The 118,040-nt window shown below is 47.5% G+C and overlaps 3 protein-coding genes and 1 pseudogene across 3 annotated transcripts; 3 read left to right on the plus strand and 1 right to left on the minus strand.

Annotated features, from left to right (window-relative positions):
- Positions 1–12,785: 12,785 nt before the first annotated feature.
- LOC146356155 (uncharacterized) lies at positions 12,786–25,313 on the plus strand. Its single transcript, XM_084830028.1, has 5 exons — positions 12,786–13,285; positions 13,478–13,598; positions 14,399–14,484; positions 14,680–14,800; positions 24,073–25,313. Exons 1-5 carry the CDS (start codon positions 12,872–12,874, stop codon positions 25,311–25,313), a joined length of 1,983 nt encoding a protein of 660 aa, XP_084686154.1. The 5' UTR covers positions 12,786–12,871.
- A 10,394-nt stretch (positions 25,314–35,707) lies between these two features.
- On the plus strand, positions 35,708–70,292 carry LOC146356156 (uncharacterized). Its single transcript, XM_084830029.1, is given in 17 exon segments — positions 35,708–35,767; positions 37,088–37,599; positions 37,792–37,912; positions 38,720–38,805; positions 38,964–39,084; positions 41,021–42,826; positions 44,739–44,973; positions 48,157–48,249; positions 49,462–49,562; positions 51,698–51,773; positions 52,079–52,192; positions 52,290–52,731; positions 52,934–53,054; positions 54,186–54,271; positions 55,567–55,687; positions 65,504–67,060; positions 67,387–70,292. Coding segments are annotated over 16 exon segments (5,529 nt in total). The 5' UTR covers positions 35,708–35,767; positions 37,088–37,185; the 3' UTR covers positions 67,422–70,292.
- LOC146356157 (uncharacterized) lies at positions 60,860–62,442 on the plus strand (annotated as a pseudogene).
- A 19,658-nt stretch (positions 70,293–89,950) lies between the features above and the next one.
- LOC146356158 (uncharacterized) lies at positions 89,951–99,624 on the minus strand. Its single transcript, XM_084831596.1, has 6 exons — positions 99,258–99,624; positions 98,384–98,897; positions 96,633–96,753; positions 95,854–95,939; positions 95,483–95,603; positions 89,951–92,899 (listed from the first exon to the last, which is right to left on the minus strand). Exons 2-6 carry the CDS (start codon positions 98,795–98,797, stop codon positions 91,749–91,751), a joined length of 1,893 nt encoding a protein of 630 aa, XP_084687722.1. The 5' UTR covers positions 98,798–98,897; positions 99,258–99,624; the 3' UTR covers positions 89,951–91,748.
- Between the last annotated feature and the right edge of the window lie 18,416 nt (positions 99,625–118,040).

Here is a 118,040-nt window from a genome sequence, read left to right on the forward strand (position 1 = left end):
GTGAACCTCCACTCCTGTTATATTACTGCATTCTTGAAAGACCTGCCTCCAAAAGCTATGTATTTGTCCACATTCCCACCACATATGGTGGTACATACCTAATGTATTACACCCCCTCCAGCAGTTCGGTGATGTTGTTTTGTATTTATGGCTTAAAGTTATTGGGACTAAATGCCACCTCAGCACTACCTTCAAGGAGTTTTCCCGTATTTTTGCTGTCACTGAGCGACAGGGTTTTTTTAACTCCTATTTCATTCCATTTCTTTTCCTCTGTCTTTTCTTGTATGTCACGTTCCCATATTTTTTCAGCCCTATGATTGTTCCCATTGTTTCCAAACTCGGGTGTAGTAAGAATGGTATAAGTGGGGAAACACATGGTGGTAATGTATACTGCCATTTTCTCCATATTTTAAATGTTAGATATAAGAAGGGATTAGTAATCCCCTCTAAATCTTTTGCTTTGGAAATTGTAAGACCTTGGATTTTAGTTTTGCCAATTCCTATGGACTCCGTATTTATCCGTTGGTGGTCTTCATTCATATGAATTAGATTTATCACTTGCCTAACTTGGAATGACTTGAAGTATAATTGTATATGTGGTATGCCTATTCCTCCATTTCTTGGGGGGTCTATATAAGGTTTTTAAATTAATTCTGTATTTTTTATTATGAATAAATTTGGTTATGATGTCCTGCCAGGTTTTTAACCATTTATCTAGGATTGCAATTGGCAAAACTTGAAAAAGATATGTGAGTTTGGGAAGGATTGTAATTTTCACTGCTTCCACTTTACCCAGCCAAGACAGGTTAACTTTGGTCCAATTTTTCATGTCTTTTTTTATTTGGTTAATTAGGGGGGATAGTTTATTTTTATTAGCTTTGGGTGGTTTTTTATTTGGATACCCAGATATTTTAGGCATGATGTACATTATGTAATTCCCAAATTGGTTTGTAAATTCATTTGGGAATTTTTATTTAAATTAATACATAGGGTTTCAGATTTTTTATAGTTAATTTGAAGACCTGACACCTTACCAAAATACTTAATTTCATCCATTGCTTCCATACTGGATTTCTCTGGGTGGATATTAATGTGATATCATCCGCCCAAAGGTTAACCTTGTATTCAGTTCCATTAATTTTAATGCCTTTAATGTTCTCATTTTCTCTTATTCTAATTGCCAGGGGATCAATAAAAAAGGCAAATAGAAGTGGCGAAAGTGGGGACCCCTGTTTCGTGCCCCTGTTTAATTTAATAGTTTTTGGAGTCTAATTCATTAGTTCTGATTTTTGCATGGTTATCTTTGTATAATTGATTTAATAAATTAATAACTGTAGATCCAAAATTCATCATAAGCATGAGTTCAATTAGAAAGGACCATTCCGCCTTGTCAAAGGCTTTTGTGGCATCAAGTGAGATAATAGCAGGCTCTATGTGATTATCCTTGTTGTTGTTCAGTCGTTCAGTCGTGTCCGACTCTTCGTGACCCCATGGACCACAGCACGCCAGGCTTTCCTGTCCTGTGCTCTCTCCCAGAGCGTGCTCAAGTTCATATTCATTGCATCGGTGATGCTATCTAGCCATCTCATCCTCTGTCGTCCCCTTCTCCTTTTGCCTTCAGTCTTTCCCAGCATCAGGGTCTTTTCCAGAGAGTTTTCTCTTCGCATTAGGTGGCCAACATATTTGAGCTTCAGCTTCAGTATCTGTCCTTCCAATGAGCACTCAGGGTTTATTTCCTCTAGGATTGACTGATTTGACCTCCTTGCAGTCCAGGGGACTCGTAAGAGTCTTCTCCAGCACCACAGTTCGAAAGCATCAATTCTTCGGCGCTCAGCCTTCCTTATAGTCCAGCTCTAACAGCCATACATTACTACTGGGAAAACCATAGCTTTGATTAGACGGACCTTTGTCGGCAAGGTGATGTCTCTGCTTCTTACTATGCTGTCTAGGTTTGCCATAGCTTTCCTCCCAAGGAGCAAGCGTCTTTTAATTTCATGGCTACAGTCACTGTCTGCGGTGATCTTGGAGCCCAAGAAAATAAAATCTGTCACTGCTTCCATTTCTTCCCCTTCTATATGCCAGGAAGTGATGGGGCCAGATGCCATGATCTTCGTTTTTTTAATGTTGTGTTTCAAACCAGCTTTTGCACTCTCCTCTTTCACCCTCAACAAGAGGCTCTTGAGATCCTCTTCGCTTTCTGCCATTAGGGTGGTATCGTCTGCATATCTGAGGTTGTTGATAATTCTCCCGGCAATCTTAATTCCAACCTGTGATTCATCCAACCCGGCGTTTCTCATGATGTACTCTGCATATAAGTTAAATAAGCAGGGCGGCAATATGCAGCCTTGTCGTACTCCTTTCCCAATTTTGAACTAATCGGTTGTTCCATGTCCGGTTCTTACTGTTGCTTCTTGACCCTCAAATAGGTTTCTCAGGAGACAGGTAAGGTGGTCTGGTACTCCCATCTGTTTAAGAATTTGCCACCGTTTGTTGTGATCCACACAATCAAAGGCTTTAGCGTAGTCAATGAAGCAGAAATAGACGTTTTTCTGGAATTCTCTTGCTTTCTCCATGATCCAGCGAATGTTGGTGATTTGATCTCTAGTTCCTCTGCCTCTTCGGAACCCAGCTTGTACTTCTGGTAGTTCTCGGTTTGCATACTGCTGAAGCCTAGCTTGTAGGATTTTGAGCATCACCTTGCTGGCATGTGAAATGAGCGCAATTGTGCAGTAGTTTGAACACTCTTTGGCGTTGCCCTTCTTTGGAATTTGAATGTAAACTGACCTTTTCCAGTCTTGCGGCCATTGTTGAGTATTCCAAATTTGTGGGCATATTGAGTTCAGCACTTTAACAGCATCATCTTTTAGGATTTTAAATAGCTCAGCTGGAATACTGTCATCTCCGCTAGCTTTGTTGTTACTAATGCTTCCTAAGGCCCACTTGACTTCACTCTCGAGGATGTCCGGCTCAAGTTCAGTGACCGCACTATCATGGCTATCAGGGACATTCAGATCTTCCCTGTATAGTTCTTCTGTGTATTCTTTCCACCTCTTCTTAATCTCATCTGCTTCTGTTAGGTCCCTGCCTTCTTTGTCCTTTATCATGCCCGTCTTTGCACAAAACATTCCCTTGATATCTCCAATTTTCTCGAAAAGATCTCTAGTCTTTCCCATTCTGTTATTTTCCTCGATTTCTTTGCATTGTTCATTTAAGAAGGCCTTCTTGTCTCTCCTTGCTATTCTCTGGAACTCTGCATTCAGTTGCATATATCTTCCCCTTTCTCCCTTGCTTTTCAGTTCCCTTCTTTCATCAGCTACTTGTAAAGCCTCATCAGACAGCCACTTGGCTTTCTTGCATTTCTTTTTCTTTGGGATGGATTTCGTTGCTGCCTCCTGAACAATGTTACGGACCTCCGTCCATAGTTCCTCAATCCTCAGGCACTCTGTCTATCAGGTCTAATCCCTTAAATCTATTCCTCACCTCCGCTGTATATTCATAAGGGATATGATTGAGGTCATACCGGAATGGTTTAGTGGTTTTCCCTACGTTCTTCAATTTAAGCTGAAATTTTGCAACAAGAAGCTCATGATCTGAGCCACAGTCAGCTCCAGGTCTTGTTTTGACTGACTGTATAGAGCTTCTCCATCTTTGGCTGCAAAGGACATAATCAATCTAATTTCGATATTGACCATCTGGTGATGTCCATATGTAGAGTCGCCTCTTGTGCTGTTGGAAAAGATTGTTTGCTATGATCAGTGTGTTCTCTTGGCAAAACTCTATTAGCTTTTGTCCTGCTTCATTTTGTACACCAAGGCCATGCCTGCCTGTTATCCCTGTGATTTCTTGACTTCCTACTTTGGCATTCCAATCCCCTATGATGAAGAGGACATCTTTTTTTGGTGTTAGTTCTAGAAGGTGTTGTAGGTCTTCATAGAACCGATCAACCTCAGCTTCTTCGGCATCAGTGGTTGGGGCATAGACTTGAATTATTGTGATGTTGAATGGTTTGCCTTGGATTCGTACTGAGATCATTCTATCGTTTTTGAGATTGTACCCCAGTACTGCTTTTCCCACCCTTTTGTTGACTATGAGTGCTACTCCATTTCTTCTAAGGGATTCTTGCCCACAGTAGTAGATATGATGGTCACCTGAATTAAATTCGCCCATGCCTGTCCATTTTAGTTCGCTGATTCCCAAGATGTCGATGTTCAATCTTGCCATCTCATGTTTGACCACCTCTAGCTTACCTTGATTCATTGATCTGACATTCCAGGTTCCTAAACAATATTGTTCTTTACAGCATCGGATTTTCTTTTCACCACCAGACACATCCATAGCTGAGTGTCCTTTCGGCTTTGGCCCAGCCGCTTCACTCTTTCTGGCGCTACTTGGAAATACCCTCTGCTCTTCCCCAGTAGTATATTGGACACCTTCCGACCTGAGGGGCTCATCTTCTGGCGTCATATCTTTTAGCCTTGTGATACGTTCCATGGGGTTTTCTTGGCAAGAATACTGGAGTGGGTTGCCATTTCCTTCTCCAGTGGACCACATTTTGTCAGAACTCTCTGCCATGACCTGTCCGTCTTGGGTGGCCCTGCACGGCATAGCTTATGGCTTCACTGAGTTACGCAAGCCCCTTTGCCACAACAAGGCAGCGATCCATGAAGGGGGTGATTATCCTTACTGTACTGTATAACATTAAGGAATTTTTGAATGGGATCTGCTGTCTGTCTATTTTTAATGAATCCTGTTTGATCATTATGGATATGCAGTGGGGCCAATTGACCCAGTCTATCTGAGATTATTCCTGTGAATATTTTATAATCCTGATTTGTTAGTGTTATGGGTCTATAAGAATCCACATTATCTAATTCTTTCCCTGGCTTGGGTATGGTTATTATTCTTGAGGTATTCCAGGATGGTAGTGCTTCTCCCCCTTGTAATATTTTATTGAAAAGTGTTGTCAGATGTGGGGAGAAGGTTGAATTTAGTTTTTTAAATGATATTTTGAACTTCCTCTTCTGTAATTTGCCTAGTAAAAGATTCTTGGTCTATATTACTAATTTTGTAATTACTAATAATTACTAATTTTCACTGATAACCTTTCCCCTTACCACTGCCTTCATGGTGTCCCAAACAATATCCCTTGATATGCCTTCTGTGTAATTTTGTTCAAAATATTGTGTCGCTGTTTCCTGAAGGTGGTTAGGGACATGTTGTTTATATAATAATGTCTGATTTAACCTCCAGCAAGGTGAGGAGTCTTCCTTCTCCCCAAGCTGAAGAGTAGTAGCTATTGGAGCATGATCTGAAATTGTGATAGGCCCAGTGGAAGAATGCATCAAATACTGATGTAGTCTATTCTTATATATGTATTATATTGTAGACTATATCTTGTATAGTCTTTTTCCTTGGGGTTAAGTACTCTCCATGAGTCCACCAATTCCAAATCTAAAAGAGTCTGTAATAAACCTGATTCCTTAGTTTCTTCATTTTTGATACGTCAGCCTTTTCTATCTAGTTTATAATCCACAATTAAATTTAGATCTCCCCCTATAATAAGTTCTTCTTCCTTAAACTCATTCAGTTTTTGAAACGTACATTTTTAAAATTATAGTTATGAGTTTGGACTATAGATTGAACCTACTGTGATATTTTTTTGTACCAAGAGTACCTTTTATCAAAATAATGCAACCCTTTTCATCTCTTAAAACATCATTAACCTTCATATTAAAGTTTTTTGCAAACATAGCCACCCCGTCTAGGTTTGGAAGTCCCTGCTGCTGTGAAACATTCCCTGACCCATGGAAACAATAAAGATTTTTCTTTTTTTTCCGCAAGAGGGTTTCCTGTAGTAAAACTACTTGGGGGTTTTCTCTTTTGAGTATATTTTGTTTTCTCTTTTGAATATATTTTGTTTTCTCTTATGCTTTATAGGAGTTCCCAGCCCTCTAACATTAAATGACAATCTTTATATCATTCATCTTATATTGCGAGACAAATTATTCAAGCTACCTGTGCATTTAATATCTATTGCATAGAAATTAGTTTCCCCATTTTCTGGAAAACATTGACATATTAACAACAAACAAAAGAAACTTCCCCTTAACCTCAGGGCGCTGGTCTTGTAGGATGGGGTACTTTTTCTTAGTATACCCATGCTAAGGAGCTCACGGTGCAATCCTATTGCGATAGGCAGCCGCCCCCAAACTCGGAGGCGACCGCCTATCCAATGCAGGGCAGGAGAAGCGTGGTTCAGCCTCCCTGCATTCATGGCCAGACAGCCACTTTTGGCTGTCTAGCTGTGGGTCCTTGGAGCATGGAAAGCGGCAGCTGGACAACATGTAGGATGTGTCATACCAACATTTCCGACTTCCCTGCCCCAAAACGCCCCCAGGAACACCTCATTTTTGCCACTCTGTGTTCCTCTTCTGAGCGCGGAGCATGGGCTGTTCCACACTGCCTATGAGGCAGTGTGGGAGGGGTGGAGGTCGGTTCTCAGGGAATTGAGCTATCGTATGGCCGTCCAGCTGCTGACAAGTGGCCATATGATTGCTCCCTTAACTCCTTAACCCTGGCAAGCAACTGCTAGAGATTGAAGACAATTCCCCCCCTCCCCGCTTTTCCCCACCACAGATTATATAATAAGCTATTCCAATACTTTTCTAGGACATCTTATATTGCGGCAGTCACTCTCGCTGGGTCAAGTCCCTTGTTCTAATGGCGGATAAGTATTCATGAGTTGTTTTCTTTGTTTGCTGGTAAATTCTTGTGAATCTGATGGGGTCTCCTTGGCAGCCTCAACCATTTAGAATTTTTGCTTCCTGGTGTGAAGTGATTACAGAGATATTGTTATATTTTGCAAAGATCAGCTTTAATGGGAAGCCCCAGTGGCAGTGTATGCTTGCTATTGATTGACTGATTGCATTTATATCCGGCCTTTTTTCCTCTTGCAAAGAATTCTCCGCCATCCGTAGCTGTGATTTTCTAGATCCTGGAGCCATTCTTGCAATTTAAAGTTTTTTTAAAAAAATCTCCTTATTGATGTGGTTCTTTATTCCCATGTCAAGTGCTTCACTGGCTGTTTTTGAGATTTCAGTTACTATCCCTGTCAGGCCCAATATTTTTTCTTCTAATGGTTTAAGAACAGTAGACCAGTCAGCTATCAGTTCCCTCTTAAGCTCCTGCAGCAGTCCTGAGAATCAGTTAAGAGGTCTGAGTTTTTTCCCCGCCATCTTGGGTTGATTATAGAATCATAGAATCATAGAATAGTAGGGTTGGAAGGGGCCTACAAGGCCATCGAGTCCAACCCCCTGCTCAATGCAGGAATCCAAGTCAGAGCATCCCTGACAGATGGCTGTCCAGCCTCACCTTGAACACCTCCAATGTGGGAGAGCCCACCACCTCCCTAGGTCACTGGTTCCGTTGTCATGTTGCTCTAACAGTCCGGACGTTTTTCCTGGTGTTCAGCCAGAATCTGGCTTCCTGTAACTTGAGCCCATTATTCTGTGTCCTGCACTCTGGGATGATCTAGAAGAGATCCTGGCCTTCCTCTCTGTGACAACCTTTCAAGTACTTGAAGAGCGCTATCATCTCTCCCCTCGGTCTTCTCTTCTCAAGGCTAAACATGCCCAGTTCTTTCCGTCTCTCTTCATAGGGCTTTGTTTCCAGTCCCCTGATCGTCTTTGTTGCCCTCCTCTGAACCCTCTCCAGTTTGTCTGCATCCTTCTTAAAGTGTGGAAGGTGTGGTTAATAAAACCATTCACACCTCCCCTTCCTGATCTGGACTATTCACAAGACATGGACCGGTTTAGAACGTTGGCCTTTTCACATTTCATAGTGTTGTAATTCACACTCAGATATCATGGGCCACGGATCACATTTCAGGATGTTTACAATTCAGGCTTCTTTCCAGGGTCAAATTTTGCATTCTCTCTCTTTTCACACCACATTTTTGGCGCTTGCAGTCTACAGGATTATCCATTACAAGCGGGAGCGGAGGCGGAGGGGGGAGTTATAGAGGGAAGCAATTTTTATTGACAAACATCAAGTAAAGTTGAATTTAAGAAATGAGAGAAATTAATAAAATGTGATAGTAGTAAATATTTTAAAGGAAACGTAAGTGAAAGATAACTGGAAGAAAAATAAAATCACACTGTGTCACGCTGACTCCGTCTAAGGAGTTAACGTGAGCAGGTCTGGATTCCTAGAGAAGCACCTTCCTGTTCTGCCCCCTTCCCAATCCACGTGGGGCGGAGTGGATTTAAGGTTTTCTCCTTGCAGCGGGATCTGGTGAGCTGTCTTTGCGCTGGGGCGAAGGGAATCCCCAGGGCTGCAGTGCGGGGCTCGGGGCAGCCAGACAGGCAGGAGAGGGGTGCGTGGAAAGAACCCCAGATGGAGACCCTGAGATGGAGAGAGATGCCTCCATGCCCTTAAACCCCCCAGGCAGCTGCAGGCTGGGGGGCCGAGAACACAAAGCCCTCCCCCATTTCTCCTCCAAGGGGGGCAGCCTACGCAGCTGACCCATGCAGGGAGGGTCTTTCCTGCCCTGTGATGAGCCAGAAGGTCCTTACAGCATATCTCTAGGGGTATAATACAAGAGCCTTTCGCTCTGGATAGATTAAAGTCGGGTTCAAGCTGGTTTACATTTTCAGAGTGGGCTGGCGGGGGGGGGGGGTGTTATGGAGAAAAGAAAGTGAAGCGGAGAGAGGCCCCGAGCTGGAGGGAGAGGCCTCAAAGGCTCTTTGTGCTGCAAATCAGCCACCACAACCACGTGGCCTTTTGTGGCAGGATTTATTGGGTTAACCGTATTAACTGGTAAAGACAAGAGATCAGACAAGGAACACAATTGTATGCAACAAGGATCAAGATAAAGATGTATGGATGTTCTTATTGATATCTCACGTTAAATCTTTTAATGTATTGTTATATATATATATGTTGTTGTTGTTCAGTCGTTAAGTCGTGTCCGACTCTTCGTGACCCCATGGACCATAGCATGCCAGGCCTTCCTGTCCTGCGCTCTCTCCTGGAGTGTGCTCAAGTCCATATTCATTGCATTGGTGATGCTATCTAGCCATCTCATCCTCTGCCGTCCCCTTCTCCTTTTGCTTTCAATCTTTCCCAGCTTCATAGCCTTTTCCAGAGAGTTTTCTCTTCGCATTAGGTGGCCAAAATATTTGAGCTTCATCTTCAGTATCTGTCCTTCCAATGAGCACTCAGGGTTGATTTCCTTTAGGAAGGACTGATTTGACCTCTTTGCAGTCCAGGCCACTCGTAAGAATCTTCTCCAGCACCACAGTTCGAACGCATCAATTCGTCGGCACTCAGCCTTCCTTATAGTCCAGCTCTCACAGCCATACGTTGCTACTGGGAAAACCCTAGCTTTGATTATACGGACCTTTGTCAGCAAGGTGATGTCTCTGCTTCTTGCTATGTTGCCTAGGTTTGCCTCCCAAGGAGCAAGCGTGGCTACAGTCACCGTCTGCAGTGATCTTGGAGCCCAAGAAAATAAAATCTGTCACTGCTTCCATTTTTTCCCCTTCTATATGCCAGGAAGTGATGGGGCCGGATGCCATGATCTCAGTTTTTTTAATGTTGAGTTTCAAACCAGCTTTTGCACTCTCCACTTTCACCCTCAACAAGAGGCTCTTTAGATCTTTTTCGCTTTCTGCCATTAGGGTGGTATCGTCTGCGTATCTGAAGTTGTTGATAATTCTCCCGGCAATCTTAATTCCAACCTGTGATTCATCCAACCCGGCGTTTCTCATGATGTACTCTGCATATAAGTTAAATAAGCAGGGCGACAAGACACAGCCTTGTCGTACTCCTTTCTCAATTTTGAACCAATTGGTTGTTCCATGCCCAGTTCTTACTGTTGCTTCTTGACCCTCGTACAGGTTTCTCAGGAGACAGGTAAGGTGGTCTGGTACTCCCATCTGTTTAAGAATTTGCCACAGTTTGTTGTGATCCACACAATCAAAGGCTTTAGCATAGTCAATGAAGCAGAAATAGACATTTTTCTGGAATTCTCTTGCTTTCTCCATGATGCAGTGAATGTTGGCGATTTGATCTCTAGTTCCTCTGCCTCTTCGAAACCCAGCTTGTACTTCGGTAGTTCTCGGTTCACATATTGCTGAAGCCTAGCTTGTAGGATTTTGAGCATAATCTTGCAAGCATGTGAAATGAGTGCAAGTGTACGGTAGTTTGAACACTCTTTGGCATTGCCCTTCTTTGGAATTGGAATGTAAACTGACCTTTTCCAGTCTTGTGGCCACTGTTGAGTGTTCCAAATGTGTTGGCATATTGAGTGCAGCACTTTAATAGCATCATCTTTTAGGATTTTAAATAGCTCAGCTGGAATACTGTCATCTCCACTAGCTTTGTTGTTAGTAATGCTTCCTAAGGCTCACTTGACTTCACTCTCTAGGATGTCTGGTTCAAGTTCAGTGACCGCACTATCATGGCTGTCAGGGACATTAAGATCTTTCCTGTATAGTTCTTCTGTATATTCTTTCTACCTCTTCTTAATCTCATCTGCTTCTGTTAGGTCCCTGCCTTCTTTGTCCTTTATCATGCCCGTCTTTGCACAAAACATTCCCTTGATATCTCCAATTTTCTCGAAAAGATCTCTAGTCTTTCCCATTCTATTGTTTTCCTCGATTTCTTTGCATTGTTCATTTAAGAAGGCCTTCTTGTCTCTCCTTGCTATTCTCTGGAACTCTGCATTCAGTTGCATATATCTTCCACTTTCTCCTTTGCTTTTCACTTCCCTTCTTTCCTCAGCTACTTGTAAAGCCTCATGAGACAGCCACTTTGCTTTCTTGATTTCTTTTTCTTTGGGATGGATTTCGTTGCTGCCTCCTGAACAATGTTACGGACCTCCGTCCATAGTTCCTCAGGCACTCTGTCTATCAGGTCTAATCCCTGAAATCTATTCCTCACCTCCACTGTATATTCATCAGGGATATGATTGAGGTCATACCTGAATGGTTTAGTGGTTTTCCCTACGTTCTTCAATTTAAGCCGAAATTTTGCAATAAGAAGCTCATGATCTGAGGCACAGTCAGCTCCAGGTCTTGTTTTGACTGACTGTATAGAGCTTCTCCATCTTTGGCTGCAAAGTACATAATCAACCTTATTTCGATATTGACCATCTGGTGACGTCCATGTGTAGAGTCGCCTCTTGTGCTGTTGGAAAAGAGTGTTTGCTGTGATCAGCATGTTCTGTTGGCAAAACTCTATTAGCCTTTGTCCAGCTTCATTTTGTACACCAAGGTCATGCTTGCCTGTCATCCTGGTTATTTCTTGACTTCCTACTTTAGCATTCCAATCCCCTCTGATGAAAAGGACATCTTCTTTTGGTGTTAGTTCTAGAAGGTGTTGTAGGTCTTCATAGAACCGATCAACCTCAGCTTCTTCGGCATCAGTGGTTGGGGCATAGACTTGAATTACTGTGATGTTGAATGGTTTGCCTTGGATTTGTACTGAGATCATTCTGTCGTTTTTGAGATTTTTACCCCAGTATTGCTTTTCCCACCCTTTTGTTGACTATGAGTGCTACTCCATTTCTTCTAAGGGATTCTTGCCCACAGTGGTAGATATGATGGTCACCTGAATTAAATTCGCCCATGCTTGTCCATTTTAGTTCGCTGATACCCAAGATGTCGATGTTCAATCTTGCCATCTCATGTTTGACCACCTCCAGCTTACCTTGATTCTTTGATCTTACATTCCAGGTTCCTGAACGATATTGTTCTTTACAGCATCGGATTTTCTTTTCACCACCAGACACATCCACAGCTGAGTGTGCTTTCGGCCTTGGCCGAGCCACTTCACTCTTTCTGGCGCTTCTTGGAAATACCCTCTGCTCTTCCCCAGTAGTATATTGGACACCTTCCGACCTGAGGGGCTCATCTTCCAGCGCCATATCTTTTAGCCTTGTGATACGTTCCATGGGGTTTTCTTGGCAAGAATACTGGAGTGGGTTGCCATTTCCTTCTCCAGTGGACCACATTTTGTCAGAACTCTCCGCCATGACCTGTCCATCTTGGGTGGCCCTGCACGGCATAGCTTATGGCTTCACTGAGTTACGCAAGCCCCTTCGCCACAACAAGGCAGTGATCCATGAAGGGGCGCATCTATCTATCTTATCTATCTATCTATCTATCTATCTATCATCTATCTATCTCCTTGGCTCAGCCAGGCACCTGCAGACTGAGAAGCTAGGGGACTGAGAACACACTCACGCGCGCACACTGCTGCTAACCAGTTCAGGAAGCACCTGTCCTGCTCTGTAATAAACTAGAAGGTGCTTACACAGGATGCCATCTTTGTATGGATTAAAACTGGTTTTAAGATGGTTTACATATGCATAGTAGAAAAGGGATTCGGCTGGGGGGAGGCGGGTGTGGAGGAAAGCAGACGCAAGGGAAGCAGCGACTGTGGGAAGGGGGGATGAAGGGACGGCAGGAAAAGAGTGTGGGCGGAGGGGGGACTTGTCGGAGGGGGGCCAGCGGGCAGGGATGCTGTGCTCGCACTTTGGTTCTAAACAGATGCAGGCTTTGGACTGCAGGCTTTAGACTCTGGTGAAGGAGCCTTCCATCTCGCCCTGCTCTCTAGTTTCCGCTGGAGTCTTGGCAATCGTATCCTTTCCTCAAAGGAGAAGGTCTGGTCGCTATCAGAACCCCAGTTGCTTTTTCTTTGTCAGGTCTCTTCCTTCCTGCTCTAGGAGTGTAATCGTTCACTCACAGAACAAGGTGTTTGCATTGCAGAAGTCAACAGCAGAGCCGATTCAGGCAGCCCTAAGAAAGAAACTGGCTGAAGGGCCCGGAGATCATCACTGTTGGTTGTCCCAGAGCCCAGATCAAGGATGGAAAAGCAAGACTCAGCTGGCCCAGGAGCAGGAAAAGGCTCCGATACCATCAAGAGTGAGAGTGGTGAGGAGTTCTGGGAAAGTGCCGCACAGAGGATCCTGGGTGAAGACACCCTCAGCCCCGATGTACAGCACCAGCGCTTCAGGCAGTTCCACTACCGGGAGGCCTTGGGGCCCCGCGAGCTTTGCAGCCGACTCCACCATCTCTGCTGCCAGTGGCTGAAGCCAGAGCAACATACCAACGCTCAGATCCTGGACCTGTTGATCCTGGAGAAATTCTTGACTGTCCTACCCCTGGAGATGGAGAGCTGGGTGAGGGAAAGTGGGCCAGAGACCAGTTCCCAGGCCGTGGCCCTGGCAGAAGGTTTCCTCCTGAGCCAGGCAGAGGACAAGAAGCAGGCAGAGCAGCAGGTGAGACCATTTTATCTGGGAGTGTCAAAGGGCTGAGAAATTTGGCGAGGATGTCATAGGAGTCCCCATCACTTGCTCACTTTTTCTGAGATTCATCCAGGATGGTCCATCTTGCACCGAGGACTTGTCCTGCATCGTTCCTTTTCTAATCCCACTCTCTCTTTTCAAACGTCACTGTCCTGCCTGGTTCAGGAATCCTTTGCAGGAGAGGCCACTGACTTCCTTGAGGCAAAGAAGGCTCCAACGGACGCCAGACAGAAACCGCTGTTCAGACGGACCATGCTGGGGGGTGATGGAGGTGACACCTCACTGGGTGAGGATTCAGGGGCACTTGGGATCCAATCTTGGTTAAACACGGGCTATAAGGGTAATGAAGTGGACCCCTGCAACAAAACAGTGCAGTGTAGAGTGTTTCTATTTGGGGTTCCATTCCCATACCCAAGTTTTCTTATTTTTTTTCTCCCAAGAGTCAGTCTTGGGAGACCTACCCCCAACCCTACCCCCAACCCCAATCCACAGAACATCCCAATTCCTCAGAGGTTGCTTTGGGTTATTTTTCCCTGCTCCATTTGGTTTTCTTTTTCCTCATCATATTGTATTTTCCTCAGAGGTTGAGCTGGACACATGGCTGTCCAAATCTCAGCTTCACTAATATCTGGGATGTCACCGTTGATATACAGAGGCAGCTCTCACTTCTGTCTTTGCGAACAATTCAGATTCACAGTGTGAACTAGGAAATGACCTAGCTGGGCAGTGGTCTCTGCCCCTTTGTATATCTTTGTCTCTCTTCCTCTGCCCTCCTCCTCTCCCACCTCCACATACTCCATCCCATTCTCCCTCCCACCTGGTTCTCATTTTCCCCCCCCGAGTGAGATAACATTCCAAGGCCAGTGAGTCCTGGTTCAGCCATTTTGATGGGTGTGGGCCCCCTTAGGGTCTTTTTCTTAAGATTTTTTTGTACACCTGCAAGTCTCAGTGTTACCCCAAGTCTATTGACCCTCCCTCTTGTGTGCAGATGTTGTGGTTGTGGCTACATAAAGTACAGGCAGACTTGAATGGGAAATAGAGTTGACAGTAAATGAATCCTGCCTTTATCTTTTGTGTCCCTCACAGGAGATGGACTGGGGATGGGGACAAAATCTAGTAGCTCATCTCTTCGTCATGGTGGGCCTGGAACTGCTCCTGCACGACTAGACCAGGTAAGGGGAATGTTCACAGGGGAGTTCGCAGCCTGGGTGCCTCTTTCCCCTGCACATCTCCTGGCTCAAAAGGATCTGTCCCTTTCCCTTTTCCACTCCCATCGGAGTTGCCCACAAAGGAAGCTGTGAAGGTTTATCCCTGGCTACATAATTGTCGTTCCTGATTATGCTCACCAATGATGTTTCTTCTCCCAGGTGACCTTTGAGGAGGTGGTTGTCCATTTCACTGAGGAGGAATGGGCCCTGCTGGCTCAGGATCAAAGAGCCCTGCACAGGGAAGTCATGGAGGAGAATTTGGGGATCGTGGCCTCTGTGGGTAAGTCTCCCCCATTCTCTGGGTTGATACAATCAAGTTACAAGGGATAAAAAAAACATTGCAGCCTCTTTCCGCACTCCTGCTCCATTTTAGAAGCCAGCGTTCTTCTCTTCCTGCCTCGGTGGTTTCTGGGGTTCCTGCTGAGGTCTCTACTGAAGCCACCCTTGCTTGGTGGGCCTTTGTCAAAGCCTCAGTAGATGATGTCAGGGTTGGGTGTCAGGGGTGGCATGTGGTGGAAGTGGACTGGATGCCCCAAGGCTCCAGCCTCATTCGCAGACTTAGGAACATAAGAAATGCTCTGTTGGACATGGCCAACATGTTGCTTCTGACAGGAGCCAGTCAGATGCCTCCAAGATGCCCAGAAACAAGGTGTGGCACCATTAGCCCCCTCCAGTTCTGCTTGGAAGCGGCTGATGTTCACAGACACAGTGGCTGGGTGCAGACAGCATGATTACCTCCACTCAAGGGTTGATTGTGGGTTGTCATTGAACTTTCGGTTGTTGAAACGTGCGTTATCGTGTTGTCTGAACCCAGCAGTGCTAACAAACCATGGTTCGTTAATGGTGAACAACCCATGAAGAGAACCCTTTGTTTGTTGTTGGGTTGTGAACGGTGGGTTGTTCGTGGTTAACAAAACATGGTTTGTTCGAGTGGCTAGGTTCAGACCACACAATACCCCACAGTTCAACGACAATGCACAGTCATACCCTATTCAACCACCAAGTGTGGAGTGAAGAGGGAGAGGCATAAGTTCAGATTTATTTCTTTATTGCTTATGTGTATATCCTACCTTTCCTCTAAGGAGCCCAAAGCAGCATGCATGATCCTGCTCTCCATTTAATCCTCATAACAGCCCTGTGAGGTAGGTGAGGTTCATTCACAGTCCTAGTCCAACACTCACCACCACAACATACTGGCTTGTTCTGTAAATGTTTGTTGAAGTGGCATTCGGCCCTGGATCTTCAAAATGCAGGGTGTCAATCTGATGCACGGTGGAAGGGTTTGTCATTCAGTTCCCCATTATAAGCTCTTCCAGAGGGTAAAGTCTGTGCAGTGCTATTGTTTAATTATTTATGACATTTCCATACCACCCACTAGTCAAGGCTCTCTGGGAGGTGTACAAAGGATTTAAAACTTAAAAATACAATATAAAACATAATATAAAAACCACTGACATACAGAACAATTAAAAACAATCAACCATAGAAATCCCAGGACCAGCCAAAACCTCGTCATAGGCTGTCAAACGCCTGGGAGTAGAGGAAAGTCTTAACCGGTCGCTGAAAGGATCACAATGTTGGCACCAGTCAGACCTCACTGAGGAGAGCATTCCACAATTGGGGCCACCACCAAATAGGCTCTCTCCCTTGTGGCCATCCTCTGAACCGCCCTTCGAGGAGGTACCTGGAGGAGGGCCTGAGATGACAATCATCATGTGTGGTAGGCTCATACTGGAAGACATGCTCCATCACTCTCTCCCAGCTCTGGCCTCCTGGGTACGCGGTGCAGCACCAACACCGACTTGAGGGTCGGGGAGGGGGGGTTGCCATGGTCTATAGGCTTCCTGCTCATTCGAGTGCAGATCTTGAGTGTTTGTACCTTGTGTTGAGTACCCGGGACAGATTAGGGATTCTGTGGGTGTACCGCCCATCCCGCTGCCCATCAGATTCCCTGCCAGAGCTGACAGAGGTGGTCTCGGACTTGGTGTTGAGGACCCCTAGGATGATGGTCCTGGGGGATCTCAACTTCCATGCCGAGGCCGCTGTATCCGGGGCGGCTCAGGACTTCATGGCCGCCATGACAACCATGGGGCTGTCCCAACATGTCATCGGCCCAACGCATATAAAAGGACACACGCTTGATCTGGTTTTCTCGACTGGGCAGGGGGATGGTGATCTGAAAGTGGAGGAATTAACATCTGTCCCTTTGTCATGGACAGATCACTTCCTGCTGAGGTTTAGACTCCTGGCAGCCTTCCCCCTCTGCAAGGGTGGGGGACCTATTAAAATGGTCCGCCCCCGGAGATTAATGGATTCTGCTGGATTCCAGAGGGCTCTGGGGGATTCTCCTGCTGGTATGGCTGGTGCTCCTGCTAAAGCCCAGCTCGCTCTGTGGAATGCAGAGATGATTTGGGTGGTTGACACGATCGCGCCCAAGCGCCCTCTCCCTCTGAGCAGAGCCCGGCCAGCTCCTTGGTATACACCTGAGCTGAGGGCAATGAAGCAAGAGGGGAGACGGCTAGAACGCAGGTGGAGGAAAACTCGTGCTGAGTCTGACCGAACACAGGTAAGAGCCCACTATCGAGCCTACTCTGTGGCGGTGAGGGTGGCAAAGAGGTAGTTCTTTTCCACCAGCATTGCGTCTTCTCAGCGTTGTCCAGCGGAGATTTTCCGAGTGGTTCGCGGCCTGTTACATTCTGGGCCAGGGAGAGAGACGGTGGAACCCTCGGTGGCACACTGTGACGTGTTTGCACGGCACTTTGAAGATAAAGTCGCTCAGATTCGTCATGAATTGGACACCATGATTAATGCAGTTCCATTGGTAGAGGCGTTCAGAGCACCGTCTGATCCAGTTTTATTGGATGAGTTTCAGTTACTGAGGCCTGAGGATGCGGACAAGGTGCTTGGCCAAGTCCGATCGACCACTTGTGTGCTTGGCCCTTGCCCTTCATGGCTTATTAAATCAAACAAGGAGGGGATGTCTGGCTGGGTCCAGGAGGTTGTAAATTCCTCCTTGAGAGAGGGAGTGGTGCCTGCTGCTTTAAAAGAGGCAGTAATTAGACCACTCCTGAAAAAGCCTAACCTGGACCCAGAGGATGTTAATAATTATAGGCCAGTGGCCAACATCCCCTTCCTGGGCAAGGTGCTTGAGCGGGTGGTTGTAGGACAGCTCCAGGCACTCTCGAATGAAACGGATGATCTAGATCCATTTCAATTGAGCTTCAGGCCTGGTTTTGGAATGGAAACTGCCTTGGTCGCCCTGTGGGATGACCTCTGCCGGGAGAGGGTCAGGGGGAGTGTGACCCTGTTGATTATTCTGGATCTCTCAGCAGCTTTCGATACCATCGACCATGGTATCCTTCTGGATAGGTTGACTGGGTTGGGAGTTGGAGGCACTGCGCTACAGTGGTTCTGCTCCTACTTCGATGGCCGACTCCAGAAGGTGGTGCTGGGGGATTATTGCTCTGTACCATGGCAATTGTGCCATGGGGTTCCACAGGGCTCTATTTTATCCCCCATGCTGTTTAACATCTACATGAAACCGCTGGGGGAGGTTATCTGGAGGTGTGGGCTGAGGTGCCATCAATATGCAGATGACACCCAGCTCTACCTCTCTTTCTCATCAAAACCAGGTGAGGCAGTGGCTGTTCTGAATCAGGGCCTGGGCACGGTACTGGACTGGATGAGGGCCAATAAACTGAAACTCAATCCAGACAAGACGGAGGTACTGTTAGTGGGTGGTTCGTCTGCCCGGCTAGGTGATATTCAACCTGTTCTGGAAGGGGTTGCACTCCCCCTAAAGGATCATGTTCGTAGTTTGGGGTGCTCTTGGATCCAGAACTGTCACTTGAGGCACAGGTGAACTCAGTGGCACGGAGCACTTTTTATCAGCTTAGGCTGGTATACCAACTACGCCCTTATCTGGACAGAGATAGCCTAGCTACAGTTATCCATGGTCTGATAACTTCTCGTCTGGATTACTGCAATGCGTTATACGTGAGGCTGCCTTTGAAAACGGTCCGGAAACTTCAGCTGGTCCAAAATAGGGCAGCAAGATTGTTAACAGGGACTGGCCTGCGAGCTCATATTATGCCAGTGCTTTTCCAGGCCCGATTTAAAGTGCTGGTATTAACATTTAAAGCCCTCAACGGCTTGGGGCCAGGTTATCTGAAGGATCGCCTCCTCCCATATGTGCCTGCCCAGACCTTAAGATTATCGTCAGCGGCCCTTCTCCGTGAGCCCCTGCCAAAGGAAGTGAGGCTACTAGAAGGAGGGCCTTTTCTGCTGTGGCACCCCGGCTGTGGAATGAGCTCCCTGGAGAGGTTCGCCTGGCACCTACTTTGTATTCCTTCCGGCACCAGGTGAAGACCTTTTTATTTTCCCAAGCATTTTAGCATTTTAGCTTTCTAAACTTTTAGCTTTGCTGTTTTAAATCTGTATTTTAAACTCCTGCACTGCTGCTAGGTTTTATTGTGGTTGTATTGTTATATTGTGGTTTTAATGTTCTATATATTTTAAATTGTTTTATTGTGTGTTTGGTTTTAATTTTTGTGAACCGCTCAGAGAGCTTCGGCTATTGGGCGGTATAGAAATGAAATGAATAAAAATAAATAAAATAAAATAAATAAATCAGGTATTTCGGTATCAACTAGTGCCACTTTACAAAAGCACTGAGATCTGATGTTGCCATTGGTCCACTGATGCCACCAATGACTGCTCAGATTGGCAGCACCTCTCCAAAGTCTCATACCTGAGGCTTTCAGGCCCTCTTACCAAGATCCTTTAAGTGGACTTGCTAGGATCAAACCTGGCCCCTTACGGACACAGAACATGGGCTCTGCCACTGAGCTGTGAGTTTGTTACTTCTATGCTTATTTTTTCCAAAGAGTTATGTCTGGTCCCACTTCCAAGGAGGTCACAGCCACGTGCATGGGGTTATTCCAATTAGACATAACAGTGAGCTGCCTTGAGCATTTAACGTGGAAAAGCGGAGTATAGATTTAGCAAATAACTAATATAAGCCCTGTAAGATAGCATTGGCTTACAGATATTGGGGCTGTTCTTACAACATGGTAACCCACACTCAGTAGTTGAGTGTGGGTTGCTGTTGAACCCTGAGTGGTTAATTGAACCGTGGGTTAGTGTGTCTTCTGTACTCAGGACATTTTCCGCAAGGTGGCTTTTTAACCATGTAGTGTAGCTTGTTAACCAGCCTGAAGAACCCAGCAACAAAACACAGATTCTCAAAGTGGCCCGTTCGAGAAAAATAAGCCATACTACATGATTAACAAGCCCCCAACAATTCGGGACAAGCCAGGCCTGTACAAGAGGGACGGACGCCACTTCAACCAAAATGGAACCAGACTGCTGGCGCTAAACATAAACGTGGCAGAGCGGCTTTTAAACTAAACCCTGGGGGACAGCTGACAGGAGCTGGGAAGCATGCAGTTCGGGTTAAATCATCCCAAGGGGATGATGATGAAAATGCTTTGGTTTGCCCAAATGTAGAAGGGGAGGAAATAGGCCAGGAGCATATGGTGGAACATGATAGCCAATCAAAAAGGCCTAAGTGCCACAGCAAAAGATACACATGCCAGAGACATCTGGGGAGGGACACCCTGTATAGGTGTTTCTATGCAAATGCTAGAAGCTTCCGAGCCAACATGGGAGAATTGGAGTGCTTGGTTTTAAAGGAGAACCTGGATATAGTGGGCATTACAGAAACCTGGTGGAGCAGAGGGAACCAGCGGGATACGGTCATCCACAGGAAGGACAGGGAAGGGCGTACTGGGGGAGGTGTTGCCCTGTACGTCAAAGAGGGCATCGTGTCGAGCGGACTAGAACACTTTAAAAGGGTAGACTCTTCCACGGAAGCGCTGCGGGTGACAATACCAGGATCCAAAACTAACGTAGTGCTAGGAATGTGCTATTGGCCCCCAGACCAGAAGGCTCAGAGTGACCCTGAGATAGAAAACAAAATCAGGGAGGCCTCCAAACAAGGAAGTGTTGTGATAATGGGTGACTTCAATTACCCCCACATTGACTGGATAAATGCATGTTCCAACCATGATAAAGAGGTTAAATTTCTTGAGGCCCTAAACGTGCCCTAGAACAGTTGGTCATGGAACTGTCCAGAGGGGAGGTGACCCTGGATTTAATCTTAAGTGGTGTCGCCCAGGAAGTTGAAAGGGGGAGTCAAGAGGGTTCAATCCCTTCAAAATGCTTGGCGGTTACTCAAAACCACAATAATAGAAGCTCAGCTAAAATGTGTACTACAGGTGAGGAAAGGTAGCACAAGTCCAGGAGGTTGCCGGCATGGTTAAAGAGCAGTGTTAAGGGAGCTCTTAGAGAAAAGAGAGCTTCCTTCAGAAAACGGAAGTCTTGCCCAAGTGAGGAAAACAAAGGGGAGCACAAGCTTTCACAAAGGCGATGCAAGCAGACAATAAGAAACGCCAAAAAGCATTTTGAAGAGCATACCGCTAACAATATCAAGGCCAACAATAAAGAATTAATATCAGAAGCAGAAAACCAGCTAGGGAGGCAGTTGGACCGTTGGATGACAATGGTAAATAAATCACCAGGCCCAGATGGTATTCATCTTAGAATTCTCAAAGAACTCAATTATGAAAATGCTGATCTTCTAACCAAAACATGCAACATGTCCTTAAGATCAGCCTCTGTACCAGAGGACTGGAAGATGGCCAATGTAAGACCCATTTTAAAAAAGGGATCCAGGGGGCATCTGGGAAATTACTGGCCAGTTAGCTTCATGTCTGTGCTGGGTAAATTGGTTGAAGGCATTATTAAAAATAAAATTAGTAATCATACAGAAGGACAAGTCCTGCTGAAAAGAAATCAACACGGCTTCCACAAAGGTACGTCGTGTCTCACTAACCTTTTAGAGTTCTTTGAGAGTGTCAGTAAACTTGTAGACAGGGGTGACCTGGTAGACAAAGTCCCTCACCAAAGACTCCTGAGCAAATTTAGCAGTCATGGATTAAGAGGACAGGTCCTCTTATGGATCAGTAACTAGTTAAAGAACAGAAAGCAGAGCGTAGAAATAAATAGTAAATTCTCTGAATGGAAGGAAGTAAATAGTGGGGTCCCACAAGGATCTGTATTAGGACCAATTATTTTCAGCCTGTTCATAAAAAAATCTGGAATTAGGAGTGAGCAGTGAAGTGGCCAGGTTTGCCAATAACACCAAATTATTTAGGGTGCTTAAAACAAAAAGGGATTTTGACGAACTCCAAAAGGATCTCTCCAAACTGGGAGAATGGGCTTCCAAATGGCAAATGTGGTAAGCAAGTGATGCACGAGGGGCAAAAAATCCAAACTTCAAGTATAACCTGATGGGATCTGAGCTAGCCATGACTGACCAAGAAAGTGACCAGCCAGATGGGCAAATAATAAATAAATAAATAAATAAATGAGATCTTGGGGTTGTGGTGGACAGCTTGATGAAAATGTCAACCTACTGTGCGGCCACTGTAAAAAAGGCAAACTCCCATGTTAGGCATAATTTGAAAAGGAAATTAGAATAAAACTGCCAATATCATACTGCCCTTATTTAATTCTATGGTGTGATCACCCAGAGATGTTATTCTCTATCATAATACTAAAACCCACAAGGGTCATCCCATGAAGCTGAAGGGGGGGACATTCAGGACAGATAAAAGAAGGACTTCCTCACACAGCACAGAGTTAAACTGTGGAATTTGCTTCCTCAGGAATTGGTGATGGCCACCAATTTCGGTGGCTTCAAAGGGGCATTAGACAAATTCATGGAGGAGAAGGCTATCAATGGCTACTGGTCCTGATGGCTATGTGCTAGCTCCAGTACCAGAGGCAGTGAGCCTATGTACACCAGTTGCTGGGGAACATGGGTGGGAGGGCGCTACTGCAGTCGTATGTCCTGCTTGTGGGTTTCCCATGGGCAGTTGGTTGGCCACTGTGTGAACAGAATTCTGGACTAGGTGGACCTTTGGTCTGATCCAGCACGGCTCTATGTTCTTAACAAACAATGTACAGTTCAACACCAACCCACACTGGGTTAGCGTGTTGTGTGAACCCAGTTGCTGCCTGGTCTAAGGCTCCCCGATAACCATCATAGGTGGCAGTTGGACCTCAATCTCTCCAGCACTCAGCGCAATACTGGTTCTCAGTTACTGCCGCCCAGCTTAATCCGTTTGATACCTTTCGTTTCCATTCAGTCACTCACAACTGAAGTTATTTATTTTCATTTTATTTCATGTATTATTCAAGCATTTTTGCCCTGCTCTGCAGCCAAAAAGGCTCCCAGGGTGGTTTGCATGCAATTCATAACAAACAATGCATTCCCAGCCTGCAGGCTTCTACTCCAAAAGATATGACACAGGGAAAAGGGAGGGTGAGGGAAGAAAACGAAACCTTAAGATACCAGCTCTTAAAAGTCCGATGTTCCTACAATGATCAGCTTGAAAGGCAACAGCTGAGGGACTGGATGGAGGTGATGTCTCATCAGAGCCCACGGAGACGCGTTACTGTCCCATCTCTCCCTCTCCTATAACCTAGGGCATTTACACGTGCTTTTTTCCGGGGGTTTCTTTCTTTGCCTTTCTATATGTTTCATTGTGTCCATCTATGTGTCCATCTAGTTTCAACCACTAGATGGTGATGTGGTATTGTGGAATTGTGCACGGACACAAGGCTTCAGTGTGCATATTACGCCAGTACTTTTCCAGCTGCACTGGCTGCCAGTCCATTTCCGGGCCCGATTCAAAGTGCTGGTGTTAACATTCAAAGCCCTTAACGGCTTGGGGCCAGGTTACCTGAAGGATCGCCTCCTCCCATATGTGCCTGCCCGGACCTTAAGATCATCATCAGCGGCCCTTCTCCGTGAGCCCCTGCCAAAGGAAGTGAGGCGGGTGGCTACTAGGAGGAGGGCTTTTTCTGTTGTGGCACCCCGGCTCTGGAATGAGCTCCCTAGTGAGGTTCGCCTGGCGCCTACATTGTACTCCTTTCGGCGCCAGGTGAAGACCTTTTTATTTTCCCAGGCATTTTAGCTTTCTAAATTTTTATCTTTACTGTTTTAAATCTGTATTTTAAACTCCTGTACTGCTGCTAGGTTTTATTGTGGTTGTATTGTTATATTGTGGTTTTAATGTTCTATATATTTTAAATTGTTTTATTGTGTGTTGTTTGGTTTTAGTTTTTGTGAACCGCCCAGAGAGCTTCGGCTATTGGGCGGTATAGAAATAAAAATAAATAAATAAATAAATAAATAAATTCAGTGGCAGGATTCAGGGAAAATACCAGACTTTCCTTGTTAGGAAAAAAAAAGACAGTAATGGTTGCAAAGAGAGGGAGAGGCCCTGGGAGATGATGATGTCATGTAAAAGACCTGCAAACTACCAAGAGTGAATAATCACAAGCACACAATAAAAGCCTCTTGTAGAAATGCATCTAATGGAATAGCTGCTGCTACAGGACAGTTAACTGATAGTTCTTTGATTTCAAGCTCTGTTTTTCACTTCTGCTTTCACTTTCACCAATTGTTCCTCTTCCTTCTAGAATGTGATGGGCAGGAGAGTGAGAATGAAGGAGAACCATGCAAGTTGTTGTTCGAAAGGGCTGGATGTAAACTGTTTCAGTGCTTGGAGTGTGGAAAGAGCTTCACTCAGAAGATACACCTCACTTCTCATCAAGCAACTCACACAGAGGAGAAACCGTGTGGAAAGAGCTTCACTGAAAATACAGCCCTCGTGCCCCATCAAAATATCCACACAGGACAGAAACCATTTCAATGCTTGGAGTGTGGAAAGAGCTTCAGGTGGAACTCACGTCTTATGAGACATGAAAGAACCCACACAGGGGAGAAACCATTTCAGTGCCTGGAGTGTGGAAATAGCTTCAGTGCAAAGAGAAACCTCTTGGAGCATCAGAGAACCCACACGGGGGAGAAGCCATTTACATGCTTGGAGTGTGGGAAAAAATTCACTTATGATTCAAACCTAAGGACACACGAGAGAATCCACGCAGGGGAGAAACCCTTTCAGTGCCTGGAGTGTGGAAAGAGCTTCAGTCAGAAGACACGTCTCACTTCTCATCAGGTAACTCACACAAGGGAGAAGCCATTTACATGCTTACTGTGTGGGAAAAAATTCACTTATAGATCAAGCTTTAAGTTACACATAAAAAACCACACAGGGGAGAAGCCATTTACATGCCTGGAGTGTGGGAAAAAATTCACTTATAGTTCAAGCCTTAAGTTACACACACAAAACCACAAAGGGGAGAAACCATTTAAATGCCTGGAGTGTGGAAAGAGCTTCAGTGAAAAGAGAAGCCTCACGAAGCATCAGAGAATCCACACAGGGGAGAAGCCATTTATATGCTTGGAGTGTGGGAAAAAATTCACTTATAGTTCAAGCCTTAGGTCACACACAAAAAAACATACAGGGGAGAAACCATTTAAATGCTTGGAGTGTGGAAAGAGCTTCAGTGAAAAGAGAAGCCTCACAGAGCATCGGAGAATCCACACAGGGGAGAAGCCATTTACATGCTTGGAGTGTGGGAAAAAATTCACTTATAGTTCAAGCCTTAAGATACACACACAAAACCACACAGGGGAGAAACCATTTAAATGCTTGGAGTGTGGAAAGAGCTTCAGTGAAAAGAGAAGCCTCGCAGAGCATCAGAGAATCCACACAGGGGAGAAGCCATTTACATGCTTGGAGTGTGGGAAAAAGTTCACTTACAGGTCAAGCCTTAGGCAACACACAAAAAAAACACACGGGGGAAAAACCATATAAATGCCTGTGTGGAAAGAGCTTCGCTCAGAAGAGACTCCTCACTTATCACCAAGCAACTCACACGGGAGATGCCATTTATATGCTTGGAGTGTAGGAAAAAATTCACTTCTAGATCAAGTTTTAGGACACACAAAAAATGCACACAGGGGAGAAACCCTTTCAATGCCAGGAGTGTGGAAAGAGCTTCACTCAGAAGACACAACTCGTCATCGAGTAACTCACACGGGGGCAGTGTGGAAAGAGTGTCAGTTTAAAAAGACACTTCAAGTCCTATCAAATAATGCACTCAGAGGAGAAGGAATTTAAAAGGAGCAGGAATCCTTCTCTGTGCTGTTATCTATCAGGTTTCTTTCTTTGGGGGCTGGGGGAGGTGTGCACACAGAGTTGTCCAATCTCAGCTACGTTAAAATCTTGGATTTCTCCATTTTTTTCTGTGAGTCGCTCTCACCTCCGACCCTGGAGACATTTAAAAATAGCTTCTTGCTGTGAAAACAGCTTCTCACCTATCCAGACAATGGTTGGAGGTGATCTTTATGTGTCTCTATGTGTCTGTTTCCCCCTCCTGGCCAGTTTTCAGGGTTTTTTTCTCTCACTCAACAGTTCACGTCATTGAGTTATGATGAGTCTGTTTTGGGTTTTCTTTTTTCTGGAGATTTTATTGTACTTGTGTGTACCTTTGGGCTACTCCAAGTCCTAAGAACATCAGAAGAGCCCTGCTGGATCAGACCAAGGGTGCATCTAGTCCAGCATTCTGTTCATACAGTGGCAACCAGCTGTCGACCAGGAACCTGCAAGCAGGACATGAGTGCAACAGCACCCTCTCGCCCATGTTCCCTAGCAACTGGTCTACATGGGCATACTGCCTCTGTTACTGGAGGTAGCACATAGCAAGTCTTCCCCTTGCTGTTGGGAATCGACTTTTGGTTATATGCGGATGAGCAGGGGAAGACTCCAGTCGGTATTCACATTAGCAAGAAGTGATGGTTTCAGGTAAACAGAGATGGAAACAGATGCAGCTCGGACACTATTTGGTCTTAATTGTTATGGATACTTTTCAGTTTCTGCAACCTGAGAATATGGAGAAATATCTTGGAGGACTGAGACCTCTGGCCTGTATCCTAGGTCCTTGCCCTTCATGGTGTTTAAAGACTACCAGGACAGGGCTGGGTGTCTGGATCTCAGAAGAAATCCATCTTTCTTTGAGGGAGGTAATAGAGCTGACTGCCCTTGAAGAGGTGGTGGTTGGGCCCAACCTGGAAAAAAGCAAATCTAGACCCCTCAACCTGTGCTCACTCTTATGTGTGGCCTTCAGTTTCTGAACGTGTTTCTGGAGCCTGTGGGGAGCAACACCCTGGGACAACCCCAAAGGGGATGAGGCCAAAGGTGGTCGTCCCTTTGTGGGGAGCTGCTTTGGGGGGCACAAGGGCCAAGCGTAACACCTTGGCCAGTTTGGTTTAGTGTCTTTGGTGGGAGGTTGGTTGCCTCTTAGGGCCTGATTCTGTGCCTGGGATAGAGGATATGGGGCCAAGTGGGGAGACGGGGCGGGTAGGGGCAATCAGCGTGATGGGTAGAGGGAGATCTGGTGTTGGGAGTTCAGCTAGCCAGGTAAGGGGACCGCAGCCCAGACACTGCTGTCTTCCAGTCCTCCCCACTCCCGCAGGGTTGGTGTTGTCCTCTCTGCCCTGGGGTCTCCGAATGCTGCTTTTAAATGCCAGATTGGTGCATAATAAGATCTCCCTCATGATCCATAATCTAATAGTGGAATAGGCAGCCAGTGTGCCATGTATAAAGCTGCTGTACATCCACATGAAACAGTTGAGTGGGGTGATCGGAGTTTTGGAGTGCGCTGCCATCAGTATACTGATGACGTGCAACTCCGCTTGTCCTTTTCGTCTTCGTCAGGTGGGGCTGTGGATGTGCTATATCAGTGCCTGACTGCGAGAATGGACTGGATGAGGGCTAATGAACTGAAGCTCCATCCAGAAAAGACTGAGATGGTGTTAGTGGGTGGTTCTGACCAGATGAAGGCTGTTCTTTCTGTTTCGGGTGAGGTTGCAGTCCCCCTGAAAGAACAGGTTCATATCCTTGGGTTTCTCCTGGAGCCATCTTTGTCATTTGAGGCTCAGGTGGCCTCAGTGTGGCATGGGCTGGGTTTACACCACAAGTTCACCCACCCTCAGTGGTTGAGTGTGGTGTTACATCATGTGCTCTACTTAGAGCTGTGTACAAATTCGCACACATTATATCGAGACCCACACACCCGCTTATAAGGAATCTGTGTTGTTGTTCAGTTGTTCAGTCGTGTCCGACTCTTCGTGACCCCATGGACCACAGCACGCCAGGCCTTCCTGTCCTGTGCTCTCTCCCGGAGCATGCTCAAGTCCATATTCATTGCATCGGTGATGCTATCTACCCATCTCATCCCCTCCTGTCCCCTTCTCCTTTTGCCTTCAGTCTTTCCCAGCATCAGGGTCTTTTCCAGAGAGTTTTCTCTTCGCATTAGGTGGCCAACATATTTGAGCTTCAGCTTCAGTATCTGTCCTTCCAATGAGCACTCAGGGTTGATTTCCTTTAGGATGGACTGATTTGACCTCCTTGCAGTCCAGGGGACTCGTAAGAGTCTTCTCCAGCACCACAGTTCGAAAGCATCAATTCTTCGGCGCTCAGCCTTCCGTATAGTCCAGCTCTCACAGCCATACGTTGCTACTGGGAAAACCATAGCTTTGATGATACGGACCTTTGTCGGCAGGGGGATGTCCCTGCTTCTTACTATGCTGTCTAGGTTTGCCATAGCTTTCCTCCCAAGGAGCACGCGTCTTTTATTTTCATGGCTACAGTCAACGTCTGCGGTGATCTTGGAGCCCAAGAAAATAAAATCTGTCACTGCTTCCATTTCTTTCCCTTCTATATGCCAGGAAGGGATGGGCCGGATGTCATGATCTTAGTTTTGTTAATGTTGAGTTTCAAACCAGCTTTTGCACTCTCCTCTTTCACCTTTAACAAGAGGCTCTTTAGATCCTCTTCGCTTTCTGCCATTAGGGTGGTATCGTCTGCGTATCTGAAGTTGTTGATAATTCTCCCGGCAATCTTAATTCCGACCTGTGATTCATCCAACCCGGCGTTTCTCATGATATACTCTGCATATAAGTTAAATAAGCAGGGCGACAATATACAGCCTTGTCGTACTCCTTTCCCAATTTTGAACCAATCGGTTGTTCCCTGTCCGGTTCTTACTGTTGCTTCTTGACCCTCGTACAGGTTTCTCAGGAGACAGGTAAGGTGGTCTGGTACTCCCATCTCTTTAAGGATTTGCCACAGTTTGTTGTGATCCACACAATCAAAGGCTTTAGCGTAGTCAATGAAGCAGAAATAGACGTTTTTCTGGAATTCTCTTGCTTTCTCCATGATCCAGCGAATGTTGGCGATTTGATCTCTAGTTCCTCTGCCTCTTCGAAACCCAGCTTGTACTTCCGGTAGTTCTTGGTTCACATACTGCTGAAGCCTAGCTTGTAGGATTTTGAGCATCACCTTGCTGGCATGTGAAATGAGCGCAATTGTGTGGTAGTTTGAACACTCTTTGGCATTGCCCTTCTTTGGAATTGGAATGTAAACTGACCTTTTCCAGTCTTGTGGCCACTGTTGAGTGTTCCAGATGCGTTGGCATATTGAGTGCAGCACGTTAACAGCATCATCTTTTAGGATGTTAAATAGCTCAGCTGGAATACTGTCATCTCCACTAGCTTTGTTGTTAGTAATGCTTCCTAAGGCCCACTTGACTTCATCCTCGAGGATGTCCGGCTCAAGTCCAATGACCGCACTATCATGGCTATCAGGGACATTCAGATCTTTCCTGTATAGTTCTTCTGTGTATTCTTTCCACCTCTTCTTAATCTCATCTGCTTCTGTTAGGACCCTGCCAGCATCTGTGGCTAAGAAGATGACATCCACCCAAAGAGAACTACAGACACTGCTGGAGAGGATACCACCACCAGGGCCCATTTATTGAGGATTACAAGTATTCGGATGCACAAACTGGTTTTGGAGGAATTAGCTGAGCGAATGGAATTTGACCAGTTGGGATGCTCCAGCCTTCACCAAGTTATGCCTTGGTTGGGGAATTCACTGCATTCTTGGTGACGTTGAGATCCAAACCTAAAAGTAGTTTTCTGGACTCTGGGAAGTTGTCTTCATAAGGCTTAAAGCCTACACAAGAGAGGTGAAAGATGGGGGTGGAGGATACAATGTGTACTAAGAACCTTCAGCAGTAATGTACTTTTCCCTGGGCTGAAGCCCTTTCCTGCAGACAAGAACCAGTGAGTGTTGCAACTCCTGGTCTCAGGTGGAGGAAGGAAAGCAGTGAGCCTTGATCAGGGGAGGCAAGGCACCCAACGATGGCACCTTGCTCTGGCAGGCAAGGAGCCCTACGATTTCAGCGGGAAGGAGTCGAGTCCTTCATGGATTTCTGCATGGAGCCTTTTCTCTGGGAGGGGAGACTGAGTGATTTCAGCAGCATAGGCCCAGGCCTCAGGGGAAGAGGGAGACGGGTCGCTTGGCTGCCCAAAACTGAGGGTTCTTACATGGTGCAGAGAAAAGCTGGGACATCACAACTTTGACGAACCAGAAGCCCACAGCTCATAATCCCTGGAAATGGTGCTACTTGCATGGGGAGAAAGACTGCTGGCCTTTCATCCCGTATAACAAAAAGGGTGCTTGGGGACAGTGGCTGTACTTGCTGGAGACAAAAGTCTGACTTGCTATCTCTGTTCTTTTAACAAAAGATGACCTGACCTGCTTACGCCTGTCTTAATAAGAGGTGTCAAGGCGGGAGTGTGACAATGGCAGCACATTGGGGGTTCCTTACCAGATACCACTCTTGCTATCTAGCACATTCATGGTTTGCTGAGTTTTTACCCCCACCTTTGCCTCCGAGGAATGCATTTTAGGAAAGTCTATTAGAAATGGAATTGCTTGATCTCCTCTTATGTGATTGCTCTCAGCCCCATTCCTGTGCCTTTCCCCTTTGCTGAAGGTGGGGATTAAGGCATCTGGGGTTTGGGCCATGTCTCAAAATGGAGTCGGTACTGTTCACTCAGAAGAGAGCTACTTCGTAACAGTGGGTTGTTGTCAAACCATAGGTTAGCATGTTGTCTGAACCCAGGACATTTTCTGCAGGGTGGCTTGTTAACCATGCAGTGTGGCTTATTTTTCTCGAACAAGCCACCTTGAGTACCCGTGGTTTATTGTTGGGTTGTTCAGTGTGGTTAACAAGCCACCCTGAAGAAAATGTCCTGGGTTCAGACAACACGCTAACCCATAGTTCAACAAACAACCCACACTCAACCAAGGATGTAATGTGTTGGTTTCAGGTTTCACTGGAGTTGAATAGATCAATTTTAATGCATGGATATGAAATGTATATTGATATATTCAAATCTGTGTAGGTACTGTTCTTATTTTTTGTTTTGTTGAAAGTTTACAATAAAAACTAAATTTAAAATGTTTTACTTGGATTTTCTGGAGCTCCCCTAGGACTACTGGGAGAAAGAAAGGCAAGTAGGTTTTTGAAAACCATTTATTTGTTACATTTATAACCTGCCTTTTCCTCCAAGGAGCTCAAGGCATCATACCTGACCGTCTTCCTCCTCCTCTGTATCCTCATAACAACCTTGTGAGGTAGGCTAGGCTGAGAGGCAGTGACTGGCCCAGGATTGCCCAGTGAGCTTTATGGACAATTGGGGACTAGAACCCAGATCTCCCAATCCAGCACTTTAACCACTACACCACACTCAAATTCTGCTGTTACTCCAGCGAAGCACAGGGGCTCCTTTAGCAGTGGAAACAGAGAGAAACGAGGCAGCCTTTATATTAACAGAGCTGTGAGGTGATTTTAGATGCTGATGGATTATGTCAAAAATATTCAACAGATGCTAAATTAGGGAGCTTTACCTAAACAGTTGGAGGGGATGAACCCTTGGACAATAAGTTGCAGCTTCAGGCATATATAAAGACTCTTCCTCCAGTTTTGGGTCCCATACCTGAGAGGCTTTTACCCTTAAAGGCAGCCTAAAAGATCGCCGTCCCCAGTACAGACCTTCTTAGGCACTGAGATCACGGGAGGAGGTCTTGGTGGTGGTACCATGACTTGCAGACTGCCGTCTCACAGCAGCTGGGAAGGGGGCCTTCTCTGTGCTGGCACCCAGTTCATGGAATGATCTTCCCACTGGGATTTGGGAGGTGCCATCTGTATCGTGCTTTTGTTGTTGTTCAGTTGTTAAGTTGTGTCCGACTCTTTGTGACCCCATGGACCATAGCACGCCAGGCCTTCCTGTCCTGCGCTCTCTCCCAGAGTGTGCTCAAGTCCATATTCATTGCATCGGTGATGCTATCTAGGCATCTCATCCTCTGCCGTCCCCTTCTCCTTTTGCCTTCAGCCTTTCCCAGCATCAGGGTCTTTTCCAGGGAGTTTTCTCTTCGCGTTAGGTGGCCAAAATATTTGAGCTTCAGCTTCAGGGGGCCTTCTCCGTGCTGGCACCCAGTTCATGGAATGATCTCCCCACTGAGATTTGGGAGGTGCCATCTGTATCGTGCTTTAGGCTCCAAATAAAGGCCCATTTCTTTACCCAGGCCTTCCCTGAGTGAAGGTGCTGCCCAGTCTGTTTGTAATGACGGTGTTGTTTTCATTGATGTTAATGTATTTATACATTAGAATGTCTGTTTATCAAATGAGTAGAATAAAATAAATTTGTAATAAAATAAATAAAAATACCTCCAAGCCCTTCTCCAATGGACTAAGCCAGTGGCAGAATACCCACCGAGGTGTTGAGGCAGGGGCTTTGTAGCAGGCAGGGTGAGGCCTGGCTCTCTCCTGGGACCCTGGAGACCCCACATTGCCTGAGGCAACCTAGGAAGATGCCTTATACCAAGTGAGACCAGTCATCCGTCTAGTTCAGTAGTTTCTACCCTGACAAGCTGCAGCTCCCCTGGCTCTCCAGGCCTTACCAGGAGATAATAATTAAGAGACACAGGAGGCTGCTTTAGACCAGGCCAAGCTTTTGGTCCACTGCTCCCAATATCGCCTCCAATTGGACTATCAGTGGCCTTCCAGGATTTCCAGGAGAGAAAGGCCCTTCCCCTCACTTGTTCCCTGATACCTTTGAAACCCGAGAGGCCAGGTATTCTACTTGGAGCCTCCAGCAGCTGAAGGGTGTGCTGTAACCACTGAGCAATGCTTCCAGCCATGTGTCTGATGGATGCTTAATTCCTCCCTGTCCCCACCAAAAACAGGGGGGAGGGGTGTTGGTCAACCCAGACCATTCATGACCCCCTTAGCTGAAACCAACATGCTGTCCATGTAAGGTGGGCTGCCAGGAGCTAAATAATCCCCTTATTTCAGCTGCCCACCTGAAGATTCAGGACAGATAAAAGGAAGGATTTCTTCACACGGTGCTGAGTTAAACTTTGGAAATCACTTCCACAAGATGCCGTGACAACCACCAATTTGGAAGGGGATGCAAAGCGGATTGGATAAATTCCTGGAGGAGGAGGCCATCAATGGCTACTAGTCCTCGTGACTCTTATGTTATCACCTCTACCAGAGGCAGTATGCCCATGTAGACCAGTTGCTGGGGAACATGGGCAGGAGGGTGCTGTTGCACTCGTGTCCTGCTTGTGGGTTTCCTGTGGGCAGCTGGTTGGCCACTATGTGAACAGCATGCTGGACTAGATGGACCCTTGGTCTGTTCCAGCGCAGCTCTGATGTTCTAACGATCAGCAAGAAACGAGTGTGTGTAAGCGGTGTGTCTGTCATCTGACTGCCGGGCCAGAATAAATGACTGGTGTACAGCTCGGAAATTCACCCTTTGTGCAGCCTCGTTTGCTCCTTCATCTTTTCTGCCAGGTGGCAGTATTAAAGGGAGGCTGAAACACCAGCTCGCGCGCACACGCGCGCGCACACACACACACACACGCACACACACTACATCCAGTCACGGCTGGTGGCTTTGATTTCGGTGGGGCTGTTTATCCATTCTGGGTTTCAGTCAGAACCAGCCAGAACTCTAACAGGGCCATCCAAGATGCTGAACCCTATCCCCAAAATAGGTTGACCACCTTGGAAGATAGAGACAAGTTCCAAGAAACCTTCGGTACTGCGTCCGTGGTATGGGAGAGATTTACTGTACTGCCACCTATATCAAATCCCCAGGGAGAGACTCCTGGGACAGATCTTGGCTTCCTTACAGGGTAAAAGTATCGATGTGAAGATTTGCTGGTTACTCTCAGGTTGCAACCCTGATGTCACACCAAAACAGCCCTGTCTGCTGAGGCACAAACCATATTTGTGCCACTGCTCTGAATACTCTTGTGGTCAATTGTGTAAGTGAGTCATTAACCTGACTTCTGTCTACGTTCTGTTATTTCACTAAGTATGAAGTTACGTTGTTTGTAATGGCTATTAGTCAACTAGAATAAAACGTTCTGACTCTGACCTTTAGAGTTCTGGCTGGTTCTGACTGCAACCCAGAATGGATTCACAGCCCCACCGAAATAGGAGCCACCAGCCTCCACTGTCTAAAGACAGTTGGCCCAAGAGCAACTGCAGGCACTCATGGAGGATAATGATCATCTAGACCCATTCCAGTCTGGGTTTCGATCTGGTTACGGGACTGAATCAGCCTTGGTCGCCTTGATGGATGACCTTCATCAAGAGAGGGACAGGGGGAGTGCAACCCTGTTAATTCTGCTCCATCTCTCATTGGCTTTTGATACCATCGACCATGGCATCCTCCTGGGTCGACTCTGTGAGATGGGTATCGGAGGCACTGTGCTACAGTGGGTCCGGTCCTACCTATGGGGCCGATTTCAGAGAGTAACCTTGGGTGACCGCTCCTCGGCCCCTCGGCAATTGAGCTATGGGGTGCCGCAAGGTACCATCTTGTCCCCAATGTTGTTTAACACCCATACGAAGCCGCTGGGGGTGGTCACTGGGGGATTTGGAGCTAAGTGCCATCTGGATGCTGATGACACGCAGCTCTGTCTCCCTGTGACATCTGAATCAGGGGAGGCTGTGCAAGTCCTGGACCAGTGCCTGAACTCGGTAATGGGCTGGATGAGGGCCAATAAACTGAAGCTGAATCCTGGCAAGGCGAAAGCCCTGTGGGTGAGGGGTTCCCGAGTCTGGGAGATGGGCTTATTGCCTGTTCTGGATGGGGTTGTGCTCTCTCTGAAAGATCATTGTTGCTGGAGGCCCAAGTGACCACGGCGGCTCAGAGTGCCTTTTACCAGCTTCAGCTGGTTCGCCAGCTACGGCCTCTCCTGGACAGGGATAGCTTGACCACGATGGTACAGGCATTAGTAACCTCAAGACTGGATTACTGAACTGCGCTCTATAGGGGGCTGCCCTTAAGGTTGGTCTGGAAGCTGGAGCTAGTGCAGAATGAGGCAGCTCGGCTGTTGTCAGGAGCTGCCCCTTTTCACCGTGCAACTCCTTTACTGAGGGAACTGCACAGGCTGCCTATTCGCTACTGGGCCAGGTTTAAGGTATTGGCTAGATAGCATCACTGATGCAATGAATATGAACTTGAGCACGCTCCGGGAGAGAGCGCAGGACAGGAAGACCTGGCATGCTATGGTCCACGGGGTCATGAAGAGTCGGACATGACTGAATGACTGAACAACAACAACAACTAGTGTACAAAGCCCTAAACAACTTGGGACCAGGATACTGGAGAGAGCTCCTCCTTCCTTACCAACCTGCCCAGACACTGAGGTAATCAGAGGGCATGCTCCTGGTGGTTCCACATGGACCCATGGCCCAGTTGGACTCCACCAGGAAAAGAGCCTTCAGTGTGATGGCCCCCTTCCTGTGGAACTCCCTGCCTTCGGAGGTAAGACAAGACATTGTTATTTCGAGAGGCCTTCTTGGAGTGACGAGCCGTGATTTATTAAATTCGCCTTATTGGAACTTGTCTTTTTAAAACGTTTCAACTGTTTTAACCAGATGTTTTATTCTTTTACCTTGCTGTTCGCCGCTCCAAAATCTTTTGATGTGGAGCGGAATGTAGATATTGTAAATAAATAAATAAATTAAATAAATTCCATTTCATGAATGATGCCCACCTAGTGTAAATTGTTCTTCATAGAACCATAGAATAGTAGGGTTGGAAGGGGCCCATGAGACCATCGAGTCCAACCCCCTGCTCAGTGCAGGAATCCAAGTCACAGCATCCCTGACTTCATCGCTCCGGTTTAAAAGTGTTTGCTTGACAGAGTTAATCCAGAGTGTGACTTTGCGTGTAAATGCTCTAAGGCTTCTGCTGCCCGCTCTCTGGGGGATTCAATCTAAGGAGTTAAAGTGAGCAAGTCAGGATTCCTAGAGAAGTAACTTCCTGCTCTGCTCCCTTTCCAATCCATATGGGGCGGAGTGGACTTCGGTTTTCTCCTTGCAGCGGGAACCGGTGAGCTCTCATTGCACTGGGGTGACGGGGATCCCCAGGGCTGCAGTGGCGGGCAGCAGGGGGAATGCCAGCCAGACAGGCGAGTGATGGGTGGGTGGGGATGCCCCCAAAATGGGGAGAGATGCCTGTATGCCCTTAATCCACCCAGGCAGCTGCAGATAGTGAGGCTGGGGGGCCGAGAACACAAAGCTCTCCCCCATTTCTCCTCCAAGGGGGGCAGCCTACGCAGCTGACCCATGCAGGGAGGGTCTTTCCTGCCCTGTGATAAACCAGAAGGTCCTTACAGGATCTCCCTGGGGGCTTAATCCAAGATTCTTTCCCTTTCGGTAGAGTAAATTGGTTTCAGGCTGGTTTACATTTTCATAGTGGGCTGAAGGAAGGGGGTGGTGGTGGTGTGTGTATGGGGGGTGTTGTGGAGGAAAGAAGGTGAAGCGGATAGGGGCCCCAAGGTGGAGAAGGAGCCCTCAAAGCCCTTGGCCCTTTGTGCTGTAGATCAGCCTCCACGACCGCATGGTCTTTTATGGAAAGATGAATTGGGTTAACAGAGTATAAACTGATAAAGACAAGAGTTCAGACGAGGAACACAATTGTATGCAACAAGGATCGAGATAAAGATGTATGGAAGTTCTTACTGATATCTCACGTTGTTAAATCATGTAATGAATTGTTAAATTCGAAACACGCACGCATGCACGCGCACACACACACACACACATATATATAAAGCCTTTGGCTCAGCCAGGCACCTGCAGACTGAGAGGTTAGGGGGCTGAGAATACGCATGCACACCCACATTGCAGCTAACCAATTCAGGAAGCATCTGTCCTGCTCTGTAATAAACTAGAAGGTGCTTACACAGGATGCCATCTTTGGATGGATTAAAAGCGGCTTTAAGATGGTTTACATATGCATAGTAGGTTAAAAGAAAAGGGATTCGGCTGGGGGGAGGCGGGTGTGGAGGAGAGCAGACGCAAGGGAAGCAGCGACTGTGGGAAGGGGGGATGAAGGGACGGCAGGAAAAGAGTGTGGGCGGAGGGGGGACTTGTCGGAGGGGGGCCAGCGGGCAGGGATGCTGTGCTCGCACTTTGGTTCTAAACAGATGCAGGCTTTGGACTGTGCAGGCTTTAGACTCTGGTGAAGGAGCCTTCCATCTCGCCCTGCTCTCTAGTTTCCGCTGGAGTCTTGGCAGTCGTATCCTTTCCTCAGAGGAGAAGGCCTGGTCGCTATAAGAACCCCAGTTGCTTTTTCTTTGTCAGGTCTCTTCCTTCCTGCTCTAGGAGTGTAATCGTTCACTCACAGAACAAGGTGTTTGCATTGCAGAAGTCAACAGCAGAGCCGATTCAGGCAGCCCTAAGAAAGAAACTGGCTGAAGGGCCCGGAGATCACCACTGTTGGTTGTCCCAGAGCCCAGATCAAGGATGGAAGAGCAAGACTCAGCTGGCCCAGGAGCAGGAAAAGGCTCCGATACCATCAAGAGTGAGAGTGGTGAGGAGTTCTGGGAAAGCGCCACACAGAGGATCCTGGGTGAAGACACCCTCAGCCCTGACGTACAGCGCCAGCGCTTCAGGCAGTTCCACTACCGGGAGGCCTTGGGGCCCCGCGAGCTTTGCAGCCGACTCCACCATCTCTGCTGCCAGTGGCTGAAGCCAGAGCGACACACCAACGCTCAGATCCTGGACCTGTTGATCCTGGAGAAATTCTTGACTGTCCTACCCCTGGAGATGGAGAGCTGGGTGAGGGAAAGTGGGCCAGAGACCAGTTCCCAGGCCGTGGCCCTGGCAGAAGGTTTCCTCCTGAGCCAGGCAGAGGACAAGAAGCAGGCAGAGCAGCAGGTGAGACCATTTTATCTGGGAGTGTCAAAGGGCTGAGAAATTTGGCGAGGATGTCATAGGAGTCCCCATCACTTGCTCACTTTTTCTGGGAATCATCCAGGATGGTCCATCTTGCACCGAGGACTTGTTCTGCATCGTTCCTTTTCTAATCCCACTCTCTCTTTTCAAACGTCACTGTCCTGCCTGGTTCAGGAATCCTTTGCAGGAGAGGCCACTGACTTCCTTGAGGCAAAGAAGGCTCCATCATTCACCAGACAGAAGCCACTGTTCAGACGGACCATGCTGGGGGGTGACGGAGGTGACACCTCGCTGGGTGAGGATTCAAGGGGCACTTGGGATCCAATCTTGGTTAAACACGGGCTATAAGGATAATAAAGAAGTGGACCCCTGCAACAAAACATTGCAGTGTAGAGTGTTTCATTTGGGGCTCCATTCTCAGCACCTCAGTTTTCTAACTCTTTTCCTACCAAGAGTCTGTCACCAGTCTCCGAAGAGTCATTTGGCAATCAGTGCCCACGAAACATCTCAATTCCTTAGAGGCTGCTTTGAGATATCTTCCCCTGCCACATTTGGTTTCCTTTTTCCTCATCATATCAGATTTTCTTTAGAAGCTGAGGTGGACACATGGCTGTCCAAATCGCAGCTTCACTAATATCTGGGGTGTCACCATAGATATATAGAGGCAGCTCTCACGTCTATCCTTGTAAACAATTGCAAATAACTTCTCAATATGAACCAGGAAATGACCTAGCCAGACAGTGAGAGGGTGGTCTCTGACCCTTTGTATATCTGTGTCTCTCTTCCTCTGTCCTCCTCTCCCACCTCCACATACTCCAACCCACTGTCCCTCCCACCCGGTTCTCACCCCCCCCCCCGAGTGAGATAACATTCCAAGGCCATTGAGTCCTGGTTCAGCCATTTTGATGGGTGTGGGCCCCCTTAGGTCTTTTCCTTAAGATTATTTGCCCGCCTGCAAGTCACGGTGTTACCCCAAGTCTGTTGACCCTCCCTCTTGTGTGTAGATGTTGTGGTTGAGGCTACATAAAGTACAGGCAGACTTGAATGGGAAACAGAGTTGATAGTAAATCAATCCCCCCTTTATCGTCTGTGTCCCTCACAGGAGATGGACTGGGGATGGGGACAAAATCTAGTAGCTCGTCTCTTCGTCATGGTGGGCCGGAAACAGCTCCTGCACGACTGGATCAGGTAAGGGGAATGTTCACAGGGGAGTTGGCGGCCTGGGTGCCTCTTTCCCCTACATATCTCTTGGCCCAAAAGGATCTGTCCCTTTTCTTGGGGGACTCAAGGAGGCTGTGAAAGCCACACGTGAAGGTTTATCGCACAGATGACATTTCTTCTTCCAGGTGGCCTTTGAGGAGGTGGCTGTGCATTTCTCCGAGGAGGAGTGGGCCCTGCTGGATCAGGACCAAAGAGCCCTGCACAGGGAAGTCATGGAAGAGAATTTGGGGATCGTGGCCTCTGTGGGTAAGGCTCCCCCATTCTCTGGGTTCATACAATCAAGTTACAAGGGACTAAAATTAATTGCAGCTTCTTTCTGCACTCCTGCTCCATTTTAGCAGCCAGTGTCCTTCTCTTCCTGACTGGGTGGTTTCTCGGTTCCCTGCTGAGGTCTCTTCTGAAGCCACCCTTGCTTGGTGGGCCTTTGTCAAAGCCTCAGTAGATGATGTCAGGGTTGGGTGTCAGGGGCTGCATCTGGTGGAAGTGGACTGGATCCCCCAAGGCTCCAATCTCATTCGCAGACTTAGGGACATAAGAAGTGCTCTGCTGGACAAGGGCAATGTTGCTTCTGACAGGGGCCAGCCAGATGCCTCCAAGAAGCCCAGAACCAAGGTGTGGCACCATCAGTCCCCTCCGGTTGTTGCTTGCAAGCATCTGATATTCACAGACACAGTGCTTGTGTTCAGAGAATACGATAACCCACATTCACAGGTTGAGTATGGGTTGTCACTGTACTTTTGATTGTTGTTGCAACGTGGGTTATCGTGGTGTCCGAACCCAGCCATGATAACAAACCATGGTTTGTTAATGATGAACAACCCATGAAAAGAACCCTTTGTATGTTGTTGGGTTGTGAACTGCAGGTTGTTCATGGTTAACAAAACATGGTTTGTTGGAGTGGCTAGGTTCAGACTACACAATACCCCACAGTTCAACAGTAACACATGCTCAACCCCTATTCAACCACCGAGTGGAGAGGGATAAGTTCAAATTTATGTCTTTAATGGTTACACGTATATCCTACCTTTCCTCTAAGGAGCCCAAAGCGGCATGCATGATCCTCCTCTCCATTTAATCCTCACAACAGCTCTGTGAGGTAGCTTGGTTCATTTACCCAGTGAGCTTCATGGCCATGTGGGAACTCGAACCTGGGACTTCCCAGTCCTAGTCCAACATTCTCACCACTACAACACACTGACTTGTTTTATAATTGTTTTTGAAAGCTACATTGGACCCTGGGTCATCAGGATGCAGGGTATCAATCTGATGCAGTGTGGAAGAGTGTGTCAGTCAATTTAATATTATTTATTACATTTCCATACCACCCACTAGCCAAAGCCCTCTGAGCGAAGTACAAAAGATTTGAACCTTAAAAATACAGTATAAAAGATAACATAAAAACCATTGACATACTGTCGAGGAAAACTTTACAGCTTTTTCTGCGTGTTCACATATATATTCAAAGAAAAGACAGAAAAGAAAGCTTACATATGCAGAGATTCCTACAAAATTCTTGAAAGGAGGTCCTCCTCAAACAAAGCTTTTATACAGTGGATGCCAAGGCACAACTTTAGCTAACACCGATTCAATACAGAACATTACAGAGGTGGGACAAGTTGTATAATACTTCTGCTTGGTTAGTAACTGCCACATAGAAAAACAGTATTAGTTGGTATTCTGATAAGCAGCTCTTACTGTTCTGGTTTTATCTGGCTTTTCAGGTGGCATTGAAGCTGGGGCATGAATTTTTCCCCTTTACCCTGACATTGCTTTCTACCAAGATTTTCAGTCTGCATGTTTTGTTTACTTTCACTTTGCTGCATGCAAGGTTAGTGAAAGGCAGGGTCAGTGTAAGCATCAGTCTGATTAATGGCTGTTGGAATTTTTTTCCACAATACAAAGCAGTTAAAAACAATCAACAGTAGGAATCCCAGGAGCAGCTAAAGAGAGAGGGAAAGAGAGTTGCAAAGAGAGGGAGAAGCCCTGGGGGATGATGGCATCGTGTAAAGGACCTGCAAACTACTGAGAGTGCATAATCACAAGCGCACAATAACAGCCTCATGTAGAAATGCCCCCAATGGAATAGCTGCTGCTAGAGGACAGTTAAATGATAGTTCTTGGATTTCAGGCTGTGTTTTTCACTTCTGCTTTCACTTTCACCAGTTGTTCCTCTTCCTTCTAGAATGTGACGGGCAGGAGAGTGAGAATGAAGGAGAACCATGCAAGTTGTTCGAAAGAGCTGGATGTAAACTGTTTCAGTGCTTGGAGTGCGGAAAGAGCTTTACTCAGAAGACACACCTCACTTCTCATCAAGCAACTCACACAGAGGAGAAACCATGTGGAAAGAGTTTCACTGAAAACACAGCCCTCGTGCCTCATCAAAATATCCACACAGGACAGAAACCATTTCAATGCTTGGAGTGTGGAAAGAGCTTCAGGTGGAATTCATGCCTTATGAGACATGAAAGAACCCACACAGGGGAGAAACCATTTCAGTGCCTGGAGTGTGGAAATAGCTTCAGTGAAAAGAGAAGCCTTGTGGAGCATCAGAGAACCCACACGGGGGAGAAGCCATTTACATGCTTGGAGTGTGGGAAAAAATTCACTTATAGATCAACTCTAAGGACACACGAAAGAATCCACACAGGGGAGAAACCCTTTCAGTGCCTGGAGTGTGGAAAGAGTTTCTTTCAGAAGATACATCTCACTTCTCATCAAGTAACTCACACAAGGGGGAAACGATTTACATGCTTGGTGTGTGGAAAAAAATTCACTTATAGCTCAAGCCTTAGGTCACACAAAAAGAGACACACAGGGGAGAAGCCATTTACATGCCTGGAGTGTGGAAAGAGCTTCACTCAGAAGAGACACCTCATTTATCATCAAGCAACTCACACAGAGGAGAAACCATTTGCATGCTTAGAGTGTGGAAAGAGCTTCAGTTTAAAGAGACGCCTCATGCACCATCAAAATATCCACACAGGGGAGAAACCATGTAAATGCTTGGAGTGTAGAAAGAGCTTCGCTCAGAAGATACACCCCACTTCTCGTAAAGCAAGTCACACAGAGGAGAAACCATTGAAATGCCTGGCGTGCGGAAAGAGCTTCAATGAAAAGAGAAGCCTCTCGGAGCATCAGAGAACCCACACAGGGGAGAAGCCATTTACGTGCTTGGAGTGTGGGAAGAAATTCACTTATAGATCAAGCCTTAGGTCACACACAAAAAACCACACAGGGGAGAAACCATTTCAATGCCTAGAGTGTGGGAAGAGCTTCACTCAGAAAAGACACCTCACTTATCATCAAGTAACTCACAAAGAGGAGAAACCATTTGCATGCTTAGAGTGTGGAAAGAGCTTCAGTTTAAAGAGACGCCTCATGCACCATCAGAATATCCACACAGGGGAGAAACCATGTAAATGCCTGGAGTGTGGAAAGAGCTTCAGGTGGAAATCAGGCCTTATATTACACGAAAGAACTCACACAGGGGAGAAACCATTTCAGTGCTTGGAGTGTGGGAAGTATTTCAGTCGAAGCTCACATTTTATGCAACACCAAAGAATTCACACAGGGGAGAAACGATTTCAGTGCCTGGAGTGTGGAAGGAGCTTTGGTGAAAAGAGAAGCCTTGTGGAGCATCAAGGAACCCACACAGGGGAGAAGCCATTTACATGCTTGGAGTGTGGGAAAAAATTCACTTATAGATCAAGCTTTAGGACACACCAAAGAATCCACACGGGGGAGAAACCCTTTCAGTGCCTGGAGTGTGGAAAGAGCTTCAGTCAGAAGACACACCTCACTGGTCATCAAGTAACTCACACAGGGGAGAAACCATCTACACGCGTAGAGTGTTGAAAGAGCTTCATGTGCCATCAAGTAATTCACACAAGGGAGAACCCATTTAAATGCTTAGAGCGTTGAAAGAGTTATAGCAGAAGATATACCCTTAGTCCACATCAAAGAAGAGGGGGAATATTTTTAATATTTGGTATTTGTAAAGATAAATTACAATTGGTCAACTCCCATTTGGTCAACTCCGTTACTATACATCAAAGACGTCATGCAAGGGAGAAACCATGTCAGTGGAAAGAGCTTCAAGAAGGATGGGGACCTTGGCAAATAGCAAAGCATTCATTCATTCATTCATTCATTCATTTTGCATTTCTTAGCTGCTTTAAACAGCTCCTTGTCTGAACTGCAGTATTCAGTTTGCATTACCCTGTAGGGCTGCCATAAGCCACCCCCTCCCACCTATAGCTCCTTCCATCCTGTGATATAGAAAATGACCTACATTTGCTTTGGAATTTGTTATTTTAAAAACATTTCACTTTGAATAAGAACAGATTGAGAAAGAGCAAGAATCCTTCTCTTTGAGTTATCTATAGAGTTTTTTTCTTTTGGGGCTGGGGGAGGTGTGGACACACAGTTGTCCAATCTTAGCTACATTAAAACCTTGGATTTCTCAATTTTTTTCTGTGGGTAGCTCTCACATCCACCCCTGGAGACGTTTAGAAATACCTTCTCACTGTGAAAACAGCTTCTCACCTATCCAGACAGTGGTTGGAGGTGATCTTTATGTGTCTCTGTGTGTCTGTTTCTCCCTCCCAGTCAGATTTCAGATTTTTTTCCTTCATTCAGCAGTTTATGCCTGTATTATGGGGCTGTTTGGGGCTTCGTCCACCCCCTAAGGGTTTTCTTTTTTCTGGAGGTTCTATTGTACCTGTGTGTATTTTGGGGCTAGTTCAAGGCTTAAGAACATAAGAAGAGCTGTGCTGGATCAGACCAAGGGTCCATCTAGTCCAGCATTCTGTTCACACAGTGGCAACCAGCTGTCGACCAGGAACCCACACAGAGGACACGAGTGCAGCAGCACCCTCCCACCCATGTTCCCCAGCAACTGGTCTACATGGGCATACTGCCTCTGATACTGGAGGTAGCACATAGCAAATCTTCTCCTTGCTGTTGGTGATCGACTTTTGGTTATACGCGGATGAGCAGGGGAAGACTCCAGTCGGTATTCACATTAGCAAGAAGCGATGGTTTCAGGTACACAGAGATGGAAACAGATACAGCTCGGACACTATTTGGTCTTAATTGTTATGGATACTTTTCAGCTTCTGCAACCTGAGAATATGGCGAAACATCTTGGAACACTGAGCCCTCCGGCCTGTATCCTATGTCCTAGCCCATTATGGCTGCCAGGACAGGGCTGGGTGTCTGGATCTGAGAAGAAATCCATCTTTCTTTGAGGGAGGTAATAGAGCTGACTGCCCTTGTAGAGATGGTGGCTGGGCCCAACCTGGAAAAAAGCCAATCGAGACTCCTCAGCCTGTGCTCACTCTATGTCTGGCCTTCAATTTCTAAACATGGTTCTGGAGCATATGGGGCAGCGACACCTTCTCAGTGACAACATGGTTCTGGTTCATTTGGCGGGAGCTGCTTTGGGGGACACAAGGACCAGACCACCCCCATACACCTTGGCCAGTTTGGCTGTTTAGCATCTTTGGCGGGATGTTAGTTCCCTTTTTGGGCCTGATTCTGTGCCTGGGATAGAGGATAGGGGGCCAAGTGGGGGGCTTGGGGGAGGCAGCCAGTTTAGTGATGGGTAGAGGGAGATCTGGTGTTGGGAGGTGGGCTAGCCAGGTAAGGGGACTGTGGCCCAGACAGTGCCACGTTCCAGTCCTCCCCACTCCCACAGGTTTGGTGGTTGTCCTGTCTGCCCTGGGATCTCTGAATGCTGCTTTTAAATGCCAGATCGGTGCATATTAAGGTCTTCCTCATCCATAATCTAATAGTGGATGAGGCAGCCATTCTGGCATATATAACGAGACATGAGTGGGAGAACTGGGAGGGGTTGGGATTCTGCTGATACCCAGCAGTCTCCCTGTCTGAGCTGACAGAGGTCGTCTCAGATGTGGTGCTGAGGTCCCCCAGGCTGCTGGTTTTGGGGGACATCCACATTCATGTCGAGGGCACCTTGTCTGGGGCGGCTCAAGATTTGACAACCATGGGACTGCCCTCACATATCCTCAGCCCAGCTCATGTAGCAGGGCACGCCGTAGACTTGTTCTTTTCAGCTGGTCATGGGAATGGGGACCTGAAGATGGGGGACTTTGAATCGGTCCCTTTGTCATGGTGAGATCGCCTCCTGTTGAGGTTTAGACTGATGACAGTTTTTCCCTTCTGCAAAGGTTGGGGACCTATTAAGATGTCCAGCCCCCAGAGGATAACGGATCCAGATGGTTTCCAGAGGGAACCTAGGAGGTTTTCCGACTGGTATGGCTGGCGCTCCAGCAAAACCCTGGTTGATCTGTGGAATGCGGAATGACCCAGGCTGTTGACACGATTCTCCTCAGCACCCTCCCCACAGTAGTGCTCCTGTGGCTCCAAGACATACCCTGGAGCAGAGAGCAATGAAAAAAAAATAGATGGTTTGAGTTCAGATGGGGGAAAACTCCTAGCGGATGTAATCGAATAGTGGTAAGTGTAAGTGTCTATACTCAAGGATACTCAGGGGTGGTTCAGGCACCAAAAAACACAATATTTCTCTGCTTTTATTAAGTCTTCTTCTATTAAGCCCAGCGGAGCTTTTTAGGGTTGTTCAGGGCATTTTTCATGCTGGCCCTGAGGCCACCCTGGACCCGTCAAAGAACTCTGGTTTGTTTACATGGCACTTCCCAGATATAAGACTTTATATCCGCCCGGAGTTAGACTCCAGGGTTATAGCAGGTGAACCAGGTGCAGTATCTAGAACATAGTCTTGTCCAGTTTTGTTGGATGAGCTTCGGTTGGTACAGTCAAGGACGTCGACAAGGTGCTTGGACAGGTTCAAGTAACCAATACCATACTGGATCCTTGCCCCTCTTGGCTTATAAAAACCAGCACGGAGGGAACAGCCAGCTGAGCCAGGGAGGTGATTAATGCCTCCTTGCGAGAGGGAGTGGTCCTCCCTCTGAAAGAGGTGGTGGTGAGGCCAATCCTGAAGAAACCCTCCCTGGACCCGGAAGATCTTAACTTTAGGCCAGTGGCCTAAAGGACCTTTCCTGGGCAAGGTCCTTGAGGAGGTGGTGGCCAATAAGCTCCAGACACTCTTGGATGAGACTGATTATCTAGATTCATTTCAGTCGGGGTTCAGCCCTGGTTTTGGCATGGAAACAGCCTTAATTGCTTTGTATAATGACCTATGTTGTGGGAGGGTCAGTGGGATGTGACCCTGTTGATTCTCCTTGACCTCTTGGCAGCTTTTGATACCAGGGACCATGGTATCCTTCTGGGGCAACTGTCTGGGTTGGGGGTGGGGAGTGCTGCAGTGGTTCCGCTCCTGCTTGGGTGGTGGGCTCCAGAAGATGGTGCTTGGGGGATATTGCTCAGCCCTGCGGACTCTCCAGCATAGGGTTTCTCAGGGGCAGGTTTTGTCCCCCATGCTATTTAACGTCTACATAAAACCGTTGAGTGGGATCATCCAGAGTTTTGGAGCGTGCTGCCATCAGTATGCTGATGACATGCAACTGGATGTGCTAAAGCGGTGCCTGGCTGCAATAATGGACTGGATGAGGGCTAATAAGCTAAAGCTCAGTCTAGAGAAGACTGAGATGATGTTCATGAAGCTCAGGGGACCTCAGTGGCATGGAGTGCCTTCTACCAGCTTTGGCTGGCAGCCCAGCTACATGCCCTATCAAGACAGGGATAGCCTGGCCTCAGTAGCCTATGCTCTGGTAACCTCCAAGACAGATCACTGCAATGCGCTCTATGTGGGGCTGCCCTTGAAGACTATTCAGACATGTCAGCTTGTGCAAAATGTGGCAGCCAGATTAATAAAAGAGACTGGAAGGACTGAACATATAAAACCAGTTCTGGCCCACCTGCATTAGCTGCCTGTATGTTTCTGAACCTGATTCAATGTGCTGGTTTTAACATACAAAGTCTTACTTGGCTCAGGACCGCAATACCTGATGGAGCATCTCTCCCAACATGAGCCTACCTGGACACTACGGTCTACCTCTGAGGCCTTCATTCGAGTGCTTCCTTTGAAGGAGGCTTGGAAAGTGGCAACAAGGGAGACGGTCTTCTCAGTGGTGGCTCCTCAGTTCTGGAATGCTTTCCCTATTGAGGTCTGCCTGGTACCAACACTGGCACCTTTTCAGGACCAGGTTAAGACTGTCCTTTACTGTTAGGGATTTGATGGCATATGATGGGTTATTTATGTTAGTTGTTTCTATCAGCTCCAGTATCGTATTGTAACTGTTTTAGCTGTTTAAATTGTTTTAAAATTTTAGGTTAGAGATTTTATGTTATATTTTTATTATCTTGTATTGTGGTGTGTACTTTTTGTAAACCACCCAGAGAGCTTCAGCTATTGGGCAGTATAGAAATGAAGTTAATAATAACAACAACAACCTCTGAAATCCAGGTAGTCTTGGAGGACAGCAATTATTTGGATCCATTCCAGTTCTGGATCCAGGTTCAGACCTGGTTTGGGGACAGAAATGTCAGGAGCGCCCTAGCGGCCTCTTTCAGTACACTCCAATAGCCAACTCAAGACACAGACGAAAGGATTCTTTTTTAAGGCTTTAATTCTTTTACAACTTAATGACTCTTTCAGATGCTAATCTCCAGTGACTAAGCAATGAACAGCGGCGTAGCCTATGCTCCGGGTAGGCAGTTGGTCCCTGTTTGAAGGAGAATCACTTGAAGACCCTGAACTTATGGGCTAGGGAGAGATCTTCCCTCTTTCCGTTGGGTCCATGGGACGTGGCCATTGCTTGTGCACCAAACGGGCGCTACGCCTCCTTTCTGCGCCCTCCATCGCTCGCCGCTCCCTGCGTCTGCGTCGAGCATCTAGCAAGCCCCGTTCCCACACTTTCTCACTGCTAGGATCACTATCTATCTCAGGAATGCTGGCAGGAGGAATCTCTGCCAGCTGCTGTGCCTGTGAGGGATGAGCTGGCTTCTCTCCCATGGATTGCTGATCCTCCTCAGAATCAGAACTGCTCTGGGGTTGTATCGGCTCAGTTTCCACCCTGACAAGAAACAACCTTAAGAACCCTTGGGGAGTGGTTGGGGGGAGTGTGATGCTGTTCATTTTTCCTGGACCTTTCTTTGACTTTTGATACCATTGACCAACTTCTGGATTCTGTAGCTAGGTTGAATTTGGTGGGGTGTTACGGTGGCTGCGATCCTACTTGGCTAATCAGTCTCAGAAAGTGGCACTCAGGAACTTCTGCTCTGCCCTGTGGCCTTTGGCTTGTGGAGTACTATGAGGGTCTGTCTTGTCCCCACCCCTCACCAACTAATATCTACATTGCGTGGCCCTTGCAGCCCCCTGGTGTGCCCTGACCACCCACCCACTGAAAAAATGGCATTGGTAGCACTACAGAGAACCCAAAAGCCCATGTTTGCCTTGTTTGCAAGGTAAACTTGACCTTTTGAGGGCTCCCTAGCTGCCACAGAGCCCTGAAATGCAGCTCTGAGGGGTCCATCTGCAGAGCGAGGCCTTCTCTGTGAGGTGGCCGTGGAGCTCACCAGTGCTGCCGTGGCACAGGCAGTCTCCCTGCCGGTGCCTCGCTCTGAAGAAAGACCCCCAAGAGCAAGGCCATGAAGGGGAAGCAGCTGGGAGCGGGGAGAGGAGGAGGAGGATGGTCCTTCCTCCCACCTCAGGCAGCAGGAGGCCTTGCACCAGCCCTGGCCATGGGTCCCTCCTAGACATTGGGAGCCCTGTTATGCCCCACCACGTTTGATCATTCAGGGCAGACCCATAATACCCATGAAAATGGCCACGGGCAGCCCGTCCATATAGGCAAACAAGTGGGGCACCAAATTCAAGGGGGGAAATCAATTAAAAATACAAATAAAATATCAAAGATGTCATTATTTTAATTCCCATGAACATGCAGAGGGAATATGACCAAGGCTGTGGAGGTCAGCGAGGAACCAACTAGGGATGGTGGGGCTAAGTTGGGTTGCCCACCCATCTTTGGGGCCCCGTCCTCCTCAGGCGAGGCGGGATGTGCTCCTGCTCTGCTGCTGCTCCCAGTTGGAGGCAGGGAGCAAGATGTCCCCCTTCCCCCTGAGAGCAGCCGCTTCCTCGGAGGGCTGGTCCTAGGGGCTGGCGGCACCTCGTTGGCTGTGTCTCCCCAAGGATGCAAAGGGGACCCTTCTTCCAGGGACCTCCCTTGGGCGCTGTGGATGGGACTTCGGTTCCTTCACAGAGCAGATGGCTGTGCTCGTCACCTTTGTTGTTTTTATTAGACCCTCTGGGCCGATACGGTGCTTAGTAAAAACACACACACATTTGGGGCATGTTTTATTGTAAATGATAATATTTCTGCTTCCAAAGATTGGGGGTTGGGGAGGTTGCCTCTTCATTAAACGGAAAAGAGGGGCAAAATGTTTCCCAGTTTGCCAAAGTCCTCAGCTGTGTTCTGCCCTTGGGGGTGCTGATTGCATGGTTCGCTGAGGGCGCCAGTTGCTGGCAGCTAGTCTAGGGCTGCCCCTGAAAATGGTGGTTCTTAGACCCACTCCAGCGGTCATTACAGCAGGCCCCCCAAAGCCAGGCTTCTCCAGGAGTCGCATCGACAGTGAATTCTGCCCTGTCCTGAGCGGACAGGTGTTTTTCTTGCTCAGGCACGGCCACTCTCGACCCACCTGGCTGAACGCAGCATGCCACCCAGGCCAGGTGGGCCACCAGGAGCTCAGTAAGCCCCGCGCTTCTGCTGCCTGCCTGGGTGAGCAAGAAAACAACATATCAAATGCCAACCAAGCACACTTGCCTGTATTTTTTCTGATTAACACATACACACAAAATAATATACACTCACACATGCTCCTCTTCTATGCTGTATAAATTGTATTTTTTACTCTTTCATTAGGTACCGAGCTCCAACTTAGGCTGTTTTACTGTTTTACATGTTCTATAAGCATGTCGTTTATAGACTTAATTATTACAGTGAGTGAATACCTTTGTTTCTTTAGTGATCTTGAGTTATTTTTTCTTTTGGTGCCTTTATTTTGTTAACTTTCTTTCGAAATAAAATGTCATAAAAAAGAAAAGAAAATACGTGCATGTCTCTGAGCCATTGCTGAGGGCAGGGTTGTGGTGGTGAATCATCTGAGTTAATGGATCACGTCCAGTTTGGTAGGTCACACGTTGGGCCACTTTGTGTCTGGATGTTTTCCTTCTCCCTTTCCTTTATCCCCCCCCCCCCCCAGGTAATACAATGGGGGTTTAATGGGAGGCTGAATGACCAACACACAAACACAGTCTAAATCTCGTTTCATGAATTATGCGCACGTTGTGTACATTTTACTGTTCTTGGTCTGCCAGGTTTTTGATCAAGGATCATGGGGCTGGAGCATCTCCCCTATGAGGGAAGGGTACAACACCAGGGATTGTTTAGCTTGGAGAAGGGGTGAGTGATGGGAGAGTTGATAGAGGTGTGCCAAATTATGCATGATGTGGAGAAAATGGAGAGGAAGACTTTTTTTTCTCCCTCTCTCATAATACTAGAACTCAGTGGGGTCATCCCATGAAGCTGGTCATTGGGAGATTTAGGACAGATAAAAGGAAGGACGTCTTCACACCGCACAGAGCTACCGGGGTTTGCTGTCGCAAGATATAGTGATGGTCACCAACTTGGATGGCTGTAAAGGGTGATTGGACAAATTCCTGGAGGATCAGGCTATCAACGGTTACTAGTCCTCATGGCTATATGCTACCTCCAGTATCAGAGGCAGTGTGCCTATGTGCACCAGTTGCTGTGGAACATGGGCAGGAAGGTGCTGTTGCACTCGTCTCCTGCTTGTGGGTTTCCCGTGGGCAGCTGGTCGTGCACTGTGTGAGCATAATGCTGGACTAGGTGGACCCTTGGTCTGATCCAGCAGGGCCCCTTTTATGTTCTTAAGTTCTTCTGTTTTAAAGATGTAATCCCGAGTGAGAGTTTTGAGTGTCAACACGGGAAAGTTGGTGCTTCTCTCTCAGTGGCAGGCTCCGTCTAAGGGGTTAAGGCGAAGAAGCCTGGATTCCTAGAGAAGCGCCTTCCTGCTCTGCCCCCTCCCCATCCATGTGGGGCGGAGTGGACTTCGGTTCCCCCCTTGCAGCGGGATCTGGTGAGCTCTCTTTGCATTGGGGCGGAGGGGACCCCCAGGGCTGCCGCGGGGGGCTTGGTGGGAAATGCCAGCCGGGCAGGCAAGTGAGGGGTGGGTGGGAGGAGCCCCAGATGGAGACCCCCCCTCAAATGGGGAGAAATGCCCCAGCCAGGGAGCTGCAGAGTGTGAGCTTGGGGAGCTCAGAGCACAAAAGCTTCTGCAAACTGCTTTCATAGAACCGCAGAATAGTAGGGTTGGAAGGGGTCTGTAAGACCATCCAGTCCAACCCCCTGTTTCAAGCAGGTTTGCATTGGGAAAGTGCTCTGAAGGTGGGGGGGGAGATTTGTGGAGGAAAGGAGGGACAGCAGAAGCAGCTGTTCTGGGAAGGAGGATAAAGGAATGGCAGAAAAAGCGCATAGATGGAGGGGGAAATGTTTGTTTCCTAACGAGATGCAGGCTTTGTTTTTTTTATTTATTTATTATTAAATTTATTAATCGCCCATCTGGCTGGTCACCCAGCCACTCTGGGCGATGTACAGCATATAATAAAACAGTTTAAAACAATAAAATTCTACAATAAAAACGTTTTCTAAAATACCCTGACCCACCCCAAATGCCTGCCTGAACAACCACGTTTTTAATGCACGGCGGAAGCTCATTAAAGCTCATTAAAGAGCTTTGGACTGTGAGGCTGGGGTGAAGGAACATTACCCTTCTGCCAGATCGGCCAGAGAACAGACATCGACTTTGTGTGCGAGTGGATGTTTATCACCAGAACACCAAGGTGTGGTGCAGTCAAGAGTTGCCAGCGTGGCCCCTCTGGACCGGACCCAGAACAATAGGCGGGTTTGGTATTTATAGAAACAAGTAAACAAGGCACACGACGTAGGCTTTGGTCAGTATTTGGTGCGGCGCTGAGTCAAGGGGCTACCAACTTCCTTCAGAGGAAGTTTCCCCATCTCCAGAGATGAAGGCCTGCTAGGCATTGTGACTCACGCACAGTAAGTAATCAGCCACCGTCCTCTGGCGTTAATTCAACCACTACGTCCTTTTGCCTACGTGACTCTCAGCACCTCAGCAACTCATTCCCATGCTAGCAATGCAGGTGGTATTATTCCACTGCAGAACCTGACTTCCATCTCACCCTTGTCTCTAGTTTCTGCTTGGACTTTGGCAATCACCCGCATTTCCTAAAAGGAGACGACCTGGTCACTATCAGAAACCCGTCTGCTTTTTCTTTGTCAAATGTCTTCCTTCCTGCTTCAAGCCTGTAATCGTTGATTCACAGAATGCCGTGTTTGCATCACAGAAGTCAGCAGCACAGCTGATTCAGGCAGCCCTAAGAAAGAACTTGGCTGATCATCCCTGTTGGTTGGCCCGGAGCCCAGATCAAAGACGAAAGAGCAAGTCTCAGCTGGCCCAGGAGCAGGAAAAGGCTCTGATACCATCAAGGTTGAGAGCAGGGGGGAATTCTGGGAAAGTGCCAGGCAGAGGATCCTGGGTGAGGATATGCCCAGCTCAGATGTACAGCACCAGCGCTTCAAGGAGTTCTGCTACCAGGAGGCTGAGGGGCCCAGGGAGCTTTGCAGCCGACTCCACCGTCTCTGCTGCCAGTGGCTGAAGCCAGAGCGACACACCAAGGCTCAGATCCTGGACCTGGTGATCCTGGAGAAATTCCTGGCTGTCCTTCCACCAGAGATAGAGAACTGGGTCAGGGAATGTGGAGCGGAAACCAGTTCCCAGGCAGTGGCCCTGGCAGAAGGTTTCCTCCTAAGCAAGGCAGAGGACAAGAAGCAGGCAGAGCAGCAGGTGAGACCGTTTCGTTCTGGTAGTTACAAGGGGCTGAGAATATTTCCAAGGGTAATGGAAAACTGCCTACTGCTGGCCCACTTTTTTCTGGAAATCATCCAAGGAAGGGGTGGGCCTCCCCCCCCCCCGTCTTATTCTGTACCATTACTTTTCTAATCACCCTCTCTCTCTCTTTGTGACCTTCACTGCTCTTTTTGTGCAGGGCCTGTTTGCAGAAGGCCCCACTGACATCCCAGAGACACAGAGGGCTCCATCGAACACCAGACAGAGTCCACAGTGCAGACGGACCATGCCAGGGGGTGACAGGGGGTCCTTCTCACTGGGTAAGGATTAAGGGGAGCTATTTCAGCTTGGTCTCACCTTCTCAAGTTTTCCTAAAAATATGTGGCTTACTTTTCTATTTCCCAGCAAATGTTTTGTTTATATGTCCAAATAAAGCCAATCTGGGGAGAGAAGATTTGTGTTTCCTCTGCACACATGAGAGTGAATTGTTAACTATGTACAAAAAACTGAAATGTATAGGATAAAACATCAGTAAAAGTTCTTCCTTGGGTTGGTGTCTTGGCCAACAGCCAGCCCCAGTTTCCCTCTGTAGCTCCTTCTGCCCCATCTCTTCAAGGAGGAAAGCCTGGAAATTGGACAATATTATTAGGAATTATTAGAGATTCATTCATCCACCCACCCATGTGCTTGGTGGCATGTTTGTGAGACTCTGGGGCTATTCACACAATGCGCTAACCCACGCTCAGTGGTTGAGAGTGGGTTGATTTGAACCATGGATTGTTTGTTAAACCGTGGGGTTAGCGTGTTGTCTGAACACAGCCAGGGTGGCTTGTTAACCACCCTGAACAACCCAACAGCACACCATGAGTTCTCATGCTGGCTTGTTAGAAAAAAAATAAGCCACACTGCATAGTTAACAAGCCACCCTGGCTGCATTCTGACAATACACAGTTCAACATACAACCCACAGGGCTAGCATGTTGCGTGAACAGCCCCAAAGTCTCACAAACATGCCACCAAGCACACAAGTGGATCAATTAATCTCTAATAATCCCTAATAATATCGTTCCCATGCGTGGGTTTTTTTTTTCAATCGTAGGCACCTTGGGAGCCAATCTGGAATGAATTTGGAGTATCAATCTAATAAACACGTGGGGGTGTACAACAAAATGTTGCAGTATCGATTGTTTCCTCTCAGGCTTCCAGTCTCACTTTCATCCTTTGAAATGTGAACTAGGGAATGACCTAGCCAGAGAATGAGATGGTTATCTCTGTTCTCTTTTTGTATCTAGGTGTGCCGTCCTGGGCTCTCGTCCTCCTCCAGCCACTGCATTGCATTCCTCTCCCACCTGCTTGTCAGGTTTTGGCTACAGATGCATGAGCACAGGCAGTCTTGGATGGGAAAGGGAATGGTCAATAAATCTCCCCTTCCCCTTTTGTGTCACTCACAGGAGATGGACCAAGGATGCAGGCAATATATACTAGATCATCTCTTTATTGTGGTGGGCTGGGAGCATCTTCTGTGCGACTGGATCAGGTACAGGAGGGAGACCATTTTTCCTCTATAACAGTGAAAGAGAATGTCTGTCTGTCCACCCATAGTGCCAGGACCGTGAAACCTAGGCGCCTGAAGCTTGGCATGCATGTGTGAGCCCCTCAAGGTTATTTTGTTCATCTGTGAGAAGATGAACCAAATAAATGTTAATTAATGTTAGTGTTCCCAGGTGGTTGAAACCTGCAGTAACAACTTCAGTCACTAGGGGGAGACAAAGCGTAGCTTTGCAGTTGATTCTGTCTGAAGGTGAGGGAGAGTAGTAGGCCAAGGGACAACGTTATTTGGCATCTTCTTCCTCCCAGCTAAGCGGCAGGTCCCCCTCAGAGGAATGGAGTGGACAGAACCCACCATGGGGTGCACCATGGCAGGGACCATGCCTAGTGGTCATGGCTTCACTCAGACAGGCCAGACGCAATGTGTCCTACTCTGACAGCTGCATAAGGTTACTTGAAGCTGGGTCCATTCGCTAATAGAAAATAAAAATGGTGAGTGGCTGCAGTAGAGTTTGTTTTGAAGGGTGCCCGGCCGCCCAGAAAAATGGTAAACACATCTTGGAGGCGAGTGCATTGAGCATCCGAGGGGACCAGAATAGATGATGGGGAACAAGAGGGCTGTTTTGCCATTGCTGGGGGCAGCGGGGTCCTCAGCATCACCACTTTGCCTTCTGTGAAATGGGCACTCTGTTGTGCTTTGTGGCAGGCAAAGATGTGATTTGGCCTTTGGGATCCCACCTCTTCCTGATACTCCTGTTATTTGGTCCTGTTATTTGTCTCTGCAGCTCAATTTGCCTTCTGTGAAATGGCTGTTGGAGCACAAGAGGGAGGGTTCAAAATAGTTCTGTGGCAAAGTCCAGTAGTTCTGTGTTTTGGAGCTCGGAATCTGCCTCTCTGCCTTGTATTTAGGTCCTGGGGCAACTTCGTGTGCAGTCCTAGGCATGTTCAGACAGAAAATAAGCCCTAAAACTCCCAGCATTCCCCAGCCAGCCATGGGCCTTCAGTTTTCTTTTAGTGTCACCAGTTTGCCTTCTGGATAACGTGTGTGTTGTGACTGGCCACGCCCATCATGGTAGCCATTTTGTGAATGGACCCCCACCCCCATGCAGCCATTTTGAGAAAGGACCCAAGAGCACACTCGCAAACTTCTAAATGCTCCCCGCAACCCAAAAAGGTTTGGGAACCCCTTCCCCAGGGCAATCCCCAGCTACATAATTTTCTTTTCTGATTGTGCTTAGAGGGGGATAATAATTTTCTGCTTGCATTTGATGTTTCTTCTTTCAGGTGACCTTCAATGATGTCGCGGTCCATTTCACCGAGCAGGAGTGGGCCCTGCTGGATCTGGATCAAAGAGCCCTGCACAGGGAAGTCATGGAGGAGAATTTAGGTGTGGTGGCCTCTTTGGGTAAGTCTCCCCTTTTCTCTTGGTTGATAAAATCAGTTTGAAAGAGCTAAACAATCATTCTGCACCCTTGTGAGATGTTGGGAGCCGGGGCTCTTCTCTTCCTGCCTGGGTGGCTTCTGGGGTCTCTTCTGAGGTTACTTGGCAGACCCTTGTCAAAGCCACCATAGATGATGTCAGGCTTGGATGTCAGCATTTGCGTCTGGAGGAAGTGGGATGCCCCAAGGCTCCAATCTCACATGCAGGCTTCGGCACCTAAGAAGTGTCCTGCTCGATCAGGCCAAAGGGCACCTAGTACAGCATTTTGCTTTCCGCAGTAGCCAGCCTGATTGCCTCCAGGAAGCCCAAAAGCAAGGTGTGAAGGCATGAGCCCCTTCCCGTGGTTGCTTAAAGCCTCTGGAGATGGGCGTTGGTGAGTTGAGTATAAGACAATTTAGGACGCAATCCTATGCATGTTTAGACAGAGAAAAGGCCCACAACTCCCAGCATTCCCCAGCTGGGGAATGCTGGGAGTTGTGGGCCTTTTCTCTGTCTAAACATGCATAGGATTGTGCCCTTAATTGAACAGGACTTCCTTCTGAGTAGACACGCATAAGACTGTGCTCTGAAGGAGTTCCTCCTTCCCAATTGGGGCTTCCCTTCCCTGTGCAGGATTGTGGGTGAGAAGTGGACTGCGGGGGTCTCCGTAACTGCTTTCCTGTTGGTGTTTCAAATCAAGCTGGCCAAGCAATAACCTCTTTCCTTCACCAGGCAGAACTCACCAGCTATGAGAGACTTCATATAGCCACGCTTGTGGAAGAGAGTTTTGGGGCTGAAACAATCATCGTGTAGCTCTCCCTTTATAACAACCTGCGGCCCTCCGGATGAATTGGCCTACAACTCTCATCAGCCCCAGCCGGTATAGCCAATGATGACGGATGATGGGAGTCGTACACCAAAACATCTGGGATATAGGATTCACTTAGGGTGGGAGGAGAAGTGGATGCAGTATCTTTGGGAACAGCTGGAGGGGGTAGGGAAAGCTAGAATTGTATTGTAAACGTTTTTGTGAGCTGAGGCAGGCCCAGATCATCAAAATGGGGAGAATCAATCTAATGAACTATAGAAGAGTTTGCCATTCGGTTCCTTATTTTACTATATTCTGGAGGAAATGTATGCACAGTATCAGGGCTTACTTACACAAATGCTCACATTTCAAGTCACCCTTGGTCCATCTGTGCCCATAATGTCTCCTCTGGTTGGCAGTGCTTTCCAAAGTCTTATACCCAAGACTTCCAGGCCCCTCTAAAAGGTCCTTCAGCTGGAATGGCTGGGATCAAACCTGGCCCCTTAGGCACGCAAAACACAAGTTCTGCCACGGAGCTATGGATCTCTTCCTTCCTTCTTGGCCCCTTAGGCACGCAAAACACAACTTCTGCCATGGAGCTATGAGTCTCTTCCTTCCTTCTTGGCCCCTTAGGCACACAAAACACAACTTCTGCCATGGAGCTATGGATCTCTTCCTTCCTTCTTGGCCCCTTAGGCACCCAAAACACAACTTCTGCCATTGAGCTATGAGCTCTTCCTTCCTTCTTGGCCCCTTAGGCACGCAAAACACAAGTTCTGCCATGGAGCTACGAGTCTCTTCCTTCCTTCTTGGCCCCTTAGGCACGCAAAACACAACTTCTGCCATGGAGCTATGGATCTCTTCCTTCCTTCTTGGCCCCTTAGGCACGCAAAACACAAGTTCTGCCATGGAGCTATGGATCCCTTCCTTCCTTCTTGGCCCCTTAGGCACGCAAAACACAACTTCTGCCATGGAGCTATGGATCTCTTCCTTCCTTCTTGGCCCCTTAGGCACGCAAAACACAACTTCTGCCATGGAGCTATGGATCCCTTCCTTCCTTCTTGGCCCCTTAGGCACGCAAAACACAACTTCTGCCATGGAGCTATGGATCCCTTCCTTCCTTCTTGGCCCCTTAGGCACGCAAAACACAACTTCTGCCATGGAGCTATGGATCTCTTCCTTCCTTCTTGGCCCCTTAGGCACGCAAAACACAACTTCTGCCATTGAGCTATGAGCTCTTCCTTCCTTCTTGGCCCCTTAGGCACGCAAAACACAACTTCTGCCATTGAGCTATGGATCTTTTCCTTCCTTCTTGGCCCCTTAGGCACGCAAAACACAACTTCTGCCATGGAGTTATGGGTCTCTTCCTTCCTTCTTGGCCCCTTAGGCACACAAAACACAACTTCTGCCATGGAGCTATGGATCCCTTCCTTCCTTCTTGGCCCCTTAGGCACGCAAAACACAACTTCTGCCATGGAGCTATGGATCTCTTCCTTCCTTCTTGGCCCCTTAGGCACGCAAAACACAAGTTCTGCCATGGAGCTATGAGTCTCTTCCTTCTTGGCCCCTTAGGCACGCAAAACACAACTTCTGCCATGGAGCTATGGATCTCTTCCTTCCTTCTTGGCCCCTTAGGCACGCAAAACACAACTTCTGCCATGGAGCTATGGATCTCTTCCTTCCTTCTTGGCCCCTTAGGCACGCAAAACACAACTTCTGCCATGGAGCTATGGATCCCTTCCTTCCTTCTTGGCCCCTTAGGCACGCAAAACACAACTTCTGCCATGGAGCTATGGATCTCTTCCTTCCTTCTTGGCCCCTTAGGCACGCAAAACACAAGTTCTGCCATGGAGCTATGAGTCTCTTCCTTCTTGGCCCCTTAGGCACGCAAAACACAACTTCTGCCATGGAGCTATGGATCTCTTCCTTCCTTCTTGGCCCCTTAGGCACGCAAAACACAACTTCTGCCATGGAGCTATGGATCTCTTCCTTCCTTCTTGGCCCCTTAGGCACGCAAAACACAAGTTCTGCCATGGAGCTATGGATCCCTTCCTTCCTTCTTGGCCCCTTAGGCACGCAAAACACAAGTTCTGCCATGGAGCTATGGATCTCTTCCTTCCTTCTTGGCCCCTTAGGCACGCAAAACACAAGTTCTGCCATGCAGCTATGAGTCTCTTCCTTCCTTCTTGACCCCTTAGGCACGCAAAACACAACTTCTGCCATTGAGCTATGAGCTCTTCCTTCCTTCTTGGCCCCTTAGGCACGCAAAACACAAGTTCTGCCATGCAGCTATGGATCCCTTCCTTCCTTCTTGGCCCCTTAGGCACGCAAAACACAACTTCTGCCATGGAGCTACGAGTCTCTTTCTTCCTGGCCCCTTAGGCACGCAAAACACAAGTTCTGCCATGGAGCTATGGATCCCTTCCTTCCTTCTTGGCCCCTTAGGCACGCAAAACACAACTTCTGCCATGGAGCTATGGATCTCTTCCTTCCTTCTTGGCCCCTTAGGCACGCAAAACACAACGTCCGCCATGGAGCTATGAGTCTCTTCCTTCTTGGCCCCTTAGGCACGCAAAACACAAGTTCTGCCATGGAGCTATGGATCCCTTCCTTCCTTCTTGGCCCCTTAGGCACGCAAAACACAACTTCTGCCATGGAGCTACGAGTCTCTTCCTTCCTTCTTGGCCCCTTAGGCACGCAAAACACAAGTTCTGCCATGGAGCTATGGATCTCTTCCTTCCTTCTTGGCCCCTTAGGCACGCAAAACACAACTTCTGCCATGGAGCTATGAGTCTCTTCCTTCCTTTTTTTCTGTAGAGTTCTGCCCTGCCCCACCTCCAAGGAGATGACAGCATTGTGCATGGCGTTGTTACTGAATGTATTATTTAAAGTATTTCCAGTGGAGGCTGATGGGTCCAATTTTGGTGGGGCTGTGATTCTATTTGGGTTTCAGCCAGAACCAGCCAGAACTCTAAAGGAGTTATCTGGTGTGCTGAACCCAGCCCCAAAATAGGTTTAGCACCTTGGTTGGCTCCTTTAGAGTTCTGGCTGCTTCTGACTGAAACCTAGAATGGATCTGTAGCCCCTCCAAAATCGGAGCCACCGGCCTCCATAGAGTATCTCCCCCTGCTCTCTAGCCAAAAAGGCTGGCACAGCAGCTTCTATGAAATCAGTAACAAACAACACAGTCCTTGCCTGCAGGGTTATGGTATAAAATATTTTATTTTATTTAAAACAATTGTATCCTGCCCTATATCATTAAGATCTCAGGGCGGAGTACAGATAAAGTCAATTTATAAAACAATAAATAATTTAAACAGCTAAAAGCACATTAAATCATTAAACAAGCTAACACCAATTAAAATCTAAAACAATAAAACAGTTAAAACAGGACTGCAGCTTTCCTTGGGGGAGAGAGGAGGACCCCAGCCAAGAACAACTGCCGGGGGAAGGAGAGGGAATCCGCTGCTTGCTGCTACCTCTGCTTCTGCCCCCAGGACTCCAGATCCACGTCATCACTGGGAGTGCCGCCTCTTCGCAGGATTAAGGCCCCGACTCAGCAGCTTCTCCCAGGAAGGCCACCCCCTCCCCGCCCGATTGTGTCATCTTCCTGGGCAGGGGGCATAAAAGCTAGGCTCCTGTGGGGCGGGACGGCCACCGAAGGGCGACACCAGAGGGGTTCACCCCTTTGGGGGAACACGAGGGCGAGGGCCCTGCCCCTTGTCAGTGGCGGGGTGGGGGGGTGTTGGTTACACATCTATCTTTGGAGGGATATGCTCCAAAGAAAGAAGGGGAGATGAAGGGACCCAGGGAGCAGCCATCACAGTCATGCAGGGCAGAGGGAGATATGGTGGGGGGAGACAGTCGTGTGTTCAGTGGAGTGGGGACCATAACAGGGTCCTGGTTGTCCCCAAGCAGTCCCCCAATACAAATAACCTGGGTAGCCTTGGCAGCAGCCCCCCTGGGTTGAAAATACTGTTGGTGAATGCCAGGTTGGTGAAGGGTAAGACAGCGGCCATCCAGGACCTGATCCTGGATGAGCATGCCGACCTGGCATGTATTACAGAGACCTGGTTGGATGAAGCTGGGGGTGTTAGTCTATCTCAGCTTTGTCCCCCAGGGTTTTCTGTAGTACAGCAGGCTAGACCTGGGGGGTGGGGGGGTGGAGTTGCAGTGGTCTATCGTGATACTATTCCCCTCACCAGGTGCCCTGGCCCACAGTCTACTGGGTTTGAGTGCGTATACTTAAACGTGGGTGCTCGGGACAGAATAGGGATTCTGTTGATGTACCGCCCACCCCGCTGCTCAACAGTCTCCCTGAGCTAGCCGGGGTGATCTCAGCAGCGGTGATGGAGTCCCCTCGGCTTGTTCTGCTGGGAGACTTCATCCGTGCTGAGGCTGCCCTGTCGGGAGTGGCTCAGGACTTCTCCATGACGACCGTGGGTCTGTCCCAAGTGGTTTCTGGCCCCACTCATATGGCAGGTCACACTCTAGACCTAGTTTTCTATGCTGGGCAGGATGACGGTGATCTGGCTGTGGAGGAACTTTCTGTTGTTCCGTTGTCGTGGACAGATCACTACCTGGTGGGGTTTAGACTCACTGGAACTCAGTGCCTCTGCAGGGGTGGGGGACCGATTAAGTTGGTCCGCCCCAGGAGGCTGATGGATCTGGTTGGTTTCCTGACGGCTCTCGGGGATTTTCCTGCTGCCTCGGCAGGCGATTCTGTCGAAGCCCTAGCCGATCTCTGGAATAGGGAAATGGCTAGGGCGGTGGATATAATCGCTCCTGAGCGTCCCCTCTCATGGAGTGGAGCCTAATCAGCACCCCGGTTCTCTAGGGAAATGGCGGTGGTGAAGCGAATGAGACGGAGACTAGAGCAACGTTGGCGGAAAACTCGGAACGAGTCCAATCGAACAAAGGCTAGAGCTTATCTCAAAGCCTACTCCATGGCAGTGAGGGCAGCAAAGAAGTCTTTCTTTTCTGCCACTATTGCATCTGCAGGGAGCCGGCCAGTGGAGCTGTTTCGAGTGGCCAGGGGCTTTCTCCATCCTGGCCCATGTGATGAAAATTCTGGCCACTCGACAGCCCGCTGTGAACAATTTGCCCAGCACTTTGCTGATAAAATCACTCAGATTCGTTCTGACTTGGATGCTGTAGTTGATGCAGATCCTGTGGATGTCACTTTGGCTCCTGCTTGTTCAGTGTTGATGGATTCTTTTCAATTTGTGGAGCCTGAGGATGTGGACAGGATCCTTGGAGCGGTGAGAGCCACCACATGTATGCTGGTTCCTTGCCCCTCCTGGCTTACTAAAGAGGCCAGAGGAGGACTGGCTGAGTGGTTAATGTCTCTCTGGAACAAGGCATTGTTCCATTATGCTTAAAAGAGGCAGTTGTGAGACCTCTGTTGAAGAAGCCATCCCTGAATCCCACCATACTAGATAACTATTGTCCAGTCTCTAACGTACCATTTTTGGGCAAAGTATTAGAGCGTGTGGTGGCCTCCCAGCTCCAGGGGATCCTGGATGAAACGGATTATCTTGATCCATTTCATCTGGTTTCAGGCCTGAGTATGGGACGGAGACAGCTTTGGTCGCCTTGGTGGATGACCTATGCCAGGAACTGGACAGGGGGAGTGTGTCCCTGTTAGTTCTGCTGGACCTCTCAGCTGCGTTCGATACCATCGACCATGGTATTCTTCTGGGACGCCTCGCTGGGATGGGACTTGGGGGTACTGTTTTACAGTGGTTCCATTCCTTCCTAGGGGGGCAAACTCAAAAGGTAGTGTTGGGGGATGCCTGTTTGATTCCGTGGCCGTTAGCTTATGGGGTCCCTCAGGGATCTGTTCTGTCCCGAATGCTATTTAATATCTACATGAAACCACTGGGAGAGGTTGTCCGGAGTTTTGGAGTTCGGTGCCACCAATATGCTGATGACACCCAGCTCTACAACTTCTTTCCACCAGATTCCAAGGAAGCTGTTTCTGTCCTTAACCAGCGTTTGGCATGAGTAATGGACTGGATGAGGGAGAACAAATTAAAACTTAATCCAGACAAGACAGAGGCGCTCCTGGTCAGTTGGAAGGCAGATCAGGGAATAGGGATTCAGCCTGTGCTGGATGGGGCTGCAATACCCTTGAAGACTCAGGTTCGCAGTTTGGGGGTGCTCCTGGAGTCAGCCCTAAGCCTGGATGCTCAGGTTTCAGCGGTGGCCAGGAGTGTTTTTGCACAGTTAAAACTAGTGTGCCAACTGCGCCCGTTCCTGGAGATGTCTGAGCTGGCCACAGTGGCACATGCCTTAGTTACATCCCGTTTAGATTACTGCAACGTGCTCTACGTGGGGCTGCCTATGAAGAGTGTTCGGAAACTGCAGTTGGTCCAAAGAGCTGCTGCCAGACTGTTGACTGAGGCTGGCTACAGAGAGCATACAACTCCCTTGTTAAAACAGCTTCACTGGCTTCCAATCTGTTTCCGGGCACAATTCAAAGTGCTATCTATGACCTACAAAGCCCTATACGGCTCCCGTCCAGGTTATCTGAAAGACCGTATCCTCCATTATGAACCTGCCTGTGTCTGGAGATCTTCTGGGGAGGCCCTTCTCTCGGTCCCACCACTGTCACAGGCACATTTGGTGGGAACCCAGGAGAGGGCCTTCTCAGTGGCTGCCCCACAGCTGTAGAACACCCTTCCCAGGGAGGCTAGGATGGCTCCCTCCTTGATGTGTTTCCGGAGGCAGGCTAAAACATTCTTGTTCCAGCAGGCCTTTGGGACATAGTTGGAATCTGGGGGTAAGCTGCTAAAATGCTGTTTTAATTTAATTTTAATTGTATTGTTGTTTAATTATATTTTAACTTTTGTATATTTTCATATGTTTTAACTGTATATGTTTTATTGTTAGTAAGCCTCCTTGTGTCCCACCACTGGGAAAAAGGTGCGTTAATAATAATAATAATAATAATAATAATAATAATAATAATAATAATAATAATATAAAAACAGTGTGCAACTTTAGGGAATGCATTTAGCCCTCAAAGGCTTTGGTAAAAAGCCATGTTTTTACTTTGCACCGAAATGAAACCAGTGTCTGCACCAATTGGGCCTCCAAGGCGAGGGCATTCCACAACTGTGGGTGCCACAACAGAGAAGGCCCTCTCCCACGTCCCACCATTGTGTATGTCTTGCACTGGTGGGATGCAGAGGGGGGCCCCTCCAACAGATCTCAGTCCTTGGGCAGGCAGAGGCGCTCCCTCAAATATCAACGTCCCAAGCCACTTAGGGCTTCAAATGTCATCACCAGAAAGTTGAATTCCAACCGGAAGTGTATTGGCAGCCAGTGCAATTCCTTTAAAACCGGTGTTTTTATGAGGTGTTCCAGCCAGCAGTCTAGCTGCTGCATTTTGCACTAGCTGCAACTTCCAAGTCGTCTTCAAGGGCAGCCCCACGTAAAGTGCATTGCAAAAGTCTAATCAGGAAGTTACCAGCGCGTGTACTACTGTGGCTAGGTTATCCTTGTCCAGGAAAGGCCGTAGCTGGCGGATCAGCCGAAGCTGGCCCCGAGTACTCTGGCCCACGGAGTCCACCTGGGGCTCCAGTGACAGGGATGGATCTAGGGGTACTCCCAAGCTACGCAGCTGCTCCTTCAGGGGGCGTGCAACCCCGTCCAGGACAGGTCGCTCACCCAGTTCCTGGACTCAGGAAACAGCAGTCCACAGAACTTCCATCTTGTCGGGATTTAGCTTCAGTTTATTGGCCCGCATCCAGCCCGTTATAGCCTCCAGGCACGGGTCCAGCACTTTCACGGCCTCAGCCGACTCCGACAACAAGGAGAAATAGAGCCGAGTATCATCAGCAAACTGGTGACACCCCACCCCAACACTCCTAATGACCCCGCCCAGTGGCTTCATATAGATGTTGAACAGCATGGGGGATAGAACAGAACCCTGTGGCACCCCACAGCTTAAAAGATATGACACAGAAGGAAAAAGGGATGTTGCGTGAAGAGGAGAAAAAGCAGACGAAGGCACCAGTTCTTAGAAGTTCCAATTTTCTTAAAGTGATCACCTTGAATGGAAAGAGTTGAGAGCCTGGATGGAGCTGGTCTCTCATCAGAGCAGCTGGAGATGCCTTGCAGGCCCAACTCCCCATCTGCTATAGGTTCGTTTTTTTTTTCCAAATTAATTTTTTCCAATGTTTTTATTTTTTTTATATATATAGATATATAGATATATAGATACACACACACGCACACGGATTTGTACGAAATGCATACAGTTTTCTAGCAATTATACATGGGCTGCAACAAAAGTGAACCAAATATCCAAATAAGTATCCACTTGAAGGTGACGTCTATATGCCACCCTTTCAAACAGTGAAAGTGTTACAAGGTCCTCAGTCCGTTGCGTTATAGGAAGTGAGTGTTTATCCTTCCAATGTTGTAGTATCAGTCTTTTAGCTATCAAAAAGGCACAGAAAATCCATTTATGTGGACCATTTCTTAATTTGCATGAAGCTGGCAAATAATTTAAAAGAGCGTGTACATCAGTGAAGATTAACGGCTGTTCCAGTTCAAAATTTATCTCTGTAAGAACTTCCTCCCAAAAAGAAGCAAGTACTCAACACTGCCAAAACACACATTTAAAAGAAGCATTAGCTGCATTGCACCGCCAGCAATTAGCTGAATTAGACAATCCCTTACTAAAGAGACTTTGCGGTGTCCAATACACATGAAACAAAAGTTTTCCTGATAAAGACGCAGCCTAAGATCCATAGATGCGAAAGGTAGATGCCAAAACAGTGATAAACTGACTAGGCATTTTGTGGTGGTGCCCACAGCAGTTTCTCAAATTCCCTAATGTGCTCACAGGTCCAAAAACTTTGGGGACTTCTGGCCTAATTGAATGACTGCTGCTAGATGATAGTGAACTAATAGTCTTAGTTCTTTGATTTCAAGTTCCATTTTTCACTTCGGCTGCTACCAATTGTCTCTCTTCCTTCCAGAATGTGATGGGCAGGAGAGTAAGAATGAAGAAAAGCCATGCAAGGTGTTGTTGGAAGGAGCCAGGTGTAAACCATTTCAGTGCTTGGAGTGTGGAAAGAGCTTTACTCGGAAGATACATCTTACTTCTCATCAAAGAATGCACACAGGGGAGAAACCATTTAAATGCTTGGAGTGTGGGAAAAAATTCTCCCAGAGCTCAAACCTTGTGTCACACCAAAGAATACACACAGGGGAGAAACCATTTAAATGCCTTGAGTGTGGAAAGAATTTTGCTCAGAAAACACACCTTACGTCACACAAAAGAATTCACACAGGGGAGAAACCATTTAAATGTCTGGACTGTGGAAAGACTTTCCGGGTAAACAAAACCCTTGTGCACCATAAAAGAATTCACACAGGGGAGAAACCATTTAAATGTCTGGACTGTGGAAAGAGTTTCAGTGTAAACAAAGCCCTTATGTACCATCAAAAAGTCCACACCGGGGTGAAACCATTTAAATGCTTGGAGTGTGGGAAAAAATTCATTCAGAGCTCAAGCCTTATATCACACCAAAGAACTCACACAGGGGAGAAACCATTTAAATGTTTGGAGTGTGGCAAGTATTTCAGTCGGAGCTCACATCTTATGGAACACCAAAGAACTCATACAGGGGAGAAACCATTTCAGTGCCTGGAGTGTGGAAAGAGCTTTAGTATAAGCAAAACCTTTGTGTACCATCAAAAAGTCCACACAGGAGTGAAACCATTTAAATGCTTGGAGTGTGGGAAAAAATTCACTCAGAGCTCAAGCCTCATATCACACACAAAAACCCACACAGGAGAGAAACCATTCAAATGCTTGGAGTGTGGAAAGAACTTCAGTAGAAACACTAGTCTCATGTGTCATCAAAGAATGCACACAGGGGAGAAGCCATTTAAATGCCTGGAGTGTGGAAAAAGTTTTACCCTGCGCAGATACCTCAGTAGACATGAAAAGACTCACACGGGAGAGAAACCATATAAATGTATTGAATGTGGAAAGAGTTTTAGTCAGAGTGCAAACCTTACATCACACAAAAGAATTCACACAGGGGAGAAACCATTTAAATGCCTGGAGTGTGGAAAGAGCTTCAGTGCAAACAAAACCCTCGTGAACCATCAAAACATCCACACAGGTGAGAAACCCTTTAAATGCTTAGAGTGTGGAAAGAGCTTCAGTGAAAAAAGAAGCCTCTTGTATCATCAAAAAACCCACACAGGAGAGAAACCATTTCAATGCTTGGAGTGTGGGAAAAAATACACTCAGAGCTCAAGCCTTAGATCACACACAAAAAAACACAGAGGAGAGAAACCACTGAAATGCCTGGAGTGTTGAAAGAGCTTCACTCAGAAGATGCACCTCAGTTTTCATCAAAGAATCCACACAGAGGAGAAGCCATTTAAATCTCTGCAGTGTGGAAAGAGCTTCAAGTATAAGCAGAAGCCTCATATGCCATCAAGGAATTCGTACGGGGAGAAGCTATTTATATGCATGGAGTCTGGAAAGGGCTATTTTTGGAGAGTCTCCCTTATTTCATGTAAGGAAATTCAGACAGGAAGAAAATCATTTTAAGTGTGGAGTGTGGGATGAGCTTCCATTTGGCCAAGGGTGGTTGTAGAGTGTTGGACCGGGAGTCAGGAGATTCGGGTTCTAGTCCCCACTCGGCCATGGAAGCTCACTGGGTGACTTTAGGCCAGTCACAGACTCTCAGCCAAACCCACCTCACAGGGTTGTTGTTGTGAGGATAAAATGGAGGAGAGGAGGATTATGTACTCCACCTTGGGTTCCTTGAGGAAAAAAAGGTGGGATATAAACGTAAATAAATAAATAAAATAGGTCCTTTTCATCACTGAATTCACACAGGGAGAAGACCTATCAATGCTTGGAGAGTGGAATAACGGAGGCCTTAGTGCACTCTTCTCCAACCTCATGCCCTCCAGGTGTGCTGGACTACAACTCCTAGCATCCCCCATGAACCATGTTAGCTGGGGAATACTGGGAGTTGTAGTCCAGCACATCTGGCGGGCCCCAGCTTGGAGAAGCCTGCCTTGGGTGATAGCACCGGGGGGCATCAACCACGCAGCAGTTCAGATGGTAGCGTGAGTTTTCACCACAGAGAAAGCCTGAAGATCACCAGAGACTGCAGCTGGAGGAGAAACCGTACTTGGAGTGTGGAGAGATCTTCCTTGAGAACTCGGACTTGAATTAATGTCAGCTAATTTCCATGCGGGAAATTTCCATGAGGGGAAAAAAAATTCATGGAAAATGTCATGGGGAAAAAAATTCCATGAGGGAAATTTCCATGAGGAGGAGCCTCCTTTTACACATTTTAGGGAACAATCCTATCTGGATGCCCATTAGCCTCCAAACTTGGAGGCTGACAGACATCCAATGCAGAGCAGGAGGAGTGCAGAGGCAATCCTGGCCTCCACGCTTCTCTCGCTCTGCATTTTTGCTAGACCAGCATTTTTTTTGCTAGACAGGGAAGGAGGCTCACATCCCCAGTTCCCTCCCACAGAACTGCCCCCTTTCCCTCTGAGGTCGCTTTTGCGAGTTCGGAGAGGTGCCAGGTGCAGTTCTCTCCTCGCCGGCTGCGAGGGAGAGGGGGTGGGGAGCTTGGACTCCCGGGCCCAACTTTGGAGCGGTGTCTCTGACCCTGCATCCGGGAATCTGAACTATCCTATGCCCCACCCCACCCCAGATGCTGTCTAGGGGCGATGGGATTGCTCTCTTAGCTGATGGGCTTTTGTGTTTACTATAATCTATTTAATTTCTGATTTTGTAAACCCCTTAGAGTTGTGTTGTCATTTTTTAATATAAGAGAAGTGTGACATTACACATCTGTATATATGGAATCTGGAAGTATAGCAGTGTGTTCCTGTTATGAGTCTATGTTTATGGTGAGTATCTCTAGAGTGAGATGAGTGACAGGAGGAATGGTGGATTCGCATATGCGTGATGATTGGCTGAGTGAGTGGGTGGGGTGACGCGCATGTGTGCTATATAATCGGAGCGCTGTGCTTGACTGAGATAGTTTAGATCAGAGGAAGGGTGATAACAATAAGAGAACAATGTAGTGCCTGGCAAACGTCTTTGGGGAGTTTAATGGAACAGGGAATTAGAGTGCTCTGCACAGCTTAATCAGTGGAAAGTTGCCTTAGCTTCCATATGTACTAATTTTTTCTACTTAAAATTGAGATTGATTCAGCAAAAAAAGATGTTTTGTGTATATTGGCCGTGGAAGACGTGGTCTCTGGCTAAACGTTGACGATGTCAAAAGGACATACTGAGGCACTTGATATTGGTGTAGCTGTCAGGAGCACCCTAGCTGCCTCTTGCAGTTCCCTCCAATAGCCAACCCAGGACACAGACGACGAGGATTCTTTCCAAGGCTTTATTCCTTTATTACTTTATGACTCTTTCGGATACTAATCACTAGCGACATAGCAAGGAACAGCACTGGGGAAAGATAGCAGAGTAGTCTAAGCTCCAGGTAAGGCAGTTGGTCCCCGTTTGAAGGGGAACCACAGGAAGACTCTGAACTTATGGGCTATGGAGAGATCCTCTTTCCCTTGGGTCCTCGGGACGCGACCGCTGTTTGAGTGTCAAACGAGCAGAGCGCCTCCTTTCGGCGCCCTCCATCTGTCGTCGCTCCCTGCGTCTGCGCCGAGCCTCCAGCAAGCCCCCCTCCAGCGCTCTCTCACTGCCAGGGTCACTCCCAGGAATGCTGGCAGGAGGAATCTCTGCCAGCTGCTGTGCCTGTGAGAGATGAGCAAGCTCCTCTCCCACGGATTGCTGTTCCTCCTCAGAATCAGAACTGCTTTGGGGCTCTATGGGCTCAGTTTCCACCCTGACACCCTGTAGTGGCTTCTTTTTGGTTGAAAGTTACTGCTTGTATTAATTTTCTTGTAGAAAAAAATTGTGATGTGGAGACTAACAGATGGATGGTGAATCTGGATTTTGAGAGCCCTTATCATTGCAAAGAGACTTGCTCTGCGAGCTTGGAAAGATAAATACCCAGCACCAGTCATTCAGTGGTCTGAAGATCTTTCTGCTCTCTCCACATTTGAATATATATCCCATAGTTGTCAATTGCATTTGGATACATATTCAGTTATACGGACTGCTTATATCCAGCTGAGGCCCTAGCCTCACTGTGGAACAGTGAGATGCGGAGGGCCATCGACATGATCACACCTGAGTGCCCTCTCCAACATTGTGGAGCCCATTCTGCTCCCTAGTATACTGGGGAGCTGCGGTCAATGAAACAGGCTGGACATCGGCTGGAGCGCAAATGGCGCAAGACTCGAAATGAAGACGACCGAGCATGCTCTAGAGGGCATAATCGTGCCTATTGCGTGGCAGTGCGGGCAGCAAAGAAGGTTTATTTTGCTGCCTCCATTGCGTCCTCAAGTAGCCGTCCAGCGGAGCTCTTCCGGGTGGTCCGGCGGTTGTTAACATCTTCCCCAGTAAATGGGGCCCTGGCCCTGTCGAGGACCCGCTTTGACCTTTTTGTATCGCACTTTGAGGACAAAATCGCTTGTCTCCGCAGCAACCTTGATGCTGTAGTTTGTGCAGTACCAGTCGAGGTGTCTGATGCCACCATCTGCCTGATTTTGTGGGATCAGTTCCAGTTGTTACGGCCTGATGATGTGGACAAGATGCTTGCAATAATGCGACCGACCACGTGCCCTCTTGATCCCTGTCCCTCCTGGCTAATAAAAGCTAGCCGAAGGAGTATGACTGGGTGGGTCCAGGGAGTGATAAATGCTTCCCTATGGGAAGGGGTGGTCCCTGCTGTCCCTAAGGAGGCAGTAGTGCAGCCACTCCTGAAGAAGCCCACCCTGGACCCAACAGGTTTAGATAACTACCGCCCAGTCGCAAATACCCCTTTTCTAGGGAAGGTACTTGAGAGGGTTGTGGCGAACCAATTGCAGGCACTCTTGGAGGATACAGATTATCTAGACCCATTTCAGTCTGGGTTTCATTCTGGTTATGGGACTGAATCAGCCTTGGTCGCCCTGATGGATGACCTTCATCGAGAGAGGGACAGGGGGAGTGCAACCCTGTTAATTCTGCTCGATCTCTCATCGGCTTTTGATACCATTGATCATGATATCCTCCTGGATCGACTCCGTGGGATGGGTATTGGAGGCACTGTGCTACAGTGGTTCTGGTCCTACCTACAGGGCTGATTTCAGAGAGTAACATTGGGTGACTATTCCTCGGCCCCTTGGCAATTGAGCTGTGGGGTGCCGCAGGGTACCATCCTGTCCCCAATGTTGTTTAACATTTATATGAAGCCGCTGGGAGCGGTCATTAGGGGATTTGGAGCTAAATGCCATCAGTATGCTGATGACACGCAGCTCTATCTCCCTGTGACATCTGAATCAGGAGAGGCTGTGCAAGTCCTGAATCAGTGCCTAGACTCAGTGATGGGCTGGATGAGGGCCAATAAACTGAAGCTGAATTCTGGCAGGACGGAAGCCCTGTGGGTGAGTGGTTCCCGGGTCTGGGAGATAGGCTCATTGCCTGTTCTGGATGGGGTTGCACTCTCTCCGAAAGATCAGGTCCGTAGTCTGGGGGTACTCCTAGATCCATCATTGTCGCTGGAGGCCCAAGTGGTCACAGCAGCTCGGAGTGCCTTTTACCAGCTTTGGCTGGTTCGCCAACTACGGCCTCTCCTGGACAGGGATAGCTTGACAACAGTGGTACAGGCATTAGTAACCTCAAGACTGGATTACTGCAATGCACTCTATGTGGGGCTGCCCTTAAGGCTGGTCTGGAAGCTGGAGCTAGTGCAGAATGCAGCAGCTCGGCTGTTGTCGGGAGCTGCCCCTTTTCAGCATGTAACTCGTCCGCTCAGGGAACTGCACTGGCTGCCTATTTGCTATCGGGCCAGGTTTAAGGTATTAGGACTAGTGTACAAAGCCCTAAACAACTTGGGACCAGGATACCTGAGAGAGCGCCTTCTTCCCTACCAACCTGCCCAGTCACTGAGGTCATCAGAGGGTATGTTCCTGGCAGTTCCACATGGACCTATGGCCCGGTTGGTGTCCACCAGGAGAAGAGCCTTCAGTGTGGTGGCCCCCTTCCTGTGGAATTCCCTGCCTTTAGAGGTCAGGCAGGCACCAACATTGTGTTCTTTCCGGCGCCTCCTGAAGACGTTCTTTCAAGAGGCCTTCCTTGCATGACCAGCCGTGGGTTGTTGAATTCCACTTCATTGGATTTTGTCTTTTTAAAAATGTTTTAACTTTTAAAACTCTTTTAACCATTGTTTTATTCTTATGTTGTTCACCGCTCCGAAATCTTCTGATGAGGAGCAGTATATAAATATTGTAAATAAATATAAATTAATAAATAAAATATCCATGCCTGTATTTAAGATATGACTGTTGAATTTTTGCTAATGTTACTGTGAACTGCTGTTTTTTTTTCTTATTTCCTTTTCTATTTGCAAATTAAAAATAAATTTGATTTTTAAAAAGGTTAGTGAATATCAAAAACAGCACCTTTTATGTAGCTCCCCCTCCCAGCCTTGCTCAATCTTTGGAGTACCCTCCCCAGGGGAAATACATATAACCCCTCTTCCTTGGCTTGTATAAAAACCCCAAAACCTTTCCAGAGGCGTAGCTGTGTTAGTCTGTTGCAGAAGAAACAGCAACGAATCTTGTAGTGCCTTGAAACCAACACAAGGTGAGGGGTGAATTGCAAACTGTGAGGTCAAATTAGGCCAACTCAGAGCTTACTAAATACTGTGCAAGCTTTTGAGTTATCCAGAACTTTTCATCAGGCAAGATGGTGAAGGAAGCAGAGGGGGCAGGACAGGAGAAAAGTTGCTTATGTTCCACCTTCCATCTTTACACTCCATGGCTTGAACATCAGCCCCTTTTTGCCTCTCTCCCCCAATCCCCTTTTTACTTTGTTTACCATCAGTGGTTCCACCCCCCAATTGTGGAATTGGGGCCTGCCTGGTACTAACATCGTTATCTTTTCCGCACCAGGTCAAGACTTTCCTATTTTCTTAGGCATTTGGTAGGTCCTGGATTTGTCTTATGGTCCTGGATGATTGCTTAAGATGTTTCAGATACATGTTGCCTATGTATCTAGTGTCTGTGTTTTTATGTAGATGGTTTTTAAACTTTGTATATTGTGTTTTTAATGGTTTTTCATCTTTGTTAACTGCCCAGAGAGCTCCAGCTATGGAGCGATATAATAATGTAAATAATAATAATAATATTAATATAATTAAAATGCTCAAAGTACAGAGACTTATCATTACCTAATTTACAGTCACCATTTGCAAAACAGTTGTTGCTTGATAACACAGGCTTCCTTGCAATGGTGAACTGATTAATACATGTGGTGCCCCTATTCAAGCCATTTCTGGTGGCCCCTCAGACCACCCTGCACCTGCCGGCACAGCCGAAAAATTTGCGGTGGCGCTGCCTGGGGGTTTCCCACAGTACCACTAGCGCTACCAAGGGAAGCCCCGGTGCTGGCAAGGGAAACTTTCGTGTACGTGTGCATTTGTGTGTGTGCGTTTGTAAGCACACATGTGTGAGTGTGTACTTGTACATGCATGCATGTGTGGCCCTCTTGCACCACCAGATGTGGCTCTTGTGGCCAAAATGTGCACCCCTGGTTTACCAGGGTTCAATAGACCATGTGCTCATGAATTGAAATCCAGACCGCAAAAGGGAAAAAGCACAACTCCACGTTACTGATTACAGGTATAATAGACTGACCCACAACTACAATGCATTGGCCCCAACCACAGCAAGGAGTGCAACTACTGAATAATTATGCCTCTTGGCAACCTAACAGCACACCCTCAGCAAAGAGGCATCCTTCGATCTGCAGGTGGAAGCAAATCCTGAACCTTTCTGGCCCATTCAGGGTGAGGTTCTGATGATGGAACAGGCCGACCGTCCTGGAGTCAACAACCAGGAAGTTCTTTTCTTTTAAAGCCTAAAGCTAACAACACAACTGATGCTAATTAGAATCAGAATAGTAGGGTCAACCCCTGCTCAGTGCAGGAATCCAAGTCAAAGCATCCCTGACAAGTGGCTGTCCAGCTTCAGCTTGAATGCCTCCAGTGTGGGAGAGCCCACCACCTCCCTGGGTAACTGGTTCCATTGTCGTATCGCTCTAACAGGAAGTTTTTTCTGATGTTCAGATGGAATCTGGCTTCCTGTAACTTGAGCCCATTATTCCGTGTCCTGCGTTCTGGGATGATCGAGAAGAGATCCTGGCCTTCCTCTCTGTGACAGCCTTTCAAGTACTTGAAGAGCGCTATCCTGTCTCCCCTCAGTCTTCTCAAGGCTAAGCATGCCAGTTCTTTCAGTCTCGTAGGGCTTTGTTTCCAGTCCGCTGATCCTCTTCGTTGCCCTCCTCTGAACCCTCTCCAGTTTGTCTGCATCCTTCTAAAAGTGCGGTGCCCAGAACTGGACACAGTACTCCAGATGAAGCCTAACCAGTGTTGAGTAGAGGGGAACTAGTACTTCCCGGGGTTTGGAAGCTATGCTTCTATGAATGCAGCCCAGAAGAGCATTTGCCTTTTTTGCAGCTACATCACGTTGTTAGTTCATATTCAGCTTGTAATCCACAACAATTCCAAGATCCTTCTCGTGGTATTATTGAGCCAAGTATCCTCCATCTTGTAACTGTGCATTTGGTTTCTTTTTCCTAGGTGCAGAACTTGGCATTTATCCCTATGAAATGTCATTCTGTTGTTTTCTGCCTAGCACTCCAGCCCATTAAGATCACTTTGAATTTTGTTTCTGTCTTCCAAGGTATTAGCTATCCTGCCCAACTTTGTTTCATCTGCAGATTTGATCAGCATTCCCTGCACCTCTTCATCCAAGTCATTAATGTACTGAACCCAGGACTGGTCTCTGCGGTGACCCACTCGTTACCTCTCCCCAGTTTGAGAAGATCCCATTGATAAGCACTCTTTGAGTCCGATTCTGTAGCCAACTGTGGATCCACCGGATCGTTGTTTCATCTAGCCCACTTTGAGCTAGTTTGCTCATCAGGATATCATGGGGCACTTTGTCGAAAGCTTTGCTGAAGTCGAGGTATATGATGTCCACAGCATTCCCACAGTCCACAAAGGAGGTTACCTGATCAGATCAGATTCGTCTGGCAGGATTTGTTCTTGACAAATCCATGTTGGCATTGAGTAATCACGGCATTGTTGTCAAGGTGCTTCCAGATGGATTGCTTTATCACCTGCTCCAGAATTTTCCCAGGGATTGATGTCAGACTGACTGGTCTGTAGTTCCCAGGTTCCTCCTTTTTGCCCTTTTTGAAGATAGGGACAACATTAACCCTCCTCCAGTCATCTGGCACTTCACCCGTCCTCCACAATTTCCCAAAGATAATAGACAGCGGTTCTGAGAGCTCTTCTGCCAGTTCCTTTATTACTCTAGGATGCAGTTCATCTGGCCCTGGAGATTGGAACTCATTCAAAGTAATTGGGTGTTCCTTGACCATATGCCTATCAATCTCAAGCTGTAATTCAGCCTGCACTTCGCCTTTGCCAGGGGGATCATAGACCCTCTTTTGGGAGAAGACTGAGCCAAAGTAGGAATTGAGCACTCCTGCCTTTTCTTTGTCATCTGTTATCATTTTGCCATCCTTATTTAGTAGTTGAACCACCATTTCTTTCCTCTGCCTTTTACTATGCACATAGCTGAAGAAAGCCTTTTTGTTGCTTTTAGCCTCCCTCGCTAACCTCAGCTCGTTCTCAGCTTTAGCCTTCCTGCAATTCTGTGCTACCTGCCTGCACTCTTCCTTTGTTGTTTGGCCTTCTTTCCACTTCCTATATGTGTCCTTTTTTGTTTTCAAGTAATCCCTAAGCTTTTTGTGAACCCACATGGGCTTCTTTTGTTGTCTTCAACTTTTTTTTTTCTTGTTGGAATTGTTTGTAATTGTGCCTTTAGAATTTCCTTCTTTAAAAACTCCCACCCATCTTGGACTCCTTTTCTCATGAGAGTCACTTGCCATGGGACCTTACTTATCACTGTTCTGAATTCATTAAAATTGGCTTTCCCAAAATCCAAGGTAAGGGTTTGGCTACACTTGGCTTTTGCTTCCTTTAGAACCAAGAACTCGGGTATAACATGGTCATTTTCCCCCAGAGTACCTGTAACTGCTACTTTATCCACTAAGTAATCTCTGTTGGCTAGGATCAAGTCAAGGATAGCCGATCCTCTAGTTCCCTCCTCTACTGTCTGTAGGAGGAAGTTATCTGCAACACAAGTCAGGAATTTCTTGGAGGGGCCATGTTTTGCAGAATTTGTCTCCCAACAAATATCGGGGAAATTGATGTCCCCCATTACTACTACATCATGCTTCCTTGAAACATTGGCTATTTGCTTTTCAAAAGTTTCATCCTCGTCTTCTCCTCGATTGGGTGGCCGGTAGTAGACTCCGACCACCATGTTCCTTTTATTCTTTGCTCCATTTATTTTAACCCAGAAGCTCTCAATGGGGCTACCAAGCTCCTCCTCCTGTATTTCTGTGCAGAGATATGTATTTTTCACATATAGTGCAACTCCACCTCCCTTTCTGTTCCTCCTGTTCTTTTTGAACAAGTTATATCCTTCATTTGCTGTATTCCAGTCATGGGAGTCTTCCCACGAAGTCTCAGTTACACCTATCAAGTCATAATTTCCCTCCTGTATTAAGAGTTCAAGTTAATTGTTTGTTTCCCATACTCTGAGCATTAGTGTATAGACATCGAAAATCATGTGCTTTATAGTCTGGCTTTCTTCCTACATGTGTATGAAGACTATTATTGGGCACTATTAGAGCTGTTCTCTCCATTGTGGTACATGAGCTTCATCCGCTGTTACCCCCAACTTTGCATCTCCCTTCCCCATAGGATTCAGTTTAAAGCCCTCCTGATAAAGTTTGTCATGCTGTGGCCAAACACGTTCTTCCCAGCCTTTGTGAGGTGCAACCCCTCCCTTGCCAACAATCCATCTTCCAGGAAGTGTAGCCCGTGGTCCCAGAATCCAAATATTTCGTGTCGGCACCATCTTCGTAGCCAGTCATTCACCCAGAGTATTTTTCTTTCCCTTTCTATCCCTCTTCTGACTACTGGAAGGATGGATGAGAAAACTATCTGGGCCCCAAAGTTCTTGGGTTTCCTTCCCAAAGCTTCAAAGTCTGATGTGATTTCTTTGTAGCTCCACTTGGTGGTATCATTTGTTCCCACATGGATGAGAAGAAAGGGATACCTGCCAGTGGGCTTTACAAGTGCAGGCAACGCTTCAGTCACATCTCTAATCTGTCCTGGGAGACAGCATACTTGGCGAGTCCATGGGTCTTGACGACATACTTGGGTTTCCATCCCACGCAGCAAGGAGCCTCCCACAACTGCTACTCTTCTCTTCTTGTTGTTGTAGGCCTTGGTTTCATTGCCTCTGCTTGACTGACCTTCAGCCTCTTGCTTGCTCTTCTGCAGGGTCCCCTGTAATTCTTCCTCTGCAGGTTGCCCTCCAGTTCCTCCAGTCTCATCCTCAAGTACCTGGTTCTATAGTTCCACTGCTTCCACTGGGGCAGAGTGGCTTCTAATTCTTCTGCTTCTGTCACCCTTTTCCAAGGAGTATTCTTTATTCATTTTCCCTCACCTCAGCATTTTCCTCTTCTGCTTCAGCTTGCTGTTGCTCCTCTAGCTTCTGTTCTTCACTTTGCTGCTGTAGTTCCACCATTCTGTCCAGGAACTCTTCATCTCTCTTATTCCCTGGAGGGTCAACACTCGCCACTCAGTCCTCTTACTTTTTCTTCCAGCAGCGTGATCAACTTGCACCTGTTGCATGTGTAGGCCATGTTGATCTCAGGCAAGAACACAAACATGGCACAGACCTTGCAGGTCACCACCACTGGAGAGTCTTGTCCTTCCATAGTCTCTATTCCCTTTATGTTTCTAGCTTTCTGATTGTACTGGAATAGCCTATGCTTTGTCCTCTATTCACTGCAGGTTAACAACAGAGTCCCACTGGTATGGAGGTGTGCATTACAAGAAAAAGATTTTTTTTTTTAAATGTTAGGGGCCTCCCCCTTGACCTCCCCTGCCGAACTCCTGTTTGTTCTCCCTGATCGCTCGCTCTCTGGGAGCTTGCTTGCTTGTATAGTCCCTAGACCAGCTGGAGCAGCTTCCTCTGCTCTGCTCTGCTCAGCTTCCTCTACCTAATTACATAAGGTACTCACTCACCTTATTCCCCTTTGCTAGGTGTCCTTTTAATACTATTTTAAGCAAAGGGAGGGCAGGTGACGGGGGCAGCAGCAAACAGGTCTCATGTCAGCACCTGGGCAGGCCGGGGCCCACCTGAGCTGACGCTGGTTGTTGCAGCATCCTTCCTTCTTATTTTTAAGACCATTTTGTAAGGGAGCAAGTGGACATCGACATGGTTCCACGTGCTCATGTTAATTGTTTTTACTTTAACATATATTATCCTTTTCCACAACAAAATGGTTTCCCATTCCCAAGTAAATGTGTTTAGCCTCAGGGCACCAGAAGGAAACTCCATTTTATTCCTGCTGCCATGATGCTGCTGTGCTTTTGGCGAGTTTAAAATGCTGAGCCATACTGTGGGGAATGGGGCTGCGTGAGGCCATGGTCACCCATCCTCCTGTGTATTTTCAGCTTTGGCCCATAATCCACCCGAAAGCAGCAGTTCCTGGGTCCGCACCAGAAATGATCCAGCAGCATTGCAATAAGCCAGGCCATCTGCCTGGTGTCTGATCGCCATGGAAACCCAACCAGAGTGCTGTTTTTCTTGGGAGACTTCTGGACAAGGCTTTTATGGTGCCTTCACCCTACCTTTTTCTGAGAATTTTACAGGTGGCCCAAATAGCGTCACTTTCATAAGAACATAAGATGAGTCCTGCTGGATCAGACCAGGGTCTTCTAGTCCAGCATTCTCTTCACACAGTGGCCAACCAGCTGCTCATGGGAAACCTGCAAGCAGGACCCCATCCCAGCCTCTAGTCTCGCTCTTTCTCTCCCCTCTGCCCCTGTGTTTTGCTACTTCCCCCTCCCTCCCAGCCTCCAGCCTCACCATTTCTCCCCCCACGAAAAGAAGCATTCATGCTCACACAAATGTTTAATTTCCTCTACAAGACAGACTTTAAATACTGTCTTTTTATTTACAGACCCACATGGTAATTTTTTTCCCAAGAAATTACAAACCAGCTGTGAAATATTCCAGCCGCTTTAGCACTTTTAAAAGCTGATGTGGGGAGGAGGAAGTGCCCCCTGCCCAGAACTGAAATATCAAAGGTATTGTTGTTGTTCAGTCGTTCAGTCGTGTCCGACTCTTCGTGACCCCACGGACCATAGCACACCAGGCCTTCCTGTCCTGCGCTCTCTCCCGGAGTGTGCTCAAGTCCATATTCATTGCATCAGTGATGCTATCTAGCCATCTCATCCTCTGCCGTCCCCTTCTCCTTTTGCCTTCAGTCTTTCCCAGCATCAGGGTCTTTTCCAGAGAGTTTTCGCATTAGGTGGCCAAAATATTGGAGCTTCAGCTTCAGTATCTGTCCTTCCAATGAGCACTCAGGGTTGATTTCCTTTAGGACTGACTGATTTGACCAAACAGATAAAATGCACAGGAAGGATGAAATGTCAGTAGAAAGTCTGGCTATGTGACTTGCTTTCTTGGCCAAGAGCCAGCCTCAGCGTTCATCCACAGCTATTGCTTCCCGCCTTCCTCTGAAGGGAAGGGCGTGTGTCGCCAAGAGCAAGGGGTACAAAACACCCCCACCCACAATCCTGCTCATACAAAGAAGCCCATCAACGAATCCCTAATAATATTATTCTCTTAAGAACATATTAAAGGCAAAACTGAAGTACTTTGGCCACATAATGAGAAGACAGGATACCCTGGAGAAGATGCTGATGCTAGGGAAAGTGGAAGGCAAAAGGAGGAGGGGCCGACCAAGGGCAAGGTGGATGGATGATATTCTGGAGGTGACGGACTCGACCTTGGGGGAGCTGAGGGTGGTGATGGCTGACAAGAAGCTCTAACGTGGGCTGGTCCATGAAGTCACGAAGAGTCGGAACCGACTGAGCGAATAAACAACAACAAGAACATAAGAGCCCTGCTGGATGAGACCAAGGGTTCATCTAGTCCATCATTCTCTTCACACAGTGGCCAACCAGCTGCCCACGGGAGACCCACAAGCAGGACAGGAGTGCAGCAGCACCATCCCGCACAGCAACTTGTGCACATAGGCTTACTGCCTCTGATGCTGGAGGTAGCATAGAGCCATGAGGACTAGTAGTCGCTGATCTCTGCTTGCAAGGATTAGAGCAAAGGTACTTGGTTTTTCAAGCAACCCTGCTCAGATCCTTGCTTCACACATGAGGGCAGGGATCAGGTGAGTCCATCTAGGGAGAGCATTCCAGAGAGGGCACCACAGCTAAGCCCTTGACCCAACTGCCCTCCACCTAACCACAGAAAGCAGGGGCAACCACAGAATGCCCTGTTGACACTTAGGCTCACTAAGGACATTTGGTTTGCAGCAGGGGTGTTGAACATCAGGCCTGCGGGCCAGGCCAGCCCTCGGGGGTGGCCAGATAGCCACGCCCCTTTGCCATGGCCTCGCCCTCTCTTCCCCAACCACCGATTGTTCGGAGGTTTTTCTGGCTTTGGGAGTATTTTTCCCCCATTCTAAAAGGTTCAAATGCCTCTCCTAAGGCCCTCGAGAGCTTCTCTGAAATTGAATTTGGCCGTTGTGCTGAGAAGGACAAGTATGTAGTCTGTGGGGTCTCTTGGATTCGTCTTGTCACTGGAAGCCCAAGTTCCTACTGCCAGCTTCACCTGCTTCTTCATACAGCACATAGTTGAACTATGGGATTCCTTACCACAAGACATAGCCATGGCCTATTTGAATGGCTTCAAAGGGTGATTGGACAAATTCTTGGAGGATCAGGCTATCAACGGTTATTAGTCCTCATGACTCTATGTTACCTCCAGTAGCAGAGGCAGTATACTTATGTCCACCAGTTGCTGGGGGACATGGGTGGGAGGGTGCTGTTGTGCTCATGTCCTGCTTGTGGGTTTCCTATGGGCAGCTGGTTGGCCACTGTCTGAACAGAATGCTGGTCTAGATGGACCCTTGGTCTGCTCAAGCACGTCTCCTCTGATGTTCTGCTATGACCAGTCCTGGACAGGGATATCCTGCCCACAGTGATCATTAGTAACCTCAAGACTGTAGTGTGTTTTATGTGGAGCTGCCTTTGAGATTGGTTTGGAAGCTGTGACTGGTGCAGAATGCAGTGACTAGATTGCTTAGTGGAGTTTCTTGCTGTGCACGTATGACTCCTGTGCTGAAAGCTCTGTAATGGCTGCCAATTAACTACCAAGCCATGTACAAGTTGTTCTTGACTTGGTTTGCATGTAACAATAGGCAATTCCTGGGTTGTTTATGGGTAATTGTTGGGTTAACTGTGGGTTGCTTAACCATAAACAACCCAGAGTTTCCTGGTTCAGACGTCATGAAACAACCTGGGTTCTACATTGAAAACTGAAGTGGCATGCAGCTCACACACTCTGCTCCTCTCACAATTCCTGGGTTAAACAACCCAGGAATTGCCCATGGTTACATGCAAATCAGGTCATTGTTTATAAGGCCCTAAACAGCTCAGGACTAGGTGACCTGAGTGACTGCCTTCTCCCAGTAGACCGCCGCCATCGTTATGGTCGGAGGGGGAGGCCTTGCTTATTGTACCACGGCCTACTGATGTTCACTTGGTCATGGTGTGGAGGTGGGCCTTCTCCACTGGGGTCTCCACCATGTGGAATTGTTTCCCATTCGAGATCAGACAGGCTCCTAGTGTGGCGTGATTCTGCTGATCAGGAAGCCGGATTCCGGCTGAACATCAGGGAAAACTTCCTGTTAGAGCAACACGACAATGGAACCAACTGCCTGGGGAGGCGGTGGGCGCTCCCGCACTGGAGGCATCCAAGTCGAGGCTGGACAGCCACCTGTCAGGGATGCTCTGACTTGGACTCCTGCACTGAGCAGGGGGTTGGACTCCAGGGTCTTATAGGCCCCTTCCAGCCCTACTATCCTATGATTCTATGACCAATAAAAACGTATCTGCTTGCCTTGCACTTTCTGAACTGCTAGCATTGCCATCAACTCTTGGTTATTTTAATTAGTTTTTTTTTATTGTTACTGTTTTATGGTTTTATTGTACTTTGTTATGTCTTCACTTATGAACTACTTGGGGATTTTTTTTTAATTAACAAAAAGTGGTATAGACACTTTCAGAAATAAAGAAATAAGCATTTGGGGGGACTTTTCTATAACACAACCATAGAGCACTCTAGGTTAGAAATTAGGGGCTTACCATGACTTTTCTTAACATTGGAATGAATGGGGCAGCCTGCAAAATGCAGCTCATAGTGCATTTATCTGTTACTGGGACTGCTCCCTGTGTCTACATGTGCAGGTGAATTTGTATTTCTATATTTGTATGCAAGAGGCAGCAGTTAATAACATCTTTTGCAGGGGCATCTGATGCACTGGGTAGATTACACACTGTACCAGACTAAAGTGGGGAAATTAGCTCAAGAATACTAAGAAGGATCAAGAGTGAACAGTACAAAATTTATTTTACCACAAAGTTTACAGCAGTCTTCTGTTTTGGAGTACATCTCCAATCTGCCCCAGCCAGCATGACCAATGGTCACGGATCATGTCTGTTGTAGTTCAAAACACCTGGAGGGTTCCACACTGGGGGAAACTGTTGTAAATACTCTTGTAACTTTCGTCGCTGGGCCCCACTTGTATATTGTAACATCAAACTCAGTTTTCTGAATGTGGTTGCTTATATAGCCAAAATGGCAACAGCTGCACAGAAGAGGAAGATATCAACAGACTAAGGAGAAGCCCAAGATTTACAGAAGAACAAAAAACCTTTGGAAAATCAACCCTCAGGAAGACAGCAGCTCAGTGAGGGCTCGGCACGCTCAGCACCCACAGAACACTGACTGAATGCTGAGAGCAAGGGGGGGGGAAAGGTCAGGTAGAATGGGGATGGAATGGAACAGCTACTAAGGGGGGAGGAAGAGACACATAGATATAAAAAGGGAGAACTACTTATTGTTTGGATAGGTAATTTCCTTGTTCACCCTGAGAAGCTGGTTTTAAATGTTTCCAGGGATAGAAGTGAGAGCTGCCCATAGAAGTCAATGGGGAAATGTACTTCAGACTGTGCAGCCTCCCCCCTCCCCACCCCCAATGAGGACTGTGCAAGTTCAGTGAGCACAGAACACTGTTGACAAGGGAGGAAACAGAAGACTGAGGGTTAGGGAGCGGGAATTAAATTGAGTGACCAAAAGCACTCCACACTGCAACGTCTTATTGCAGGGTCTCCCTTGTTCCCTCTGATAGCAAACTTGCTGGCTTACTGGTATGGCAACAAAACAGCCTCAGCCATAGAAAAGGTAGAGGAGTCTGCATACTTGCAGAACGTCCCATAACGAGTGTAGCAAAACTTTCATCGGTGGATCATGAACGTTTGTTAATGTGATCTCATACACACACACACACACACACACACCCCTCAAGTGTTGCTGAAATTAACGGTGCCATGGACATATGAACAGAGGGCCTGAAGAACATAATCCATGAAGTAGAAGAACAAGGCATGTGGCTTAAGATTGAAATATTACAGTAATCACAGGCCCATGTGGCTGAACTTTTGTGAACTCATCCATTGTTCTGCTGAAATTACTAGACTGATTTGCTAACAGTGTTGGATTTTTTGCTGGTGTTACTACAATGGATGACCTTGGTGGGATAGGGGAGCGTAGGGAGCAGTGGGGCAGCTAATTTTAGAGCTGGACTTTATAGCCATCAAAGCCTCGCCCTGAAGTGACCAGAAAGGTGCATGACTTGCTTCTATCCAAAGATAGGATTAGCCCATTACATTCCCCTTGCTGAAGGTGTCAGGTTTGCCATGGTGAATGTATTCTGGCCCAAACTTGGATTCTCCCTGTATGTCCCATAAATGTTCAGACTATCTGGGTACCGTCCCCTATGACTTTGTCAATAATTAGTGAACATTTCAATGAGAGCCTTGGCCCAGTCTTGGATAGGAATATCCCCCCCACACACACATAAGGGGCGGTCTTCAGTTCGCTCAATTTTAAAGGCTATGACCGGATAGAGACTAATTGATGTCTGCTGCTCTTTTACATCCTAATGAGCAGTGAAACAAGCAAACCAGTCCTGCTCCATCCAACTAGCTTAGTTCTCTTACCTGAACAGGTGTGTCTGTGACTCACCTGACCAAGAGAGAAAACTGCAGCCATATGGACAGATCGCACTTAGCAAAGGATTTATAAATCCGAGCTGTGTGTTTTGGGCTTCAAGAGTTTTACAACTTATGGGTTGTGATCCATAGCACAAGTGATACCCCAATATATAACCAACAAAGCAGTCATTATTAAGCTCTTATATTTACCTGTCTACCTATTTATAGGCAGGGTTGGCAGAACTTAGGTCATCATGGTTGGTAGGCTTCTCGTTCTCCCAGGATCTCTGCCTCTATACACTTCGACTTAAACAGGAGCCTCTGACCCACTCCTGCACATAGGTCCTACATCTAATTCAAGGAGAGGCTCTTCCTAACACTGCCAAACTTGCGATTAACTTCAGAAGCACCCTTGGGAAGGACTGTCCCCCAGTGGAGGCTGGTGGCTCCTATTTCAGTGGGGCAGTGAATCCACTCTGGGTTTCAGTCAGAACTCCAAAGCAGCTAGCCAAAGCACTGAATCCATAGGGTTCAGCGCTTTGGATAGCTCCTGGGGTCTAACTGAAACACAAAGTGGATTCACTGCCCCACGGCAATAGAAGTCACCAGCCTCCACTGCATCTCCTCCTGAGTTAAGAGCTTTTCTCTTTTTCCATGAACCCACTTTCAACCTGCACTTTCTGCACTTAGAGCTAGCTCACAGCATATACAGAACTAATCGCTCTATACTTAACAGTTAGCACACACAGACTATAATGAACACGCATATAAAATGCAGTAAGTCCTTGTCAACAATACATGTTACATTCATACTTTGTAACAGCAAAATTCTACCATTTTCACCAGTCCATCAATATTTTAAGTAGGTTTTTTTCCCCTTGGTCTCTTCCCCTTCAATTTGTTAAAGTCGGTTATATAGAATTGCTGCCCCGGACCATCTCATCCTGCTTATTTACTGTTTTATTATTGACATGTATACACTGCCTTACCTGCTATGAGCCATCAAGGTGGTGGTCAGCAATTTAAAACAATAAAAAGAGCATTAAAACAACACATTTTGAAAGGCCAACTTGGAAAGATGAGGCTCTTTACAGCCTTTCTAACGGCCAAGAGAGTTGAAGGGGGCATTCGTAGCTCTTGAGGGAGCACTTTCCATAATTTGGGGCCAACGCAGGAGAAAGCCCTTTCATGCATGCCTCAGATACAGGCCTCTGCTGGTAACGGCGCCCTCAAAAGGGCCTCTCCTGAAGATATTTTTTTAATCAACTTTTTATGGTGAGTTTTAACAAAACAAACATAACAAAACCAAAAATAGTAAAAATATAACAACTTTATTATTTATTTATTTATTTCATTTCTATACCGGCCAATAGCTGAAGCTCTCTGGGCAGTTCACAGAACTTAAAACTACAGAGTGCAGCATAAAAACAATACAAAATATAAAACCTTAAAAAACACAATATAGCAGTACAACCAGAATAAAACCTAGCAGCAATGCAGAGATTTAAAATACAGATTTGAAACACCAGAGCTAAAAGATTAGGAAGCTAAAATGCTAAAATACTGGGAGAATAAAAACGTCTCGACCTGATGCCGGAAGGAGAACAACGTAGGTGCCAGGCAAACCTCCCTAGGGAGCTCATTCCACAGCCAGGGAGCCACAGCCAAAAAGGCCCTCTTCTTGGTAGCCACCCGCCTCACTAAGATCTCCTGCAGAACTTAATAACCAGGCAGGTTCATAGCAAGCCAGGCAGTTCATGGCATCTGGCCCCATCACTTCCTGGCATATAGAAGGGGAAGAAATGGAAGCAGTGACAGATTTTACTTTCTTGGGCTCCAAGATCACTGCAGATGGTGACTGTAGCCATGAAATTAAAAGACGCTTGCTCCTTGGGAGGAAAGCTATGGCCAACCTAGACAGCATAGTAAGAAGCAGAGACATCACCTTGCCGACAAAGGTCCGTCTAATCAAACCTATGGTTTTCCCAGTAGTAATGTATGGCTGTGAGAGCTGGACTATAAGGAAGGCTGAGCGCCGAAGAATTGATGCTTTCGAACTGTGGTGCTGGAGAAGACTCTTACGAGTCCCCTGGACTGCAAGGAGGTCAAATCAGTCCATCCTAAAGGAAATCAACCCTGAGTGCTCATTGGAAGGACAGATAATGAAGCTGAAGCTCCAATATTTTGGCCACCTAATGCGAAGAGAAAACTCCCTGGAAAAGACCCTGATGCTGGGAAAGACTGAAGGCAAAAGGAGAAGGGGACGGCAGAGGATGAGATGGCTAGATAGCATCACCGATGCAATGAATATGAACTTGAGCACGCTCCGGGAGAGAGCGCAGGACAGGAAGGCCTGGCGTGCTATGGTCCATGGGGTCACGAAGAGTCGGACACGACTGAACGACTGAACAACAACAACAAACCAGGGGCCTCAACACGGCACTTGCAGGCACCTCCAATGATGCCCCTGAAGCGTCATCGGAGGTTCCTGCAGCACATATAGGAAGCCCTGAAACGAGTGGACACGCTCATTTCTGGATCCGAACAGATCAATGGAGCTCCCTTTTCCAGAAACGTGCATTTCTGCTTGCTTCCGGTTGCTCCTGGAAGCGCTAAATCTCCATTAAGCAGGATGTAGATCTCACTTGTAGAATGGAATCAGCGGGTGCACAAGGAAAACAGCAGGGACACAGCGCTCCGTTGGATACTGCTTATATACAACACTGAGGGATATTAATTTAGTTTCAACACCCCCCACCCTTGATTTTCACTTAAGATGTTGCAGTTACCAATCCTCAAAAGAGGCTTGCATTTTCAGGATTTATATCATAAGACACAATTCCTTTCTCCTACCAATGAATGGCAAACATCTCCTTCAAACACTCCTTCATGGGCAGTTTTAGAATTATTTGGCACCCCTTGCCAAACAGGGGATGTTAAGTTCTACCCACATAGGTAAGGATGGGACGCTCCCACCTGCAATACCAGCAGGCAGGGAGGCCTTGAATGCCTACACTAAGTTAATAACTTAGAGAGCCAGTGTGGCGTAGTGGCTAGAGTGTTGGACTGGGAGCTGGGAGATCCGGGTTCTAGTCCCCACTCGGCCATGGAAGCTCACTGGGTGACTTTGGGCCAATCACAGACTCTCAGCCCAACCCACCTCACAGGGTTGTTGTTGTGAGGATAAAATGGAGAGGAGGATGATAATGTAAGCCGCCTTGGGTGCCTTGCAAGAGGAAAAAAGGCAGGATATAAATGCAATAAATAAATAATAAAAATAATAATAATTTTCTGGTGCCACCCAGACCTGAACACGGCGAGCCAGCTCTTTCTTCAGAAACAGTGGGGTGAACTGTGGGACCTATAGAATTTTTTTTTAAATTGCAATTATAACAAAACAAACAGAGGGGAGGGAGAGTAGAAACACCACCACCAGTAGGAAGAACATAACAAAACAAATCCATTCACAGTGAGTACACACAACACAATGAGCTTAAAAAAAAGGGCTGGGGGAGATATGACTCTTGTTTCAAATATATATGTTAATGGGTGGGTTTTTATTCTTCCAGGCTTGCTGCCCATCTGTTAATCCCTACATCACAGGCATATGATGATGTAGGACCCATACATTAGAGCAGGGGTGTTGAACTTCATGCTTGTGGGCCAATTCGGCCCATCTGGCATCCCAGTTCGGGCTTAGTTACCATCTCCTATTCAATGGACCAAGGACCTTACTGCTCTCTCCATATTGGAATGCATATTCTAGTGTCATCAGCTCAGTTTGGATACTTGCTTTGATATCTGGACTGTATATACCAATATATACAAATTCCTCTCTCCATCGTTGTGAACTGACACAGTTATCCATTCTCTTTGCTTGTTGGAGTACATGTATTTTCTCTCCCCACTTTTGTTTTCTTTTATTAATTAAAGATAAATAAAAGTTAGGCTGTGGTGAGCTATCGTTACGTGGTAATCCTATTCGCTGTTGTGGTTGGGGCCTTCTGGGCAATTCAGTTGTATTGTATGGCAGTCTTGGGGGAAACACATTATAATCGTAATCAATGGCTAATATCCAACATAAGTCCTACTTCAAGTAGACCCACAAAAATGAATGGGACTTCAGTTAGTCATGACTAACTGAAGTCCCGTTCATTTCAATGGGTCTACTCGACGTAGGACTTACGTTGGATTTTACCCAATACAAATGAGTTGGATTGATCCCTTTTGTGGCCTGGATTTCTGTCTGAGAGTACATGGTTTGTTCAACGCTGGTCAATCCCAAGGCTGCTGAGGGTCAGTGCTTACACAAGCAATCCACCAAATCGGCAAATTAATCGGCTCCCATGTAGATCCCTTGGAAGTACATAGTCTGCTACAGAGAGATGGATTATAAGGAGCAATTCTTAACTCTCCACAACTCTGGATGGGACAAATAAAGATGGTTTGAGAAATCACTTAATGTCTTTTCATTGATTTATTAGATTTATAATCTGGCTTTTAAAGAAATAATTATCAAGGTGGCTTAGAAGCAGCAGGAAATAATACAACTCCCCCCCCCACAACCCCCCCCCCCAATACATAAGTACATACACGCACAACCCAGTAGCCAGGGGTTCTCTGGCTGATGGATGGGGCCAGAAATCCCTTCCTTTCCATTCTGCAGTCCTAGGGCAACTGGCAGTTGAAGTCAAGTGAAAACAAGCTATCACCAGTAATGACAGACCACATAACAGAGACACAGACACATGAACTAGACCTGGTGGCACACCCAGATGCCAGCTCCGACAACAGCATTATGTGACTTAATAGTGTCACCCACAACATCAGGGGTTCATCCACTTGCTCATCTTCCAATGTCATTTATATGCGCCGTCATTTGCCTGCAATGCCCTACGGCATTCCATATAGGCCAAACAGGCCAGTCCCCACACAAAAGAATAAATGAACATCAATCTCTTACGAGATATATTCAAAAACTGAAGGACTGACCTTAAGATTGCCACTCTTGAGGGAAAGAGCTTCCAAGACAGACCGCAGTATGAAATGGCTACACTGCAATTTATTAAGAGGTTCAACTCCATCTCCTGTGTTTGTTTTAATCACAGTACATCCTGATGTAGAGCCCCTGCTTTGCATGCGGGAAGTCCCAAGTTCAATCCGAGATAGGGCTAGGAAAGAAGCCTGTCTGAAATCCTGGAGAGCCATTGCTGCCAGTCAGTGTCCACAATACTGGGCTAGATGGCCCAAGGGGCTGACTCAGTATTGGGCAGCTTTCTACCCTGATGGGTGGGCAAAGATCTGACAAAGACCACACCTGGAGGAGCCATTCATCCAGGTGCTGCTTTGGTCAGAAATGGCTTCACCCACCACACAGCTTCCCTGATAGTGGGGGACGGGATGGGACGTGGGGCAGACAATACTGGGCCCTGTGGCCGCAAGGCATGCTCCTCAAGGCTGCACAGCTCAGCTGGGAGCCCCCCTGATGTTTAATCTCCTGCTCGCGATCAAGGGAATGACCAAAGGCAAGTGGATGTGGCATGTGGAAGGGGGCCATCCTTCCTGGAAGACCTTGTTGTCTGGATTATTGGGAGGCTTCCCAGGCTAGTTTAGGCCCTCAAGGCAGAGGGTTTGCTACTCTATCCTCTCTCCATATATCATCTCTCATCTTCTATCTTCTGCCATCTATCATCATCTTCTATCTTCATCATCATCAATCTTCTGCTCCAGCATCTTCATCCCACAATGAAGTGCCCCACATCTCTCTGTGATAGTGGAGACCAAAAATACCAGCAACCTGATCAATACTATAATTTCCCAACAATACAATATTATTGAAGTATTGATTAGGTTGTTGGTAATTTTGGTATTGTTTATTTCACTTATAAAGATAAAATAAATAAAAATATATTGGGGGAAAAATACTACAATTTCCCAACAATACAATATTCTGATGAGGACACCACAATAACAAAAAGAGAAGGAAAAGGAGGGGGAAAAAAGGAAAAGGGAGGAGGAAAGGAAGTGAAAAAAAAAAAGATTCCTTCCCCTTCCCCTTCTCCCTCCCCTTTAAAGAATTAAGTTTAAACTCCAATACCCCCCAGCCTCCGCTGCCATTCTATTTTAAAAACTGTATCTATAACCTTAACAATCTCATAGTTTAATAAACAACTTTACACTTCAATATCATATCACCAATCTTATATCAAAGAAACAGCTCTACAATTCATTCTCAGTAGCCTATATTAATAATAATAATAATAATAATAAATATATAGTGTTATATAATACTAAAACTTAAATAAACTTTCAACAGTCAGTAATATATTTTGTACTAGATATATAAGTACACAATATGCCCTCAAACAATTAATTTAAATACAGCATACCATATCTATTTTGAAATAAAAATGTAAAGAAAAGCAAGAAATGAAAAACAATAAATGAATATATGTATAATCATTTATCTTCTGACCTAGCCTGGATCATGAAGACTAAACACAAACAGGTAACAAAGCTTGTTTAAAGATTCCAGTTCATGGGGTTGTAACAGAATTCTCACGCGTTTTTACATTCAGCCATGCCTCCGCCATTTAATGATTTAGAAACTTCTTCATCTGACCTTCAGACACAATACAAAGTGTAGGAGGATATTTTAAGTAATATTGTAAGTTCATTTGTTTTGCCATATTTTTTGCTTTGATAAATTGCCTTCTTTTATTCGCCACCTCTTTAATGTAATCTGGAAATAACATAACTTTATCTTGTTTCCAGGAAAGGCTTCCACCCTCTCTTGCCAAACGCAGGATATAATTCTTTGTGGAGACTTTTGCAAATTGGACAATGATCATATAGTCAGTCCCTTTAGCATTTAGCACATGAAATGCCTGCTCGATATCAAGTAAATAATCAGAAGGGATAGGGAGTATCTCATGCAAAAGTTTATCCACAAAAATAGGCAATTTTACATCATTAGACAGATTTTTAATCCCAATAATATGTACATTGGATCTTCTCGTGAAGGCCTCCAGTTAAGAAATTCTGTCAGAAGCATTTTTAAAACAAATTTATGTCATAGTTTCATTCCCAGCCACTCGGTCTTCAAGCTTGTTAATTTTCGTCTCCATTTTTTGCCATGATGCATTAATTAAATCCACAGCTCCTTGCAAGGCAGTGATGGAATTTTGGATTAAATCCACCTTTTGGCTTGCTCTGTAAATTGCAAAGATAAAGTCTTTATCAGAGTAAATAATTCCCCGATATCTTCTATTTTTTAAACTTCTGACACAGGAGGTACGGGGGGAGTTGGCGGTGAAGCCATCCCCTTTCTTCTCCTCGGTGCAGTCATGTTTCTCTCAAACAGATGTTGCAGGTCTTCAGATGTTCTCAAATATTGTTAATATTTCTTAAATCATACCTCAGGAGCTGTTGATATTTCTTAAAGCATATATTATTATGGAACACGTCAGCCCTGTTTTCTCCTGTGAAACAGGAGTCTTAGAACAGCTTTTTGTGTTGGTAAAGCTCTGGGGAGATAATCCTGGAATCCAGCCCCCCCACTATCTCGAGATTTTAAGGTTTTCTCTGCGAGGAAAACTCATGCTACCATTGGGCTTTTACATGATTTATCCCTCAAGTGAATTCTCTATCTGCTACGATAACCATCCTCAAGCTCTTCCTACACTCCAAATATGTACATGGTTTCTCCTCTGTGCAAATTCTTTGATCTAAAGGAGTAAACTAAATGGAAGCTGTTTACAAACTTCAAACCATTGTTCTCTTGTGTGAATTTTTCAGCGTGAACTAAGGGAGCACCTCCAACTAGTGATCTTTCTACAATCACACATTTAAATGGTTTCTCTCCTGTGTCATTTCTTTAGTCTGACATCAGGCTTGAACTCTGATGGAAGCACTTTCCACAATGCAAGCATTTGAATGGGTTCTACCCCGTGTGAATTATTTGGTGTGACATAAGCTGTGAGTTCCAGCTAAAGCTCATTCCGCATTCAAGGCATTTAAATGGTTTCTCCCCTGTGTGGATTCTTTGGTGTGACATGAGCTGTGAATTCCAACTAAAACTCATTCCACACTCTAAGCATTTAAATGGTTTCTGCCCTGAATGGATTCTCTGATGATTCACGAGGCTTGCTTTTCTAGAGCAGCTCTTTCCACACTCCAGACATTTAAATAGTTTCTCCCCTGTGTGAAGTTTTTGATGGTTCACAAGATTTGCATTTCTACCAAAGCTCTTTCCACACTCTAAGCATTCAAATGGTTTCTGCCCTGAGTGGACTTTTTCGTGTGAGATTAGGTATGATCTCCGATTGAAGCTCTTTCCACAATGAAAGCATTTAAATGGTTTCTCCTCTGTGTGGATTCTTTGATGGTTCTGAAAGCTTGTGTTTCCACCAAAGCTCTTTCCACACTCTAAGCATTTAAATGGTTTCTCGTCTATATGAATTCTTTTGTGTTTCATAAGATAGGAGCTTCGATAGAAGCTCTTTCCACACTCAAAGCATTTAAATGGCTTTACCCCTGTATGGATTCTTTGATGGTACATGAGGCTTGTATTTATACTAAAGCATTTTCCACATTCAAGGCATTTAAATGGCTTCTCCCCTGTGTGAATTCTCTGATGGTACCTGAGGTTTGTGTTTCGACTGAAGTTCTTTCCACAAAACAGGCATTTAAATGGTTTCTCCCCTGTGTGGATTCTTTGGTGGTCCAGAAGGCTTTTTTTCATACTGAAGCTCTTTCCACACTCCAAACATTTAAATGGTTTCTCTCCTGTGTGGGTTTTTTGGTGTGACTTAAGGTTTGAGCTCTGAGTGAAACTTTTTCCGCAATCCAAGCATTTAAATGGTTTCTCCCCCGTATGAATTCTTTTGTGCTTCAAAAGATGTGAGCTTTGACTGAAGCTCTTTCCACACTCTGCGCATTCAAACAGATCGTCCACTGTCTGAGTTTGCTGATGAAAAGTGAGATTTATCTCCTGACTGAAGTTCTTTCCACACTCCAACCATTTACATGGTTTACACCTGCCTCTTTCCAGCAATAACTTGCGCAGTTCACTCTCACTCTCCCGCCCGTCACCTACCAGAAAGAAGAGAGACAATTGACACCGGTGCAGGTGAAAAAGAACATGAAATCAAAGAATTAACAATGGGAGCTAATTTTAATCTAGAAGCAGCCATTCTGTTAGGCTACGGCAGACGGAGAGATGGGACTGCAGGGCACCACCGTCTGCTCCAATGAGACCACGTCTATCTGGCCCCTCTTGATTCTATTCAAGCTGGTCATTGTAAGAAAATTGGAAATTTAAGAATCGGGGACTCAGTACACAATGCTATCGATTGTACCCTCAATGACTGGAAGCCCCTGAATTCCAGGGTTCCGATAATCCAGTGCAGGACGGGAAGAACAACAGAGGAATGCCGCTTTATCCCCTTCTCTGAGGTTGCTTTTCCAACTTAGCCAGCATGGTTGTTTCCACAACAGCTGCGAGGGGACGGGGGGTTGGATCTCCGATTCCCTTCTTCAAGGCCGGAACGCTGAGTCTGACCTTGGAGGGGAGAATCTCCTAAGCCCCCTCAGACAATGTCTAGGTGCCATAGGATTGCTCTCTAAGTTGGCTTCTCTCATCCCTCTTCTATCAACATCCCCTTCTGTGTTGTGCCCTTTAGATCTTAAGCCTGCGGGCAGGGACTGCCTTGTTCCTTACTGATCTCATGAAAGCCAGCGTGAAAGCCTGTCGTGCTGGAGAGCAGGATAAATATTCTTAATATATAAAAGAAAATAACTGCATTTGTGAACGGGAGGAAGGAAACGAAGGAGAGGAGAGGGTCTTGCCATGTTTCAAAGAGATGAAGTGGGTTGGCAGTAGTTGAGAATCAGTATTGTGTAGAGCGCTGGACTGGGTCCAGAGAGACTGAGGCTCAGTTCCTACCCCCAAAGCTTATCAGGGAGCCTTAGGCCAGTCAGTTTCTCTAAGATATTGCTGCCTCACAGGGCTTATTTTGTTTTATTTCTTAAATCTGTTCTGCTTTTCCGTGTAAAATGCCCAGCGTGGCTTGCTGCGTGTCTAAACCAGGGTTGTGCGTCTAAACCAGGGTTGTGCGTCTAAACCAGGGTTGTGCGTCTAAACCAGGGTTGTGCGTCTAAACCAGGGTTGTGGAACCTCAGGCCAAATCCCAATCTGGCCTGCTGAGGTTCCCAGAGGGCCATGGCCCTTCCCCTGGCCACACCCCCTTTGCCACAACCGCCAACAGCTTCGTGGTTGCTTGCTTATTGCACCCTGAGAGAAAAAATGTGCAATAACTAAGAAAACACCAAATTAGAAGGTTGAAATGCGTCTCCTAAGGCTCAATTAATGGCAGTTAACACTTTAAGCTAAAATATGCGAGTATGTTTTGTGTTTTGGCCCCACCCCCTTGTCTTTGGCCCCACCCCTTTTGCCTTCAGTCCCGCCCACCACTGGAAAACAGCCCCAGAGAGATTCTCTAAAGATGAATTTGGGCCTCAGGCGGCAAGAGGTGCAGCATCCATGATCTGAACGGAACAACCCCATGCATGCTGCTCTGATGTGGGGCAGGATACCACTCCAAGGGCGGGCAGGGGGGACAAACAAGGAATTAACAGTCCCGTAACGCGGTGCTTTGGACGCCTAAGGGGCTCAGGTCTGATCATAGAATTTCCAATTAGATTTTGGTGGGAGGGCCTGAAGTCTTTGGGTTGAGACGCTGGAGAGGTGCTGCCAATCAGAGATGTTACTGGCATTAGATGGACCAACGGTCTTTTTTGTAAATCGGCTCTAGCACAGGGCAGACGCCCCCCACAAGAAATTATAATGGGGGAACTGAATAAGATCCTCTTCCATAATTCATTAAATTGAGATAGCCCACATTTTTATCACCAAGGCCCAGCTCAGCTTACAAAAACATTTACAATACAATCTTAATTTATCCCTCCCCGCTCCAGGGATACCGAAACCTACTGCATCCTCTTCTCCTGAAAACCTTATTGTAATCCTGGAGTCCTTGATACGGTGCCCATGGACATATCCCTTTGCACCTGCCAGGCATGCTGTATGTCTCTGTGTGTCACCAGTTTGCCTTCTGTGAAATGGGTCTTTCCTTGTGCTTTGTGGGGGCAAATATATGATTCAGCATCGGGCCTCTGCCTTCTACTCCCTTACAGCACCATCGTATGCATGTTTACTCAAAATAACGTCGCACTGAATTAAACAGGGCGTCCTCTTCAGTCACAACCCCCCGCATTCCGAGGCCATAAGTCTGTGAATGCCAGCTGCTCTGAAGCCGCATCAGATGGCAACACCTTCACAGCTCATTTCTGAGATTCCTCGGTGCATTCAGGGGGCCACTGTAGGAAGCAGGATGCCGACTCAGCAGGACGCTTCTTCGGTTCTTGAGTCTGCATAAGGGATTGGACCTTTGGGGCATCCCACTTCCTACAGAGGTAGCTGCTGACATCCAAGCCTGGCATCATCTACTGTGGCTTTGACAATGGCCTGCCTCAAAAGAGATCCCAGAAGCTGCCCAGGCAGGAAGAGCAGGACGCTGGCTGCCACAATGGAGTGAGAGTGCAGAAAGAGGTTACAGGGATCTCTTTATCCCTCATAAATTGATTTCATCCATCATGAGAAATGGGGAGCCTTACCCAGAGAGGCCACCATCCCAACATTCTCCTCCATGACCTCCCTGTGCAGGGCTCTTTGTTCTGGACCCAGCAGGGCCCACTCCGCCTCGGTGAAATACACAGCCACCTCCTTGAAGGTCACCTGAAAGAAGAAACATCATCTGTGAGCAAAAAATGTTAATGCTTCTCCTAAGGACAATCAGAAAAGAAAATTATGTACAGGATTGTCCCAGATGATAAACCTTCAGGCGTGGCATCTGCAGCCTCCTGAATGGATGGCTTTGGCAGAAGAAAGGGAAAGAGAGAGATTATTTCAGGCCAACAGAGACGTGAAGAGGAAAGAGACACCCAGGCTGCCCCCTTCCCAGCTCCCCAGTGATCACCCCCCATACCTGATCCAGTCGCACAGAAGCTGCTCCCAGCCCACCACGACGAGGAGATGAGCTCGTACCTTCTGCCCTCATCCTCGGTCCATCTCCTGTGAGCGACGCAAAAAGGGAAGAGGAGATTTATTCACTGTTCCATCTGTTCCCCATTTAGGTCTGGCCATACTTGTGCATATGTAACATAAACTGCGCCAGCCACGCACAACAAGGAGAGTCATCAGACTAGAGGGAACTCCGAGATTTGCAGGTGTACAAAAAAGGGGGAAAAACATAAGCAGCCCAAACCTATCAAAATAGCCCAGCAAGGACTCAATGGCCTTGGAATGTTATCTGACTGAGAGGCGGAAAAATGAGAACCAGGTGGGAGGGAGAATGAAATTGAGCTTCAGGAGGAGGAGGAGGAGGAGGAGGAGACATAGATATAAAAAGAGGGCAGAGACAACCACCTCACTGTCTGCATAGGTCATTTCCTGGTTCACATTGAGAAGGTATTTTAAATGACCCCAGGGACAGATGCAAGGCCTACCTATATAAACCAGTGATGAAATCCAAATATTTCAGTACATGTCCTAGAAATTTTGATACATTCTTAAACTGTAGAAATAAAACAATTTCTGGAGACAAATGAGCTTAGGGAACCATAAAAAGCAGCACACATATTTTAGGCTAACTTGAGAGGAGGAAACCAACCATTTTCCTGTTTGGGTAGCTCATTTCCTGTTCCTACTGAGAAACTGTTCATAGATGTCCTCACGGACAGAAACAATAGCCCCATTAGCCCTTACCCAGTGAGGCGGCCCCTCCGTTGCCCTCCTGCACGATCCACCTGAACAGCGGCCTCTGCCTGGCTTCCAATAGAGCCGGCTCTACCTTGGATATATCAGTGGCCTCTTCCACAAGCAAGTCCTGCCCCAGAAATAGCAGAGATGATCACAAAGAGAGGGAAGGAACAGAAAGGAACAGTTAAGGACAAGGTCTAGGTCAGAGTTTCCAAGCCTCTGGGGCCTGTGCGCACATTTGGATTTTGGGCACCATCAAGGAATGGCTACCGTGGGGGTGGGGAGGGGGAGTCACAACAGGGTTGCCAGGGGGTCTGGAAATTATAGACAAGATGGAGGCACCGTGGGTGAGTGTATCCCAGGTCTGGGAGTTAGAGGAATTATAATGCACAGTTTGGGGGTGCCCCTGGATCCAAGGCTCTCACTGGAGGCACCAGTTACCTGCACAGCTAGGAGCACATTCAACAAGGCTGGTACACCATTCCTGGACAGGGATAGCCTGGCCACTGTGATCCACTCACCGGTAACCTCGAGACTGGATTACTGTAATGAGCTCTCCATGAGGCTGCCCTTAGGGCTGGTTTGGAAGCCGCAGCAAGAACACAGGGGCTCAGTTACCGACCAGGGTACCTTCTCACACACATATTACGCCTGTGCTGAAGGATCTGCACTGGCTGCCAGTCTGCTTCTGAGGCAGACTGTAGGTGTCGGTAGTAGAGTACAAAGCCCTATACAACCAGGTTACCTCCAGGAACGCCTCCTCCTATACCAACTAGTGGCCCTCCAGAGGTTTTGATCTACAGTTCCCAGCAGCTCTAGGCAGCCTAGCCAATAATGAGGGATCATGGAAGTTGTAGGCCAAAACATCTGGAGGGCCACAAATTGCCCACCGCTGCCTATACCAACCTTCCAGGCCATGACAATCTTCAGGGGAAGCCCTGTTGCCCCTGCTGCAGCCTATAGATTTCCACTTGGTAGCAACATGGAGATGGGCCTTCTCTGTGCTGGCACCCATCCTGTGGAGTGATCTCCCCTCTGAAGTACATCAGGCCTCAACATGTTTAGGCATCTATTGAAACTGTATCCATTTACTTTGCTTTTCGCACAGCCGTGAGCCATCTTCAAACCAACCTCTAATATGATACCACTGTATTTTTTGTATTCTTTTTCTAAACCACTTCAGGATTTATTCAAATGAGAAGGAGCAAATAAATATTGCTAATAAATGAATGCATAATAAATACATTACATAATATACACTGGCAACAAAACACCCCCCCAAAAAGCAAGACAAAGGTGCTGCTTTGAAGCCAGTTTTCTGTTCCAGCAAAACACCTATTTTCCAGAAGGCTAAGCCAATTTCCTCAAATCAGCCAGAAATAAATTCTTAGAAAATTAATTCACTCAAATTTATTCTCCCAAATTGGAATACCGCTCCAAATTATTCCCCGCCCCCCTCAACTCACACACACAAAGTCACACACCCCACACTGCCTACACGCACAGACAAAAACACACATGCTGTCTTAGGATCACCTATCCCAAAACACATGCACACACATCCATTCATAGACACACAACCATGCACCCATCACATACTCTCATACACACCTCCTACTCAAGGCTGCTCCCCAGCTTGCTTCCACTGCCTCTCACCTACCCCACACCCGGCTTTCCTAAGCAAGCAATGTGGATTGTTACATTCATCTTGGAAATATTCTCAGCCCCTTGGATCTACCAAGATGAAACACCCTCACCTGCTGCTCTTTCTGCTTCTTGTGCTCTGCTTCACTCAGGAGGAAACCTTCTGCCAGGGCCACCGCCTGGGAACTGGTTTCTGCTCCACATTCCCTCACCCAGTTCTGTATCTCCAGTGGAAGGACAGCCAGGAATTTCTCCAGGACCACCAGGTCCAGGATCTGAGCCTTTGTGTGTCTTTCTGGCTTCAGCCACTGACAGCAGAGATCATGGAGCCGGCTGCAAATTGCTCGGGGTCCCTCAGCCTCCTCATGATGGAACTGCCTGAAGTGCTTGCGCTGTACATCTGGATTGAGTGTATCCTCACCCTGGACCTTCTGCATGGTTTTTCCCCCGAATTCCCCACTGCTTCCAACCTTGATGGTATCAGAGCATTTTCCAGCTTCAGGGCCAGGTGAGTCTTGCTCTCCCATCTTTGATTTGGGATCCAGGACAACCAACGCAATGATGATCTCTTGGTCCTTCAACTAAGTTCTTTCTTAAGCCTGCCTGAATCAGCTGTGCTGCTGACTCCTGCAACGGAAACATATCATTCTGCGAGTGAACTATTACAACCTTAAAGCAGGAAGGAATATATTTGACAAAAAAAAAGCAGATGGGTTTCTGATAGCCACCAGGTTGTCTCCCAGCAGGAAAGTAAGGTGAATGCTACGACTCAAGCAGAAAATAAAGACCGGGGCAGTGGGGTGAGTTCCTTCCCTCGAGGTTCACGGTCCAAAGCTTCACCTGGTTTCCGACAGAAGCACAGCATCCCTGCCGTCGGTCTCTCCGTAACATCCCCCCTTTGCATCCACACTCTTTTCCTGCCACCCCTTCATCCCCTGCTCCCACAATAGCTGCTTCACCTCCCCCCCCCCCCACGCACACACTTACCTTCAGCACGTTATGCAAATGTAAACCAGCATGAAACCGGTTTCAATCCATCCAAAGCCCAAGGGCCGTGTGTGAAGGGCTGTGCTATACAGACCTGGCTTATCATGGAGCAGGAGAGAGGCTACCTGAATGGCTCACCTGCACAGGCCACCAAACTTGGGGGAGGAAGTGGGGGTCATCTCCTCAATCCCCTCACATCGCACTCTGCACCTGCCTCCCTAAGCTGGCTGGCTGGGATAAGGGCTTTCACGCTTCCCCACTGCAGCGCCTTGGGAACCGGTGTCCCTTTAGCCCAGTGCAGACCCAGCGGCTGGGGGAACACCGCGGCCCGCTCCCCCCTCGCACCGCCGCCCTCTCACCCCGGAAGTGAGGCGCCACTTCCGCCGTCGGAGCCGTCACCTAGGAAACCTAGCAACCCGCGGCCTCGTTGCAGGGCGGGCGAAAGACGCGGAAGGGAACGCGCCGTCGACGTCGCCCAGGCACGCCGCTTCCGCCCTGCTTCAAGATGGTAGCTGGAGGCCAGCGGACCCTACGGACCATAGAGATGACGGACTCTATGGTGGAGCCACGGACTTGCAATAGCAAGTGCCCTGCGGATAGAGATTGGGAGAAAGAAAGCTATAGAGGTATAAAGTCCAGAGCAGCCTTCCCCAAGCGGCTGCCTCCAGGTTGTTGGACTACAACTCCCAGGATTCCCAGCCAGCACAGCCATTGGTCATGCTGGCTGGGAGTGATGGGAGTGATACTCCAACATGTCTAACGGCAGTAGCTTGGGCAAGGCTGCTGCATCGTGCTGCATCGCGTGATGTAGTAGTAATGTTGTTGTTTATTCGGTCAGTCGCTTCCGACTCTTCGTGACTTCACGGACCAGCCCACGCCGGAGCTTCCTGTCGGCCGTCGCCACCCCCAGCTCCCCCCAGGTCGAGCCCGTCACCTCCAGACTTCAGCTTCCCCGATACTTGTTGGGAGACACATTCTGCAAAACATGGCCCCTCCTGGAAACTCCTGACTTGTGTGGCGGATAACTTCCTCCTACAGAAAGTAGAGGAAGGAACTAGAGGATCGGCTATCCTTGACTTGACCCTAACCAACAGAGATGACTTAGTGGATAAAGCAGCAGTCACAGGAACTCTGGGGGAAAGCGACCATGTTGTACTTGAGTTCTTGGTTCTAAGGGAAGCAAAAGCTGAGTGTAGTCAAACGCGTACCTGGATTTTAGGAAAGCTGATTTTCATAAACTCAGAACAATGATCAGTAAGGTCCCATGGCAAGCGATGCTAGCGAGAAAAGGAGTCCAAGATGGGTGGGAGCTTTTAAAAAAGGAAATTCTCAAGGCACAATCACAAACAATTCCAACAAGAAGAAAAGGTGGAAGACAACAGGAGAAGCCAATGTGGCCTCACAAAAAGCTTAAGGATGACCTGAAAACAAAAAAGGACACATACAGGAAGTGGAAAGAAGGCCAAGCAACAAAGGAAGAGTACAGGCAGGTAGCACAGAATTGCAGGGATGGTGTCAGGAAGGCTAAAGCTGAGAACGAGCTGAGATTAGCGAGGGAGGCTAAAAACAACAAAAAGGCTTTCTTCAGCTACGTGCATAGTAAAAGGCAGAGGAAAGAAAGGGTGGTTCAGCTATTAAATAAGGATGGCAAAACGATAACAGATGACAAAGAAAAGGCAGAGGTGCTCAATTCCTACTTTGGCTCAGTCTTCTCCCAAAAGAGGGTCTATGACCCCCCTGGCAAAGGCGAAGTGCAGGCTGAAGGGGCAGGATTGCAGCTTGAGATCGATAGGCATATGGTCAAGGAACACCTAATTACTTTGAATGAGTTCAAATCTCCAGGGCCAGATGAACTGCATCCTCGAGTAATAAAGGAACTGGCAGAAGAACTCTCAGAACCGCTGTCTGTTCTCTTTGAGAAATCATGGAGGACGGGGGAAGTGCCAGATGACTGAAGGAGGGCTAATGTTGTCCCTATCTTCAAAAAGGGTAAAAAGGAGGAACCTGGGAACTACAGACCAGTCAGTCTGACATCAATCCCTGGGAACATTCTGGAACAGATGATAAAGCAATCCACCTGGAAGCACCTTGAAAACAATGCCGTGATGACTCGAAGCCAACATGGATTTGTCAAAAACAAGTCCTGCCAGACAAATCTGATCTCATTTTTTGATCAAGTAACCTCCCTTGTAGACCGTGGGAATGCTGTAGACATCATATACCTCGACTTCAGCAAAGCTTTCGACAAAGTGCCCCATGATATCCTGATGAGCAAACTAGCTCAAAGTGGGCTAGATGACACAACGATCCGGTGGATCCGCAGTTGGCTACAGAATCGGACTCAAAGAGTGCTTATCAATGGGACCTTCTCAAACTGGGGAGAGGTAACGAGTGGGGTACCGCAGGACTCAGCCCTGGGCCCTGTGCTCTTCAACATTTTTATGAATGACTTGGAGGAGGAGGTGCAGGGAATGCTGATCAAATTTGCAGATGACACAAAATTGGGCGGGATAGCTAATACTTTGGAAGACAGAAACAAAATTCAAAGTGATCTGGATAGAATGGAGCACTGGGCAGAAAACAACAGAATGACATTGAATAGGGATAAATGCCAAGTTCTGCACCTAGGAAGAAGAAACCAAATGCACAGTTACAAGATGGGGGAGACGTGGCTCAACAACACTACAAGCGAGAAGGATCTTGGAATGGTTGTCGATCACAAGCTGATCACGAGCTTCCGTCGTGCATTAAAAACGTTGTTGTTCAGGCAGGCATTTTGGGTGGGTTAGGGTGGTGCTGGAGAAGACTCTTACGAGTCCCCTGGACTGCAAGGAGGTCAAATCAGTCCATCCTAAAGGAAATCAACCCTGACTGCTCATTGGAAGGACAGATATTGAAGCTGAAGCTCCAATATTTTCGCCACCTAATGCGAAGAGAAAACTCCCTGGAAAAGACCCTGATGCTGGGAAAGACTGAAGGCAAAAGGAGAAGGGGACGGCAGAGGATGAGATGGCTAGATAGCATCACGGATGCAATGAATATGAACTTGAGCACGCTCCGGGAGAGAGCGCAGGACAGGAAGGCCTGGCGTACTATGGTCCATGGGGTCACGAAGAGTCGGACACGACTGAACGACTGAACAACAACAACTCTTTCCAAGAGCCGGGCCAAGCAGCGGGAAGCAGGCAGACACCCGGACAGACCAGAGGAGTCTTTAAGGCAGAAGCACCACAGTCTCTCGCCCAAAGCGCGAGCAGCAGCTCCCAAGTCGCCTCCTAGTCCTAGCCCAACCCCTTTTTCTGGCCAAACCTCAAAGCTGCCCCCACACAGACATGCCTCACAGGCAGAATAACTGATCTCAGAGCCCCCCAGTCTTACCTCCCCAGGTGGCTTTGGGAGCCCAGTAATGAGCATTCACTTCATTCCCAGCGGCCCAGAAAGTTCTCGTTCAGCACAGGACTTGCTGCTTGAATACTGGCCTCCGGACTTGGGGGCGGGGGGGGGGTTTACTGGCCAGTGTCAGCCCCTCCAAAGCTCCCTCCCCTCTGAGCCAGGATGGTTTCCCGAGTGTGACGTCTCACTTCCGCTGTCCCTTTCCAGTCGAGGACATCTGGCTCACAAGGATGGCGGCCGGATCAAAGCGGACAGGGCGGACATCCGTCCCGCCTGCAGGGCTATTTTCTTTCTCTATGGTAGAGAAAGGGGAGGAAGGCACTTACCTTTTGGGGAAGACTGAGGGTGAGCATGGATGAAGCAGCATAAACTCCTACTGCTTTAAAACTCCTTCTGTTCCCCTCAGCACTGCCACATGTATCAAAGGTGGTTTCTGTTATATTTTAAGACCATTTTTCATGGGGTAGAATGCATATTCCATGCTCCCTCCTCCCTTCAAGCTTCTCTACATTAAGGAAAAATCTCACAAACTTACCGGGGCTTCATCTTCCGGACTCTTTGAGGGTTTACAATGGGCACAATTGATGTGCTTCCCCTCCCCTTGTTTTTCCTGGTCCTTGTGTGTGTGTGTGTGTGGGGGGGGGGGTTGTTACTGCATTTTCAGCAGTTTTTAAAATGGTGGAACAAACCTAAAAAACGAGAGAGGCACCGGAGGTTGATGACATCATGAAAAGGACCCATGAACTTCCGTGAGTAAACAATCACAAGCACACAATAAATGCCTCAAGTAAGGGCATCTCTACACCAGCCTAAAACCCTGCATTTAAAATGGGGCTTTCTGCTTCCGTTTTAATGCAGGATCACGACGACTCCCTTTTTCGCCTGCTTCCTTTTCCCCCACCCCCTTCTCCCTCCTTCTCCCCGTATCTAAGTCTTCCATTATCTTTGACCTCACTCCTCTTCTTGCCGCTTTTCCTCTTTTCACAGAGGGAACTCAAGCGGAACACAACGGGGTAATTTGATAGCTGTGATCTATTTAAAAACAGAACAAAGGGCATTTAGTGCAGGAGATGCCTTGGAGGATTACAGCACCATGTAAAGAGCCCGCAAACTTCCGTGAAGGAGCAATCTCAATTGCAGGATAAAAGCTCTGTGTGAAGAAAGCCTAAAAATGCCCCTCGTGTTTAAAATCCTTTCTCAAGGAGAGAAGAGGCTTTTATTAACTCTACAAGGGCACACAGCCACAGCATCTAACATGATATGAGTCATCCAGTGGATGTCCCAGAAGGAGGATCTGGAATTAGGAATGAGTAGTGAAGTAACCAAGTTTGCCGATGACACCAAATTATTTAGGGTGGTTAAAACAAAAAGGAATTGCAAGGAACGCCAAAAGGATCTCTCCAAATTGGGAGAACGGGCATCTAAATGGCAAATGCGGTTCAGTGTAAGCAAGTGTAAAGTGGTGCACATTTGGGCAAAAGATCCCAACTATACGCTGATGGGATCTGAGCTAGCGGTGACTGACCAAGAGATTGATCTTGGGGTTGTGGTGGACAGCTTGATGAAAATGTCAACCCAGTGTGCAGCTGCTGTGAAAAAAGGCAAATTCCATGTTAGGCATAATTAGAAAGGAACTGAGAATAAAACTACAAATATCATACTGCCCTTAAACAAATCTACGGTGTGGCCACACTTGAAATACTGTGTACAGTTCTGGTCACAGCACCTGAAAAAGGTTACTGAATAGTTGGGAAAAGTGCACAAAAGGGCAACTAAAATTATCAAGGGGCTGAAGCAACTCCGCCACGAGTAAAGCTTACAATGTCTAGGATTGTTTAGTTTAGAAAAGAGGAGAGTAAAGGGAGGCATGATAGAGGTGTACGAAATTATGCATGGTGTGGAGGAAGTGGATAGGGAGGCATTTTTCTCCCTTTCATAATACTAGAAACTGAGGTCATCCCGTGAAGCTGGGATGACCCAGATTAGTGGGCGACTGAAGACAAACAAAAGGAAGTGTCAATAAACATGTAGACAGGGGACATCCTGTATACATTGTTTACTTGAACTTCCAAAAGGCTTTTGACAAAGTCCCTCACCAAAGACTCCTGAGCAAACTTAGCAGTCATGGAATAAGAGACATGTCCTCTTATGGATCAGTAAGTGGTTAAAGAACAGAAAGCAGACAGTAGGAATAAATGGTAAATTCTCCCAAATGGTGGGGTCCCACGGGGATCTGTATTAGGACCAATGTTTTTCAACCTGTTCATAAATGATCTGGAATTAGGAGTGAGCAGTGAAGTAACCAAGTTTGCCGATGACACCAAATTATTTAGGGTGGTTAAAACAAAAAGGAATTGTGAGGAACTCCAAAAGGATCTCTCCAAACTGGGAGAATGGGCATCTAAATGGCAAATGTGGTTCAATCTAAGCAATTGTAAAGTGATGAACATTGGGGCAAAAAATCCCAATTTCAAGTACAGCCTGATGGGATCTGAGCTAGCGGTGATGGACCAGAAAAGAGATCTTGGGGTTGTGGGGTACAGCTCAATGAAGATGTCAACCCAGTGTGCGGTCGTTGTAAAAAAGGCAAACTCCATGTTAGGCATAATTAGAAAAGGAACTGAGAATAAAACTGCCAATATCATAAGGCCCCTATACAAATCTGTGGTGCTACCACACATAGAATAGTGTGTACAGCTCTGGTCACCACACCTAAAAAAATATACTGTAGAGCTGGAAAAAGTGCAGAAAAGGGCAATTAAAATGATCAAGGGGCTGGAGTATCTCCCTTATGAGAGAAGGTTACAACAGCTAGGATTGTTTAGCTTGGAAAAAGGAGGGTAAGGGGAGACAGGTCTACAAAATTATGCATGGTTTGGAGAATGTGGATATGGAGACATTTTTCTCCCTCTCATAATGCTAGAACCCAGGGTCATCCCAGGAAGCTGATTGGTGGGAGATTCAGGACAGATAAAAGGAAGTACTTCTTTACACAGCTCATAGTTAAACTATGGAATTCGCTACCACAGGATGTAGTGATGCCCACCAATTTGGATGGCTTTAAAAGGGGGTTGGACAAATTCCTGGAGGAAAAGGCTCTCAATGGCTACTAGTCTTGATGGCTGTGTGCTACCTCCAATACCAGAGGCCGTGAGCCTATGTACAGCAGTTGCTGGGGAACATGGGTGGGAGGGTGCTGTTGTGCTCATGCCCTGGTTCTGGGTTCCTGGTCAACAGCAGGTTGGCCACTATGTGAACAGAATGCTAGACTTGATGGACCCTTTGTTTGATCCAGCAGAACTCTTATGTTCTTAAGTTCTTGTTCATACAGCACATAGTTAAACTATGATATTCACTACCACAAGATGTAGTATTGGCCACCAATTTGGAAGGCATTAAAAGGGGACTGTACAAATTCCTGGAGAAGGCTATCAATGGCTACTTGACTACCACATTTGACTCAACCACCAAGGGGTTGTCAAGATGCAATGAGCTGCATCGTCCTGTATTTTGTTTGCTACCTGTGTAATTAGTGGAAATAGTGGGAACTCATAGGTCCAGGTGCCGCCCCAGTAGAGAAGGAAGGGAGCTCCCAGCGAGTCTGAGTCATGTCCAGCTCTGCTTTAGAAATAATGGCATTTCATGTTCAGAATTGTAGCAAAAACATAGATGAGCAAGTCGGCGAGAGTGTTGGACATCCCTGCCAGGTGTATGGCAACAGGGGTGATGTGATGATGGATACACCTATCCTAGAAATTTAGGGAATGTCAAAGGAGGTGAAGGGACTTTGTTATATACAAAGCAACTGTGGTATTGTCCATCGCGATTTTGATGGCACAGCCTCTCATCCGTGATTTGAGTGTCTGCATGGCCTTGGCAACAGCAAGACGTTCGAGCGGGTTGATGTGTACGGTTTTCTCCCGATGTGACCATAGCCCTCTGATCATGAATGAACCACAGTGGGCTCCCCAACCATAAAGGTACTGTTTATGACTGTTTATGTTTATGACGTGGTGACTGTTAGGGATGGGTGGAGAGCCTTGAAACCGAGTCCCCATAAGAGGTGTGTCAGGACCATCCACCAGTGTAGGGAACACCTGACTGAATCTGGAAAAACTAAGAGATGGGTCCCGGGGTCTGTTTCCAGATTGAAGATTCAGAGGAACCATGCCTGGAGTGGTCTCATCTGGAGGCGTGCAAGTGGGATTACCAAGGTGGTGGAGGCCATGAGCCTGAGAAGGCACTGAATGTCAGCTGCTTGGCAATGAGGAGTAGTCTTCAGATCCTGTGTGAAGCGTCATAGAGTGTCCACCCTGTCTTCTGGGAGGTTGGCACAGGCTCGAGTGGAGTCGAGATGTGCTCCTATGAATTGGGATGAGACAGGATTTATCCCTGTTGATCTGCAGACCAAGAGATTCTAGAAGTGATAGTGCAGTGACAAAGAGCCAGTCATCTGTATATGGAAAAACGACAATCCCCTGGAGTCTCAGATGTGCCATCACTACCACCAGACCCTTCATAAAGACTCTCAGTGCCATGGCTCAGCCAAAAGGGAGGACTTTGAATTGGAAGAGTTTCTTGCCCGAGGCAAATCTGAGGAAAGGGTGAGGATGAGTAGGTAGGGTGATGAGTGGATGAGTAGGTAGGGTGATGAGTGGATGAGTGAGTAGGGTGCATAGGATGAGTGAGTGCAGGAGGATGAGTGAGTAGGGTACATAGCAATGTGGAAGTAAGCATCACGGAGATATATTGTTGCAAACTAGTTTCCTCAACATAGGAGAGGGAGAATGGAGGTGAGTGTAGTCATCCTGAATTTTTGGAATGGATGTAAGTGCTTACATCCCAAAGGTCCAATATAGGGCAAAGTCCACCATCTTTCTTGGGGACTGTGAAGTACCTGGAAAAGAAATCAGTGGCCTTTTGAGCAGGGGGGGTGTCTTTCTATCACATCCTTGCTCAAGAGGGTAGCAATTTCTTCTTTTAGAACCCAGGTAGAACGAATAGAGCGGGAGATCCCCAAGGGGGGAATATCTTTGAATTTGATGGCAATGATAGAAAGTCCCTCCTGGTCTCTGGTAAAGGACCTCCAGGCATCCAGAAAAGATCCAAGCCTGTTGTGGTGAGGGGGAGCCCAGAATAGGGCCCCTCATTAGAAGTCAGTTTGGCATTTGCCCTGAGAGGTCAGATTGTATTTGTTTTGGAATCGCCTCATTGTGTGAAAAGAGGAGTAGGAGCCCTGTTTAGGGGCCTGGCTCGGGCCCAAGTGAGGTTAGCGTCAAGGCTGCCATTGGCATTGCCAGTGTGGTCATGATTTGTTAGTGGACATCGCTGAGGATTGGGAGCCCATTCCCATCTTCCATGGGGATGTTTTGTTTGGTAAATGCAGTTGAGTGTGTCATCCATGGAAGCGCTGAAAAGACCTTCGCCATTGAACTAGAGGTCCTCCACTCTCCACCTGGCTACGTAGTGGAGTCCAGCAATATGGAGCCAGGTATATCCTCACAGAGAAATAGCAGATCCCACAGCCTCTGAGATGCAGTCAGCCATGTGGCGGGCTGCACTGATCTGCTGACCTGCAAGTCTGTGTGCCTATATTTGGAATATCATCACCAGATTCTTAACACCTCCCAGAAGACAATCAGAGAAGGTAGCTGCTTTTCCCCATAAGAACAGTTGGCAGGATGCCATGGAAACCTCGTAGTTTGCCACTCGGACTGATAGCGCTGCTGTGGAATACATTCTACGTCTTATAGAGTCTAATTTCCTCCCTGCTGAATCTCCCGGAGCAGAGTGAAGCTTTTGCCTCATCTTCAGTTGGGATGCTTCCAGTATTAGGGAATTTGGCACAGGCTGTTTGAAGAGGATGGAGCAGTCCCCTTCTTGAACCCTAAAAAGGTTCTCTTTCTTTCTAGATGTGGGTGGTAGAGTGGAAGCTTTTGCCCAAGATTGTTTGATTACATGGAGTAGCGTAGGAAGCCTCGCTATGGTAATTGGTGGAGCCAAATCCGGTTACATTTGTTGAAAAGCCAGATCCATTACTGGGATCAGGGGAACTTTAATATATAGTCCCAGGGACTTCGGCATCCTCAGGATTTGGTTGGCATATGGCCTTATGTCGTCTGACAGTGAAAGAGGATTTTGGTCCTCTACGGTGGTGTCTGGTGAAGAGGTCGAAGCTCACACTGAAGAGGCAAAGGCTGAGTCTGAGCAATAGTCATCCTGTGCTGAAGAGGTGTCATTAGTCAGGGTTTGTGTACCCTGGGGTGGGGACCCAGGGTTTGAGGACCAGGGATGGCTGGGGGAGTTTCACTGCTGGCAGTGACTGCATAATGGCCAGTGGATTTGTGAGTTATTTTCAGGATTATGTCCTGAAAGAAGTTGGTCAGGCGAGGAAGGGCGTAAAACAGGTGGCAAAGTTGTAAAATCCAGTCATGTGTTAGGTTCTAGTAACTGAGCTTCAGGAGGTCTAGATAATGTGTGCGAAGGCATTCCATGGGGAGAGGTCACCGTATGTCACTCCAGGTGCTGTGGTGAGTGAGAGCGCTAGCAATGGGGTGATAGCACAGGTAGTCACTGTCTCTATAGTCATAATGATGTTGCCTTGGTGGTGAATGGGCCTCATAATAGTAAGAAGACGATCTGTAGTTGTGGGGCCAGCTATGACAATCACATGGCATATTTTAGGAATGATGCAGGAAACCTCCCAAAGAGGCTGAAGAAGAAGGGGCTGTTTGTCGGAATCGAAGAGAACTATGTGTTGTTGTTCAGTCGTTAAGTCGTGTCTGACTCTTCGTGACCCCATGGACCACAGCACGCCAGGCCTTCCTGTCCTCCACCCTCTCTGGGAGTGTGCTCAGTTTCATATTCATTGCATCGGTGATGCTATTTAGCCATCTCATCCTCTGCCGTCCCCTTCTCCTTTTGCCTTCAATCTTTCCCAGCATCAGGGTCTTTTCCAGGAAGTTTTCTCTTCGCATTTGGTGGCCAAAATATTTGAGCTTCAGCTTCAGTATCTGTCCTTCCAATGAGGAGTCAGGGTTGATTTCCTTTAGGATTGACTGATTTGAACTCCTTGCAGTCCAGGGGACTCATAAGAGTCTTCTCCAGCACCACAGTTCGAAAGCATCAATTCTTCGGCGCTCAGCCTTCCTTATAGTCCAGCTCTCACAGCCATACGTTACTACTGAGAAAACCATAGCGTTGATGATATGGACCCTTGTCGGCAAGGTGATGTCTCTGCTTCTTACTATGCTGTCTAGGTTTGCCATAGCTTTCCTCCCAAGGAGCAAGCGTCTTTTAATTTCATGGCTACAGTCACCATCTGCAGTGATCTTGGAGCCCAAGAAAATAAAATCTGTCACTGCTTCCATTTCTTCCCCTTCTATATGCCAGGAAGTGATGCGGCCAGATGCCATGATCTTAGTTTTTTTAATGCTGAATTTCAAACCAGCTTTTGCACTCTCCACTTTCACCCTCAACCAGAGGCTCTTGAGATCCTCTTCGCTTTCTGCTATTAGGGTGGTATCGTCTGCGTATCTGAGGATGTTGATAATTCTCCCGGCAATCTTAATTCTGACCTGTGATTCATCCAGCCTAGCGTTTCTCATGATATACTCTGCATATAAGTTAAATAAGCAGGGCGACAATATGCAAAACAACGGAATGACATTTAATAGGGATAAATGCCAAGTTCTGCACCTAGGAAAAAGAAACCAAATGCACAGTTACAAGATGGGGGATACGTGGCTCAACAATACTACAAGCGAGAAGGATCTTGGAATTGTTGTCGATCACAAGCTGAATATGAGCCAACAATGTGATGTGGCTGCAAAAAAGGCAAATGCTCTTTTGGGCTGCATTAATAGAAGCATAGCTTCCAAATCCCGGGAAGTACTAGTTTCCCTCTACTCAGCACTGGTTAGGCCTCATCTGGAGTACTGTGTCCAGTTCTGGGCACCACACTTTAAGAAGGATGAAGACAAAATGCAGTTCAGGGTTCAGAGGAGGGCAACAAAGGTGATCAGGGGACTGGAAACAAAGCCCTATGAAGAGAGACTGAAAGAACTGGGCATGTTTAGCCTTGAGAAGAGAAGACTGAGAGGAGATATGATAGTGCTCTTCAAGTACTTGAAAGGTTGTCACAGAGAAGAAGGCCAGGATCTCTTCTTGATCATCTCAGAGTGCAGGACACGGAATAATGGGCTCAAGTTACAGGAAGCCAGATTCCGGCTGAACATCAGGAAAAACTTCCTGACTGTTAGAGCAATATGACAATGGAACCAATTACCTAGGGAGGTGGTGGGCTCTCCCACACTGGAGGCGTTCAAGACGAGGCTGGACAGCCATCTGTCAGGGATGCTCTGACTTGGATTCCTGCACTGAGCAGGGGGTTGGACTCGATGGCCTTGTAGGCCCCTTCCAACCCTACTATTCTATGATTCTATGATTCTATGATTCTATGATTCTATGATTCTATACTCCTTTCCTAATTTTGAACCAATCGGTTGTTCCATGTCTGGTTCTTACTGTTGCTTCTTGACCCTCGTACAGGTTTCTCAGGAGACAAGTAAGGTGTTCTGGTACTCCCATCTCTTTAAGAATTTGCCAGAGTTTGTTGTGATCCACACAAACAAAGGCTTTAGCGTAGTCAATGAAGCAGAAATAGACATTTTTCTGGACTTCTCTTGCTTTCTCCATGATCCAGCGAATGTTGGCGATTTGATCTCTAGTTCCTCTGCCTCTTTGAAACCCAGCTTGTACTTCCGGTAGTTCTCGGTTCACATACTGCTGAAGCCGAAAAGGGTCTCGAGGGTGATACTACAGTTCAGGTGAAAGACGTTCCCTGGAGTCAGCTTCTGATACCAAAAAGATGCATTGGCCAACGTTCAGGAAGTACCAGTTCTGTGGGAGTTTTAGTTCCTCCAGTATCAGTCTCAGCAGCTGAATGAGAATTTGAGGAGCCATCTGTGCTGAGGGAGGCTGGATTGGTACTGGGATAGGCTCCAGTTCAACATCAAATTCAATTCTACGAGCCATTTTCTTTTTTGGTTTTGGAGCCCGAGGGTTCAAAGGGCATTTCTTTCAGGACTTGGCCAGCTAGCATTGCTTGATGTCAATGGTCAGTGTGGAGCTCTTGCTCCAAGGGGACAGTCAAACCTATCAGTGTTGCAGGGGTTCCCTGGAGCGTTTTCCATGATGTTGTGCACTGGGCATAGTTGAAAATCAGCTGGAGCCGGTTTGTTGCAAACGGAGGCTGACACAGTATGAAGAAGCCATGTGTGGTGGTTCCATGTGGCCAGATGTGGTACCATGAGGGCTTGTTCCCACAATGGACAACAGGACATGCCATTCTTTTCCATCTAGCCTACTGCTGAAGGCCTGGCACTGGGTATAGGAATCTACTTCGTCTACCACGCAAAGGAAGAGAAGGCAGATGGGGTACAATAGTCAACAGTATTTCCTCGGTACAATAGAAAGACGTTTTGAAGAACACCTTGGAGGACATGCGCACCTTAGGACAGGAGGGAGGGAAGGAAGGAACGAACAAACGAATGAAGGAGCATTACAGAGAGGACCAGAAGATCTTAAGGGATATTATAGCCATGAGGAAAGAGAATGTTCAAAATGCTGCCATTCGTTACAGCAGACAAAAAGGAACTGTTTGTCAAGAAGGGGCAATTACTAGAGCGGTCACAAGTGAGGTAGACAGAGTTTCTGCCTACAACTCTACTTAGCTTTAGAATTTTCCAACTGACTTTTCTGCACAAGCTCAAAACTCACAGGAGTGAACCAAAAAGATGGTAATAAAGACTTAAGAGCTACCTCAGCAAATGATTGTTGGATAGATGTGCTTTCCTCAGCACCACCGCTACAACTGATAGGAGACATTGACCGCAGGTAGAAGGAGGACCGCATCGTACGTTCAGTCCATGTGGACCCCAGCTCCATGAAATCCAAACAGCCTCCAACAGAGAGCATAGATCACTTCTCCTAGTGCCTTGTGGCATGGAAGAGAGAAGGAGCTGGAGGGGAGATGGACCATCACGAGCCACCTCAGCACTGCCCTGGGATGTATCGGCCTTCCTCTGCTGCAGAAACCTGAAATGATGGACTGCAGACATCACGAGTACCTCTTCACGCTTTGATTCCGCTGGCTGGAACACAGCTCCCAACAGAGAGTAAGAAAGCATTCTCATAGTGCCTTGGGACACGGAAGGGAGAATGAACTGCAGGGGAGATGGAAAACGACCACCTCCTTCAGCACTCCTGTGGGATAGATGTTCCTCAGCACCACCACTGCAGCTGACTGGAGAGATGGACCCCAGGCAGAAGGAGGACCGCATCGTACGTTGAGTCCGTGTGGACCCCAGCTCCATGGAATCCCAACAGCCTCCAACAGAGAGCGTAGATCACTTCTCCTAGTGCCTTGTGGCCTGGAAGAGAGAAGGAGCTGGAGGGGAGATGGACCATCACGAGCCACCTCAGCACTGCCCTGGGACGTATCGGCCTTCCTCCACTGCAGGAATCTCAAATGATGGACTGCTGGCATCACAAATACCTCTTCACGCTTTGATTCCGCTGGCTGGAACACAGCCCCCCAAAAAGAGAGTAAGAAAACATGCTCCTAGTTCCTTGGGACATGGAAGAGAGAATGAACTGGAGGGGAGATGGAAAACGACCACCTCCTTCAGCACTCCTGTGGGATAGATGTTCATCAGCCCCACCACTGCAGCTGACTGGAGAGATGGACCCCAGGCAGAAGGAGGACCGCATCGCACGTTGAGTCCATGTGGACCCCAGCTCCATAGAATCCCAACAGCCTCCAACAGAGAGCATAGATCACTTTTCATAGTGCCTTGTGGCATGGAAGAGAGAAGGAGCTGGAGGGGAGATGGACCGTCACGAGCCACCTCAGCACTGCCCTGGGATGTATAGGCCTTCCTCCACTGCAGAAATCTCAAATGATGGACTGCTGACATCACGAGTACCTCTTCACGCTTTGATTCCGCTGGCTGGAACACAGCTCCCAACAGAGAGTAAGAAAGCATTCTCCTAGTGCCTTGGGACACGGAAGAGAGAACGAACTGGAGGGGAGATGGAAAACGACCGCCTCCTTCAGCACTCCTGTGGGATAGATGTTCATCACCACCACCACTGCAGGTGACTGGAGAGATGGACCCCAGGCAGAAGGAGGACCGCATCGTACGTTCAGTCCATGTGGACCCCAGCTCCATGGAATCCCAACAGCCTCCAACAGAGAGCATAGATCACTTCTCCTAGTGCCTTGTGGCATGAAAGAGAGAAGGAGCTGGAGGGGAGATGGACCGTCACGAGCCACCTCAGCACTGCCCTGGGACGTATCGGCCTTCCTCCACTGCAGGAATCTCAAATGATGAACTGCTGGCATCTCCTGTGGGATAGATGTTCCTCAGCACCACCACTGCAGCTGACTGGAGAGATGGACCCCAGGCAGAAGGAGGACCGCATCATACATTGAGTCCATGTGGACCCCAGCTCCATGGAATCCCAACAGCCTCCAACAGAGAGCATAGATCACTTCTCCTAGTGCCTTGTGGCACGGAAGAGAGAAGGAGCTGGAGGGGAGAAGGACCATCACGAGCCACCTCAGCACTGCCCTGGGACGTATCGGCCTTCCTCCACTGCAGGAATCTCAAATGATGGAGTGCTGGCATCACAAATACCTCTTCACGCTTTGATTCCGCTGGCTGGAACACAGTTCCCAAAAGAGAGTAAGAAAGCATTCTCCTAGTGCCTTGGGACACGGAAGAGAGAATGAACTGGAGGGGAGATGGAAAACGACGACCTCCTTCAGCACTCCTGTCGGGTAGATGTTCATCAGCACCACCACTGCAGCTGACTGGAGAGATGGACCCCAGGCAGAAGGAGGACCGCATCGTACATTGAGTCCATGTGGACCCCAGCTCCATGGAATCCCAACAGCCTCCAACAGAGAGCATAGATCACTTCTCCTAGTGCCTTGTGGCCTGGAAGAGAGAAGGAGCTGGAGGGGAGATGGACCGTCACGAGCCACCTCAGCACTGCCCTGGGACCTCTCAGCCATCCTACGCTGCGGAAATCTGAAATGATGGACTGCTGACATCATGAGTACCTCTTCACACTTTGATTCCGCTGGCTAGAACACAGCCCCCAACAGAGGGTACGAAAACATTCTCCTAGTGCCTTGGGACACGGAAGAGAGAAGGAACTGGAGGGGAGATGGAAAACGACCCCCTCCTTCAGCACTCCTGTGGGATAGATGTTCCTCAGCACCACCACTACAGCTGACTGGAGAGATGGACCCCAGGCAGAAGGAGGACCGCATCGCACGTTGAGTCCATGTGGACCCCAGCTCCATGGAATCCCAACAGCCTCCAACAGAGAGCATAGATCACTTTTCGTAGTGCCTTGTGGCATGGAAGAGAGAAGGAGCTGGAGGGGAGATGGACCGTCACGAGCCACCTCAGCACTGCCCTGGGATGTATAGGCCTTCCTCCACTGCAGAAATCTCAAATGATGGACTGCTGACATCACGAGTACCTCTTCACGCTTTGATTCCGCTGGCTGGAACACAGCTCCCAACAGAGAGTAAGAAAGCATTCTCCTAGTGCCTTGGGACACGGAAGAGAGAACGAACTGGAGGGGAGATGGAAAACGACCGCCTCCTTCAGCACTCCTGTGGGATAGATGTTCATCACCACCACCACTGCAGGTGACTGGAGAGATGGACCCCAGGCAGAAGGAGGACCGCATCGTACGTTCAGTCCATGTGGACCCCAGCTCCATGGAATCCCAACAGCCTCCAACAGAGAGCATAGATCACTTCTCCTAGTGCCTTGTGGCCTGGAAGAGAGAAGGAGCTGGAGGGGAGATGGACCATCACGAGCCACCTCAGCACTGCCCTGGGACGTATCGGCCTTCCTCCACTGCAGGAATCTCAAATGATGAACTGCTGGCATCTCCTGTGGGATAGATGTTCCTCAGCACCACCACTGCAGCTGACTGGAGAGATGGACCCCAGGCAGAAGGAGGACCGCATCATACATTGAGTCCATGTGGACCCCAGCTCCATGGAATCGCAACAGCCTCCAACAGAGAGCATAGATCACTTCTCCTAGTGCCTTGTGGCACGGAAGAGAGAAGGAGCTGGAGGGGAGAAGGACCATCACGAGCCACCTCAGCACTGCCCTGGGACGTATCGGCCTTCCTCCACTGCAGGAATCTCAAATGATGGACTGCTGGCATCACAAATACCTCTTCACGCTTTGATTCCGCTGGCTGGAACACAGCCCCCCCAAAAGAGAGTAAGAAAACATGCTCCTAGTTCCTTGGGACATGGAAGAGAGAATGAACTGGAGGGGAGATGGAAAACATCTATCCCACAGGATGTATACGCCTTCCTCCACTGCAGAAATCTGAAATGATGGACTGCTGACATCACGAGTACCTCTTCACGCTTTGATTCCGCTGGCTGGAACACAGTTCCCAAAAGAGAGTAAGAAAGCATTCTCCTAGTGCCTTGGGACACGGAAGAGAGAATGAACTGGAGGGGAGATGGAAAACGACGACCTCCTTCAGCACTCCTGTCGGGTAGATGTTCATCAGCACCACCACTGCAGCTGACTGGAGAGATGGACCCCAGGCAGAAGGAGGACCGCATCGTACATTGAGTCCATGTGGACCCCAGGTCCATGGAATCCCAACAGCCTCCAACAGAGAACATAGATCACTTCTCCTAGTGCCTTGTGGCCTGGAAGAGAGAAGGAGCTGGAGGGGAAATGGACCGTCACGAGCCACCTCAGCACTGCCCTGGGACCTCTCAGCCATCGTACGCTGCGGAAATCTGAAATGCTGGACTGCTGACATCACGAGTACCTCTTCACACTTTGATTCCGCTGGCTAGAACACAGCCCCCAACAGAGGGTACGAAAACATTCTCCTAGTGCCTTGGGACACGGAAGAGAGAAGGAACTGGAGGGGAGATGGAAAACGACCGCCTCCTTCAGCACTCCTGTGGGATAGATGTTCCTCAGCACCACCACTGCAGCTGACTGGAGAGATGGACCCCAGGCAGAAGGAGGACCGCATCGCACGTTGAGTCCATGTGGACCCCAGCTCCATGGAATCCCAACAGCCTCCAACAGAGAGCATAGATCACTTTTCGTAGTGCCTTGTGGCATGGAAGAGAGAAGGAGCTGGAGGGGAGATGGACCGTCACGAGCCACCTCAGCACTGCCCTGGGATGTATAGGCCTTCCTCCACTGCAGAAATCTCAAATGATGGACTGCTGACATCACGAGTACCTCTTCACGCTTTGATTCCGCTGGCTGGAACACAGCTCCCAACAGAGAGTAAGAAAGCATTCTCCTAGTGCCTTGGGACACGGAAGAGAGAACGAACTGGAGGGGAGATGGAAAACGACCGCCTCCTTCAGCACTCCTGTGGGATAGATGTTCATCACCACCACCACTGCAGGTGACTGGAGAGATGGACCCCAGGCAGAAGGAGGACCGCATCGTACGTTCAGTCCATGTGGACCCCAGCTCCATGGAATCCCAACAGCCTCCAACAGAGAGCATAGATCACTTCTCTTAGTGCCTTGTGGCATGGAAGAGAGAAGGAGCTGGAGGGGAGATGGACCGTCACGAGCCACCTCACCACTGCCCTGGGATGTATACGCCTTCCTCCACTGCAGAAATCTGAAATGATGGACTGCTGACATCACGAGTACGTCTTCACGCTTTGATTCCACTGGCTGGAACACAGCCCCCAAGAGAGAGTACGAAAACATTCTCCTAGTTCCTTGGGACATGGAAGAGAGAATGAACTGGAGGGGAGATAGAAAACGATCACCTCCTTCAGCACTCCTGTGGGATAGATGTTCATCAGCGCCACCACTGCAGCTGACTGGAGAGATGGACCCCAGGCAGAAGGAGGACCGCATCGCACGTTGAGTCCATGTGGACCCCAGCTCCATGGAATCCCAACAGCCTCCAACAGAGAGCATAGATCACTGCTCCTAGTGCCTTGTGGCATGGAAGGGAGAAGGAGCTGGAGGGGAGATGGACCATCACAAGCCACCTCAGCAATGCCCTGGGACGTATCGGCCCTTCTCCACTGCTGAAATCTCAAATGATGGACTGCTGGCATCACGAGTACGTCTTCACGCTTTGATTCCGCTGGCTGGAACACAGCCCCCAACAGAGAGTACGAAAACATTCTCCTAGTTCCTTGGGACATGGAAGAGAGAATGAAATGGAGGGGAGATAGAAAACGATCACCTCCTTCAGCACTCCTGTGGGATAGATGTTCATCAGCGCCACCACTGCAGCTGACTGGAGAGATGGACCCCAGGCAGAAGGAGGACCGCAT

This window comes from Heloderma suspectum, chromosome 2 (assembly GCF_057233095.1).
Source record: "Heloderma suspectum isolate Gila_16-S chromosome 2, 16-S_ref, whole genome shotgun sequence".
Lineage (NCBI taxonomy): Eukaryota > Metazoa > Chordata > Lepidosauria > Squamata > Helodermatidae > Heloderma > Heloderma suspectum.

Bases quoted from the DNA above. Each gene is read 5' to 3' on its own strand.
- LOC146356155 (XM_084830028.1), top strand. From the start codon at position 12,872: ATGGAAAAGCAAGACTCAGCTGGCCCAGGAGCAGGAAAAGGCTCCGAT. The intron at 14,485-14,679 runs GTAAGGGGAATG...TTCTTCTCCCAG, and splicing joins CTCCTGCACGACTAGACCAG to GTGACCTTTGAGGAGGTGGT. The intron at 14,801-24,072 runs GTAAGTCTCCCC...TCTTCCTTCTAG, and splicing joins GGGGATCGTGGCCTCTGTGG to AATGTGATGGGCAGGAGAGT.
- LOC146356158 (XM_084831596.1), bottom strand. From the start codon at position 98,797: ATGGGAGAGCAAGACTCACCTGGCCCTGAAGCTGGAAAATGCTCTGAT. The intron at 96,754-98,383 runs GTGAGGGTGTTT...TTTCTGGGGCAG, and splicing joins AGAAGCAGAAAGAGCAGCAG to GACTTGCTTGTGGAAGAGGC. The intron at 95,604-95,853 runs GTATGGGGGGTG...TTCTTCTTTCAG, and splicing joins CTTCTGTGCGACTGGATCAG to GTGACCTTCAAGGAGGTGGC.